The 128,260-nt window shown below is 42.8% G+C and overlaps 6 protein-coding genes across 8 annotated transcripts; 3 read left to right on the plus strand and 3 right to left on the minus strand.

Annotated features, from left to right (window-relative positions):
* Positions 1–16,788: 16,788 nt before the first annotated feature.
* On the minus strand, positions 16,789–39,284 carry hibadha (3-hydroxyisobutyrate dehydrogenase a). The gene is made up of 8 exons (XM_072370375.1): positions 39,177–39,284; positions 37,831–37,991; positions 37,560–37,669; positions 36,748–36,869; positions 24,516–24,649; positions 24,076–24,152; positions 19,283–19,439; positions 16,789–18,253 (listed from the first exon to the last, which is right to left on the minus strand). The coding sequence occupies exons 1-8, from the start codon at positions 39,244–39,246 to the stop codon at positions 18,095–18,097; spliced, it is 990 nt and encodes a 329-aa protein (XP_072226476.1). The 5' UTR covers positions 39,247–39,284; the 3' UTR covers positions 16,789–18,094.
* Positions 39,285–39,769: 485 nt separating this feature from the next.
* On the plus strand, positions 39,770–59,929 carry tax1bp1a (Tax1 (human T-cell leukemia virus type I) binding protein 1a). Of its 3 annotated transcripts, none has more exons than XM_072369910.1 (18): positions 39,770–39,886; positions 40,797–40,909; positions 41,541–41,755; positions 44,344–44,446; positions 44,978–45,168; positions 45,845–46,000; positions 48,514–48,662; positions 49,073–49,163; positions 49,261–49,446; positions 49,538–49,789; positions 50,151–50,342; positions 50,492–50,564; positions 51,225–51,766; positions 54,860–54,946; positions 55,897–56,083; positions 56,176–56,387; positions 57,021–57,103; positions 58,491–59,929. In XM_072369910.1, the coding sequence occupies exons 3-18, from the start codon at positions 41,567–41,569 to the stop codon at positions 58,699–58,701; spliced, it is 2,904 nt and encodes a 967-aa protein (XP_072226011.1). In that variant the 5' UTR covers positions 39,770–39,886; positions 40,797–40,909; positions 41,541–41,566; the 3' UTR covers positions 58,702–59,929. The 3 variants fall into 3 exon arrangements, with proteins under 3 accessions (XP_072226011.1, XP_072226012.1, XP_072226013.1); XM_072369911.1 differs by having other exon boundaries at positions 58,494–59,929; XM_072369912.1 differs by lacking the exon at positions 54,860–54,946.
* Positions 59,930–59,994: 65 nt separating this feature from the next.
* Positions 59,995–73,254, minus strand: jazf1a (JAZF zinc finger 1a). The gene is made up of 5 exons (XM_072369913.1): positions 72,963–73,254; positions 66,616–66,688; positions 65,351–65,547; positions 63,946–64,115; positions 59,995–62,505 (listed from the first exon to the last, which is right to left on the minus strand). Exons 1-5 carry the CDS (start codon positions 73,075–73,077, stop codon positions 62,329–62,331), a joined length of 732 nt encoding a protein of 243 aa, XP_072226014.1. The 5' UTR covers positions 73,078–73,254; the 3' UTR covers positions 59,995–62,328.
* Positions 73,255–79,415: 6,161 nt separating this feature from the next.
* On the plus strand, positions 79,416–94,153 carry LOC140275492 (cyclic AMP-responsive element-binding protein 5-like). The gene is made up of 11 exons (XM_072370969.1): positions 79,416–79,446; positions 81,864–81,930; positions 82,204–82,297; positions 83,528–83,637; positions 83,994–84,250; positions 87,413–87,539; positions 87,846–87,917; positions 91,647–92,009; positions 92,103–92,366; positions 92,456–92,564; positions 93,254–94,153. Exons 2-11 carry the CDS (start codon positions 81,877–81,879, stop codon positions 93,388–93,390), a joined length of 1,587 nt encoding a protein of 528 aa, XP_072227070.1. The 5' UTR covers positions 79,416–79,446; positions 81,864–81,876; the 3' UTR covers positions 93,391–94,153.
* An 890-nt stretch (positions 94,154–95,043) lies between these two features.
* Positions 95,044–98,421, minus strand: tril (TLR4 interactor with leucine-rich repeats). The gene has a single exon (XM_072370878.1). It carries the CDS (start codon positions 98,071–98,073, stop codon positions 95,593–95,595), a length of 2,481 nt encoding a protein of 826 aa, XP_072226979.1. The 5' UTR covers positions 98,074–98,421; the 3' UTR covers positions 95,044–95,592.
* Positions 98,422–108,267: 9,846 nt separating this feature from the next.
* On the plus strand, positions 108,268–124,414 carry LOC140274646 (oxysterol-binding protein-related protein 3-like). Its single transcript, XM_072370013.1, has 22 exons — positions 108,268–108,373; positions 114,959–115,149; positions 115,500–115,616; positions 116,347–116,400; positions 116,508–116,621; positions 116,789–116,941; positions 117,025–117,115; positions 117,254–117,357; positions 117,534–117,623; positions 117,734–117,893; positions 118,072–118,196; positions 118,286–118,417; positions 119,765–119,852; positions 120,376–120,611; positions 120,906–121,043; positions 121,157–121,220; positions 121,670–121,748; positions 121,918–122,062; positions 122,447–122,591; positions 122,673–122,799; positions 123,279–123,401; positions 123,661–124,414. The coding sequence occupies exons 2-22, from the start codon at positions 115,087–115,089 to the stop codon at positions 123,755–123,757; spliced, it is 2,445 nt and encodes an 814-aa protein (XP_072226114.1). The 5' UTR covers positions 108,268–108,373; positions 114,959–115,086; the 3' UTR covers positions 123,758–124,414.
* Positions 124,415–128,260: the final 3,846 nt, after the last annotated feature.

Below are 128,260 nucleotides of genomic sequence, written 5' to 3' on the forward strand. Positions count from 1 at the left end.
ACTTTAATTAGCTTTACAGTCACTACTGCAAACATTTAAATATGCTAACTCAACACATTATTTCTTTACCGAATTAGTTTATTTTTCTCAACATGCAATGTGGATATGGAGTGCACACATATCCACACTGCAAGGTAAAACTCCATTTGTGTTGTATTAATACTCTTTTCTTTCTTTTTCAGTTACCTGGGGTTTGGCTTCTCCTTCCTGGAGCAGCAAAAGGTGCGGCCAAGGCCTCACTGGACTGAACCACATGCTGCTCTGTCATAGGGGTGTTTGCGGTTTATTTTACGTTATTCTGCTGGTTTAGAATGTAGCAGTCATTTTGTTTACACCTTTGTTTTACACATGGTTTTGCTAAACCAGTATTTAAGTTCCGACTAATGTGTCTGTGCAGGAAGGTCAGTTTGTTTGTTACGTTCAAGCATTTGTTTGAGTTTTCTTTAGTTCTGATTCTGAGTCCAGTTCTATTAGGTTAACCTCTTTTATAGGTCAGTTTTAGTTGAGATTTTGATTGGGCAACATTTTTCATATGTTTTGGGGTAAATAAAAACCCATGTTTGAACAAAAGCACCTGCTTCCTTGTTACCTTACTGCTCGGTCCCTGACAATGTCATAATCAGCATGTTAGAAAATAAAATAAAATGTTACTTTATCATTAAAATTAAAAACTAAAAAAGGAACAAAAAAGGCACACAAGGGAAAGATACTGTTGTCACAGGCTCCCCAATCTCACATCATATCTCATCATCATACTTATCTGCACAAGTCACAGGGCAACAGCATAACAAATATAAAAAAGTTGCTTTGGGAAGTGTCTCCTTTATTCAATAAAAGTTGTTACAGTGTTTTTTTCTATGCTAACGGAGCTAAAGCAAGCACTGAAGCCAGTTCTTTTAGCATTTAGAAAATAAAAACAGGTCTTCTAATGGCTGCTGCTTTGATACTTCTTGGCCATTTTATTCAGTTAGGAAACCTAAGCAGAAAAGACTATTTGATCAAATCTATGAATTGCTTTCGCAGTCCCTGATTGGTTCTCCACTGGATTTAGACCGTTGCTCTGACACTTGCTGTAATCCCATCCTTGTTATTTTAGAGAATAGCAGTGCTCTCTGCTCCTCATAAAGATTACATTCCACTTGTACATTGTGCAGTTGGCTGCTTTTTGATCATCCTCTGTGTTCTCCAGTTTTTGCAGTCTTTGTAAGGCCCACAATGTCCAATTCTCAGTCTGGTTATAATGATAGATTGTCTTCTCTCCAAGGAAATATTCATGTCACCACAACAAAAGTTCTCACCCATATTGTGATTGACTAACAGGACAAAAGCTAAACCTATTGAACCATTCAATGTTCTAAATTCTTAAAATAATGGCTCCTACATCTTAAAACCCAATGGAGACAGTAAGGGAGAAAGAAAAAGGGATTTTAAGATGAGATACTGAATCTCACGTGAGAGGGCATTCATACAGACTCGTGTTTCCTAACAGTTTCGCATTATTTTCGTTTTAACATGATAAAAAAAGTACCATGATCCTTGCACCCTTTTACCACAGTCCAATGAGCCATGTTTTGACTTCTGTTTAGTCCCTCTCATCTGGCAAACACATCTAAACTCTCTGTGAAATATTTCTGACAAATCATAACTAAATTTTCAACATTTCTTGATGCTGAAAAACATCACAAAGACAAGTTGGATATTTTACTATGTGCCCTATTGTAGCACTTCCCAGTTTGAGTTCCTAAACCCTTGGCCCAACACTTAGCCAAATACCTCCGGTTTGCAAAAGTAAGGTGTCTCATTTCTGTCTGGGGTTAAACAGCAGTGATCATTTAGTTGTTCTTCTAGGCTTTTTGTGCCATTTGAATGGCTAAATTGTCATTACTTTATGATCCCTGAAAGAAAGCACTTTAAATCTGCAAAACTGAGCTGTAGCGCCCAGTGGTGGGGCCAAAGGGAGAAGTTGAGATCGGGCTTGACATTAAAATGTTCTTATCTTGACTTACTATAACGGCATCCTTTTACATTTTATTGTACATATTCTGTTACTGATTAACCATAGATGCCTATCTTTTATGTATTGATTCCAGCACTGCTAATTTCATACCTTGCTATATTCACAAGACTGCAATATTGTTGTTTATGTATTATTTATCTTTTTTGCTGCTTGTTTTGTCAGCTTGTCCATCCTTTTATTACCTACAACGTATATGAAGTGGAACCCACTCTGTTACCTTGTCTTATTACTCGCAAATGTGCTTTCTTATCTAATATATCAAGTCTATTATTGGATATACCTGATTGAACGCTATGTGGCACAGAAATAAAAGGCAATTACATGTCAATACATTGGTTTCCTTGATTTCCCTCAGTCACTCTAAAGCCAACTCAGGGATATACGGACTTATAAAGTCTGATAATCTCTTGACCTACAATATTTGAGTCTGTGGGTTAGGACAAGAACCATGAGTCAAATGAATTTGCATCTGACTCCTTTTATTCACAAGTGCACTATCTGCATGTTGACAAAATTAATTAGCAAGTCTATGTTTATTTTTTAAATTTGATTTACAGAAACTTGCTGGTGGAGGTTTTGCCGCAAATCTTTGAACAGCTGTTAACTTTGTGTGGCATCTCCCCTCCTTCAAGGTCTTTCTTTGTCAACAAATTTATTTGATTTCTTTGTAAACTTTTGTTTTTATGGTAAGAGTTATTAGCAAATAATTTGGGTTGCTTGAGAAATTCTAGCTTTATTAATTTATTTATTCATACATAATTTCAGACATAAATTTGAGAACAAAATTCATCATATCTGACCACAAAAATAAGAGCATCTTAAAGGCAATCTTGCTCCAAAACTTTGGAGGATAACTCACAACTGAGAATGTAACAATCAAGGCCTCAGTGGACCAAACTAAGTATATTAATTCTACCATACTTGGCTTATGCCGAGTGCTATTGCAAGCTTGTGATTTTTATAAATTGCCACTGCGGCACAAAATGTTACTGGGTGATTTCCAGTAGCCGGGCTGCATGGTGGTGTGGTGATTAGCACCGTCGCCTCACAGCAACAGGGCTTCTGGTTTCAATCTTTTCCCCATCTATTTATGTTCCCCATGTATGTATCCCCATGTTTTCTGCAGGTACTCTTCCCTAATTAGTTAACCTAACAATTAACCTAACCCATGTTAACCTAACCCATGTTAGGTCAATTGGGGAATCTAATTTGACCATAGAAGCAAGTGTGCGTGATTGTTTGTCTCACTCATCTTTGTGTAGGTCTTGTGGAGGACTGGCCTCCTGTCCAGCTGATTAAAGAGGATCGAAAAGCATAAAATATTTTTTTTTTCTTCTAATAATTCTCTTATAATGATTAGAGATACAGGGTCAGTAAAGTTTGAGCACACTCCTCATTCAAAATGAATAAACAATAGTGTATTTTGATTGATACTGTGAGTATACCCATATGGTTTGTCTACATGATATGAATCTCTTCACACATGAGGTCCCTCATTTGTTCATCAGTCATCCTTTGCACAGATAGTGGCGCAAACATTGTTATTGTAAATCAATGGAGAAGAGAGTGAAAAGAATTAGGCGTTTGTGTATTCACAGGGCAAAGCCACCAACCTTGAGAAGAGTCGTTATTTCAGCGTGAAAATCATATATATAACATGCTGCTTTATATATTGCAGAAACCGTGTGTGCACATGCATGACTTTGTGCATCTATTTGTATGTTATTACCGCCCACACAGAACGAAACACTGCAGGCTTAATGTAGAATTACAGAAGAGGCTGTACCCCACTGATCCTCTAATGTACAACTGTCACTTAAAGTCCAAGTAATGGCCACATAATGGCCAAGTGTCACATTATTGATAGTGCTGGTAGGAGCTCAGCCACCACAGTCTCCCAAAAGTCTTACTCAGAGTTGTGATAATGATCAACTTATTAAATTTCATGTGATTGTTCAGTTACTGTCCCCATGAGATATTTTTGTTTTGTGGAACAGCTCACAGAGTGCTCCACATTGTGCGATATTGTTTGAAAATGATTTAATAAGCACTTTGTTTTACGACAGAGTGTTATTATTTTACAGCCCTCTTGGCAGCCAATAGCTTTGCAGATCAGTCCAATTCTCCCCACACCTCACTTTATTTTACTACTTACTGGCTGCTTTACTGCTCGGTAACAGCGGTGGCTGATGGCGACAGGAAAAGTTGTTCCCCTTCTTTCCCAGAGAATCAAAGAAACTACAGTGCAAATATATAAGGATCAAGCCTGTTCCCACAGTTATAATGGGCTTGCATCATTCACAGTGCGACATTTCTGTGCTTTACTATGAGAATGTGCTGCAGTTTGGGTTCATTTGATGGTCTCTGTACAACTCTATAAAGGTTGATGGCAATGTGACATCTGCACTGGTCTTTGGTGATTACTGTATAGAGCAAGTATGTGTCTGCCTGTGATAGAGTGCCTCATTGCTGTAGTGATGCATCCTCATTATGCCCCCATCCTATGACCGTCACACCCAGGCTGCCGGTCCTCTCCTGGGGACTGGCAAGTCTGGGCTTCCCCTTCTATCCTCTACTCTATTTCCTGCAAGCCCCTGCTCTTATTCTGACTCCAGCACCCTACATCTCCCAACCTGCTCTCAGTGTTAAGTGCTGAGTCTTCCTGACCTCTCACTGCTGCTGACCAGTGGTTGTGGTAATGTTAAGCAAATTTGAGAAGGTTGCTGTTTGAAAGCGTTGCAGACCAGCCCGGTTTGAGCTGTGAAATGGAAACAATTTACTTGAACATATGGACATGAATTGTGCATTTTTAGTTGAAAAACAATGATCATGTATTTTAAATGGAAGATTGTTTCATATGAAGGGAATTTCTAATGCATTTTGCAAATGGTGCAGGATTCATCACACAGTGAGCTGTAAAAGGGAGCTTTTTAGTTAACTATATCCAATACAATTTAGTTTCTAAACCTTATTTTGGTGCCAAAACATAACCAAACAGCAAGTGGAAACAAAGGTATAGCGACAGATGTGGACCAAACAGGAAACAGGCAGTCTGGTTAATTTAGTCAACACCCCCCTTTCTTCCTTACTTTTAGCACTGTTATACTGCTTTTACATATGAAGCCATTTGTTATGTATGTAAAAAAAAAATTCTTTATTTTGTTTTTCCTTAATAAACAAGACAGGATAATGGAAAAATCTGTGGATATTTAATCCCTTTTGACCAGCTTACAAAGCCAACTTTAACTTGCAAGCTAGCTTTCTGCTGTTAGATTTGCACCACAATCTCACAGAAGTTTATGAAGCTGTCTCAAAACATGTCTGAATCTCTGTAGCCCGAAGAGGTGGGCCCTTAGCTGCCAATAATGGCTTTATGCAAAAATAATATTTCAAAGTTAAGTTACTTGAAAATAACAGTGGTCCACAAGGCACTTCATCTTGGTCGCTCCACTTGAAAGCAGTATGTTCACTGGCATCCTCCCAACCCTCCAAACTGTAAATATGGACTTTTTCACTTATTAAATGTAAAGTAACAATCAATATGTGGCTATTTGATGTAAAGCTGTGACACTGCGTTACTCTGTGGAGTTATTTTTGTGTGCAGTAGCACAAAAACCAACACCACCACATCTTTTTTTTCTTTAACTTCTTCAAACTCTCGTATGCAGTGCATACCATAAATCTGAAATGTCACAATACTATAGAGAAGCACGGTGTGGAAAAATGTAAGTGTGACTATTTTGAGGCAAGACAAGTTTGGAAGGTAAGGTTACACCATGGGAAAAGGAACAAAGGAGATGATGGTACCAGATAGTGAGGATATGAGACGAGGAGCTAAGAGCCTGTGCTTAGTGCCTTAATGGATGATTTCAAAGAACACTCACACTGTTTAGTAGGGAGCAGACCTCCTTACAACTATAAAACTCTGGTGACTGACAGTGTGGTGGTGGGGTCATCTGCATGTCTGCATTCAGTGCTTTAATTTTCTCTAAAAATAAGTTCACTGAACATTTATCTTTAAAAGTAAAGAATGCAGTGAAGATAGTAAGATAATATACTGCCAGTAAAGTATGATATATACATGTGAGTGAAGGATGTAAGATAAAAATAATCACCTTTAATGGTTTTAATCTTGATCAGATTTTATCAGGACAACTTTTATGTTCACTGTTAGGGACCTTCCTCTGAGAGACTTAACCTGTTTGGTTTACTGTTTTCTACTTTAGCACAACATTCACATATACTGTCTATACAGCAAGTATAGCTCCTATTAAACACAATGCTTTATATGACTTGCAGCTCATATGAACAGTTTACACTTTCAAATTAAACCGCATTTCATGGTTTATTACTGATGCCCAGTTAAGGAAAAATTTGAATGAACAAAATCTCTAAAAAAATCTGTGTGATTTGCATCTTTCTAAATTAACAGAAAGGGATGTTTGGTTTGGTTAAATGCCAGCTTATCATATGAGTAAACCAAATGTCCAAAGCAAATGTTTCTATGGAATAACACACAGTGGAATTATGTTTTTAAACTGAGCTAAATTCGATTTTCTTAAAATACCATCGAGCAGTCTTATTGAAGGTTGGTGAACATACATGAATGAATGGCAAGCTGTTTTAATAAGACAGAGTGGCGCTGACTGATAGACATGTGGCGTCTTCAGGTTGTGACTCACAGACCATGAACCCGGTTTAAATGGGGAAGGGACAATAACAAAAGAGCCTTCTTTTGGCCAGCGGAATAAGAGCAAGGGTGTCAGGAAGGTAAAGGGGAATCCATGTTTTACAGATTTGTGTGCAGAATGCAAATGTAAAAAAACTGCAAACAGGAGAAAAATAGGGTCAGATGGGAGGAAGGATTGAGGAGAATGAGGCAAAGGGTGCGTGAGGAAGGGCCCTAGAGATCAAGAGAAAGATGGTAGTAGGGTGGGAGGATAGGGTTTATGGTGATGCTCTGTTTGTGACGGCTGTCTGCTGAATGAAAACAGGGCCTCTTTAACTCTTCGTGGGTTAATGGAACTTTTATGAGTTTGTTCTGCAATCATGTAACTCCTGGCGTCTCCGTTCCTCTGTTTCTCTCTCCGCGCCCTTGTCTTTCATTCTGTTTTTTTTTTTTTTTACCATCTATCGCGGGGCAGATCAGAGGTGAGCCGCTCCTGTGTTTCTGTAAACACAGCTCTCTTTCTTCACATTGGGTTTATGAGGACAGAACGAGTTTAGAGGAGGTCTCCGTTGGGTGACTCGGTGCTCTGGTTCAGTTTACATTTGGTAAAGACTTGTTTAGGCAGTGTTTAGTGTTGTCAGACGAAGAGTATGGCCAGCAGCAGTCTACTGGCTTGAAGGCTTGTAGGTAAGGGACTGTCCAGTTGTCCAACCATTACCTCCGTAGTGTGGGAAATGATTGACTCCTTCTTCCAGAGGACAGCAATGAGTGTTTAATCATACATTAAAAAAAATAGCTCATTTCTTGTACCACAACAACCACATTTGCAACCTCAGACATCAATTCCTCTATGACTAAACCTGGATAAGCCCCACAACTAAAAACTCCCACCACCAGCGGCTGATGTCTGACAAAACAGGGTGAATTCAGTTTGAAGGAGTAGGTGGGGGTGTCTGTAGGTACAGTGGATTGATGGAGATTGGCACAGAAAGGCGATGAGAACCCGATCTGGTCTCCCATCATAAAGCATAGCTGAGGAATGGACAGCTGTGGGCTAGACGCAACTTTTAATGCCTGGCCATGACTCACTCTGACTGTCAGTAATGAGTTTTATTCACTTCCATCATTTGAGTGTCGATTGTGATCATGGGGATATTTGAGAGGAATGATTGACTGGATGCAGCCAAAGACGTGAGGTGGGAGTGTGTGGGGAAAAGAAGATGGACTCTGATCATTATATGTGCCTGTCGGCAAACATGAAATGGTCAGCGCAAAGATAGCAATTCCTATTCACAAAATAGAAAACTAGAAATAACCCTGTTATCAATTTGTTGCCATTTCTTTGACATTTTTGCTAATTTAATTTTAAGTTTTTCATCTCTCTCTTCGAGTCACGAAATTTCAGAAAGTATATCCAAAGTAAAAGTCATCGCAGCCTTTTTTTTCTTTAACTTCCTCAAACTCTACTGAGTAACAGCAGCTTTTAAGAGGCAGATGGCCAAAAAAAGGCAGTTTAAGGATGATAATCAATATTGATCCCAGTTATAGAGTGAGTGCGAGGCACTGGAAAGAGAAGGGGGGGGGGTTCCTACACAGTCTGGATGTTGAAAGGATCGATGAGCTTTAGAAGACTGAGAACGGATTGTTCCTTGTGTTGAGGCTCTGTTAGAAATGACAAGGCCAGAAAGATTGCATAGTCCGGGCTCTACATCTACATCATCATCTCTTTATTTCTCCCCTTTTCTACTCCATTTGTCAACACAGCTTAACACCATAATGAACGTGCATATAAAAAAAAAAAAGCATTTCTGTGTGTGCAGGGTGGATGCAAAGGTGACACATCTTTCACCCCTCAGGGTATTGATTTGGAGGCAATGCGGTAGTCTGCTGGACAGTTACATTAAAGACATGACACACACAAATTTTGGTTTTTTATGGAACCCAGAACATTTGTGGTAAATTATAGAGGGTGCACACGAACACCTCCTTTTGAGTTGTGATATTACATGAAAGAAGTAGAATAAAAAAACGCAAGAAATCCTCATGACACAGTCTTTTTTGAGAGTTGTATAAGAAAGAAACAACCAAACAGTGTTGGCGGCCTTTTAGAAAGACTGAGGCTGACTGTTGAACTGAGCGCAGGGGAAAGGTCCATCCCAACTGGTCATACTTATCCTTGACAGTAAGAGAGCCTTTTCTATTCTGATAAAACCTGTCCTCGCTATATTTACCTGCTTAGCACAGTCCAGTGCTCTGGGGCCACAGTGACCTGCCTGCCCAAGGGTGTTTGTGAATGTGTGTGTGTTGAAGGGAGACATAATGGTGACTTAGCACCTGGACACGTCAACGATATGTATATATGTTGATACAGCATCTGAATTGGCAGTGAATGCAAATTTATTTGTGGCACAGAGTGGAGATGGAGGATGACAGTTCACTGTGTGTGTGTGTGTGTGTGTGTGTGTGGGCGTGTGTGTGTGTGTGTGCGCACAACATGAGAGACAGAGAGAGATGAAGATTCAGCTGTGTGGGTGAAACTGTTGGATTAGAGATGACAGCCAAGACTGAGGAATCCTATCATTCCACATCCAGGGAGCGCTACATCCAGCCCCTGACATGGCCCTCTGGGGTGGAGCCATTGGAGGGTACCAGTTACACCCTGTCAGGGGGTCTTATGACCTGATGGATGTGGTGCTATGGGACGTGGAGAACACCCTGAATATTAGCTCTCAGGCTCACTAACATCTAAGAGGATATAAGTTCACGGACTGCAGTGCTGCAGAATGCACAGGTCTAACATGTTTTAGTGTATTTTAAAACAATTGTGTTTTAGTGCACGTTTCGCTATATGAACAAGACTGCATAGATGAGCACACGCTTACTCTGCCGGATCCCATATGACAGCACTGAGCAGCTCTCCTCAGCTATCATCGAACTGAAAAACCCCAAAGTTGCATCTTCTTTTATTAGAATGACATAATAACTATCCATCAACTCAGCCAGCCAACCATATCTCTCCCTCCTGACATCTACAGCCAATCAGCTTGTGCAATATTTGAGGGATAATTTGTCACAGTCAGCAGCGTCCCTCCCATTTTTTTCTCTCCCTGAAGTGAGTGTTATTGTCATCTTGAGTCTCTGAGGATGGTTTTATCATTCCTGCTTAGTACAGCACTGACTTATGAGACACACACAAGGATCTCTCCACCCACACCAACCACACTATAAGCTAGTGATGCCTTTTTTTTTATGAGCATTTAATTTTGGTCCTCTTTTTTCTCTCTGTATTCCCCTCACACACACACGGTCAGTGATAGCTGTGCTCGTGTGTATGTGTTCCATTTTCCTCCACACTGCTCTAAACGAACCAATTATGGGTGTTTATGTAGCTTTAATGCGTATAAGTGTCAGGAGAGAAACATTGCACCGCTCACCACCTAATCAATGAGGCCTCTCGTGCTACACCACCACTTGCTTTTCTCCCCTCTCCCTCATCCTCTATCACTCCCTCCTCTTCAGTGCCCCTCATTTTCTCTTTCTATCCCTCACCCTGCTTCACACTCACATTCCTTCTCTGTTCAATTAACAAGAGATGAGAATGAGGTATCAGGCCAATTGGCCGTGAAGAAAGCTTTAAGCAGAGCAAGATTAGGCCATCAAAAAGTTGCTACGCTCAGAGCAACTACTGTAAGTCTTTCAGGCTATAATTTTTACACACACTCATGCACACACACACACACACACACACACACATATATATGTATATATCTATATATATATATATATATATATATATATATATATATATATATATATATATATATATATATATAGATATATATATATATATATATATATATATATATATATATATATATATATATATATATATAGATATATATATATATATATATATATATAGATATATACAGTATTTCTGAAAGGCTTTTCAAAAGTTGCAGTTGTCTTTGCATTAGATTTCGTTGGGTTTACGCAACCTGAATACAAGCAACCCATAGTCTGTGAGCCACTATTTTTGTATCTGCAAAACTTCTTGGTGTTATCTATGTACCGGTATTTTATTTTGCCAAAACCTTTTCATTTCATGCAGTCCCCTGTCATCACAATCCCACCTCGATGATTGACTGTTGTGATTACACACTCACTGTCACAATGAGAATCTTCAGTTAACCCACTGATTCTTTTCTGTGACGTGGGATGATTTCTGCTTGATGGAATAAAACAAACACTTCAAACTTTGGCTAACTACACTGAGCATGACCACTGTGCACACTACCTTGTGGTTCCACTCGTGTTCCAAAGTTGATTTATTAGAGTTTATAAACCTGATGGGATTTCAGATCTCACTTTTCCTTGGAACCCATCATCACCTTCATACACCTCTTCAGATTGTTTTAAAACAGAATGTATTATCCCTCTTAGGTTACTGAGCCTGGATGAGGTTACTTTTACCTTTGCACTGACCGTTAGGTCTGGAGTTGCTTCTAGTTACTGAGCCTGGATGAGGTTACTTTTACCTTTGCACTCACCGTTAGGTCTAGAGTTGCTTCTGGTTACTGAGCCTGGATGAGGTTACTTTTACCTTTGCACTGACCGTTAGGTCTAGAGTTGCTTCTGGTTACTGAGCCTGAATGAGGTTACTTTTACCTTTGCACTCACCGTTAGGTCTGGAGTTGCTTCTGGATCAGGTGTTAACAGCTACCTTATCCCTCAGTTGGTGGCAGAGATAAATGTGGCACAGTGGGAGCTGTACCTCCCCCTCTGAGTATTTAGGGCCCACCATGTTGGGTCTTATGGTAATGGCAGGGCCAGAGCCTTGTTACCGACACTGGTGATTATTTACTGGACCCGGGCCTCTGTGGGAACCCAGGTGATGGATTCTGATGGGGCTGATGATCACTCCTCCAATGAGAATAATTAATACAATGACGAGCTACTGAGCATGTACAGCAGCATATAATGAATAGGACATGCGTGTTGTCGTTACTCACAAGTGACAGTAGGTGTATGGGGGGTAATATGAAGAAGGAGAAATAGTGAGGGCAACTCATAGGGGAAATGTAGAAAAAGAACAAGAAAATATGAAGGAATACTAAAGGAGGAAAGGGATATTCTTAAAAATTAGGGGACACCAAAAAAAAATTCTACTCCTTTTGAACGCCACATCTCTATCTGAAAGCACAATATAAGGGGCAAAGTGAGTGAAAACAAACTAGTGTGACAAGACAAGCAGGGACAGTTTATCATTACCCCAACTTGTTTACTCATATTGTTGAGCTGCAACCTTTTAACCAGGTAGAGGCTCCACGTTACACAACAACTCAATGCATCCCCAACAAAATTCTAATGAGGACTTAATAGTTATAATTAGCTGTTGTTCTGTGCCTCGCTGTCGATATGACATGTTTGGGGCTGACTCGCTGTCTGAAATGGAATTATCTTCACTAATGAACCTAAGCAGAGTCAGTGACTCAGGACGGGGGAATGATGTCTACAAAACAGGAAGAAGACGTGTGGGTGTTGTGCTGATGTGCAGACGCTGTGGGTGTGGATATGAGCTAGGGCTAAATGGGCTGAATATTATGGGTGGGTTCATGTAAAAGATATCAAGGCCACATTATTACACAGCGAGACAGTGGCTCGTTACACATCACTGCGTGAGCTATAATACCTGCTAGATTCCAGCCACTAATTTAGCCGCATGCCACTTAACGTTCGTTTGATATGAATCACGGGGTGCTGCAAGGAGCCTTGGCCCCCTCCCCGCCACATGACCCCACCACTCTTACTTCCTTACGGAGCAAGTCGTTAAACAGCCGAGAGGATCCGCGAGCATTTATAATGGGGAAATAATGAACGCTATTGCCTCAGGTATTTATCACAGCAGCTGCTCTCAAAGTGGAGACTGTTTTAATCTCTAAATGGGGGGAGGGGGGGGGGGGGGGGGTTAAGCACAAGGGAATTTTTTTACAAAGTTTCAAAGGCAGGGAGGCCTTGAGCAGATCTTCATGAACAGGTTGCAGAGAACTAAAGGTTTCTTCCGTGCCATTTGCACACAGAAGAAACCTTAGTAATAAGTAACTTAAGGTAAATGGACTGCATTTATTTGGTGCATCTCTGGTCATGTTGAACACTTAAAGTGCTTTATAGTGCATGTCACATTCACCCATTCACACAGTGCTTCTATAAATATGAGATTCAGTATCTTGCTTGATTTGTTTTGTTTCATTTTGTATTTTTACTTAGGATACTGTATCCGAAATTATTCTAACCTTTTCTCAGTAATCCGCATCAAAGTCAGTGTCTGAAAACACTGCAGCCCAAATCATTGTTAAGCTTATCGCACATCTTCACTGGGAGGTCTTTTTCTTATGAAGGCCTTCTTTCCAACAATCTGGTCTTTTCTTTGGATAGATTTTAGATGTGATTCCTGTCTGGACTTTTTGCCGGGTTTACTGGACATTCGGACAGATTAATTACAGTCTCCTCTTCCAAAGATCACCACCAAAGTCATCCTGATGAATCTAAAGAATTCTTGGAAGCAGCATCCCGAAACAGTCACTCAAGCTGACATTGCACATGACTGTTTTGCATGGATAATGACTACAAAAGCATGCCTAACATTTGCAACAGCTCACTCTGATAAAGGTAGCCAGATGAGATGAGTGGTTAGGACTCAAGAACATGGTTTTCCTTCATTAAAAGCTCTTTTTAGCCAGTTGGCCTGGCAACATTGTCAAAGGAAAATTCAACATTTCTTTTGATAATTTCAACAAACTTTAAGATTCTGAAAGAAAACTTTGGGTAGTCTGCAGAAAACTGGGTCTCAGGCATTGCTGGATATTGATGCAGACATTGATCAGAAACATCCAAAGTAGTCAAGAGATGTTCAACAGAAAATGTCAAATTTTCGTCCCAACTCAAACCCTCTAGAATATATTAAGGCAACTTAAAACTGGAGAGATTGCAAAGATGTCTTCCAGGTTTGCAGATCTACAGATCTTCAAAGAAAAGGAGTGTCCCTACATCCTGATAGAGAAAGTATAGCAATAAAAATAACTGTGCGATTGCTCTCTTGGAAAAAATAACTTTTTAGCAATGATTACTAAGAAAGGGTATGAATAGTTTTTGACACGGCGTTGAAATAGATTACCGTATAAACTTTGTTGAAAGTTCTACATAAAGTCAGATACAGTGTCTTCCTGTCGATGGCAAACTTTATTCCAACCAGAAGAAACATTGTTCATGGTAAAAATTCCTCATCAGATGGAATTTAGGGTAAATATGAATATGAATCATTTTGGGCTAAACTGTCTCGATAGGATTAGTATTACATTTGCTAATCTATAAATAGAAGCATAAGTCACACATGAAACTGTGAACTCTTGCTGACACATGAGATCGGTGTTGTATCCTGGTGTTGACACAGTCACTGTGGTGTGTCTGGTGTCCCACCGCTGGCTGCTGGACTCGGAGGGTGAGGCCCTCTGGCTCAGACCGGCTGGCTCGGGACTTTGTCGGTCCCTCGGTCGCTTGCGTCCCCTTCAGACGTCAGCGGAGGGCGGCCTCACCACTTCTCCTTTACAGCCTGCTTTCATGTGTCCTTTAATGAGGAAACCGCCGGCTCAGCAGCTTGCTATAAAACACAGGCAAATTAAAACACCCAAATATGAATCAGCTACACTGCCTAATTCAGCAGGCCAAGCCAGAGGCGTAGCTCTATTTTAGAGAGACCTCAGGAAGAACAGAACCTATTGTCTGCAAAGGCAAGATGCAAAACAGGTCCTCGAGGTGTGCCATAAGCTGAAAAGTCATGGCACCGGCATAACAATCACCTCCTGATCTTAACCTAGCAAGTCCATGCTTTTTTGACAATCACATGAAGATAATCTTCAAAGCATACAGCTGAGGCAAGTGCATAACATCCCAAAGAACAATAACAGAGTGAGTCATATGCCCACAACACAACTCCTGCCACCAACGGCTCGCCACAGTCTGCTACAACTGCGACTGCCACTTAGACAACAGCAGCTCCATAAAATGTTGAAGAAACACAAACCCTCAGAAAAAAAAAGCGCGTGAAATAAAACAAAACCACATTTGTTTTTTTCCTCTCATTTCATCGTAATAATGGAAATAAGGGCATCATTCTGAGATTAGTGCTGCTATTTCTCCCCAACTGACATTAAGCTTTATATGAGTGCCTGTTGAAGAGTTTTTCAGAGACAATGGAACAACAACCCACTGAGGAGAAGTATGGCAAGATCATCAACTGAAACTTCAAGCTGAAAAACACTGACATGGGGGAGCAGACTACCATGGGGTGCACATATCAGTCAAGAGGAGTAAATTTGGAAACAAATATGTGGCATTACCTATTAATCAAGTTTATCTATACATGTCAAGATTACAAAGATGTCCTAGAGGGCTTCATGATTTATGCCCCATTTCAATTTCTACATCCTGCATTTGCATTGGAAGGCTGCTATGTCAGTCTGTTCACCGCTTAAGGTCGTGAGTGAAATATTCCAACCTGGCTGGATAACACGGGTTCCCATGAAATAGGATTCAGATAACAATGTTCCTCAAATACTGCATCCTTGGAATGATTCATCACATAGAACCAAAAACAGGTGAAATTTTTATTATCACATGGGTTGTTTGTACCATATTTTGTATCATTTAAAGTTCCAAACCCCACTTACATTGATGAACCCTTAAAGTTTATTTATTTTTATTTTTTATAAGAAGAATAAGAATAAAACATTTTATATGAAGTCGCCTTTCAAAACACTGACACAAGAAAAAGGTCGGGGAACAAAAAAGAAACAGAGAAAGGGGCAGTGTGTCAGAAATTAAGTGGTGTGTGCTATTCTAAACAGGTGAGTCTTGAGTCTGGACTTGAAAAGAGAAAGAGAGTTGATGTATGGGATGTCTGGTGGTAGAGAGTTCCTGCTCCCCACGGTGGGACTGATGTACATGGTAAAGTATGTGTCCCTTTACATTACTTTGGACAAATACATACGGATTAGCTGCATGCGTAACCAAGCATGTTGGGAACGTGAACAATTTGTTGAGTGTTTTCTTGTCAGCTTTCAGGCAAGATGACCGCCAATCTACCATCTTAATAGCTCTTCATTTCCCTTCTTAAAAAATGTTATAAAATAATTACAAACAAACGCTGTTAGCCTCTACAATCTCTATTGTTGTAACATGTAGCTTCTGTGCAGGTAGAAATTAAATGCAAACAAAATGGATACTGTAAACATATTGGCCATTTTGATCATTTTAAAAAGAAGTAAGACAGACTGGTGCTAGATTTCAATGTTACCTGAATTAACCAACTGATTAGAAGTTTGCTGGACAAAAAGAAACCAATTGTTTTTCCTTTTTTTTCCCGTCATAAAGACAAAAAGAGATGTGCTGTCTGAGGGCATCAGAAACTTTAACTGTACAAAGCTCTTTAAAATCCCTGTTTTAACAGTCTGCAGTGCTGTGGAGGTTTCACGGTCAAAAATATGAAAACCTCTCTACACAGAAGCACCAAGAAGATGCTCAGGGAAAGAAAACTGAGAAAGGTTGGAGCCCACTGTGGAAAAATTACAGCTTTCTGCAGAACAACAACCAAAGACAAACATGGCACGGTGCTAAAGAACTGTTGAAAAAGATTGCTGTGAGCTTCTGTGAGGATCCCATAAAAAACGGTTAAAGTTTAACTATGCTTTTGCAAGAATGACTCCTTCGGACTTAGAAGAGTTTGAATGTACAGCAATGGAGGAGTGGCACACACTACTATCAAAGAGACGCAGGAAAATACGGAATGGATACGACAAATGTTTGGTGTGCATCACTGATTCTGCAACCACATTCTGCGAGTGAAGGGTGTCAGTCATGATTCACTATTTAAAACAAATATATTAAAACTTCTCCCAGTGTTCGTGTTCTTTGCCTAATTCAATCAAAATGTTCAAATTGGTCAAAATTTAAAGAATTTTTTTCCGAGATACTTTAGTATTTATGAATGGTAAGTCCTGCATTTTCAGTGAAACACAAAGCCATCGTATAGAAAAAACCAACCAAATACACAGAACATCTTTTATTTTAGGCTACAGTGTGACTGAGAAACAGTTTGACAGAACAAAGACAGACTGTAGACACGATCAATGCATTTTTCTAAAAAAAACAAAAACAAACAAAAGACGGCCCATTCAGATTCCTTTTCAATGCTACACACAACAACGTGAAATGTAAATTATGTACATATTCAGAGTAGGGAGGATCCATTCCGCCCCGACACCTCACATAGATGAAGTAGATGCATACAGGGGTGGAGAGGAAAATATATGAGAAGAACATGGACCAAAGAAGGTGCTAGACAGTGAGAAAGTTTTGTTGCTGATAGTATAAAATTTAATCAGTATTGGTCACAAAATAATACTCAGGGGGCTCAATAAGCAGATGTGGACAGTAGAGAAAAGAGGTAAGTTCAAATGTAACGATATCAAAACAGCCCAGCGCATCGCACTGCGATGCACACGGTACAAAAATAACCAGATATTTATCTCACAGTATCGTAGAGCAGACCTGGCCAACCCAGCAAGTAATGGCTTAAGTGGAGTACCTCAGAACCCAGACAACTGTGACTTTAGTGTATTCACAAGGTAACAATAAAAAAAAAAAGCAGTTAAAATGAATTATTAAATAACCAAATGAACAAATCAAATGATGTCCCCAAACAGGAGGGAATAAATGTGACCAAATAACAACACCTTCCTGCCAAAGACACCGAATGGAGCAAAATCAGTAAACTTAGTGTGGGCAGTTTTGGTAATATGGGTAACAGAAATATGACACAACCTCTGCACTCTCCTCCATGCTCCTCAATTACATTCCCACCATGATGTGAATCCCTTTCCCCCCCCTGTCCTTATCACTGAAAATGTTCAGACTCAGGTAATTTGGGTAACAGGCATATAGTGTAAATCTGACAAAAACATGCTTAATCTATAGCATCCATGCAATTATCACTCATCAACCATCCTGAAAAAGCATATCATAATTGCATTGTTACATGTAAACCTTCCACACCTCATCCTACCACTCTATCTGGTTTTTCAGCTGCATTCCACAGATACTGATCTAAGGTCAGTTTTAGCATTCCTTCACGTAGAGGGAGGGACAGGGTTAGAAAATATAATTCAGTTAATGCAGCAAGGGGACATGTGTCAGTGTCAACATACAGTATGTTAATTGGACTGCAGATCTGTGCCTGAGCACAAGGCCTCAGTCTCTCCTGAGCAAAGTGGGATAAGGGACACTGGGGTGTGTGGTTCCGATGTGTGTATTTGTGTATGATAGCAGCACAGTCAGCTGTACACCGCCTTCATTTACTGTCCTTCCTCCTCACGCAGGAACTGGAAGACGGATGAAAAATCCTTGTTAGCGTAGCCGCGAGAGCACATGACTCGGAAGATCTGATGGGCAAGGGAACCCAGAGGGATGGGTGTCTTTGTGTTGGTGGCTGTGTTTTGGGCCAAACCGAGATCCTTTCAAACAGAGACATGAGAGAAGTAAGAGAAACAAAGTCAAGCTTGGGAGTAGAAAGGCAGACCAATGTGCAACTTCTTCTTTAAAAAAAAAAGAATCAGGAAAGTTGGTGTTTATCTTATCTTTATCTTTTCATTTCAGTCATGTGAGATTAGTTTGAACTCAATTGACTTAATAATGCAGACACTGCCTGATGTTCTAGAGCATTGAGACTGTACAACTCACACAAAAAGAGTGAAACAAAGCAAATCAAGTCATACAAACAAAAACAATGACTTCATATTCAAATGGCTGATGTTTTTATGAATAGTTATCAATGTGACTTATTCATCAAGGGACGAGGGCAAGTATTCACTGCAATGCGTGAACTGGTTGCTGTTTTGAATATATTCGTGTTTTAACATGTCGGTTGGATAAAACCAAGCCTTCTGAAGATGTCCCCTTTGACACCTTGGCTGTGTATGAGTTTGTTGAACCAACTCTAGCTTGCAATGTGGCGGTTTGCAGCTGAGTCCAAAGCAGCTGGGATGGCGAGCTTAACCTCTGTGTCTGAGGCACTGTTCTTTTCCAGAAAATGGCTTCCTGCTTCATGTTCGAGAAGAATCTCGGGGTCAAGTTCACTAGTGGGGGAGGACTAGCGCAGGAGATTTACAGGTGGATTGGTGCAGAGAATCCTCAGTGATGTGGTTGTTATACTGGACTTCTCTTGGGAGGAGAGAGCTCAGCTGAGCTGTGCTAAAAGGTTAATCAGAGGATAACCCCACAGATGTTCATTCCAGCTTTTACTTCATGAAATGCAGGCAGTAACCAAAAAAAGACAAAGATTCCAGAGAAATTAACTTCCTCTATGCAGTGTCTGGGCTGCTGCTCCATACAAAATGGAGGGTCAAATGAATCCTGAGCTCTTACAGGCTAAATACAAAATAAAAAAAACACCCATGAGGTGATTATGAAGTTAACACAAAACTGAAAAAGATGATGATAAATTATGAGAACAAAACTTCACACAAAGTTAGCAGGTCTTGTACCTTGGCCATTAGTGTGGTTCCAAAGCCACCCTGGTAGTTGTTCGCAGAGGGGACTCCGTCCATTACTCCAGGAACAGGGTTATACGCGTCGCTGGACCAGCAACGACCTGAGGACATGTTGAGGATTTTTGCCAGAAGTTTGGGGTCCAAACCCAATCTACAACAACGAGGAAAAGACAAAAGTCAGCCACTGCTTTGGATCAATGACCCTGATCTGTGAAATTGTGTTCATCATATTTGAAGTACAAGCTTGGCATTCTGTTGGTAACAGTAGCATTTTTAAGATGTTAGCTATTGGAAGCCCAGAAAACATCAAGAAAAACATGACATTATATATATATGATTTCTCCATGAAAGGGGAAGCAACATGGCAAACGAATACAAGATTATAACAGATAAATATCCATTTAGATATCCATTTTCATTTTTAGGCATTTAGGAACTTAGCATCCAGGCGGTGAAGTAAAAAGACAGCAAATATAGAAAAGGAAAGTGGATAAAGGAGGAAAAAGGCCAGACAGAAGTGAGATGAGCAAGAGCATCGATTATGGTGTTCATTTTCAAGAGTGTAAAGAAGCTATGTGGAAAAAAAGATGGGTGTGTGTGTGGGGGGGGGTGCCTGCTGATTCAAGTGACCCCCACTGAACCTTAAGCCCGGCTGTGACCATTCCTCAGTGTTAATGGCTGAAGGCTTTGTAATGCTGGCTAATGCAGTATTGATGTTCACCACCAGAACTATCCTTCATCATCCCTTTTTCAAGAAAGTAGAGGAGGAGAAGTGGTTAAGCAGCACAGGGGAGCCATAAACCTCGCTGTCACATTTCAGAGGCACACTCTTAGCTCTGCTGCCCCATTTTGAGGCAACCTACTTTCATATGCAAGAGGACAAATGTCCAGGCTATGAGAAGAAGCAACGGAGAGAAAACCAGACAAAGGGATGAAGCACAGACAGACAGAAGCAAAGAGTGAAACCAAGTGCCAACCATTACAGCAGGGAGGGTGTAACCCCAGTGCCTGTGTTGGGCATTCAATGTGCCTGTGTAGTGCAGCTTTTGTATATTAACGGTTTAAAGGCCACTGTAAAGCTGACCACATCAAGTCCTAGCTGCCTTAGTTTATTGTTACTTACAGGCCTGTAACTCTATTCTGCTCTCAATATGACGATTAAACCATCATGGGTCCTTAAAGCCAGCAGTCTCGCTCCCTCCTTTTCTGCACCTGGCTTTCATTCTGCCATTACTAGCACAGTTTTATTAGCTGTCTACTAACTAATTAAGAATAAGGATTGCATTTACACTCTCTCAGTGTTTCTCCCTCGTCTTTTTCACTCCTCTTCATCTCCTCTTCATGTGTTCTCTCAGACTCTGTAAATTTTTTGACAAACAGCTTTGGAAATGCGGCATCAGTGACTCTGCATGCAAGTTTTTATTAACGGCAGTCTCCCTCATGATGGCTTTTTTTTTTGTTGTTTACGTCTGTATGCATGCCTCGCCATCCTGCTTCATCTCTTTTCTTCCTCCCCCCCTCGCCATCCATGCTGACACCTCCCTGTCTGACGACTCTTGGGGACATATGTTTGACATCGCGCACAAACCCAACGCCACCCCCTCTAAACTCTCTACACACACGCACATTAACACAAGCAGGCTGCCCCTCCCTGCGTTCTGGGTCAGCAGCTGAAAAGGTTACTGGCTGAGCTACAATAAAGCGCGTCCGAGCGCGCAGATCGTTTGTTATAGCGACCAGAGACGCTGACGGGGAGCTGTTGTCCTCTGTTAACGATAAATCAATGAAGATCCCCTCTTGCTCCCTTCACTCACACACACACACTCAGCTGTGGTTATTAGCTGACGCAGTGGTGTTGCTCCTCGCCTGCGGTAATTTGCGTGGAGAAGAGGACATGTCACGCTTTAACAAGATTGACATGGATAAACAGACATGAATGGTGAAACAAACGTGTTGCTGTTCAATGCTGCTGCTAAAAAAAAAAATAAATAAATAAATATATGAGCGATGGAGCTGCAGATGAAAAAATAAGAGGAGAGGGCGTTTATGTGTTTATGAGCCGGGAGCTCGAGCAGGTAGAGCTCGTTTGCAGCACTGATATTAACCGTCTGCTTCATCATGATTAGCTTCTCGTCCTCATTTGATGCCACAAGGGAGGAAGCCAAACCCGTTCCCCATTTATTATTTCATTGAAGAGCTAATGAGCACATATACACACAGAAGCGTTTACTATCGCATTTATAGAGGCAGCAAGCACGTTCATCGGCCACGTTTAATCTTTGTCGCAACATATGCTCACAATTCATTTGAGCTACGGAGAGAGGAGGAGACATGCTTGCTGTGGTAAACCTTTTCCTACCCGACAGGCAAAAGGTTTGGGTGCTGTTAGACAATTTGATTTGACTGTCTCACCCCCAACATAGATATTACGAAAAGAGCACATGTGTTCACACCTACTTTTATATCAATGACCACATGATTGTATCCATGAATTGGTGAGATATACAGATGTGCAAAGGTGAGCCGAAAAAAAAGCGTTACATCCCCTTTCAGGTCAGTCGTCTCCCTCTTCCTCACTTTTCATCTTCATTTGTATAATTAAAATCCCTGCTGTTCCTCTCTCAGCGTCACATTGCCCTCTTTCAACGACTTGGTTGGATTGGATAATGTTGGTTGGATACAGAAATCATTGCACAGGCACATGAGAGAAAGAGGAGATTAAAGAACTAAAAATGATAATAAAATCATATGTACAGCAAAAGTGGATTGGGAAGAAACAAGACCAAAAGCAAGGGGGGAAAAAAAAATACGGATGCTAAAGACATGGTGTGAATGTAGGTTTGGGAGTGTGTGTGTGTGTGTGTTCATAATTGTCATGCGTGGCCATTCCTTGCACTAAAAGAGCGTCACGCTCTGTTGGAGACGGCCAGAGCTTCCATCTGAGATCAACAAATTAGCTCCATGAACAGAACGCTGTGTGTGTGTGAGTGTGTGTGAGTTTGCACGATTTGTGTGTATGTCAGCATGTGCAGCTACACATGCACACACACACACACACACACACACATATATATTTGAAGAAAGGGCAGCTCTATCAGACCCAAGTCCAGTATGATAAAATGTTATTGCTGTTTTCCTGTAAATTGGCTGTGAACGCTCAGTCTCCTTTGTGTTGGACTGTGTTGGTGTGTGTGTGTGTGTGTGTGTGTCTGTACACGAGCGCCTGTGATAGCGTCCTCTCTGCATAAGAGGCTGGGCCGCAATGCAGCTTGGGAGATTTGCGGGGATGTATTCTCTCTAAATGATGACAGACTTTGTCAAGCCCTCTAATAAAGCCCCAGAGATTGTTGAGTAAGAAGAGAGGGAAACATGGGAACACACACACACACACAGACACGCGCACACACCCTGTGCATGTATTATCGTACCATTAAGACTGCATAAGGGTCAGTTTTTCAAAAGTATGATGATACTTCACATTCAAAGAGAGTGGATGCAGTAGTTAAGTATTCCTTTTTTCCATAGGAATACATTTTAATCACAATGTACTGTGTGGGGCTGTTGTACTGGTACAAGACCTCTCTTTTCATTATATCTGGACGTAAATCGGCATCTGTGTGTGTGCATGCACGCTTCAGAGACAGCGTGGCAATGTGTAAATCTGTGTTGCTCCCTTAATGCTTCCATATTTCAGAGGCCTAGTGAGGGGATTTATGTGCAACTGCTCATGCCAATTTTCTTCCTCTGTCTCAGCATAGATAAATCAGCCGCACTAACACAGCTGCACTGTGAAAAGAGCAATTCATTTGAACTCAAGCAAGCACAAAACTGGATGCACATACAATTTCAAATTGTAAAACCCATAAAAACACATAATAGCGCAACAGTGACCAGAGGAAACAGACTATTATTGACAAGGGATATGCATAAATGGAGTAGAACATAAATGCACAAATCATTCATCTGAGGGACAACAGACTTACTGCAGGCAATCTGTACTCAAAATCCACTTTCCTGACCCTGACCCTTATGAGACTGTAGTGGTTAAATTCCTAAGACTTCATATCCCATCATCCCTAGCCACCAGCCAAAGAACTCGAGGAAGAAGAAGCATGATGACTAATGGGATTTCTAGTTGGTGTTCAGAGGCACGGTTGTGGCAGGATACAAGAGAGTGCTCAATCAGCAGATGTAAATCAGACTCTGTGGCTCCACCCCCTCATCTATCTTGGTCTTACAGAGGCGGCTCTGACTTGGGCCGAGGTTGACCCCTTTATACCTCCATAAACTACTCAAACTCACATTTCTAAACCTGTATTGAACTAGTAAATTAGAGTTACAGCCTTTTCACTGATATAGTAATTGTTTTTTATAGTGATGGCTATATCTAAGGGCAATTTCATGGCTGAATTAATGCGTGGCTAAATGGTGGCAGTTTCAAAATGTGCTCCATTTGAGTTCAAAGGACATATTTCCTGTGAACCCTGAATGCGTTTAGATTAAACTCCTTTGCACATTTTCAAAAGACAAATTAATCCAACATTAATATAGTGAAACCTTGGTTTTCTCATACACACCAACCTTTACATGGGACAGGTTATTTGTGCCTACTATTAATCGCCAACCCATGGGCATCCTTGAGTCAGTGTCCCCACAAATATTCCCCTGTTTGATTTACATAAACTTTTCCAATGTAAATGATGCTATGGAGGCTACAGATTGACACTTGGTTTTGGTTTTGTAATAGCAGTTAGCTAAAAGGTTAGCACAGCTTTTCCTTCCTGTACCTGATGCCAAGGTTCATGGTCTCAGCAGTCCCAATCATTCCAATGGCTAGCAGCATATTGTTACAGATCTTAGTAGCCTGGAGGGTTGTGAACAGAGAGAGAAAGAAGGAAAAAGCACTGCTTATGCATACAGTATATTGAGGTTTGCAAAGCAACATATAATGCACAATTTTAAGAAATGTAGAACATATGACAGGGAAATGTGTGATGATTTGGCTTCATAACAAACTTGTGACGATACACTGATGTAGCGACACACTAGAAGAACCTTTAAGTTGGACATGTTCAGATAAATTGGATAAAATCATTGTTTTATCTCAGCTTGTCACTTATATGTAGAAAATATAGCAAAACATTTCAGAAACAAAGAAACTGAAATATGTCATTTCATGCCCATATTGTCTGTGGGTTTGTCTTAGTGTTCATGCATCTGGCTTCACCTGTCCGGTGCCAACCGGTCCACAGTAAACAACATTGGCTCCCATGCAGGTTAGCAGCTCCTGTGCAGCATTGTATTCCTCCTCTACTCCACCAACCATGAAAGTCAGCTTGGCCATGTTGGCAGCCCCAACACCTAAACACACATCACATGTACAGTATTGAGGTTATTAGAGCTGAGCTTGATCATGCATTCATTTGACTTAATCTAACGTAAGCCTGCAAGGCAGCCCAAGTCAAACATGCAAATTGAATCAAACTAAAATATATGAATTTGCTGCACAATTGACATCATATTTCAAACGCTTGACAGTTTCATTTCTGTGCAACTGTATCTCAAAAGTGAGCTGTGTACTGTTCTGTGAGTGCACGTGTAACACGACGCTCACAGTGGGAAAAACGTGTTAAGTAGTGGTGCACCAGAGGGACAGAGGTATCTTTAAAAGCCGATTGTTGCCATGATCCACTGCACAACCCTCGTGGGAACCCTTGCCTTTTGTCTCGTCACCTCTGCTCTTTCACATTCACGCAGACACACAAACCCACGTACACACCAACAGCTGTGGCTGAGGCTAGCTTCCCTCATGGGGGTATCAGTGACAGGCGTGAGGGGTAATTAACTTTACACTTTATCATGTTCAATTAGGCGTTCCTCCCCATGCCCGATGGCTTAAGGAGCGTGCCATGTTGTAGGAGGTAACATACCCCCCACTCCCCATCCCAACCTCTCTACAGGGTCCTTAATGCAGAGATAACCCCTTTTCATAGAGGACTTTAGCCAGCTGGCCTAAAGCTCTTATGTAATGGAAGTGTCCCCTAAATGCTTCTATGTTTGGCCATGCACCTGTGACACACAATGAGCAGTGGGATAAATATAAATATGAGCACACACAAAAGAGAAAGAAAAACTAAACGAATCCACTCAACGGCCATTTGAAAATGTGTTAAGAAGCTAAATGTTCTGGCATAAGAGAGAAAGAGCACTTTAACAAACATAGATTGAGTCAAAGAGAAACAAAAAAAAAATGAAAAGGCTTTTAAGCCCAGAGGAGGCCGTTTTTGCCACGCTATGTGTAAAAAGCTTGTCCAAATAAGCTCAGATGTAGCAAACATCTAACTGGCACTGACTGATAAGCTGTCTGCTTCTCAGGCAGAATGACAATGTTTCGGACTGAAAATAATCTCTCCTTCTTTTTCTCTTGTAAATGGCCAAATGGACGTTACTTAATGTTTCATAGTCTTTCTTTACTCATCTCTAGCTTTCTAAACGGTTAAAGCCACGAGTAATAGATCCTATAATGTTTTTGTGATCATCATTTCAAAAGTCTGCTTCCAGTTTGCCTGACGGTGATAAAAGAGCGCAGCTTCTGAGAAAGTAGCGGAGAAAGGAGATGAACTCCTAATCTCTCTTTAGGGTGCCATCAAGCTCTAATGAAAGGCTCCTAACTAGTGAAAACCTAATAATGTCAGTGTTAATAATTAAAAGGGTATTACTAGAAACAAAACAGCTGAAATCACATTATCAGGTTTCACTGTGGAGGAGAGGAGAGGAAATACTTACTGTATATTTCTATGGGCCATAAACATGAATATACATCTTTCCCCCTCCCCCTTATTTAATTGGCTGTGCTGTTGTCAAGTGTGTGATGATGCCACGGTGTGTTTCTGTGTGTGTTTGTCAGTGATGAGCTGTCAGCAGGTCATTAGGGCCACATAATGAAGCCCAAAGCCCACGCTGCGGCAGCTGCCTATGGGCCAAGGCTAACATGCACTCAACATAAGAACACCATGGATACCAATCATACACACATATGGTCCACAGACATGAGCTATACATTTCTTCCATTGATATTCTATGTCACTTTTTACAATCAAGTCCAGTTTAAATGAATATGCACTTCCTTTGAAACTATCATTTTTAAAGAAAAGGAGAGAAATTCACCAAGTGCCATTACAGACTGTTGTGAAACTTTGACTTATAGTGCCAGTTCTCTCTCTCTTTTCCACTTCATTTCCCAGTGTTTATGCTGTAGGATGAGCCACACAAATGCAAACACATATGCCTAAACACACACACGCAGTGGTGTGACAACTTTGCAGGTTCATTAGTGGAGATCACTGTTTGCAGTCGACCAGAGAGGAGATTATTGATAACAGGAGTTGACGCGGTGATCGATATATCTGGCTAAAGAGAGAAAGAAGGAGAGGGAGAGAGAGAGAGAGCAAAGAAGGAAAACGATCTTTCTCTTTCTACCTCCCAACATCCCTCCCTCAAATTAACTAATCACCCATAATAAGCTCTTATGATCTGTAGTGGATTTCTATAAGGAGTGACACCAGGATGATGGAAGATCCTTGTAGGTGGAAGAATAAGACATCATTAGCATAGCAGTGTGCGAGTGTGCTTGGACGTGTGTGTGTAGGCATCTTGATGGTACCGGCGTGTCTGCTCATTGTGCATGGACTGAAGTGTATTTCTGACGCGTGATTTTCCACTGGTGTTTGTGTGGTTCATGCACCTTCACCGAGTCGTGCGTGTATGAGGGGGCGACCCGTTCACGGGCCGGTCCTGTCAGAGACGGATTAAAGAGGAATCCTAATGAGGCTTCTTGAATGCCGGGTATGCCGGCTCATCCATCCCAGCGGGAGTGACAGTCCTGGATCGTTAGCACTGCACAACTACACATCGCCCCCTAGGGGGAGGAGACAAGGTGTGTGTATGTGTGTGGGGTTTGGGGGGAGGCATCCATAATACAAGATTCAGGGCAGAGACATGGAGACGAAAGGGTAGAAGAGGGAAAACAAGAGGACATCCACAGGAGAAAGTTATGTAAACTATAATAAATACATAAAAAATACAAAAAGTGAGCATAATGATGGCAGAGCACCGACTACTGTCCCCACTTTCAAGTATGTCAGAATGACTGAGAATTGAAAAAAAGGAAACCCTCCTTGGGAATTAGATTCCCTGGGTAAAAACCGCTTTATTCAGTCACTTTCTCTTGTCTAAATCCTGGGGAAAACCTGGTCGACTGAGAAGTGGGAGTAAACCTCCTCACTCCCCAAACAACTCAAATATTCTCAAACCGCACTGAAGATTGCTAATCTACTAATAATATGATGTATTTGTGTGTCAAACTGTATGCTCTGTAAAGATGCGGGCAGCCCAAGTAAGTTAGCCTCACATAGAGGAGAGACATCTTCCACTACTGAACTCCCCGAGCAACAAAATTCAAGTTAACAAGCAAGCGGTTGAGTACTATAAGGATAGATGCCTCTCATCAGGTTTCAACCACGTCATCATCCATGAACATAAGAGTGTGAAATTGCTTGTGTGAAAGGCAAAGGAACATCAGAAAAACAACTCTGGTTTGGTCCGTTTGTAGTGAATACTAAGTTCATTAGCACTGCTTTCATTACACACAGACAAATCAACCAAAGCAATTCATGACAGCCGTATAACCTTTTAAAACTCAGCCCTCTCTGAAGTGGTGCGTGTACAAAGCAAGAATATGTGTGCACATGTGCATGCAGCATCTGCGAGTGTGTAACACTGACAGGTGTACATCCCAGAGCTGGCCGCCAGTAAGACGTCAGTTGGAGCTTCTGAGGGTGTGTTTTGGAGTTACAAGCCGCATGTAAAACATAAGCCACTTTTTATTGGTGGTAGGTCTAAATTAAACTAGATTTGTGGATATGAGGCTACACACACATGGGGGGATGTTTCTATTTCTTGGTAATGAATGACGCATTTGATACCATTCCATCACCCTGCTTTTCAGTCAAGAGATTAGATGGAAAACTATTAGCAAAGCAACACTTTACAACATAATTAGCTCAACAAAAAAACGAATTTAATCAAATGATAATGTCCCTGCTCTAAGTGTAAAAATACTGAGAGAGATTTTGGATACATAAGATCCAAAAGTACTTGGTGAAAACAACTCTACCCTTGGCAATATACTATGCTGTTTGCTGCTTACTTTTTAACTATATGTTCATATAAGGATGTCTTGAGTTGCTGTAGTCATCTCTAATTGTAAGTGAAAAGAATAACAGCCTTGAGTCAATGGGAGTCGACTGTTTGGAGCGTAAGCCAATGGGGGTAGAATGTTTACAGGCCAACAACGCAGCCTCATGTGGTCCACCATTATAATTACACCCAAGGGCAGATCTTTTTCTCAAACAAATTAAAACCCAAAACAGGCCCCGTAAAAAGCACAGCGGATATCGAGTAAATAAGTGAAACGGGACATGGGTGCGCGCTAACCAAAATCGCTCACACAAAAATCAGCACTTTCAACAGTTTTTCTGCCAACTTTACTAATGCTTCACTGTTGTGTTAAAAACAGACTCTTTATCGGCTGCACTTAACAAGCGCTGGGCCATGAGAACCAACTTCAGCACACAAATGCTCCATGAGAACCTTGTGCGAGTAGGCGACTGACGAAAGTTTGGGTTTTTGGAGAAAAGAAAAGGGAAGAAGGAATAGGAAGACCATTTTCGGTGCAAACACACTGTAGCTTCTTAAATATAAAACTGTTACTACTGCATTAGGAGTTTGCGATCTATTGACCACTGGGTCAGCTCTCATCATTAACATTATTATTATCATCATCAGCATCATCATCATCAGTAACTGCTGTGTTCCATCGGGGAGCGGCTGGTCAATGGTAAGTGACAGAAAATGGAGGGAGTGGGAAAAAGCCACGATCAATCCTATCCCTGCTCCAATGAGACTCATCTAGGATAAAGCAAGTTAACAATGATCCCCAATTAGGCTGTTAGAGGGCAGGGGGAAGACACACACACACACGTACACTCACACACACACACGTACACTCACACACACACACGTACACTCACACACACACACACACACACACACACACGCACACACTCACACACACACACACACACACACACACACACACACACACACACACACACACACACACACACACACACACACACACACACACACACACACACACACACACACACACACACACACACACACACACACACACACACACACACACACACACACACACACACACACACACACACACACACACACACACACACACACACACACACAATGTTAATTCGAGTGACATGCAGTTTGAGGCTACGTTTGATGGACAGTTTCTGTATAACTCATCCACCAGCTGACTTTGCCCGCTCACACATACACACACACACACACACACACACAGACAGCAGATGACACTGGGGCAGAGTTGTAAGAACCAGCCCCCCAGCTGCTCTGAGTCTACCTCCATCTGGAGCATAAGCAGGAGCCCCCATACAACTGCCCCTCCATCATTACCGGCCCCGGTCACTTTACCACTGCACACCCTCCCTCCCACTATCCCCACACTCCACCTCTCTGTCACCAGAACCTGTCAACGAGAGGCTTGTTATGCTAATCTAGTCTTTGGACAAGTGACGCTCTCCCGTTCTGGTTAGCCGTGACAGACTGCGACAGTACCACCCCCGGCATGTCCAACGTCATTGCTGAGCTCGGTGTTTAAAGTTAACTAAACAACAAGCAGGCTCCAAGGGTCAGCTTCTTAAACAATTAAATTATCAGACTGGATTAAGTGGGAACTAGTACAGCTGTATTAGTGGTAGCTTTTAAAAAAAGGATCGAGATTGGTCGAAGGAGTGAGGCAAGTCTTACGCCCGCTTCACACTGGAAACGTGGCCTGTGCATTATGTGTAGTTTGCAGAACTGCTGCATCCCAGCTACACGTTTGTATTCACACCAACAACCGTTCTGTTGGGGCTTGAATATAACTGAAAATCATTCCTTATCATCATCATTCCTCATCATAACACGTATGCTGAATTTTTATGTCTCTGACTTGTTGCCTAAACACTGAAACAACAGTGAAAGGTTCATTATTGCTAATGAGGGCAATATGATAGCTAACAAATGTTTCTAATGAGTAGTGTGCAGAAAACTCCTTCCCTGCTCCTAATTCACACGTGAAAACTATGCACCACGCCAAACTTCTGGGTGCCTCACAGCTGCAGCACAGATCAAGCTGCGTCTCACCGAGCCGATGTGGATGCTCTCATTTGTTAACATAAGAACCAAAACAAAAGTCCTTAACTCACACATGCAAAACAGAGGCGGCTCAGCCCCACATCACTGTGTTCTTACACACAACATGCCAACGTTGTCGAATCAGCTGAGTGAAATACCATTAGTTAGAGTAGCAAGTTTTGCAGTGCCGTCTTGATGTGTGCCTCTGTTACTACCTCCCTTTCTTTCTCAGAGCTTTGAACTTGGACGACCGATTTCGCCTCTGTTCTGTCGCATATGACACGATGTGCAACAGAGGCATATCAGTCCCAGCTTGAAAAGGCATATGCGAAGGAGGCTGATCTCTTTAAGCCCAACGTAGCATCTTTACATGTCTTACTTTGCCCCAAAATACAAACAGAAGTCACGCAAAAATAACATCTATCAAACTGTTTGAGAAATAAATGCAGAAAAGGGAACGTACTTCAGCTTATAAAAAAAACTGCGGAAACTGACCAATCAGACCTATCTTTGGTCATTTGACGAATCTGATAACCATGAAATTGTTTCCTATTAAAAGGTAGACAGTTGATCCTGTTTAGAGTCGTAAAAAGTGTGACAAGAGACTGGTTTTAGTAATAGTCCTAGTGACAAATAAACATGGTTCCCACTTGGAATAGAAAGTATGGTGATATGGCAACCATGTGAAAAAGAGAAATGAGTTTTTAAGAGAACACAGATAAGGAAATACTGTACATTAAACTGCTGTCGGAACAATAATCAGGATTAAACCATCTGACAACACAATTCTAAATGATGTCCACTCTCTAGCATTTTCCTCTGCTTGTTTACCTGCATCACAGCCTTCGGGGAACGAGACGGGTGGTGAGTTCATTCTAAAGTACATAAGTAGCAAGAGAAAACACTCCACCAGCCGATTTGATACAGCTCAAAGCTCAGAGAAAAAGAAGGGCCATAAATTGGGAACGCTTTGCCAAAATACTGTGACCAAAAATCAAGTTTTATTCTTGACAAAGTATAATGATAAAACAGACATTTTGAGCAAAATCACATCAAATCAAAGAAATACTCATCATCTAAAATGATCTAACGTGTAATTATTTTTCAGAACCACGATTTAATAATCAAACTGATAAATTAAAGTAATGCGTGTCATTCTTCCATGAATTTTTGTGGTGGAAGCCCCAGGTCTTGTGGGCTGAGAGGGAGAAATAGTCTTTATCATTCGGTGGACTGGCACAGTGTTGACTGACAAACCAACTGGTGCCAGCCTCGGCTCGAACGAGCTCCTACAGGCTGGAGGATGACGTTCAAACTGTCAGCAAATGATACATTGCAAAACCCAGGCTGAGTTGATGTGGTATGGATATGATTAGAGTGGTGTTGAGACTCAGCCTAAAGAGGTAGTTAGCTCAGGAATATAAGAGCTCACAAACAAGCAACATTAGCCTGAATGCTTATGCTCCCACAGCAGCAAAACTCCCTTTTGCTTTCATTTGCACCGATAGCTATCTTTCTCAGCGCTGGGAAAAAACACAATGAAAGGTTTTTTAGGGCCTTTTCAAAGCCACCGTGCGTTAGCAATGCGGCAGCCCACCATGGGCACACAGACACAAACACAGGCATTCTGGGTAATTACTGCTAACGACCCCGCAGCTTGTTAGCCAGACCTCCTATTTTTGCCGTTGTTGTGCCAACACTCTGGGTCTGTGACATCAGAGCTTGTTTTGTTGTGGGTCAGCTTTGCATGCGGACGCTTTTAATGACACCAGACAGTGGTAGAAGAGTGTGTGCTCAAGTAAATGTTAGCATGCCTGAAGAACCAGTGTCTAAGTTAATGAAGCTATGTCTATGTGAGAAATTGGTGAGAGTGCTGAGGTAGGATGTTTAAAGATTACAACCCTGCATGGATATGTATGTGTGTGTGTGTGTGTGTGTGTGTGTTGGGAAACAGCTGGCTAGTGCGTGGCTAAAGCCAAGACACAATGGTCAATGTGGACGAATGGAAGCCAGCACCATGAGAAGAAGAAGAAAGTGATTTTTTTTAACCTCTTTTTTTAATCCCAAAAGAAAAAAGAAAATGGGGGTTATGACTCTACAATTCAGATCCCACGGTTGCCTGCCAAACCTCGAGTGACGCACACAACAAGTACGCCACCTCACACGACACACAAAGGGATTTATTTTATATCAAAAGAAATTGTACATTAAACAACAAAAACAAATGCTGGAACCACAAAAGAACAGGCTGCGACTGCAAAAAAATTTAAGAGTGTGGAAGTGGAAGATCAGAGTAAGTCTGTCATTTTTCTTTCCCCAGACAACTAAATCAGTTTTGACAGGATAATGTCTTCCCTCAAGCTAGTTCGATCCAAATTTGCCCTAAGTATATCAGAGACACTATACAGTACATTAATCAAACATGCGTAACATAATGACATGTGCATTTGATCCACTCACGTGTCATAGTTTAACCTTTCTTTATTTTAAATTCGGTTTCTTTTAATATGAGAACTAATTGCAATAAATTTGTCATTTGTCATGAGCTGAGCTGAGCTGAGCTGAACTGATCTCATCTGTACTTCCATGCTTCTTGCACGCGCACACACACAAACTTCAAGATTGTGACAGTACCCTGTTTGGGTAGGGTGCCATCTCCTGGTTAGAGTACGACATGTAACCTCACATCCCACCCAAAGATGAGGAAGGCAGGGCTTGGGGGGGGAGGACAAAGTACTTAGAAATTTTCCACAGAGCGGTCACACAGGAAAGCTTTTTCATCACACATTTAGCTTATCAGGGTGACTCAAAAAGCTTTTCTTTGCTGTCACAAAGTAGGTTGAATGAAGAAGTCTTTTTCTTTTAAACAATAATGTTAAAAGGCAGTGAACCCTTGTGTTTAAAAAGTGGAATTTGTTCTATCTTTGTGGCATACATTACTTAAACTGAACTCTCCCCCACAAATTGCCGGGCTGGTACCACTTTTCGGCAGAAGATATTCTGCAAAGCAAAAGAATATGCTCGACTCTGCGTGCAGCATGTGTGCATGTGAAAGAAGAGTGCCTGCAGAGACCAGAGGAAGCAGGTAAATCATTGGTCATCTCAGGCTAGTAAAAGTGGCTTAGTTAAAAGACTGAAGAGGAAGAACCTTCACAGAAGGCTGCACACACAAAAAGCCGCGCACTGTCTGTAGTATGTAAACAGTGTATGTGTAAGGGGAGAGTAACAGGCTTACAGCTCTGATCTCCCTCACTGCAGTTGGTCTGCTCTGCAGACGCCAGCAGGTAAACATGCCAAAATGGGCTAAGTCTGTGTTTGTATGGAAGTGGGCAGGAAATAGTGTGCACTGAGCAAGAATGAAAGATTAAGCAACATATAATGGACATAATCAGTGATCATTAGAAACAAAAAGAAGTGATTAGAAAACTTTAACTTGCATTCTTAAATGAAAAGGACTGAGCGTGGGCGCTTGTGTGAAAAAGAGAAAGATAGAGGGAGGATGAGAGATGGACAGTTTTACTGCGATGTATCTCCTTCATGTCTTATCTCCCTCCTCTTGTCTCCTGCTCTCCATGTGAGGGCAGTTTCTCTCTTCTTTATGGCTCTTTATCTGACATGAAAGGCACTAACATGGGATACCCGCCATTACGGCTCCATCAGCATGAAAAGCCCTGACACGGGATTCTCCACTGCAGCTCAGCCCATTAAGGACGACTGGTGATCCTGTGCTCTGTCAAGAAGCCGTCACGAGTAGACAGCACCAACATAATGAGGACTTAAAACCTTAACCTTGCCTTTAAGACCCCTGGTCAAAAGCAGCAATAAAAACCTCACGAGGGCACCCAGTGGCTGGCCCGCTCAGTAATTACAACCCATGTCCGAGCACTAACCCAAAAGGTCCTATAGTTTAGATATACAAAGAGAGTGTAAGGCAGTTCAGGTCCTAGGCTGAAGGGTCACAGGCGTAACACGCTACAGTCTCTCTTCCCAAATGAACAAACTAGCTGTCAAATTCTTCCTTTGATTCTGATACCACAACCATTAACTTCCCATTTTCTTCATTTATTGTCTGATCAGTGACAGCGCTATTAAAAAAAATCAAGAAAGGGTTCAATAACTTTAGCTTGCAAGTGCAAAATCACCTGAAGAGCTGAAAATGCTGAAACTGACAGATTGCATTATTTTTTTTCGCTCGTTTAGAACCGCAGACTCGGAGGCTTCACTGCCTTTTCATGTCTCAAGCTTATTCAAAGTGGACTCAGGCAAATTGTGAGCAACTGATCAGACGAAGATCAAAACTTTGAGTTAATTGCTGCATTTATGTGCAACACATTTTTGCACTGAAGAGGAGGGTGAACATTCAACTTGCTGTCAACACACAGTCCAAAAGCCAGCCTCTGTTATGGTTCAGGTGGGCATTAGCGCACGTGGCACCGACAACCTACACACACAAGGAGGTCCCATTCATTCTGAATAATGCATATAAGTTTTGGAACATGCAGTACCTTCCAAAAATATAAATACACCTGAAAAATTCTAAGCTTTGCAGCAAAGCTTATGTGCAAGTCATTTTTATTGAAATGTAACAGTGCGACAGAATGGTAAAACAACCAACTTTTTCTTAAAATCTAATAATTATTGCTTTTAGTCACTCAGACAGTGATTTAAGACCCTCAACAGGGTCCGATAATGCTGTTCTAATGTTCTGCCATTCTGCAAAAGCTTCGGTCAAAACAGAAAGAAAACACAAAAAGAAGGAACTTCCCAAGGAAAAGGACAATTTGTTTTATTAAGAAAGATAAATCTTCAGGGCAGTTGCTAAAAACTCAAATGATCAGTGATTGCAGTGAAGAAAAGGCACTCTGTGCTTTCAACACAAGCTTCTCTGTGTGTCGTCTGTGGACAGATGCTTAAAAGTTTCCCAACTATCAGCTAAGCTTGATGACTCATACCAACTGAAGTGCCTGAGATAGCACACCTGCATGGCATTAACTAAGAAAGAGAACAAGAGGAAGAGACTGAGGGGAGACAATGACCATCTATATTGGACCGAGGATGAATAGAACAAAGCCTTTGTGGACAGATCAGTCAAAGATTTGAGACAGTTGGTTAAAACCATCAATCTTTACATTTGAATATGCCACACAGATGAAAGCATGATTCCCCAGTGCACAACCACCATAGTGAAGCTCAGAGGAAGCTCAGTCAAGGTTTGGGGAGCTTTGCTGCAGACAAAACTGGTGATCTTTACAAGATCAACGATATATGCTCAGCTAACGTGGAAATCTATGCCATTCGGACGGGATTTGACCGGTGCCACCTTTGTCGTGCAACAAGACAATGGCGACAAGCACACACCTCAAGGACTTCAAGCAATACTTGGAGAAGAAAGAAAAGGAAGGTGCACTTGATGGAAGGGTTTGAAACATGCAAGCAATCAAATCAAACTGCAAGGGGAGAAAATGCTGTGAGTAACCTTGAAAAATGTGGCTTGCATTGTTGATGTAAAGATTAGTTGTTGTTTTTTTCCCTTTTTGTTTGTGTTTCATAAACCACAAATGTGCTGCAAAACCTTTTTGGGTATATTCATACTTTTGGAAGGTATTGTATGCAGTAAAATATTCTGCCATTTGCAATGCATTTCACAGAAAATGTTTCTGTTTTTTTCAGCAGAATATTGCCAAACCACATCCTGCATGTTCATGTTTATGTTTATGTTGATGTTTATGCATTCAGCAGACGCTTTTATCCACAGCGACTTACAGGTAGGCAGACAGGGTAAGGGGGTCTCGCCTAAGGACCCCTACTGGAGATAGTACCTTTCATGCAGGGGATGCATGTACTACAAAAGCAACCGTTTGTGTGTAAAAGTAGACTGCATGCATTCCAGACTCGTCACAGATTAAAAATATTTGGTGCATATCAAATGGAAAGTACCAAAATAAAAATAAAAAAAATAAAATTAAAGGCCCTAAATTCCTGTGGGGCTGAAGACCTCAAGCATGAATTTCACCCTCAAGAGACAATGATTATTTTCTGCTTTAAGATTTCCTACGTTGTTCCAAATTTACTTGGAGACCCAAATGTAGAAAAATAAATAATGACCAATGCAAACGTGCAGGGACAGATTCTCCAGAGGTGAACAGCTTCAAGACAAAGACAAAGCCATAACGCCTTACCTCCTGAAACTGGAGCATCCATGAACACAGCACCCATCTTCTCCGCCGCTACGGCCATGTCTTTAGCTACGGTAGGATCAATTGTCGAGGAGTCAATTAAAAGCGTCCCCTTCTTCACTTTTCTAAACCGGGGCAGATAGAAAATGTGAACAACACATGTACAGTGCATAGAATAAGTCTTTCTGTTTATACACTTTGCAGTTTGTAGGGTAGGGTTGCATTAAACATCACATGAGTCTGAGTCACTGCAACCATTTTCACATATGAACACCAGATATTTTCAGAGGGAAGTGAAGATGATTTGGGCTGGACTTTTTCCACAGTTGCTGTTCACACATAAGCTTTGCAGCTTAAGGCTGGAAATGAACGGGAAGAGGCGTGGGGGAACGACTGTTTGGAGCGCAGTGGGTGAAGCTGAAATTAGGGTGTGGAAACTGCCATTTTCTTTACACGTTGAGAATCGCAGAAGAGGCTCCTTATTGTGTTGACATGAGTACTGCCTGTTATCTGTAGCAAGGAGAGAATAGAGAGCAGTATACAGGTCGGCAGAAAAGAGAAACTAACCAGCACGCACACACATAAACACACTGGCACAGCAGCAAATTTGGAATATTTACTGATGCACTCACATTCTCTCTCACCTTCTGATAATCCAGAGTTTTTTTTTTTACAAGGGGGCTGTTTGGAACATTCAAAAGGAAAGTCCAAAGCGAATGATATGGATATTTACATTCTCACAAGCTGCTTCTCCAAAACCTCAAAAAAATCCAGGACATGTGTGAAAGGGACTTGAGATATTAACATTTGCTTACTTGAGGATGCCATTTGGGCCCAAGTAGACTTCGATTACATTGGGACTAGAGGGCAGCATTGTGATGATGCGGTCTGCTTTCTCCGCCACCTCTGCAGGGGAGTCCATTACCTGAGTAACAGTCATCATCACAGCGCATCATTAACACAAATAAGCTAACACAACAACAACAAAAACAACACAAAAATGCTCAGAGAATTGCAGGGAGTTTTAGAGACAACATGTTGTGGGTTTAAACATGGACATTTAATATGTTCCCAGCAGCATCTCACCTGGGCACCGATGTCCAGCAGCTCTTTGCAAGACTCTGGGAAGACATCAGTGGCGATAACAGGATAACCGTTTCTTAACAGGTTTCTGGCCATGGGAGTGCCCATGTTTCCCAGACCAATAAACCCCACTGGCGTCTTTGAGGCCATCGATCGTGTTGACACTGATGTGGGAAATGAACAAATATTAAAAACTTGAAGAAATAAAAAAAAAAGCTCAAGCCAGGAGTGGCACAGTCACACTTCATGTCATACCCCCGAGGGCTTATCTGGTCAAAACAATGAAGGCAAGATTACTTCTCATCTAGTTTGCAAAAAAACATTCAGGAATTGTAATCATTTGCAGTAATTAGAAATATTAACACAGTAAGTCTCTGATGTTATAACTTAGCGATGCAACTTACATCAGACTTTTAGGAAGTCTGGTTGGGCTATAAAACATCTCTGGATCAGAACAAAGACCAGCAGGCTAAGCTATCCTAAACTGAGTGGAAACTGGAAGTGAACCAATCAGACTACAACAATAGGATTAAGCCAGGATAAAGATGCCCAAATAGAGAGCTTAGCAAAAATAAGACAACGCTGCAAACCTAATCAGATGATACCCTCACGCTATCACTTTAATGAATATTACAATATTCTCAACAGGCCTGAAATGGACCTCTACGAAGTTCTAATTACATCGCAGAACAGATAATTAAAAAATAATAATTAAACTGTTGTGTCTTTCGAGATTACCTTGCCTAACACTATGAGGGGCACACACACACACACACACACATATATATATATATATATATATATATATATATATATATACACACACACTTGTCTGATTCACATCATGATTCAGAAAGAAAAAGAGCTAAATGGTATTTTTCAATCGTCTGGGATCTTTCATTTCACATTAATAGTCATTGCTGATGACTCAGGAAAAACATAGCTATATCTTCAATGCTTTCAACTTATCGGTGGAGAGCCCATGGTTTTGTGGCAGTAAAGCAATCCAGAGCTAATCAGTGGTTATATGTAGTGATGGCCAATACCACTAATATAATGACCCACCAAAAAGAGATAATGTTCAGTCCTGCAGAGCCCTATAAAGGGAGCTATCAGTTCAAATTAGCTGTTGTTGCTCGTGCTCTTAGAGGGAACTCAGGGACATACTGTCCGGACTGCAACATTTTACAAACATGGGCAGCAACTATTCACACTTTCTTCTGAGGGCTAACAGGCTAGCTAGCAAACTGGAGTATGGAATATTCCGCTAGTATTTGTATAAAAAAATACACATTCGTATACGGAGAAAAGTAGCACAAGGAAAACTACAGCAGGAACGGATACGTTACCAAAGGCAAAGTCGACATGCTTATTCCACCTTAACCATATATTTCGAGACCCTCTAAACAACGCAGCCATGCTTTTCTCCCTTTGACCTCGGCGTACGGTGACAGCTGTCAAACCAGGAAAGCCACAATGAACTGTTATGATTAGCTGTATTTTTCACCAATCACAGGTGCGTGTGAGTTGTTATAGCCAATAGGAGCGAGGCAAAGGCGGGATATCCTGTGATTTCACATGAAAGTGCCCTTAGCTTCACTCTTACTATTTTACCCAATTCTAAACGACAACACGCAAAACCAGTAGATTCAAGAGCTTTGATTTTCCAGTTTGTTTTGCCTCGTAATACATGCTATTTAGATTACCTAAGCAAAAGCATGTGGTGTTCAAATTCGAAGGGATTTAAAAAAAAAAAGATCTACGTGGCAATGCAATGTAATTTTTGAACCTATTTTATAATTGCAAGAGTAACATAGTTGCTATCATTCTAGTAGTAGTAATTGTTGTCATAGTTACAGAAGTTAAACTTCCGTTGACTCCCTCTCAGCCTTTACAGCATCACTGGTACTGCTCCGCATCCCGGAAGTTCAGCATCATCTTCTTTCAGGAAGAGACGCATTACAGTCTGTGCTTTGACAACAGCGGGGACTGTGACATAAATATCGGTCTACCCAGCTGGAATTCACTCTACTTTGCCAGCGGCAATCACCCGAAAAGGGTAACCTAATAATTTCAAGATATATTAACACTTGTCAGTTTCGTCTCGTGTGTCAGCGAGCTAGCTGTCCTACCAGTATGAAGATTAGCTAGCTAGTGACTTGACATGACTTGGCCCGTTCACAAGCTAATGTTAGCTTCTTAGCCATCTTTAAGAAAGATAAACCTAAGGGTAGCTGTGCTAGTTTCGACCGGAGAAGCTGCACCTTTGCTGTTTTGCCATATATTCACCGTGAGTTGTTCTCATAGTATGTTATGTTGGCTGACTCGATAATCATGCATTTGTGACTCGGTCATTTTTCCACTTTTTTCATTTTTTTAAATCTTAGTTAATTAAGGGTTGGGTCCTAAGAAAACGCTGTAGATGAGGTTTGTTGTTTCACCCTCGTTAGCTTCCGGTGGAATATGACTGGGTGACAGAGGTGCAAAAAAAGCTGCGTTCCTCATGACCATGCAGCCGTGCACGTGCACACCTGCTTTTTGTTTGTTTTGTTTTGTTTACCCCACTCTTTGCCACCACTGAAGGCTGCTTTTGTTGTGCTGCAAAAAGACAATTGCCCCTCTGCATAGGTATTTACAGGAGTGCGTGAAGGTTTGCGAACCTTGTAGAGATGTTTGTGCCCTCTTGAGTATGATCTAAAACATTGTCCTACTTTTAGGACGTGTGAGAATCTGATAAAGTTTTAGGTTTTTCAAGCATCATGGTAGACCTGTTGTAGCGGTGGGGTTGAGCCTTTATAAATGCTAATACTTTCCACACTACTACCGTTACTATACAAAGTTATATTCATCCAGCTAGTTCCTCAGTTTCTTTACAAGAGAATAAGAAAAGACAATGTATATATTGCATTCCCATATTGCAATTGAATAATAATGATAATTATATATGTGTAATGTATATCCTTCTCTAGGTTGTGTCTGCTTGGTGAAAGAATAAGCCTTTATGTCAACAAATGATCACCATCGCTTACTTGATTGAAGTCCTCTAGAGCCAGAGAGAACAGAATTCTTTTTCACATGCAAGGTAATGTATTTTCTTCTCTGATGAGTTAATTGACTATTTAAGTACTTATTTATTAAGTATTTATTTTGTATTATTATTATTATTATTTATTATAGTACTTAATCTATATTTATTAAGTACTATTTAAGTCTTATTTTGATGTCCAGGTCTGTCCATTAAGCCAACTTGGGAGGCTGCATGGCAACAGTGATACTACTGAGGCTTGTTTCTAAAATTGCAAAGCAGAAAATTCAACTTTGTTGTAAACACCACGGACGGCAAGAAATTCAATATTTTAATACGTTTGACTGTTTCTTTACGTTTTCACATACACAGACTTACTTTGTTTTTTACATTACTTATTCTTCTCTCATTTTAGGTTTAAACTTGTTCCTCTATTTACTTTCGAGTGCCTTGCTTAGTTTTCTTAACTACCAATCACCAAAACAAACTCTTTGTATGTGGAAACTTGCTTGGCAATAAAACTGATTCTGATATATTGATGGCAGATATACAGTATCAGAAATCCTCCTGGGCTCTACCCCAAAAGCTGCTCTTATCTTTTCACTGTGTATATTACTGAGAGAAATACTCTTCGGTTCGCCTTAATCTGGAATTCTGTTGACTTCTCTCCTGCTTTTTTCACTTACAGACAAATGAAGTGACCAACTGGATACAATGTCATCATTCCAGGTGGTGGACACATCGCCTGGCAGCAGCGTCAGCATCATGGAAACGTCCAACTTTGCCCATGTCATCTTCCAGAATGTCGGAAAGAGTTTCCTACCCCAGGCACCCTTGGAGTGTCGTTACACCCTGACCTCTTACATTACTCCCCACCCCAAAGACTGGGTGGGCATTTTCAAGGTACCACACACGGTTTGCAGCTGCTCCTGCTCAGATCAGGCTTCACAGACAATGTCAAGTATATCAACTCAGCAGCAGACGTTTGTTAATCTGAATTATTGTTGTCATACGATATTTAGAAATTAGAACCTTTTCACAACCTTTGCCCAAGTTTCTGTTACTCAAATTCTGTGTAAAGGTTTTATTAATTGCTGTTAGGTTCGCACTTGGCAAATTAACACATACATCCGCCCTGAGGCTAATGGCTCAGCTCTTCACTACATGCTGACAACCATACCGCAAGCTTTGGTGTGGTTGCTCTGCATTCAGAAAGAGGAAGAGTGTACATGGTGGGCTAGCTGCAGTAGGTCTCTCTGGGATGGGGGGGCAAACATTCGGTGCTCTTTATGAACCACTCTGATTCTTATTAGAACCTCTTTTCCCTCACTTCACATGTGCGCTCCCCTCTGTCTTTCCATCAGCCTTTTTTACCTCCTGCGAACCATCAAATCCCCCCCCCCCCCCTTGTCCTGTTCTTTTATCAAGGCCATCAAATCTCACACGTAATTAACAGGAAATGTGAACTAGGAAACTTAATGTCTCGTAAAGTCAAAAGACAAACATTTTATTGTTGTTTAAGAACTGACTTCAAATCCACCGAGCTCAATTAAAAAGGAATAAAGATGCGAGGTTTATTTGGAAAAAGGACGACTGGAAAATGTAATCATGGTAATCCATGCTAATGAAACCTGTTTGATGGCTTGGTCGTCATGCAAAGGAACAAGTAAACCACACGTCTTTTATCCTATTGACGTAAACGACTGTCCTTTTTGTGTCTTATTTGAGGTCTTATTTGATAAAGGCTGAGCCATATCAGATCATATAGTAAGCTATGAGAATGAACCCATTCCAGCATGAAGGTGTCAGTGTTTATGTGCTTTTACAAACAGTAACCATGTACCAGAGCACCAAATAAAACCGTTTTATGCTTTGCCCTTTGATGTTGAAAGCTTTCATTTAAAAAAAAAAAAATCAATAGGTTCGGGGGATTTTTTAGAATTTAATTTTCCCACGCGGCTGGAAAGAAATTGTCTTATCTCCAAAGTTTAATTTTCTCCCACAGGCAAAATCTTTGTGCAGAGATGACTCAGGGTGGGAATATTCCCTTCCACTTACCTTTCACGTGTAAAGGCGTTACCTGAAGGGCAGAAAGAGGCTGAGCAACAAAGCTGCCCTGCTGTGAGGATGAGTCAGGTGGAACAGGCAGGGACCGCTCGTATGCGTTGTGTAAAGACACCTCCTTGTGGCTGAAATGATCCATACAGTAAAATCATAAGGATTGTGGTGTAACAAACTTGTTCCGAGACGGTGGTGCCCTGGAGCAGTACTCGCATGTTGTGTTTCCACAGTAAACACCAGCAGTGTACGTTCTAAACAAGCATGTCGCGTTTCCTCGAGCATCTATCCAACATGGTTTTGTGCCTCAGCGATATAAATATTTGTAATTCAAATACCCATACCTGAGGTTTAACTCAAGAGCACGCACATAAATCTCTTGCAGAAAAGGAAAAGAAAAAAAAAAGGGGGGCGAGAAACATGGAGGTTTTTGGTTGTGGCATGTTTGTTGGGTCGGCAGGGAGAAACCCGTTGTGTGAGTGTATAATTAAAGTGTCATCATGTTGTCCCCTTACACTTTGGCTTGGTGATTGATAGCTGCTTTGCCTGTGATTATTTTATAACATCACTCCTGCTCTGGAATGTCACACCGTGCCTAACCAAGTGTCAGTCAACTTCACTCTGCAATTAGCAATTATTGATGTCTCTTCTGTCTTTAGCAGATACATGTGAACGCACAAGGAAACCTGGCAGGAAGCCACGGGAGGTGGAAAAGAATGTTCTTGGCCCAGATTTTCATGTTGACTATTACCATTTGTTTGCAACAGCATTATACTCCATATAATTTGACTGATAGGGGGGGTGCACTGCAATTGCAGTTATCAGATCTGCAATTTTGACAAAGGTTTTAAGTAGCTCAGCTGTTTTACAGGTGGAGCTTCCCAATGCTTTGCCTTGACTGACCTATTGATTGTTTTCTACCTGAATCAGTCTAATTCTAGATACCGTTGCTGTCGTTGATTGGATCACGTCATTACGGGGGATTGTTTTATGTGATCGTTTTGTGATTATGTTTATGATGTTGGTGTCATCTTTCTGAAAAGAAAAGTTTTTAATCTGCGATCTGTTATTTGCCGCACAATAAACCAACAGCCTCAACTGCAATGTCTGTGATTACTACAGTAAGTGGCAGCTGTTCAAAAGGAACATGTCCTTATGGGTTTTTTATGTAAAAAAAAACAACATCTAATAGCACCAGTTAGTTGAGTTGGACGCAGCCTCAATCATTTCTGAAACATCAATGAAAGTGAGTGTCTGCATGAGTGGCTTTGACAGGAAAAATGTATGATGCGGGACCTAATTTCTAGTATTCATCATGCCCTTCTATCGTCTGTCACCTGACAACACTGTGACATCTAGGGAATTACATGTCCATTGTCATTTTGTATAAAACTTTCACCCCGTTTTCATTTTTATTATCGCCATTTCTTCAGGTGGGTTGGAGCACAGCAAGGGACTACTACACCTTTCTTTGGTCTCCAATGCCTGAAAACTATGAACCAGGAAGTACTGTGCACAGGACTGTGGTGTTTCAAGGTACACATACACACACATGTAAACCGCTGTACAGACCCAGGGTATTCCAAAGTAACTCCTCCATTTTACAGTGCATATAAAAACCAGCACTTTTATTTAATAAGGGAACACAACCGCAAACGGCGGCCTGGGACCTGAGCACCTCTCAAACCACACGCGCACACACACACACACACACACACTGAGGGTCTGCAGACCGGTTTTACTGGGCCTGGAACGGTCAGATATTACACAGTGAAAATATGAGAGCATGCCGTGGTGTGTTAGGAGTCAGTAAAAGCGCTCGGCTTCTGGGTATTCGGTGCTCACTCCCCTTAGTCTCAGAGCAGCAGGCCTAAAGCTTGAGTGTGGCGCTTGGATTAGATCTGTCGTTGGAGTGTAACGATGTTCCGTTCGAAAAAGTCATCACGCGTCACTGCTCCCGCGGGACATTTAGTAAATGTGCTTCTTCGATAAAACGGAAAAGTTCAAATGTATGAGAAACAAAACGCAAATTTGAGACGTTGCCTCTCTCGTTTCTGTCTGTCGCAGGTTATTATGTCCCGAAATCTGACGGGGAGTTTTACCAGTTCTGCTACGTCACGCACGCTGGTGATATCAGAGGAGCCAGCACGCCGTTCCAGTTCAGGCCAGCCACGCCCACTGAAGAGCTGCTGACCGTTACCGAGGACGACAGCAATTCGGACATACTGGTCGTCACCACCAAAACCGGCCTGCTTGAGGTAGACTACACAAGAGCAAGGTCTTTGCTTATTTCTCATCTGTTTGGTCTTGACCTCCAATAAAGAGACCAACGGTGAACTCTGACCTCAACAAGCAGGGAGAGAGGATGAGAGGAAATTCCTCTTTTTGCTTTATAATTTGTTGTAGTATTCTCTAGACAGAAGGACACAACACACCAGTATCTGCCAGGTTAATAATGTATCTCACAGCATTTTTCAGGTGTCTTAACAGCATAGAAAAGAAATTCGAGGACAGTTGACTTAAAGACTTAAATATATTTGCTTTGAGCTATACGTTTGTGGTGTTATGACTGTTTCTTTGCATATCCACTGGTGAACTGGTTGTGTGTGTGTCCTCAGAAATAAAACACTTTTTAACGTTGTATATGTGACTGGGTGTTGGATGCTCTATTTGTCAGCAACAAGCTGAGCTGCACTTGCTTTAAATCTTTCATCACTGCTCCCAACTTAGTGACTTACCTTACATGTGCCGACATGTTGGCCAAACTGGCACATTTTCATGAAAATGAGCAGTATTTGCATGAAAATGTCTTTCAGTGGAGCCGATTGGTTGCTGGAGCGCAAGGTCAAATAACATGTATGGTTCTGATGTAATCTGTTGTAAGGAATGCCTGTACGTTTTGTAAATCTTTGTTTCTCTCCTTGTGTCCGGCAGCGTGTGGAGGAGGCTCAGCAGGAGCGCAGGGAGCTGCTGAAAGCCATGCGCCTCCTGCAGCAAGAGAAACAACAGCTGCAGGAGGAGCAGAAACGACTGGCCAGGGAAAGGGAGCAGGAGAGGGAGACGTGTTGCCTGCTGCGGACACATAACCAGGTTAAAGAAAGGAAGGGGGGTAGGGTAGGGTAGAGCAATGGCAAGAATAGAAGCATAGAGACATTATGTTTTCAGCTGCACACACACACGCACACACACAACAATCATTATCGGTTGTAACAAAATTGTCTAGATGGAGCTGAAGTGTTTCTACATGCATCTACATAATTACTCTTTCCAGTCAAAAGCTCTTTTCAAAACACTGTGAGAGTAGGTGAGATGGTTTCTTTTATGTTTGTGAGCGGTTGTATCCAGTTGTGTGTATGTGGAAGTTCAGCCGCCAAATGTACATCTGCATGGAGCCGGTTCCTCACCAGTGATCATAGTGCTGAAGACTTCAAAGGCCTACATTTATGAATAATCTGCGTCCATGTTTGAGAAACACACAATGAGCTGCTGCGCATGTGTGTGTGTGTGTGCGTGTGTGTGTGTGTGTGTGTGTGCGCGCGCGCAAACACGCTCAGTCTCTCGTTCCTTCTTTTAACGACCTGACTCAGTGGGCCAGAACGGAATTGGGACGCAGTTTTCCCGGGCATCTGGCGTCAGGGACGATGCCATCGCAACCACAGAGTGAACAAACATGACGTCAAACACGCACACGCTCGTACGCACGGGTGTCACACTCACATTCAGGTTCCACACTACAGGGCCCCTGTGGTGTGCATTCACACGCACCAGCGCGCACAAATACAAACACGCTTATTATGCCACCCGCTCGCAAACCCTTTTAGCCTGTGTGTGGAATGAGAGGAGGGTAGTCCACAAAACCGCCTGTCTGAAAAAAGAGCCCTGCCCAGCCTCAGGGACAAACACCACGCAGTCACGCGATTCAGTGGCCACTGCTTTCTTACTATTTTCTTTCTGTCTGTCTGTCTGTCTGTCGGCTTTCTTTTTCCGCATTTAGAGCTACTTTATCAGCAAAATAAGAACATAAATAGTTGACCCAAAATGAGTTTACATTTAAAAAGCTCTTTTTCCTGAATAAAATGATTCAACTTCTTTCCTGGCAGGACGAGTCGGATTCAGGATTTTTGCTTGTCACGTTGCTCATCTGAAGAGAAGCAGCTTTTGGCGCACAACGCTGAAAAAACGTTCAACCCAACGAAGCTTAATATTAGCAAGAGTTAGTTGGCAGAGAGAGAGGGTGAAACACTGAAACTGGCCAAGAGTTCTGATCGTTTGAATCTAGTCTCATATCGCCCCCTGGTGTAGCTCTGTGGAGTAGATCCACAGTGAGAGCAGGCTGCTTTGAGTTAGTCCGCTGGTCTTTTTTTTTTTTTTTTTTACGAAGGACAAAATCGCCATAAATTAAATGGTAATACACACGTGCACACACACACACTGCTACCACCATGCTGCTTTTCATTCAACAGGCATGTCCATCTGTGGATATACGACTTGTGCACGTAGGTGTGTGTGTGTCTTTCGCAGTGCGTTTACAGAGGGTGCGTCAACTCATGGCACTCTGATGAAAATATCCTTTGAGTTTAACATGAAAACATAAGTACATATTTTGTGGCTGCTAATTTTACGACTACACTTTTTATAAGGTCTTTATGCACTGCTAAAGTGCTTCCCAAACGCCAGCAGTAAAAATCATACTGCAATCTACGCAGAGCCAAGCCCACAGGGAAACAGGCCTGAGTATGCACCGGTGCATGCGTGTGCGCTCGATCTTTTTTTCATGGTTGGTACACTCGGTGCCGACTGTCTATATGTCCTTGAATGTGCAGCTGTGTGTCTGGCTTCCTTTGGGAGGGAATCTTATGGACAGAAAGTAGGGTGCGTGCAGAGGTATGTTGTTCTGCCACAACTAATATTAGTTATGGATGATTAAATGTCTTTCAATGCTGATTAGCAGCAAGTTCAAACAAGGCTTTCCCTGAGCAGGAGCAGAAAACAGACTTCATGTGGCCTGTTGTCTATTAGTAGGAGTTTAATGAAAGATATTCAGTTCATTCTGGACAAGTCTTTCCCGTTAGCGCTAACCGCGTAACCTACCGTTTGTTCGTTTTCGGCCACAGAACATTCCAGTAGCTGGATATTCTCAATGTGTATGTTGCATCCATCAACACATTCACAAGTCATGATTTGTAACAGGTGATTTACGACCGATAAGATAAGGCTTTACAAATGCCCAGAGGGGACATTCATGTATTACAGCTGTGTCAGAACAGTGTCGTTGCAACTGAGGAGACTTTAAAAAGCTCGTAATGACACATTAGGTACGTTCTGTGCAAATAGACACATGAAAAAAATTATTAGTCAAGTTGTGCGATTGTTTAAGCAAAAACTGGAAACAGGCCTGCTCCGGATTTATGAGTGTCGCACAAGTGCATATAAGACTAATTCAAACCTGCGTGACATATGCACATGACAGTACAGAATTGCATGACATATTATCATCTGTTAATAATCAGAAGGACTACATAAGTTCCAACTTTTTTTCCCTCCTTGCAAACGTCGGCCCTCCTGCTTCAGCTGCTGCGATTTGCTGCCTCTCTCTCCTGCAGGAGCTGCTGCGCTCGTCGCAAGGCCTCTCAGAGGAGAGGGAGGAGGTACGGAGGAGGCTGACGGAGGCCACGGACCGGGTCCGCCAGCTGGAGGAGGACCTGCTGGGAGTCACCCAGAGAGGCCTGCAAAAGGAGACGGAGCTGGATTGGTGAGCGAATGCTAACGTGCAGTTTCTGTGAAGAGCTGACTGTTGGAATAAGTGCGGTTGGGGGAGCTGTCCACCTGGCTGTCTGTTGCCTTAACATCTTCATCATGTTACTCATCCCATCAATGCTGATTAGTTGGACCTACAAATGTTGAATTTATGTAGAATATGTTCGCATTTATGTTCACCTCCCACATCCAAACACTTTGAAAGATTTTTTTCTTGCATCTGGCGGGTCCTATTAGGTTATTTCAGACTGTACATACACATACTATTGGTAATGCTGTTGAAGACGACCCTTTTGTTGATGAATGAAAAGCAAGATTGTATAAAGTTATTTTTCGCAAAGGACTGTCTTCACGTCACATCTTCAGGGCCCCCACCAAAAGATCGAAACCTTTTTAATGTTGCAGTCTTCGGGATCGTTTGAAGAAACTCACAGCAGAGAGAGACAGCCTAGAGAGCCAGCTGAAGAATGAGAAGGATGAGAGAGATCTCTATAAGGTGAGAGAAAGCTCGTTGGTGGCATCGGAGCCTCTTGAACGTGCTCGTTCCTGCCTGACATGGCGCCTTCTGCCTCTCTGCTTTGGTCTCTACGAAGGTCCACCTGCGCAGCACTGAGCTGGAGAACACCAAGCTGAGTGCAGAGCTTCAGATGCTGAAGGCAGTGGAGCTGAACAGGGAGGTGACCATCGCTCAATTCCAGGAGGAGCTGGAGAGGCTCAGGGCCTGCGTGGTTCAGCGAGACAACCTGGAGAAAGAACTGCTGATACACAAAGCTGACAAGGTAGTGGGGATTGTTCGGAATCTTCCTGCAGTTACATTGGGTGTATCTGTTCTGTAAAATCAGTGATTAAATTCCTTGTCCCTTTTATTAGGCAGAGCTGGTACGCGTACGCGAGCAGCTTCGTCAAACTGAGGAGCAGCTCCAGGCATCCAGGCAGCAAGCCTCCCTGCTCGCCTCAGAGCTCCGTGACTCAGCCTGTGCCCGCGACCACACAATGACGGAGCTGTACCGCGCCCGTGTGGAGGCTGACAAGCTCCGTGCCAGTCTGGCTGATGCCCAGGCAGAGTGCCAGCGCATGGAGAGCCAGCTCGACCGGATGAGGAGCACTGCGCAGACGGAGGTGGTCAGTGTCCGACCCCCCCCCCCCCCCCGTGTTGCATTTCTTTTCTGTTCAGTCAGTTCTCCTTCTTTCTGTCTGTGTTTTCGCTTTTCTTTAGAGAGCAGACTTTCATTCCTGAGTAAATGAGAGTAAATTTAGCATAAAAAATGTGTTTAAAGCTCATCTGTTTTCAGATTTAAGCTAAATTGAGAGCGCAGTAGTAACAAAAAAGACAGGGCAAAACATTTTTAACCGCAATACAAAACAAACTTCTTGGAGTTTGGCTTATGTTTAAAATTCCTTTCTTAAATTCCTTTTCTGATGTTTATTTTTAGCGTATATTTTTTCACATGCGTGTCTTCTTGTTTGCGCCCTCGGGCTTTAGGGTGTTGGGACCGGCGGGGATGTGACTCCCAGCATTGTGGTGGTGTCGGAGGCAGAGGCCGAGCTGCAGAGGGAAGTGGAGGAGCTGAAGCTGCGTCTCCACATGGCTGCTGAGCACTATAAGGAGAAGTACCGGGAGTGTCAGCGCCTCCGCAGGCAGGTGGCCAAGCTCAATACAACAGAGTCACAGGGGGTGAGTACTGTGTGGGAAGACTCTAAAAAAGACCCGGCCAAAAAGAAATTTCACTTCCTGCCGCTTCCTGACACTTAAAAAAAAAAAAAAATATATAAAATATATATATATATATATATATTTTTAATGCACTTGTTTATACTTCGCAGGAGTCAAAGAGAAATGTGTCCACTGAGACCACACAGGAGCCACTGACCCCTAGTCCAGAATCACCTACAGAAGGTACGAGTGCAGAAGTATACCTGCTTATTTTTCAAAAACACCGGCGCACCTTCATGAGTTGTCTTTATTCTCGCAAGAACTTTGCCTCAAACACTTAAAAACTAGTTTTAAGAAACAACTTTTAATATATTTACACGGATATCTGCACAAACAGACACGGGTTTATGTTGTACCAGCATCGAATTTAGTTTTGTGTGACTGATTTACTGTTTTTAACTTGTTTCTTTTATTTGAACATCCAGGAAGAAATATTTCATTAAGAATGTTGAGTTACTAACCGGGTTGTCAGTCGATCACATCACATTTAATCGTTGTTACCTCAAACACGCCACAGAAAAAGATTTACCCGGCATTAAATAAGATTAAACTCCTGCATCCTCTCTATTTAAATGCCTGTTCCACCTAAAACCCACAAGTTGAAGCACATTTTATGGAAATTGTCAACGATCGCTCTCTGGAAATGAGGAAATCAGAAGTGGATGTGTGTGACTCAGTGAGTGCAGCAGAAATACTAATTACATTTATGTGGTAAAACTCCCAGACACCTCAGAAACATTCCTAATTGTTGCATTACAATTCAGACCGCAAGTCTCACCCTTATCCTAAAAAGCCTTCACATTTGAAAATTTAGTGGGGTTTTTTTTTTTTTTTTTTTTACAGAAAAAATCGCTATTGCAGCACTACAAGACGCCGCAGCCATGACAATCACTCTAGAACTCAATAAGAAGGGACTCTCATACGCTGACCAACACATCAGAACAGAGACGGAGGAAAAGCAGAGAGAGAACACGCCGATGGAGAATGTTGCAGCTGAGAGGGACGTGAAACAAATGGAGGAGAGAAAAAAAGAGAACGAAGAGGGGGAGAAGAAGGACAGTCTGCCAGAGGAGAGCCTGAGGATGACGAGCTGGGTGGAGGTGGGCGACGAGAGGCTGAGTGCCACAGAGACGAGAGAAGCGGAAGCTGTGAAGGAAGGGGAAGAGGAGGAAGAAGAGGAAGAAGAGGAGGAGGAGGAAGAAGAGGAGGAGGAGGAAGAGGATGAAGAAGAAGAGGAGGAGGAGAGTAGCACAGAAGAGCCGGAAAAGGAGCAGACGCGCTCGGTGGTGGCTGAGCTTGCGCTGATGGAGGAGAAGTGGAGGGAGCAGTGCGCAATCAACGAGACGCTCAAACAGCGGCTGGCCGATGAGGAGGAGCGATTCCGAGTAAGCCTCTTAACAAACACACACACACAAGTCAAAGTGGTGGATGACATGAAGTAAGTGGAGCCACCCATAAAGCACACTCGGACTTGTTTGTGGATTGAAGTAAAAATCTACATGTTCCAAAGTTGCTGAGCAAATATGACACGAAGCACCCAAATAGGTAGTTTTCTTCTGATCCTCTCGGCATAACATTACCTCTGCTGTAGCAGATAAACCAGGGTACTGCAGATATGGATTCTGACAGTATTAGATAATAGTTTTCGGAGCCTCAGCTTTCATTTTGGAGGGTTTATATAAACGCAAAGGAAAATGTGGGAGTTTCAGTGCAGCCCTGCAAAAAAGTTTCCCCCTCCCCCATCAGGCCTTAACTGCAGCCTCCTCCAGTTCTTTGTTGCTGCGGTGTCTCTCTGTCTTCGGTCTGTCCTTCAGCCACTGGAATGGAGATCCACCGTGTAGGATTTAGATTGTTGTCTCACAGCCAGTGGAGTCATGTGATTGACTGTTCCACTCAAGGTTATTTCACCTCTTGGAAAGTTCTTTAAGTTGGTTTCAGATAGTTGAATGATGAATGCCGAATGATCAAATACCATCCGCTGAGTGCTGACAAGCCCAAGTCATAACACCCCTACCAGGTTTGATGTATGGGTTTGGTTCATGGGTTGTGCTTTTTTGGGGGGAAGCACAGTGTGCTCAGTGTGATCGAGTTTGACTTTTGTTTAATCCATCCATAAATACTACAGGGCTGTCACTGTTGTGAAACTCTAGTCGATGGCTCGGTATACAAATTACTGTAGACTTTCTTTGTTTTCTTTTTTTAGGGTTCTGCTAGTAATCGATTTCTTTTTACTTTATGTATGTGGGATCAACTTACAACAAAAAGCTATTTTAAGCACACCATTTCCTCTGAGCAACAGAAAGAATCCCTCATCAGCGTGCCGTACAGTAGGAACTATTACATGCATGGAGAGAGGAGACCCACCAGCAACGTAGGCCAATATTGGCATAACCAAGGGTCCCCTGAGTCATCTCTAACTACAGGTTTATCAGAAAGTTAAGTTTTAGGCCTAATCTTAAATAGCTGACTCCACAGGAGAGCAGCCTAATAACTGAAGGGTTCACACCCCATTTTACTTTTAGAATCTCATGGAGCCACAAGTAAGCCTGTCCTATATGTGTGAAATCTACCTTTGGAAAATATGGCCCTATCAGGTCTTAGGATAGGATGCTTTGTCGTTAAAAAGCTTCACATGTGAGGAAATGTATTATTCAAAGTTATTTGGACATCCTGATTAAAAAGAAATGAGCCGAGAAACGGTTTCCTGCATCTCTCTGATGCACAATGCTCTGCATTTAAACGGCATCACACCGATGAAATGAAATCCTACATACAATTAATGAGGAATAAAAGATAAACACACGTCTGAAATAAAGGGCTGGTTTGGCACCGCTGCAGCAGAGATCAGAGAAGCAACAAGATTGTGTCATTTAAAGAGCAAATTTCTTTATATATTACCAAAAAATGTGTGTTCGGGGAGCTGTTTTTGCTCACTTCTTTGTTTTGTGTGGATGCCGGATGCTCCATCATTTGATTTAGTGCCTTTTTTATGATTGAGTGATTCACAGATCAGTGTTAAGTGGCTTTCGGAAAGAAAAAAAGAACACATTCCAAGTGGTCTGATAGGATGACTGGAATGAAAACGAGTGACAAAGCAGCCAGTGTCCGAAGACGAACTTTGGAAGACTTTCAGAATTCCCGTAAAAATCATTGCTCAAACCACCAAAACATATTACGAGAAACAGAAAGAAAGGGGAGCCTCGCCACTTTTTGCGAAGCGCTGTGTGTCAGTTCGTCAGTCGGTTCTTTAAACTGTGGAAAACGCTGTGGAAACGCCCAGTTCCTTTTAAACAGGTGAAGGAAAACGTTGGTTATGACGATTATGCAAAAATGATCCCGATCTCATCAGTCGTTAGTTAAGTTTTTAGTCTTTATTCCCTAATTCTGCTGGTTTCTCTTTATGCAGTCTGCATAAAGTGCGTCCACGGATGTTCTGGACCCCGGGCACCACATCACATACCAGTGTGTGCGCGTTATTGAACGGGACGGTTCCCTTTTGTGTGGAAATGTCTGCCAAAGCACTGACTGGCATTTAATCCCAGTGAGTGAGCGTGTGTTTACCAGCGCCGTAAATACAGCTCTCCTTTGACATTGATAGAGTCTCCTGTCTGAGCAGAGTGCCCGGGGCCCCGAGCCTCTTCTTAATGGCCGGAGACCGACGAAGGAGGCAGACGTAGAAGTCCGTACTTTACGGCTGTTTACATCAGCCAGCCGGAGGATGGTGAGAGGGAGATGCACATGAAGGAGGGGAGGCACAGAAATGCACCGCTTTAGACTCCCTTCACCTGAACTTAGCCCTCTAATGCTGAGCCGTAAATTGAAATGAAAAGAGAGGAGAACGAGAAAGGTGGCGGGGGGGCGGGCGGCGGAGATGAAAGAAAATTAGGGGGGGGGAGGCAAAAGAAGCAGGCAGAATTTAAGAGTGATGAGATCAGGACAGACGGACATGAAGCAGAAAGAGAAACCATGGGAGAGGAGGATGGGTGGATTTGGAACCTTTGAAATGGAGTGAAATAAGAGAAGAGCAAGCAACTAGCAATGTAAACTATCCCACCGGGTCAGTTCTCTCAGAGAGTGAGAGATTTATGACGACCCCCCCTGACCCGATTCATCTTCCTCTGAACACTGACCTGGTTTCTTTGGTTTTACTTATGTGTTTTACAGTAAACCTCACACACTCCACACTGCAGCAGGTTAAATAAAAAACAGATCTTTTGCTCCCCCTGCTCACGTGCGTGTATCCACACTGATTTTCTTCATCAGTTGACACAAACTGGGAGCAGAGGAGAGAGGTTCTTATCAGCCAGAAAAGATCCTCCTTTCCAGTTGGGGTTCCATGCCAGGGATCTTTACTGAGACCTCTTGCCTTTCAAAGGAACTGCTATGGGTTACAGAAGTGGATACACTTATTTGTGGTTCACAATTATGAGCTTGTCCTGTTTCCTGTTTTCTAATCTTCGTGTGTGTCCCGTCACCAGGTGCAGATGGCAGAGCGAGCCAGCGAGGTGACCGAACTCAAACGCAACCTCGCCAAGGCTCTTAAAGACAAAGAACAGCTCCAAGAGGTAAAACTGTGCAGATGCTCTAAATTAGTTGGGCTTCGGGTTGTAGTTTTACTTCAGAAGCAGCAACATTTTCAACACACACCAAGCTGAAAGACACTTTAAACTGAAGTCTATAACAAAATCACTACTTTGAATTATATGCACTTTATATGCACGTGTCAAACTCAACACTCCCCCCCCCCCACCCCCACCCCCACCCCCCCACCCCCCCACCCTCTAATTAATACATCTATACCTGCTTCTCTCGCCCTCCGGTACGGTGCCATTAGACAGTGCAAATGCCACACGACGTGTCTGTTTCACCTTCCCAACCCTGGTTTAAATGTTAAACCTGATAGCAGCGCACTAATGAAGTCATCAAGAGAGGAGATCAGGGAGGAATAAAGAAAGCACAAAAAGGGAGAGGGTGAGCGCCTTCATCAGCGAAAGCCAGAGCAGAGGGAGCCAGAGTCTGACACCCATTACAGTAATGAGTAGGGTACTAATGCTCCTGCGTCAGATAGAATCACAAAGGGCAGAAACAGTGTTTAGGGAAGCTAAACTGGAAGCGAGAGGTGCTTACTCACCTGGTTCCAGGAGGGAAAATGTGGGCAGACTTACTTCGAAAACTGACGATGACTGCAGGTCTGTTCTGATAGCACGTAAACGTTTGTTATAACGTTTGTTATAACGGTGTTATACACGACTGCGGAAAGAACTTTAAAAGAAAGATAAACGCAATGTGGGAAAAAAAACCCACGACAAAACAAAAGTGAGGAGAAATGTCTCCTCTAAATATTAGGACACGACCTTGAACATGTACAAGTAGGAAAGTGAGTGTGTGTGTTGGCTGACGGATGTTTATAGATACTCCTGAAGTACTTAGTGTTCGATACATGTGGTACCAGTTTGAATTGCATGATGGGAAGTTTGATTAAGTGCTGGCTCTGGATGCTGTGTCTCCTCTCCAGGAGCTCCAGCGTTACATGTCCAGGCAGAGGGAGCAGGAGGCAGGAGCTCAGGGTGCTGAGGTTAGGCAGCCCATGCTGCTGCGTTACCCCCTGCCGTACCCTCAGGACCCCTCCCCCCCACCGCTGGTGCCACAGAGGCCCGCTGAGCTGCAGTACGGAAATCCTTACTCCACTGACACTACAAGAGGTGGGGGTGATACATCCTCAGCCATTAATTCTTCCCACCCTGCACCTCAGCTGTTTGAACAGCGATGCTTCCTCGTCTTATTGTGTCTACAGATCGGATGGATGTAGCACTGTCTCCTGAGCACATGTCACGCCCCCCGCCCGAAGCTCCTCCTCCCTGCGCCCCTCCCTGCGCCCCACCGATCACACCGCCCAGCCCTGGTCCTGGAGCCCCAGACTGGGACCCAAAGGTGGTCTGCATCCAACCCTCGCGCAGCACAAGTACCCCCGAGAACAGTGAGCATCAAGCAGAGGAGCCTTTAAACGTAAGCAGCACGCTGCCTTTAAACGAATCAATAACCAGACCGGTGGGACATTTCTTTTCATGGAATTTAGTGCAACACGTCCACCAACAAACCAGATATTATGCTTTATGAATAAATGTGTTGTCTTTACATGTCAGTGTGCTACCAGAGCATCATTTTTCACTGCTTTAATTTGGCCTCTTACTCGTTTCGCTCCCAGCCTTCGCTTTCCCACCCGAGCTTTGTGTTTTGCAGCCAGTGAATTCCTGTCATGTTAATCCCTCCTTAACTGCACCTCTGTCAGTTGCTGTCTCTGGAGCGCTCCTCCCTCACAGGTTGAGGAGAAGTACAGCTTGCCCTTAAAAAAACGGAGCTCTGGACTCATTTGCATTGAGTTCTAATTAATGTCAGTCCCTCAGAGCTCAAGAGGGAGGGAGATAATGAGAACTGAGAGAGTAATTAGGGGAGGTTTTGCATAGCGGTAGACCTGAGATCCGTATCAGTGTTGCAGTATATCTTTCGTTCCTTAGGAGAAACCAGAACACTACACAGTGGAAAATACAGAACCTTCATAGCTTCATAGTGTTTGTAACGCACGGAGCTGTTTTTAGCATTAATCGGCCATCATTTCCTGTCCTTTTGTGTGTGTCCAAGGTGTGTGACGGTGCTCAGCAGTCGTGTGATCATCAGTCCAACAGACGCAGCGAGGCGAGGGGCAGTTTCTGCTTTGACTCCAGGTAACGCCCCGACTTACAAACACAGAGAGCAGGACACGCTGTAGATAAAGTTGTTCAAAGCAGATGCCAACCCAGTAGGATGGGACCTCTTCTCTGTGCATCAGACAGCATGTGTGCCGATGATGGGCCTCATAAGACTAATATAAAGACAGTAAATTCAATGAGCTTTGAAGGTTTGTGTGATCATTTTCCCAATATTTTTGCCTCACATGCTTACAACTCCTGTATATAAACAACTATACAACAAATAACAAGAAGGTTTTTACACTTAAAGATGTGTAACTGTAACGCCTTTTTCATCTCAATTGTTTTATTCCGTTTAACGGAGCAGTAAAGTAGCTCATGGGGTTAATTCTACCGGTTTCTTTCAAATTCCCATTTCTCAAATTTTAAGCAACTGGCGTTCTCAGCCTAAAGCTCCTACAACATGGCTGAGAAAGTGTCATTTGCGTCTGTATGTTGTCCAAGTTACTGTGGAGGGAGGGCTACCCACTCCACTTCTGTTACTGGTCAGCTTCAGCAGCCTGAGCAGGCACTGGTATTTGCACATTTTCATTCTGGAGCCTTTTTTTTTTCTTTTTTTTTTTTTTACGGGCCAGCGTCTGCAAATTTAACCCTGATGTTGCCTCAAAGCCGCAAAGACAGACAGAAGTCTGTCGGGAAGTTAAAAGGAAAAATATTGACTGTGTATATTTAATAGTTTTCAGGTTTTTGGGGTTTTTTTGTTTGCTAAGGTGTGTGTTATGACTGATTGTCAGGAGTGTGCGTATCGGACGGAAACATTACGATGAAACGTTGCAGATCCCCGAAGACCAAATTACATAACTGCTGCCACAAGCAAAATGTCAGTTTTCTTTTTTTTAAGTCGGCCCTTTTAAACCCCTCAACTTACTTGATGATTAAATTTCACATCTTGATTCTGACCCTCTATAAAAAATTTAAAAAAAGCAGCTGTTGTATTTGATTAATAATTCCCCCGTGGCTCACATAAACATCTCTTTCATGTAGATTGATTTCTTTTATTTTCATCCCTAAAAAATGAGAGCGAAATCGAAAAACTTCTAATGGGACAGCTGAATGGACACAAAATAAATATGTGTGTGTGGGGGGGGGTTGCTTCTCAAGAAGGCAGAAGTTTCTGGATTTTGTTAGCTGCGATCTGGTCTGTTGAACAAAAAGACACATTTTTCACGAGAAAGCCAAAAACATTTGGGCTCCGGGCTGAACTCGCTGTCAGATCACTTACTGATGTGTTTTTGGTTTGTTTTTAAGCCCATGAGTAGGTTTTCTGTCTCAGCATATCTTCCCTTTGTCATGTGAACTGCGCAGAAACTCTCTCACGTCTTCCTCATCTCTCCCGGCCCCCGCTTCTTCCCCTCTTTCCCAGCAGTGACGTTCACAAGCGCTGCCCGCTCTGCGAGGTGATCTTCCCGCCGCACTTTGAGCAGCGCAGCTTCGAGCAGCACGTGGAGAGCCACTGGAAGGTGTGCCCCGTCTGCTCCGAGCAGTTCCCCCTCAACTGTCAGCAGCAGCTCTTCGAGAGGCACGTCCTCACGCACTTCGACGGCCACGTGCTCAACTTCGAGCAGATCGAGTGAAGGACGCAGGGGACGAAGTCGGGGAGTCTGACACCGTCAGAACCTCTTAGTTCATTTTGATTAGGGGTCAGTTAAGTTGTCTTGTCAAAAGAACAATCATTAGCACTTTTTTCGCAATCCTAAAGGTTTGAAAGAATGTAATCGACTGCTGAAACGGAGCAGAGTTTGTAACGTGGCGGCTCTCATACCAAGGTGTCGATCCAGGGTAGCTTTTACTTTAATACGCCAATGAGTAAGGAAGCAGTAGTGCCGCCATTCTTTACTTTTCTATCAGTTTTATGCTCCTTTTAAGCACCTTTTAAAGTGCATGCTTCTAGTCTGTGATCAAAAAACAATTCCCAACCACAAAATTCCTGTTATTTCTTGAGGGAATTCTCGCGGAAGTTTGAACAGTGGCTTTAAAGAAAAGAAATCAACATACAGCATAATGTGACAAGTGGGCCGAGGCGGGTGTGTCACCTTTTAGTTGTCCACAGAACTTAAGGCTGGAGAGAGAGACGTGTAAATGCTGAGTGTGTGACGTGTACATATGAGTTTTCCTCCGATGCTGTTGTACGTGCGAGTGTTTTGCGAAGATGTCAGATGGTTTCAACAAAAACAGCACTATGTTTTCATGTATCTGCACTAAATAAGGCTTTATTCTGAATGTACTGTACATAAGTGTAATTAAGTAGAACCCGTGGAGAGACCTGTGAATTACTGTCGTTAACCTGTCTCCGCTTATCGTTACCTCCCTCATGTTTAAACGATGGAAAAAAAAAAGAAAAAAAAAAGTGATGTTTCACTTCCTGTTGTGCACTTTCTTCTCCTGAGTGGGTCTAAAGCAGCCGGGCTGAGAGGTGACGCGGCGCGTTTTAGACAAACGGACTGCAGGACGTCGCGCTACCGACACTTTTATTATTCACTCTTTTTTTCCTGTTTGTTTTCGTTCAATCGAAACTATAAAGAAGTCGCTGCTTTGTTCGTCAGTGTGTCCTCTTGACCGAATGTCCTGTTAGTGTGTCTTCACAGGGCTCGTCTGATGTTGTCACTACGAAGCTCCTCCCGACAGTGTTGCGTTCGGGCTTTTAAAAAAAAACAAAAAAAAGAACCGCACATGCCCGGCAGTCTCCAGGCTGATCTGTGTCTGTCACGTGTCTGACTCCAACCCTTTTCACCCCAGAATGTCAGAAAGCTGGTTTAATTGTGTACTGCAAAGATCTTTATGAATAAATTCCGCTTCTCTAAATGCATTTTGCTGCGTTGTTGCTCATTTGGGCCGAACAAGGAGGCAAAAAACCAAAAAACTCAATCTGAGCTACAGAGTTTTTCACTTTATTTTGCTGGTTTTTTTTCAGTCGTTTCTTGTTTTACATTTGAGCAGCTCATCTTTTATATAGAAAGACAGTTTGACATAGTTTACAAGTCACTCTTCTCGGAACCTGTTGAACCCCCATACAAAAGGGAAACGCTGGTCTCCACGGTACATACGAAAATATAATTTAAAAGCACTTGACAACATACGCACATTACAATACATTCACTGTACATGGTATACTGAAGTCCCTCACTCATCCCCTCCTTCTGCACACAGCCTCCGCTCCTCTTTTCTTTTCCCGCTTGTGTCAATGCAGCAGACGACCCCCATGAACAGCATTGCCATGGCGATGGTGAAGTCTGTGAAGCGAGGATGGTTTTACGAGTGTTTGACAGCTCGGCTGTCTGCCCCTGCTGAGAAAGACCTCCCGTACGCTCAAAGGGTTCCTCTACCATTATCTCAGGGTAACTCTTAAGGCTCCACAGATGGACACTGAAAGTGGTGCTTCAGAATCAACTCGGAGCGTCTCTGAAGCCACGTTTGTGCTTGTTTGTTTAGGAGCACTCTATCGAACGCTCTGAGGTCATAAGTACAGGTCTGTGATGATGAACATCATTTTCTTTTTTGTTTTCTACCCTGTGGAAACATTCTGAGAACGCCGTTGTCTCTGCCGCACCGATCCAAAAAAATAAACTGGAGGACAGGAGGGTGTGTGCATGTCAGAGGTCAGTGTGTCCATCGAACAAACGAGAGAAAAGGCTCATGCTTCGAGCCTCCAGCTGAATCTAAATTGTCTATGAGGGGAAAGATGCAATGAACAAGGGTGACTGCACCACTCTCCTCTAATGGAGGATGAAGTCCCAGTCAGCCTGCCACAGAACCATGAGACATCCAAGCACTGAAACACACAGATAAAGTAATACTCTCCAGGCTGATGACTTGGATTTAGCTCAGAAAACACACACACACACGCACGCACAATGGGACTGGAATGCTGTTGTCCACAACACACACAAATGACGAGTTGTAGATGATAATCTCTTAAATACAAATGCAGCCTCTTCTTCAGAAAGCACGTGTGAAAACATTCTGCTCGTGTACCTTCGTGCACGTTTTGGAGGCGTGATGAACATGAAAATCATTGCCACACATTTGACGACCTCCATGGTGATACCATCATGGCAACCCCCACCCACCCCTCCCCTCCCCTCCCATCAGGCACATGGTACGGTCAGTGTTTGGCAGTGGAGAGCTGTTGGCAACGATCATGGAAAGAAAGGGAAAAAAAACACACACACAAAGATCTTGGCAACGAGAATACAGTGTGATGCTCAAGTCTGAGGAGCACAGCTCTGGCACTCTGAGTGAGGAAACGCCGGGGATGTGGATGGTATGAAAAGGTTTACGAAACGGGCCGCGTTCTCTTCCTGATCAACAGTGAAACACGCACACGACGCAGAGGACTATTTGGCCTCCGATCTCGAAGATCTGAATGAAAAACTTGCCTCTGAAACAACCAGCTGTTGAACTGCAAAACTGGCCACCTCAGCAAATGAGGAATGAAAGAACACTTATTGATACATATATAAAAAAAGAAAAAAACACTAAATCTAAAACACTGACAAATATATATATAAAATAAAGCTTGAAAATAAAGTGTAACTATTTATGAATATGCTCATGAATACTTTTATATTTTCTATGTACACATACATATCTGTCTGTTGTTTATATATCAATATATCTGTTAAAAGTATAACTTAACTCTTGCTCTTAAACTCCCACAAGTGACCGTGAAGGCACAGACCTTAGCTCAGCTGGACTCTGCGGCGACCGGAACCGGGAGTGTAGGAAAAAAAAAACCCACGGAGCGCTAGAAGCCGACCTCAACCTGCTCCGAGGCGAGCAGGCGGGGAGGAAAAAAAAAAGGAAAAAAAAAGGCAGGAGTCGGTCGCGCTTCCTGTTTCACATCTTTCCCACTTCTCCGCTCTTCTTTTGTATCGCTTGTTTTTTTTTGTCTTTTCTTTCTGTTGTTTTCTTTTTACAGTTAGCACCTTATGTAAGTGAAACGATAGAGAGAGAGAAAAAAATCAAATGATAGCATATACGAATGTGCAAATGTACATCAATACAAAAATACTACATAAAGATACTTGTGATATGAATAGAAAAAAAATAAACAATAACAACAATAACGTGACACAAATAAAAAAAAAAGTATGACGAAAAAGTAATGGAAACAACTTAAAGCATGCACTTGAACCTTTAGTGTGTAAAGAAAGTCAGGACAGGGCTACGTTTGGGGTAGTTGAGCGGTGTGATCTCTGGCTCTAGCCCTGAATCTTGCGCAGGATCTCGGTGGAGACGGGTGGGTGGAAGTTGATGGTGTGGTGTCTCAGGCCCTGCGAGGTCTTGTAGCTCTTGCCACAGCGACACTTGAAGGGTTTCCTCACGCGGATCTGCGTCCGGTGGCCGTTTTTGGCGTGGTATTTGATACCGTTCACATTCTAGAGAAGTGTGGGCGCAGAGAGAGAAAGACGTGAGGTTGAAGGTTGTAAGTGGAGCGCACATTTTATGCTTGACTCACAACAGCTGACACGCCGCAGCACCGCTCCAGGTCTTGCATGCAAATTCCATTTCTATGAGGACTTCACATCCTCTAATTCTATGTTAAAAACTATAGCGGGTGAATCTCTGACTGATCCAGCTCCACACTTGATGATGCTCAATGAAACCTGCTCTCCAGCACTGACAATTAGTTTTATTTAAAGGTATATTACATAATTAAATCCTGGCTACTTGTGTTTTTGTCACTGAGACGTTGCAGTTCCAAGATGGAACTGCCCAGCCGCAACTATAATTCTATACTTGTATGATAATGAATAAATGAGCTGATTTTACTTTGGGAAAGAGGTGGACACTGTGTCACTTCATCCAAACAACCTGAGACATGTAAACAAACCCAATTCTGTAGGCTGAACAAAATGGTTTAAGTTTCATTTGATGCATATAAGTCATCTTAAAGGGGAACTCCGGTATTTTTAAACCTAGACCTTATTTCTGGCATGAAATACGTTTATCTACTCACCGAGAACAGTTTGTTGAAAGTCAGCGTCCTTCCGAAGCTATTTAGATAACTGGCGATCGGCGTATATCCATATAACGGAGTGAACAGGGCAGGGACGATGCAGCCTCTAAATAAGGCATTATCTGTCTTTATTTCACCAATACTTTAAGAAGAATGAATGAACGAACGCGTGCTATTGCTCTGTTAGCACATAGCTACTGTTATGTGGTTATTTGCAGCTATAGGAGAGCTAACAGAGAAATAAGGTCTAGGTTTAAAAATACCGGAGTTCCCCTTTAATGCAGGCTTTATAGATCTATGTTAACTCACAGATCCTGTGCTTCTGTGTCTCAGGAACATGCGAACACAATACTTAAAACATAGGAAAGCCTGGACTGAAACAGGATCGTTGTGAGCATGTAGGCTTTTGTTAAGTAATGCTGTGGCTGACTCCCATCTCAAGGAGCTACGATTTTTACCTCAAATTTTAACAGTTTAATCAGCTTTAAACTCTGGAGGTCCCAGCACAAAATGTGGCTTCTCCCACGCTGCCATTTCGGCCTGAAAGGGGAATTAATGAGCAGTGTTCCAACACTTTCCACTAGTTAAGGAGTGCGGACAGTGAGCTGAATGAGGCTCTTGTTACAAGCTGTGATACACAGCATGCTGTGTGAAAAATGTAACCAAAACAAATGCACCATGATATTCTTATCAGCGCCTGCAATCACAGCAGCCTGGATTTATTCTGTGCTTTTCCAAACTGTATGCCCAGACATGTGATAGTCCGACAAAAGCGCCAGTGTAGATTTAGTCACAGGCAAAAAACAACCCCATGTCCCATGGCTGAAACCGACTCCCTCCTCGTTGGGTCTAACCTTACCTTGTATCTCTTCTTACACCCGGGGACGGGGCAGGCGAATGGCTTCTCCTCTCCCCCGTTCATGCACATGGAGCTCAGGATGGACTCGGAGCTGATGGCGCTTTCTGTGGTCCACGACTCATCGCTGTCCGACTCCTCGTAGTCTACCTCCTCCTCATCATACTCGCTGCCTAAAGGCACATTGGAGCCATGCAGAACAAAAAAAACATTTGTCATCACGAATGAAATATGGAGGGAGACATAGCCAAAAGAGCTTCACGCCGTGGGAATTTACCACGCAGAAAACGATATGTGACTCTTTATTAATGCTTTTCTCTGTATTCTGCTGCCATTTGATGTAAAAGCAGCCCACATGTCATTGAAAGCAGACAAAACAGAAGTGGTGTGTGTGCCTGTGAGTCAAAATGCAGGGATTGGCACTGAGAAAGGGATCATTAAGTGGGAGTGATCCCCATTGCTCAGCCTGGAAAAAGTGCTTTGCTAAGTGCAGAACATTTTCCACTCACATGCATGCACACACACACACACAAGCATCCACATACCACATTACTAAATTGTTCAGACACATAAGCACACACACACACACATGAAGACCCTGTGACCCCCCACCATATAACAGGAAATGCTGCACCTCAGCATGAGGAAGTGGATGGCACCCTGGCACATGTTTAAAGAGTGTGTGTGTGTGTGTGTGTGTGTGTGTGTGTGTGTGTGTGTGTGTGTGTCCATGCTGGTGTGTAAGCCCAGACTTAACACTACTCTTGGAACCATTTGGGCTGGAATTGGACATCTGCTTCTGAGCTGTGCAACACACGGCCCCATGCAAACACACAGCGTGACAGCTGCTATGTAATTAGCAGAGTGTTGACTGGTTTTCTCACTGCAGGAGAGACCAGAGCCAACACTCAAACACACACACAGCACAGCACAGCACAGCACAGCACAGAAGATAGTGGTTGGGCTTTCTGCTTTCCACTCCGACAGCAGATTTTCCTCAAGCTTTAAAGTGTTGAGGAAAAACTGCATGGAAACTTCCAAACCAACCCAAAACAGTTTTATTGCCCAAAGTGAATAATTTGCCGTTTCTGTTTGCAGAAAACGTTGAGCAGCCTCATGCTCTCCCTTCAGGTATTCTGGAGCTTGGGTTTCTCGCCGTAATGCAAACTCATTGGACAGGTATAAAGTCAGCTGCATTCCATTTGCATTACAAACATTTCCATCAGTCCTCTGCCTCTGATGAACATGCTCCCGATGGCGCAATCACAACTGCGAGCTTTTTGCTGTTGCTGCCAGAGGGGTTCATTTACATTCGTCACTTTCAACGCCTTCATTCCCTCCACCAGTCAAAGTAATCCATCTTTCTTCCTCTCAAACACACGTTTCAACACACACACACCTGTCGTACCTGTGGGTGTGCTGCTGCGGAATGAGGAGGAAGGGGTGATGGGGGGCGTGACGGGTGGCGTCAGGTTACCGCTGGTGTGGCGGGGAGGCGTGGCCGTGCTGTTCCTAGACATTCCGCCCGTGATGGACAGGGACAGCTTGGGTGTGGCCTTCTTCTTCATGGTCTCCTGCTCCCGGCGTGCCGCATCTGTCATGAACCTGTGGAATAAGAAGGGATGGAACTAAATAATGTTTCATTCAGGGCTGGTTTTTATTTTAAGACGGATGCATAACAGGAACATACAGATATCTGATTTTCTTTTTGTGTGTATGTGGGTTTTTTTGTGATAATCGGATTGGAATTTGTTCTTAATGGCTATTGCCATTTGATGGTGAGCCACAAAGTTCATTTTGGACCCCGTGACTGGAGCAACGCTCATCTTGACACGCCCTCGTTTATGTAACACTTTCTTTTGGAGCGATCTACAACAGCACTGCACGTTACATGCAGGGACTCCATGTGATGGCCAATAAGCAATCTGCACTGCATACTTTAAACCAACAAATCATTTGATTTCACTGTCGTGTAGAAGTTGGAGGATCATTTTGCTTTATTGCAGACTGGCTTATTTTTTTGCAGCTTTGTTCTATAAAATGTGTGGCACCACATTCAGATTACCAAGATTTAACTAAAGCTGTGCTTAAGTGGGATTAATAATCCCTTAATAAATTGCTTCATGTAAATGGTGCTCATTCGTTTGTTGTTATAGCAGCACGAGTCTTGATGCTTTTATCTCACGTAGTCTTTGCTGTTCCAGTGTCTGTGGTGTGATAAAACATAACCGAGCTGCTGAATAAACTGTCCAAATCACACAGACTGTAAATACTGGTGACATTTACAGCCTCGCTGCTTGATCAATTATCACAGAAAACAAACCTCACTCTCTCTGCCTCCTTGTTTTACCATTGTCTCTCTGGAAGCTACATCTTGTAGTGATTTGATGAGGCATTAAGTGGGATGTGACATCAGTTCACCACACAAAAACACACACACATGCCATGACACTGAGATGCTGCCTTTGGCAGCTTGGGGAGTCGGGCGTGATTGTCTTGTGTGGTTTTGTGTGCCTGTCTGTGGATGAGTCACTGCTGCTCTGTCTATGGGAACACAGTCATTGATGACTTTCTCAGCAAATCACATGAACGCATAAATGGAGGCTTTCGCAGGTGGAGCAATGCTGCCCTCTGTAGACAAACTATTTTTAATATAGAAGTGAAGATATGTACCTGTTGATGTAGCTCAGGGCCAGGTAAGTGGGCTGCTGTTGCTCCTGCTTCTCCAAAACCCGCGGATCTGTGTCTGAGAGAGAAAAAGACGATCAGATTAATCACCTCTCCCTGTGAGGGGAAAGTATATGAACACTCTTAGTATGGCGCTGACTCATATTGACACTATTCCTGCCAGACAGGCTGATAGATGGCTTGAGGCTTCCCACACTTGCTCAGGATTCGTGCATAGTATGTGGCGCCCTGCAGCTTCCTCTCAGAACCTTTCAGAAGCAGTGCATTTTTACACTGGCACCACGCACTCGCTAAATTAAACCAACTGGACCGGGGCTGCTTAATCATTTCCGGACTCGAAATGCGGCAAATGAAGAAATGTGTCTGAGAGTGAAGGAGCGACTCGAAGGAGGCTGTGATGAATGCGCACAGCGTATTAGTCAAGACGCACACACGCTTTTTCCCGCTGACTTGCTAAAGTCAGTAACACTACAGTAGGCAACTTCCACTGCCCGAGGGGAGCGGTGTCAACTTCAAAGTCCCACCTCCCACCCCCTGGAAAACAGGAGCAAGTGTGCATAAAAGCACTGCGGGTGGCTCGTATCTGCGAACTACCAGTGCCATCAAGTGTTCAACAGCGGAACAATCGAAATGGGCCAAACTTTTAAAAAAAATTAAAAAAAACTAAAAAAAAAAACTATGAAGTTCATGTAAAGGAATAACTGCAGCTGGGTATTTAATGGCTTGCAGGTGTACTGCGATTCAGATCTGAGGACACCAGGACACTCCTTCCAACTAATCCAAAGTGTGTGTGTGTGTGTGTGTGTGTTGGTGTTCTTAGCCCTTTCAGGCTTTCACACCTCATAATTAAAAAAAAAAAGAAAAAGAATGCAGACTTCCCACAGTGCAGGAGAACACCAAGGAGACCAGCAAACAAGAAAACAAGCCAGGAAAAGACAGAGCGGCAGCAGTCCCACACAACCTTCCAGAGTGAAAACACTAAATGAGGAGAGAGGAGAGGAAAAAAAAAAAGATAGCTGAAGTTCAGCTGTATGCATTCATTAGCACAAACAAGCTCTCACACACACACACACACACACATGTGCGGTGCTCCACAGAGGTGGTCCTTGACTCTTTTATTGTCGAGCCTTAATAATCCTACCTGCTGCTTAGATGGAGAGACCAGAGCTCTGTGCACACACATGAGCAAGCACAAATACAAACACACACACACACCTCGACCTACATGACTGAGAAGGCTGAGTCATGAGACAATGAGGCATAATGAGCAACCAACATCCTAAAGTATGAACTTTGTGTAGAAAAAAAAACAGCATACAACACAATGATGGGATTTGAGTGGCAATTGAGTTAATAGCTGATCTAAATAATAATACCGTTATGTATATTTGTGATGAGCTGGTCCTCTGTATCACAGGAAGAGGCGAAAAGAAAAAACTAAATGGAAGAAATACTGGGTGAAAATATGCCAGGCTTAAAGGGGAACTCCGGTATTTTTAAACCTAGACCTTATTTCTGGCATGAAATACGTTTATCTACTCACCGAGAATAGCAAAAGTCGATGTCCTTCGGAAGATATTTAGATAACTGGCGATCGGCGTATATCCATATAACGGAGTGAACAGGGCAGGGACGATGCAGCCTCTAAATAAGGCATTATCTGTCTTTATTTCACCAATACTTTAAGACGAATGAATGAACGAACGCGTACTATTGTACTGGGACCATCACTTTAGCTCTCCTATAGCCGCAAGTAGCCACATAACAGTAGCTATGTGCTAACAGAGCTATAGTACGCGTTCATTCATTCATTCATTCAGCTTAAAGTATTGGATGAACGTATTTCATGCCAGAAATAAGGTCTAGGTTTAAAAATACCGGAGTTCCCCTTTAATAACTTTGGATGCCTGAGAGCAGGGGATGGTGGGCAAGGTAAGTGTGTGCATGTGTGTGGAGAAGCGGGGGGGTGGTGGGTGTTGGTGGTAAAGGAGTAAGCCAGGTGCAGTAAATGTTCGCTGGCTTTACGACTTCCGCTCACCTAACAGGACAGGAAGCTAGTGTGCTGCTGATCCTGCCGCTGGAGCTGAACCACGGGTCTGCACACGCACATTTCACCTCAGCGTTTTCATCTTCAAATTCTCTGCGCATAATTCCTGCCTGTATTTCACAGCGTGTGTGTTACATATCTGACTCAATTCAAAGCCTTCATGGGCTCGGTAAACGCATCTTTGATCGACATCCCTGTAACTGAACGCAGCACCCAATCAACAGCCTCATTTCATACCCCTGCACAAGCATACACGGCACACTGCTGCCCCCTGCTGTCCGTGTGCGGGTGCACATCGTGTGTCATGGTCTGTGCATGGGCGTCTTTGCATGTGTACGTGTTGAAAGTAGGCCAAGAATGCATGGCTTGTTATGCAGCCTGCTAATTAAGCCACAGAGAGGATTTTAACGCGTTTCTAGAGCAGCAGGCAACCGGATGGAGGGAGAACAGAGGAGGAGAAGCAGGAGCAGGAGCTAGGAGGAAGGGTGGTGGGGGTGGGGAGGTCTTCTCTGTAATTACACTTCCCCAGTGCTCGGCGAGGCTCTCAGGCCCTGTGACTTTGTGCGTGGATGTGTGTTCGTGGCGAGGGAAAATAAGGGTGTCTGCAGCTTCTAGTTTGAGATGCCAGTTAGGTAATTGCTCTGCTACACCCTCACAGGTCATTTCGGAGGTATGGTGAACACGCACTCTTGCATGTGCAAACATGTACTTCTTCCCGTGTCGCACCTCTGGAAGTGGGATGGGAAACAATCTGGCAACGAGGGCTGCAGTACACGGCTGAAATCTGCATGCCTGCAGGTCACACTCAGGCGCTTTATGAACCGTTTACATCTCGATAGTTCACATGCATTTTGTCTCATTGTTTTCATTTTAAACAGGTAATATATGAGCCTGTAAATGCTTCTGATGGTATGATTATGATGGGAAATGGGTCAAACTCTTCCTTGGCCTTACAAGCAGCCTAAAAGCAACAAATACTAAGACACTCGCGGCTAATCTCGCACACATTTTCTGTGTTGTGCATTATAAAAACATTGAGTTTTATTTTTTATCTGTTCCTACAAGTAGGCGAAAACTGCTTCTTCACAGCATATGCTTTCACAATGATGTTTTTGGCAACAATTTACTTGCCATTTTCTACTCATTTTATGCCAATAATAGTTATCACAGTTAATAAATGTGATAATAGCACCTTAGATCGGCCTCTTCTCACCGCATATCCAACAAATCATTCCCTCTAAGTTAGGTGGTTCTCCCTTAGGCGGTTAAACGGCTAAAAATGTATTCTTCATACTGTGCTGATTATGCCATTAAATCACTGCAGGCTGAGTGAAAGCACGCTTCAGGGGAACCTACATTATCATAACATGGTGGTGCTATGACTCCTCACTTCAAATCTGGCTCAACTTTTGATTCCAGATCAAAACCAAGCAGAAAAGAAACTAAATTTGTCCAAACAAAGCCAACATCTCGGGGATTTTCTTGGACATGAACCTAGATTTTTGCTTTCTTAACCACATCTTTCACATCTCTTCCCCTCCTCTAATCTCAATCTGCTCTCACTCGTTCTCTCTGCTGAGGTAAAAGGCAGGTATGTGCTTGTGCAGGTGAGGACACAACACGCTGTGGTCGTGCACGCAGGCACAGAAGTCTGACATCATTACATTCCTCTGGCCTTACCTAGAGTCACTGCACAAAGCATTCAACAACCAAACAACCAAAAGCTGCACGTTAAACACAATCCACCTGAGACACTTCCTCTTGCATTTAGCTGTAATCTAAACACCAGGGCTACGTCACTGCCAGGCTGCTACTCTTTCTTCTGGGATGAGGTCAGCGCTTAAGACCCACACATTACTCAGTTTTCTCATGGAAAGGATCGCGATAGGCTCCACTGGTCTGTAGCCTGCCAGCTAGTATACTCTGTGTCAGACGAGGCACGGGTCCAAGTTGAGTTTAAAACTGAGATTAGAGAGTTAAACAGGGGTTTAAACCAGAAACAGTAGCAAAAGCTTGACTTTTTTTTGGACTTTGAAGCACATCGAATGCCCTGCCACAAGAGGGCAGCACAGACTGCAGCAGAAAGAAGACATTTCTGAGACAGTTCTGCACCCTGATCCAAGTCCCAGTGGCTCCCTGTTACTACTATTTACATACATATTACAGCACAAGCACAGTGTCATCCAACTGATTTTTAATGCATGCATACGCTTTCATAATCTGTGCAAGCACACTGCACGAATGCCCATTATCAATGGCAATCCGATATTCACACACAATCAGCTCATGTGACACCTCGAGTGAGGAAGATGGGAATCAAAACAGATGATATTCTGAGCTCTGTTCCGAAACCGCAAAAAACAGGGAGGACACATTCAGAGTGGACACATTCAGAGTCAAATGCCACAAACCCCCTTCTTCTAGCACACTCTCACCTCAATCCCCCTCCATCTGTCACAGAGGTCTCTGTGGTAACTGATCCGTACACAATATTGATTAGACTGCACGTGATCTTGACACTGCTGATGAAAAGCCGTGGCGTAAAGCGAGCACAGGGGCAATTCATTAATCCTAAAGATATGGCAAGTAAACCGGCATTCTGCTCCGCTGACGGTTGGAGTTAAAGGTCAAGCCATGACCCAGATGGGGCATCAATCAGTGTGTCTGTTGTGTTCAGGTTGTGGGATTGAGAAAACTAGATCTACTTCTGCATTTCTGTCCATTTATACCTTTAACTTGTTCATTTCTGATTTGGGTGAGACATTATGGGTCTTTTTAGCAGTAAGCTGAGACACGTGTAAAAAGTATGAAATAAAGCATTTGCTTTGGTCATTTTGGGGATAATCCATGGAGCATGTAGGAAAATCGGTCGGCACCACTGAAAATAAACACAGCTCGACCTTCTCTTCAACCCTCAGGACCATCACCCACCATTTTTAAACATCTGCATACAGTCTTATCCCACATGTGATGTGACATCATGTAGGGTGTCATCACCACAGCTGGGGGCTCTGCAGTGCTCTTTGTTTGTGAGACAGCAGGTGCGCAATAACTCAGCCAATATACTGCCCCCAACCCGGTTGGAGACAGCCAGTTGCCATGGAGACTGGCTCAATGAAGCATCCATTTTACCCCCTCACCCCATTTAAACAGCCTCGTGAGGATGGATACATGCCACAAATGATGATTAGCCTCGATCAGTTTTGCTACACACTAGTGTTTCAGTGGTTCGCAACTCACTGAATCATTTTCCTTTTTTGTTTATGATGGATCAAAGTCTAATCTGCAAGATCAGGCGGTTTTGTGTTAATGTGAAGGTGAAAGTTTGATCTACGCTTCGCAGACTTATGTAACGCTTGTTAAATATTCATCAACAGCCACTGCAGGTTTATTTAATAGTGTCACAGTTGTTCTTTGTATAGTTTTCTGACATGTCAACACTTAAGGAAAATAACATTCCCTCCATTAAAGAAAAGCAATTCTCTTCATTCCCATTCATTTTTAACTTCACTGTTGTTCTTTTCTTTTGCACTGCTGCTGAAATCACCAGTTATCACTACTCCTGATGTTTTCTTTTCTTTTCCTTTACTTCTGCTGTTTTCCCTTCTGCTATTTTGGTGTCTCTTGTATCAAATGATGGGTAAATTCATTCAAAGGCTATTTATACATGGCTCCTGACGGTTATCTGGGTTGTCTGTCAGATGATAATTTAATAAGTGATGCAACAAGTTGAGGGTTGTTGCATGAGGAAGAAAATCAAATAATGTTACTGAGCGTCTGCCCAAACTTGGTTAAAGTGATGTGACAGTGGTTTTGAAGTGACACAAACACCGTGGTGCATTGATGAGAAACCTGCGGTGACTAAGTGACAGACTCTTTGGCAGCTCAACACACAAAAGCTGAGGGACGAGCTGCGGCTGCACTGCATCAGGCCTCGAAATGTAAACACAGACTAGTGTTAGCTAAAAAAAAAACCGCTGCCTGGTAGGGATGCTAGTTACACCTATGAGACCTACGCGGCCCTTGCAGTCGAATTACCGCTGCAAAGGTAACTATAGTACCTTGATAAAACACACACGCAATTGACATACAGAACATCCCTTTCCATAATAATAAATGTCTAAGTTTCCAAAGAACTCGCACTCCAACGAGCCTCGACGAAAAGCGGGCAGCGAAGATAGCGGAATGCAAACCCGAGCCTATGTCTATGTCGTTTAGCTAGCTAGCTAGCTAGCAAATACCCGCTAGCTGCGTAGCTCCGTCGCCCCCTCTGGCCCCAACTCACCGATGTGATTGTCCTCGATGTGGACGATGAGCTCGGCGAGAGACTCGAACTGGAGACCGCAGCCTCCGAACCTGCAGGAATTAGAGAAAAAAGAAGCAGCGGCGATGCCCGTCATGTTCGCGGCACTGGTGCATTCACCGGGTGGAGAGGGGTCCGGGAGCCGGGGGTGGTAAACGAGGAGGCTGAGGCTTCGGGGCGGGAGCGGAGCGGAGCGGAGCGGGGCAGAGAGCGGAGCAGACACCGGGAGGCGAGACAGGACAGCGGCGGTCGCAGCTGGGAGGCTGGCGTTACGGTGGGGGTGGAGGGAGGAAAAGGGTGGCTGGTGACGGGTTACGTCACGATCTCCCTACCTGTTGGAGTCAGAGCCCGATCAGATTCATCTGAGAAATCAAAACCAGTCAATTTTTTTGGCAGATTTTCATGCGTTGTTTTGTAAAGACACCGGATACACTGTTTTCACACAAGGAGGGTGGAAAACAGAGCGATCGTCTCCTTTATCCTTTTGCAGCAGTTGTTCTGTTCATATTAGGAAGAGTAGATTTTTGGTCTCCAGTGGCAATTGGAAATTGTGGTCAATTTCATGGCAAAGTAGCATCAGATAACATCGAAATGTACTAATTAGCTGAAAGCAAACTACAATGTGTTTATATATATATATGTATATAGATATATACATATCTATATATATATATAAGTCTTTATTAATATATATGGTAACAAAAACCAACAAAAACAACTTCACAACCAAATATTGAAAATGTTGCACTTAATAATAATAATAATAATAATAATAATAATAATAATAATAATAATAATAATAATAATAATAATAATTTAAAAATAGACACAGCCACAACACATTGAGTTCATTGAGACATCTCAAAATATTCTCCATGAAAGAAAAACCTGTTTTGCATGAATAACACAGCTGGTGAATTCAGTTCAATTAAATTTTACTGTCATCAAATGTTCTCTCAAGGCACTTCAGAAACACAATCCAATTCAAGCCAATCAGAATCCTGTTCATTATAATACAAAATAGACACAGCCACAACACATTGAGTTCATTCTCAGAATATTCTCCATGAAAGAAAAACCTGTTTTGCATGAATAACACAGCTGGTCAATTCAGTTCAATTAAATTTTACTGTCATCAAATGTCCTCTCAAGGCACTTCAGAAACACAATCCAATTCAAGCCAATCAGAATCCAGTCCATAGTAATACAACCATAATCCAGTCAACTGGTCAATCCAAATGACACAGAAAGACAGAAAGCTGCTGACAAAAACTGTATGCGTTCTGTGTGTTTGTCGGGTGGGATGCAGTTTGGCTTAAGCAAGTCTTTGTTGTTGATCTTTATCAGTCAAAAGCCTCATGCGGGACTTTGCCTGTTGTTTTGCCAGAGGAGCACTTACTCAACACATTCATCCTCCAATTTCGATGCAAATAAAGAGATGGAAAAAAAAGTCTCCCTGATCAAGATACTCTGCATTTACAACTGATCAGATCAAGTTGTTTTTACAAAATGGTGCTGGCTGAAACGTCCGCAGATGTGCTGAACTGCTTTTCTTTGGGGGGTTGAGTTTTTTTGTCCAAGTGCTTGATTACATCTTTGAAACGTGACAGCAGCGTTTCATCATGTAATCCTTAATAGTGTTGGAACTGTAATCTAATAAAACATCTTTTCAGATGTATGGTGAGCTGATGCTTTGTGAGATGATTTTAGCTCTTTTTTGTTTACAGACCAAGCATAAAGATGATATTAGAAGAATGCAAGTGTTTTTTAGATCATACTACAGCCACTCCAGGTTAAAATGATGGTCAACATTAATAACATGTTGGCTAACTACAAAAATATATCAAACAAGACAGAAAATGACCTAGATGTTAACCACCTCTCTGAGGTAATAAAGGCTAGTTCTGTGACGCTTCTTTTGTGTGTAATAAAAAGATTAAATGAAAGTCCCTTGAGAGCTTTTAATAGACCTGATCTGTCATGTAGGTATTATGTGGATAAATGTCTGGTAGGGGAACTGAGCTGCTGGCGAACACAAGCATCCAGGGTCAGGATTAGCAGTGGTACTGAACACGTTAACAGGAAAGGTGCAGCGAGTACATGTTTTCATTGTGATAAGTTGCTTCGTTTCATCTTTTTTTCCCACAAACATTAACTTTAGTCATCTGCTAGCTTAGTTTCTCACGAATGGCTTTTTAACCCACACATGACTGAGCAAATTCTTGATCCACCCATTGTTTCTTTATATTTTGCTTCAAATAAGCCAGATTTTATAATCTTTGAAAGTTTTTTTTTATTTTTATCCATTGTTCTAAAGGCTCTCAGTAGGTCTCAGCAAAATTTTTCATTAGTCATTGGCTGCTTTTTCATTCATTCCAGTCCTTGTATCTGACCATTTTCAGAGGAATGTGGTTTTTTTCTTGCAGTTAAGCTAACTCACACTGACCTATGAATCATTCGGTCATTAAAAAAGGCTAAACCTAACTCAATGAATGCACCACCTTCCCAACAACGTAGCAAATAATCTATTTTATCTTTAGACACTTTCTTTGCAGCAGCTTGTTGCAAAAACACATTATTTGTTGTTTTGGTATATATATATCTATAAAAATACCAAAAGAAAACAAAGTTTAACAGTCATTACATTATTTTTGTGCCATCAAGGTGATTCCCAAAGAGCTATAGCTAGCTTGGCATATCTCAACCTGCTATGCAGTGTGTCCTTCAGACAAACTGAGGAAATCAAACCAATGGAAGACAAAAGAAGAAAAAAATCCATCTAAAGTAGGTGAACAGTATCTGAAAGTGATGTCCTGAAGAAATGGGAACAAAGACCTGACAAACAACCTGATCGAGTCAGCTAACCCTTCACTTTATCCTTCTACTGTTCACAGAAGCCTCATCAGAAAAGGTCTCCATGGTCGCCATTCTTGGAAGGAGGGTGAAGCAGGTCGGAGGCTGAGGTATCAGCAGCGACAGGTCTTATGGGGGGATGAATCCTCCCCAGAGCCAGGACCTCAACATTACTGAAGCAGTGTGGGATCATCTTAACAGAGAACGGAACAAAAGGCAGCCAACATCCAGAGAAGAGCTTTGAAATGTCCTTCGAGAAGCCTGGTGAACTATTCCTGAGGATTACTTAAAGAAATTATAAAAAAAACTAGCATAAAAGAGCGTTCAGGCTGTGTTGAAGAATAAAGGTGACCTACCTATTACTGACTTTCAAATTCCATTGAACAATCTCTTTTTTGATTAACTTAATCTCTGATTAACTTCCATTTATGTTTGCGCATGTTTCATGAATTTGCTGGACAGTTTTTCTGTTTTCCTGGCAGTACACACAGGAATGATTTGTTGCTCGAGGCATTTGCAAACTACTGTACTCTATGTTGAATTCTATCATTTCGAATGGCTTCATGAATTTAGTTGAAATATGTCTCCTTGTTGTTTAGTTTGACTGCAATGAATTCAGTAAACGCCATGTTATTTGGCTGGAGACAATATTTTACATGTTTCCAAAACATGTCAGGGCTTGAGAAAAGTGAAAGAATTTGTATACAACACCTTGACAACAGAATCTGATTCATCCATAAAGTTTATAGATTAATGTGACACACGATGGCTCAATTGTGCGGAGAGGACCGCGTAGCTTTGAAATGTGACTGTATGTGTATGCGTGTGGCTCCCAGAGAGAGGAGAATGTCCTCAATTCACTGGGGTTGGCCAACTAGAACCGACTGGCTTGTGTTGGACTTGTTAATCAAGCGTTAAAATGGTCTGGTTGTAAACCAGTGGCTTCAGTAAACACCCTCAAGACCCGGGAATGAGTTTTTTTCTTTTTCTTCACTGCCGTCCATCGACGCACCGCAATGAGACCAAATAACGCACATGCAAAAAAAATACTAAAACAAAGGAATGAATAAAGTGCACAAAGTGCTGGTGTTGTAACCTTAACAAGAAAACACACAAAAATAGCATGACATCATCAGAGGGCAGACCCTTTAACACATGTACGGTATAGAATTTCGTGACTTCATCCACCTAACACAGATGTTCTCTCTTACACACTAACATGTGGACACACACTCAACATAAACACACTCATTAGACACACATGGCACATCAGACCTGCAACGGTGACGCAGTTGCCGACGCCGTTGCGCAAATGAGAAGTGGACGCACGTGTTGCAAAACGCCAGCGAGAAACGGAGAGACCCAGGGAGAGTTCATGGAGCATGACATCATCTGATCTGAGGTCAGTAGGCGGCGCACACTGTTGCAAACTTGGACTTTCTGTTCGTCTGCCTCTTTACGATGACAACAAACTGTCCGACAAGCGCTCCAGTGCACTGAACGCAGTATGCTCTGTGGTGTGACGCAAACAGAACCACAACAAGCACACACCCAGTGCAAGTGGGCTGCTCTGAAGCTGATCTGCATTGCGAGAGCAGAGCTGAGAGTACGTTTAAATCAAATCATTTCATTACATAATCAGATTGCCATGACTAGGATGCTGTTGACTGTATCTGTGTCCAGTTTTCCTCCTCATTGCCAGAGAAATTGCCAGAGACCTTCACATTTCATATGCAACTGAGCCAGGTGTGTGATAAAGCCAAACCGTAGATAATGATGTAAGTGACTTTGTTTGACCTTTGACCTGAAACAGTGTATTTCTACAGTCAGGGTGACATCAGACTCTGAGCAGGCAGCTCCCAGGCTGGCTGTTAAAAGCCATGCCGGGGTGAAGATGCCAGATGGTAATGGCCGGTGTAGCCTCTGAGTTATAGAGGCAGTTGTAATCTCAGTGGCATTGTCTGCTCCAAGGCACCAGCCAGAGACTTCCTGGCTGCCATCGTAGACTTTTTAGTGTGACCGTGCACTCCTCTCGCACATGGACGCGTGCTGTAAAACATCCCTTATCTTCACTGAAAACAAACCCCAGTGATTCACATCCCATCCACACAGGGGGATGAGCTCAAAACACAGAGTGACTTCATAACAACTTCCTGTTTCTTCGAGTTGCCATGGCGCCTGGGATTTGCATACTTTTGTCGATTGGTGGATGATGAGTCATGGGGGTTTGGTCTCATTTTTTATTTTTTTTGCACCACAACCACAACAAAACCGTAACCCTGTGTTCTGCGCCTGTCAGGCTGGGGCACCGGAAAGCATGTCCAAACATGGCAGAGATATCATTCAGTGGTTTAGCTCATGTTAATGACTAAATGTTTTTATTTTTGTTGTTTAAATGTTGCCAGAGGGGAATTCAAAGCATAACGTGAGGTGAGATCTTCCATGTAAGGGCATTCGCTTCCTCTTAGGTGACTTAACTGGGTGCCTTCAAAATGGATTTATACAAAAATCACACATACACGTTTACCCTTTTAAGATTAATGAAGTATTTTTTCAATTCAGTTATAAAGACATTGTTATTAAAGTGAAACTGTTCCTCCATAAAACATCCCACAGTATAGAGGGTCTTTTTGCCCAGAGAATCACTTATGAGACCCCATAATTAACCCAGTGTGCAGTAAATACAAGACTAAACCCAGTCGATCTTTCTACATTTCATTAGTGTTATACTTTTCATTGGCTTTTGATTGTTACACTCATTGGCTTTATTGCCTTGGGTAATTATTACTCACATTCATATGAAATTATTACTTTGAAAACCTCCAAACTTGTTCATTCGACTTCTGTATCTTGAATAACCCAACAGCTTATGTTTGCACATCACAATACTGGAGTCGGTGAGAGCTTTTTAAAGGGAACGGTGTGCTTTCAAGATATTTCTGTTGATTAAAAAAAAAAAAATTTAGTTAATTATTTATCATTCATACTTTTTTAATTTTGTGTTTTTGGAAAAATGTGTTTTTTTAATGTAGGATGTCTGACTCTTTCTGGTTGTGTCATTAAATGTTTTTTTATAATATCCAGCAATAACAATAGTAATAATCGTCATCATATGCTGGCGATATTACTTGCAAGTATTTTCTTGTCAAAGTTGGTAAAACCTTGGGGGCTCATTCATTTTCATTCAAGTTCATTCGGATTGATATTAGAAGTAAGTAAAGTAAGCTGTCAAAAAGAAAATAATAATAATAATAACAGAAGAAGAAGAAGAAGAAGAGGGTCTCCTCCGCCCAATCGGTCTGCCCCGTGTCCTGTCACGTTGCTGCCGGTGTGTCTGACTTGTTCCGTCTGTCATACTGGGTCCATATTCCACCATGCCGCTGTCCTGGCTCGTCCCACGTCCCCCTACCGGCCGGTGTCAAAACCCCGCCCCCCCACCCCGCTCTTCTATCCCTCTCTCCGTACGGGACCGCAATGATTTAGAAGTTCAGGAATCCCACGTGACGTCACCGCGAGGGTGATGTAATGCTTCTGTAAATAGATCGTATTGTAATCGCTCTCCAGTCCAACGTGGTTCCTCTCTGGAGCGCCGCTCGTCCCTCTCCACTTGTAGGTAAGCCTCCGTTTACTTTCATTCACAAAACTTTTAACTCCGCCGCAACCGCTGTCAACGCTCTGAAAACAAGTCAGCTGAAACTCGGTCGTGTGTCCTCATTATGTGTACAAGTTTTTTTGGAGCGGCGCTGGAAAGTTGACTGCGGAACTTTTTAGGCTCAGTGTCCCGGTGAAGTCTCATCACCAGGCGGACGGGGCTGAGCGCTCGTGTCTATTTGGGGGGTGTGACAGCACTCTCCGTACAGCTGTGCCGGGCTTGTTTATGAGTTGAACAGGTTTCTTTACTGAGCGGTAGGAAAGAGACGCGCCGGGTCATGGGCTTTTCTTGGGGCACGCAGTCACACTGACCGCCCGCCTGCCGGAGGATTTAGCGCTCAGAACCGCCGCTTGATTGTGAGCTGAATGATCTCAATGCCTTGCCCGGCCCGGTTCGGTGATGTTGTCATGAGTCATCCGTCAAATATGTGAACTTTTAGGAACAGTAGGTTGCTGAAGTTGGCTCTTTTTGGAGGCTGGCCACTTGGGTACTATTGACGATTCAACAGCTTTGGTGATAGGCTTTTAAAAGTTACGCGTTAATCCATTATCAAAGACAGAAGAGGAGGCGGGAAAACGGTTCTGATTTAGTTGCTTCAAAGATTATAGAAATGACAATAAACAACTTTGGAACTGACAATAATCCGTCTTAAATGCCCAACATATTGTTTGGTCGGTTGTTGTATGTGGGATTTATGCATTAGGGGTGACGTCATTGTGCATTGATGTAACCACTCTGACAGAAGGTTTTGCTGGAAATCTGCTGAGTCTGCTAATCTCATACAAGCACTGCTTAATGGATGGAGGCTGGTGATTTAAAGAAAAAAAAAGAAGCTTTTTGTAATGTATGAATGTTTCTATGAAATGTGAGATTACGCCGTTACGCTGTGGTTGGATTGTATGTGTTAGTATGTCTGGATAAAACTGTGCGGCTGTGATACCTTTTAGCCCTTTTTTCCCAACTGATAATGTAAACTGTCAATTCTCCATGTGCCCACCCATCTGTGTCTGCAGCCTTGTGGACACTTGCTCACTTGTTTTGTTTTGTTATACGCTCACACACGTACACACACACGTACACACACACATGAAGTCACCTCTACTTGCCTGGGGTTGGAAAATGGGGGCTGAGGCAGGTTCAAACCTGTCAGGAGTGCAGGCCCTGAAGCGCGGCCCTCCCTCTGCTGACTCTCTTCCATTCATCACGTCCTCCTCCCTCTCTCTCCGTCTCTGTGCCACTTGCCCTTTCCGTTCCCCTCTCCATCACCCTCATGTTGCTCCGCTCCCGCCCCCTGGCCTCCCCCCCCCATCCCTCACGCACACACACACACACACACACTCTTTCCATTTCTTATGGAGGCATATACTTTTCTCTTCCCTTCCTGACTGCCCTCTCCTCAGCTCTCACTCTTTCCCATAACATCAGGACCCACTTCACCGTCCCAGCACTGCTCTCCCTGCTCATGCAAACCAAAGGTTCAAGAGCGAGTTTGTAACCCCCCCCCCCCCCCCCCCCCCAAAAAAAAAAAACAATAGTAATATTTCTATCTTGTGTTTTTTTACTTAACAGTTGTGGGGGTAAAAGGTAAAGGAAGTGGCATACTTTTTTCCCCTGTGTTTCTTAGCTCTTGGGTTTTAGATGGCAGAGTTTAAGGCTCTCTCGCTCTACTCTCATCCTAAAATGAAGAGCCAGCAGGGGCTGGACTCTCCATCAGTTACATACTATCTTCCCAGCTGAGCCGACCGGGTTGAGCCTGACTTAACTACAGCACAAGCTGGCTTATTGTTGTTCTCTGTCCTGCATTCGTGTTGATATTTTTATCCTGTGTTGACTTGATATAAGACCCGGTGAGCATTCATCCTTTCATCACACTCGTATTATTAACCGTGTCCCGATGAAAGCCTAATTGCAGGCTGAAACAATCGCACTACACTTAGCACTTCACTACACAATAACCACCAAAAGTACAGATCATGACACTGTAAGACTTTGATGCCTTTCGGGTGTTTACATGTTATTAGTATTAGATAATGAAAAGCCAGTGGAAAAAAAAGACTGATTCTGTGCATTATAGTACTTGTCCTAACAAAAAATAAACACCCAGAGAGCTGTTGCACTCCCACTGGCACGAAAGGGATCATTTTCCTCAAGGTGATGTTGTGTCTCAGACTGAAGCATCCATCATCTGTGGCAACTATCTTATTTCACACAGCTTCCACACACAGGACACAATGTGTCATTACCGTGTATTGACCGGGTAAGTTCAGAGAACTACAGGCTGACTGCTGAACGAGCTCGTCTGAGCCGAGAGAAACGGTTCCCCCTCTGCGAGGAGGCTGTAAGTTAATAGGTTGCTCTCTCTTCTTCTGTTTGTGTAGGCTTGCATATGACATGAATGACAAACAGGACAGGCCTTATGTCTGCGGCGCCCCTGGCTGCTCTCAGGTCAGTTGGATACGGCATGAACTGCACTATTATGAAGTGTGCTTATCTTAACCTTACTTTCATTTGTGGAAAGTACAGCTGCACAGCACATAGTCATGGGATGTCAAAGAGCTGATGACATTCATTTGTTGTATGAGTAGAAAAGTATTCTAAAATACAGACTAAGAACATTGTGACTGTTACGTTAGCTAAGAAGCATCAGCTGATTCACCGACTCATCCCATGTGTCGTACACCTGCACGCATTTCCTTATATCTTTGTGATGTGCTGCAGCGCTTTCAGCTGGAGGAGCTTCTGATGGTCCACAAACACAAGCATGAGATGACCCTCAAGTTTTCCCCTGTGAAGACTGACACAGCTTTTACAGGTGAGACCAGCAGTCAAGGCAAAGGGGCTTCGTCCAGCAGATAAGATTTGATGCTATTTGTGTATAAAGTTTCCACAGATGTCTGGACATTTCCCTTCACCCTCGTCTTCCCTCAGCCACGTGGGTTTTCTTTCTTTTAAACCCCACGCCGCTCATCTCAGGCTGCGCGTGTATGGGGCAACCCCCCCCCCCCCCCCCCCCTCGGACTCTGTGCTCAATGAAAAAAAAGGATGATGATATGTTATACAGTATGAAATCAGATAACCCCGATGCAGGCTTTCTTCCCTCAGGTAGTCTGCACTGTAAAACACAGCAGCTCGTGTTGCAGCACGTACAGTAAAGTCCCATCAGATGAGGCCAAACGTGATTTAATAAACAAACAAAACAAAACAGGGCTCCTAATTGCAGATTGTTTGACAAGCAATATACAGCAATTCCCTTTTTTAGAAGCATAAAAGGATTACATTCGAAATTTTGTTTTGGAGAGCAACCAAAAAACATTTCTAAATGTTATATTAGAGCATAAACAGATCTAATTATTTAAAAACCTAGTTCTTCCTGCATGTTTCTGCACATTAATAAAAAATAATATATATATATGATAATAGCAAGCAACAAATGTAGGTTTGTTTGAAGGACAAAGCAATGATGCTTTTGGCGGATGTTACAGACATCAACCGACTACAACTGTCCCGTTGCACATGAATACATTTAGTTTTGTCAATGCAAAAGTCCCTAAAATATTAGACGCATATTAAGTAACTTTGCCATTCTTCATTGAATCACTGGGGTTTTCACCAACTACAGAGTCTCACCGTCAAAATGCTGCCACCAAGCAGAGTCTGTCACCATAGAAACCGCTGTCTGCCTGGATGCAAACATCAGCGTGAGATCAAACCACTGCAGACTTTCCCGCTGGGTCCTGCTCCCCTCGTCCCCATCCTGCAGCCCTTCTCGCCTCCTGTAGGAAATCTCATGTCAAAACAAAGACCACCAGCTGACCTTTGACCTCTACATATTTAGACGGCTCGGAGAGACAGGCCGATGTTATCAGCGAGCGCGGCTGAGAGGATACTTGTCTCTCCTCTTTGCATTATAACCTGGACTGTAGTTGATTCAAAAAGAAAAAAGAACTCAAACAACAGAGACTTTTGTGGATGTTTTCAATGTCCACAAATTCTTTTTAAACCCCATCTGTTTTGTGCCCACTTGTGTGTGTGATGTTTTCAGACGAGACTCCAACGCCAACGCGATTTTTGCAGAACTGTGAAGAAGTTGGAGTGTTTCGGGAGATAGAGGAGGAGTTTCTTCAAGCACAAGAGGAGGAAAACATCAAACAGGTAAATGTGACAGAAAAGATAACAGATTTAACACTCGTTCAACACTTTTCACAGTCAGGGCTTAAGTTTAAAGGATTTCTAACCAATAGTCAGGACACAATGCGTTTTGTTTGGGAGGTCTGTCGGGTTGGCGTTTTGAGTGACGCTTGTTTGTGAGGGAGATTAAAAACAGATATCTGACCTGCTGCAGGAAAGACACACGAGGTGATCAAATTCTACCCTGTGAATTAAACAGCTAGTCATCAAACACAAATGTGCCCAAACAAATGCAGGCATGCTGACACACACACACACACACTACCCCTCAAGCTCCAAAAAGAGTTCCAGCTGATTGTTTCTCCTGCTTCTCCCTACAGACGCTTTCTCATAATGGGCCATCCTATATGAACCAGCACCAGCTCAAGCCCCAGCTTCAGCTCCAACACCCTCCCCAGCCTCAGCACTCACATCCCCAGGCACCGCTACATCATCCCCAGCCACCGCTGCACCATCCCCAGAGCCACGGCCCCATGATGGCACCCAGCTGCAGCCTGGCTGCCCAACAAGCTCTGACCTCCTCCTCCCAGTCTGGATCAGTCATCACCCAGACTCCTTCCACCCTAACACATTCAGGGTGAGTATAGCTTTGAATGTACACACAAACTCAAGATACTCAAAAAAGCATACACTTTTTACTTGATTTTCTCCATCACACACACATTTCCTTTTAATTTCCTTTTCCGCACTCTTTCTTTCCTTTTCTTGCCCTGTTTTGGACACATTATAACTCACTCTGTCGGGCACATACTGGCTTTTTCCCTTGCATAATTCATCACTTCATTAATGAACTGAGAGGAAGGAGGAAACATTTCAAACTTCGATTTATTGAAGGAACAAAGCAGGGATGGAGGGCCACGGCATAACACCCACTCAAGGTCCGACTCACTCTTCCCGCCCCACCACCCAACTACCGCCTCTGTTATGTCTGTAAAAACTCAGAACCAGACTGGAGTCTCTCAATGCCTGGGCAGCTTCCATGGCTCCCTGGTTATCACCCAGTTGAACTGACAGATTAGAGGAGTTCCTGTCTTTCATCTGACCGGCTCCCACCAGCTGCTCCCACTCTCCCGACAGTTTCGCTAAGGATTTGTGAAACTCAGTCTGAGAAATTCTCATTATGCATACATATACTTATGCATATACTACAGGGTTAGTGTTACACAGAAATTTAAGACACATAGGCACTAAAAGTTTTAACAAATGTAAATATAACAACGTGATAAAAAAGGAACACCACTGTTTAATTTAGATCAACCCTATATTTCTCTAACTGAGTAACCGTAACTTGCTTGCTCTGAGGGTGCCTTTTGTATGGACAGACACCAAATTCTGACTTCAGGATAGTGTTTCTACATTGAAACCATAAGTTCAGCTTTTAGAATATCAACCCATATCAACCATATAGCTGCTCCATATAACCAAATACTAATTCTATCTTTCCACTACAAGTTGAACATATTTCTATTGAGTTTTAAGATTAAAACACATCTTTATCATCAATATAGTGACTTTTAAAACCCTACGACATATGAAATAAAGACATTACTGAATGTATTTGGTAGTATTATAATTAGTTTCCTTTGATCGATTGGCCAAAAACTGGGGTCAGATTTTGCGGGGGATCAGATTTAGGAACAATGCCGGCTTATCAATAAGCACACGTTGCACTCAGCAGCGGTATTCAGTTAGTCTAGGCGAGGTCTACCTTCTCTATCCTTTTCCTGTCTCCAGTTCTTCCCCACTAGATTTGGAAGTTTTTAGTCAAACAAAACAAAAAGTGACCAGGCAACAATGGCACTGGGCAGAGGTAATGTGAGAGCACTCTTTACAAGATGGCTCCCCAGTCCCAGCATACAACATGGGGTGAAGTACCGTCACATCTTCTACATACTTCTCACTATACCTCTCATTTTCATACGTAAATTTGTGCTTACAACAATTTTACTTTTTCATTCCTTCCTTTCTTCAGAATTTCACCAAATTCGCTCTGAAAATAACGAGGTATTGTCTCGTAGTATTTAACATTTTGAGTGACGGCTGTTCTATAGTTTTGGGATTGATAAACGATTTTATCGAGGTCAATTCTCAATGAAAAACTTAGAATTTCGACAACATGTTGTTTTGCAACACGCGCTGTTTTGGGGGTAGTGTTAACACACAATGACAGAGTCTTTCCTTAGTCACATTGGCAGAAATGGACTCATATGTAGACCGAACATGTAACACAAAATTTAAATGACAACATCATTTCAGTTTGTTTCGTTTTCCTTCATTCTTTCCTCATATCTCGTCCCACAAACCATCAGATTTACACAGTGACCCTAACCAACATCCCTATGGTGGCAACAACAGACTAAGTCACCCAACATATGCCTATAATTGAAATATTTATATTTATATACTCAATTAGCATTCTCTTCTGCCTTCACATTGAGTCACAGGGAGACAGGACATAGTGAGAGAAAGCGTTTACATGTTGCTAAGTGTTGCTTGCCATCAACGCCTTAAAATGGTCAACCTTTTGTCATGATAAATGTCCATCTTATGAATAATAAAGTGCCTTCTTACCTTATCAACTGGCCTTTGATAAGAGGTAGCACATTGCTGGTGATATCTGCTTGCGACACACGCAGTACATAAACAAAACGTTTGTCACATCCCTGCAGATGATTAGATGAGTCAAGGTGCCAAAAGTAAGTCAGTGACACAATAAACTCCAAACATCTGTCCAGGTCCCGGGCAGGCCATGACAGGACAGAAAGCAGACAGTCGGTTATGGCACAATAAATCAGTGCCAGCTGAAACCAGACATGTTAGTCAGTGAAAACCCACTAAGTGTTACTAGGTGAACTGTGGATGGGTCGTCTGACTGCTTCCTCTTGAGTTTACCACCAGTTTCTATAGCAACCTGGTTTGTGGGTATCTGGCTGTTGAGCCTGCTTGAACTGTTGTGGTTACGTTAGGAAATACCATTTTGGTTTGTCTTTACTTTGTTGTATGTTAAATAGGTCACAAACTCCCTGAATCAGTGATGACATCACTGCTAATGACTTCAGCACGGCCACCGAGGCCCATGCTGTGTGAAGGGCAGAGAGCCAGAGCGGTTAGGTCAGCACATGGCACCCTGGGTCTCTGCATCCCCCGCTGTGATCCCCTGAGATTCTCTTCTCCCTCTCAAGCTGTCATTTTTATTTTTTTTTAACACATCTCTGTTTTATTTTAGTTTTTTTCCCCTCATCATCCCTGCCATTGTCATTGCTTCACCTCAAACCTGTTTACACTATATGTGCAATGACATATTGAATCCTTATCAATAAACGTGCTTTTCAACTCTTTTTAGGGACTATTTCCTCTGTAAAAAAAAACTATATGAGGACCGTGGATTGCCTCAAGTGACCTGGCCATTGTATCTGCTGCTGCTGTTGATTTATTAATTGCTATGAACAATACAACCAAAATTCCAGTTAGTACCTCCCTTTCTCCAAAAGAATCAATATTCACAACATCTTAGACGATAGCCAGGTCAAATTTGGAAAACAATACCAATACCCTGCTATGGAACCCCACAACCACTGTTGCATGAGTATTATCAACAATCAATAATTGAAAAACTATAAATTCTTTTTCTAGAAATGTTTCAACTCACACCTGTCATTGAACCAGGATTACTGGAACATAAGCTGCGGATAGCCCTCGTTTGACCTGTTAGGTTTTCTTTCTCTGTGTCCGACCACAGGCCTGTTCCCGGGGCGCTGTCCTGCCTCCTCCACATGCGAAACAGACACAGACAACCTCTGCCAGCCTCCTTACCTGGCACCCTGCCAGACCCCGCCATGCAAGGGGCATCTGCTCAGCACATGACTGTAAGTATGGAAGGCAGCGTCTGTCATGCTCAGGATTACAAGCATAGGCACATGTATGCTTTATGATTCATAGATGGAGGTACGGTGACCTAAGTGGTCAAGCTCCCAAAGTTAGAAATATTCAGAGTTGACAGGAAAATTCACTTCACACTTGTGGATGAATTAATCAAAAGTGTCTGAATCCAGATGGATAGGACCTTATGACTCTTCACACTTAAAAGTTATTGTTTATACGTACTGATGTGTTCTTTCATCGCAACCGAAAGGTTATTTTTGTGTCAATGTTTTCTTTCTTTTCTATTTTAGATAGAAAAGCAGATGTCTTGTGCAATGGGTTTACCAGCTCCTGTACACAACCCTTCCTGCTCTTCACCCCAGGTATTGACAGACAAGGTTTATGACTAAAACTGAAAGTCAGATGTCAATATCAAAGCAAAAATCTGATATTTTAGACGTACTTGTTTATGTCTAAAAGACAGTTAGATGTGACGTTTGACACCCGTATTGTGTTAGACCAGTATAAGCTGTGACCAGTTGCTGTTTAGCTTAGCTGACTTAGCTTAGCACTGAAAGAGGAAACAGGGAGAAACAGCCAGTCCGCCTCTATCCAAAAATAAAAAAATGAAAAAAAAATTAATAATCAACCTGCAAACTTTGTTTAAGCCCACAAATTTGCACATTGTCTACCATTTCTAGTTTTTGTGCTGAGCAAAACTGACAGGTAGCAAAAGCTTCATATTTGGGATGACATGAAAAAATCATGTGGTGGAGAGCAGTGTCAGTCTTCTGATCTGACTCACCACCACACAACAGATGAACATTTCCCAAAATGCAGAGCTATTTACCACTTTTCATTTCTATCATTTGATAAATAAATAGGGATATGAGTGATATAGGCAGTATTGTCCACCATGGAACTGCACTTTACCAGTGATGGTCTACAAAACACATATTTTGACAGCCAGGTTTTCATATAGAGCGAACCAAACACACCAATACCATCAACTTGTGGGGTGCAATTTGTAAGGGAAGGTTTTAACAAACAGGGTTTATAGCATTAGCAACACATTATTAGCTAAGTGCTAACAAAGCAGGATTAATTCACTTTGTGATTCTAAATAGCAAAAGTTATATAGTTTATGCATAAGGAATGTATAGAGGAAGTGTTTAACTTCTTATTTCTTATCACAAAATATTTTTAAATTACTATCTTCATATTGATTGGCGACCGGTCCAGGGTGTACCCTGGCTTTCGTCCAATGGCAGCTGGGATAGGCTCCAGACTCCCGCAAGCCTGATTAAGATTGGATTAAGAGGGTATACAAATTGGATGGATAGAATTTCTTATTGTTTTTATGCTACATGGAATGGGGGGAAAGATCTGAAACAATATTTGGACTGATGTAATGTGCTACATTTTTGTTTGGCCTGCAAATAATACCGTATGTTTTATTCTTTATGACAAGTTTAGTGGGATGTATCTGGGTTTTGTTTGTTGTACAGTATATATATATATATATACATAATGATTCAAAAGAATCTCCAGTCATGATTTGTGGTCATAAGATTATGATTATCCACTAAAGATCTTGCATTTGGCAAACTGATTAGTGGTGCACCACTAAAACACAGCTTGTCTCACCTGCTGTCTTTGGCTTGTTCCTTTCTAATCAAGACAGGAAATGGAGTGTAACTCTATTCTACCACACACAGATGCACAGCTCTGAACCACAGGAAGTCACAATCTCCATGCTCCCCCTGATTGTCTTGGTTGTTATATTTTCCTCGTGTCAAGTTGCTCTCAATCTCTTCCCTTTTGAATTTTACATTTCCTCCTTCAAGGTGCATGTTGAATAAATTGTTAAATAGATACTTCAAAGTGAAAACTGTGAGCTCGCCTTGCATACACAACTTTTCTCTCTCTCTCTTACACACACACACACACAGTCACAGGTTATGACTTCTTGTAGCAGAGCTTGTATATAAAGGGGCAGATGAAAAGTGGTTTTAAATTACAGGCCAGTCAGGTTCCAGGCTAAAATCTGCACCACTCTTCTTCATACACTATTTATGAGGGCACTCACTGATATAATGCATTCCTCAGTCCCATACTTTAGCTGTCACAACCAATGCCTAAACTCAAATCTCACTCGAACTAAATACTAACTTTCTACAAATGTCCACACGTCTAATATGAAAAATTCTCAACAAACTAATTACAAACACCCATGTAACACAGCCAGTCTTCTCCTTCCAGACACACAGCACACTATTTAATTATATTTTAGTGTTACCGGGTGTGAAACGGGACCCTGCTCCTTTAAAACCACAAGAGGTGCGTTAACATGCCTCTGTTGTGCGGTAACACCACACTCAGCTCGAGTGGAAAAGTAAACATTTGACAAGTGGATCAGTGTCTCATGTACAGTTTTTGTGTCTTCATTCACTGATCCCTCCAGACAGAAATATCAACGTGGTGTGTCATCTAGGCCAAGGAGACCTATGATGTAATCATCAGCCCCAAGCGTCAGGGTTTCTATGTAGTAAACAGAGCAGCAATACTCGTGTCCCGTCCTGCTCTGTGCGTGCGGCTGCACATGTGTGTTCGACTGGCGGCCTGACTGGCTGGTAAAGTTGGCACAGTCGGCTCAATGACCTCATCCTTGGCACCCGCTAAATGTGTTCCCTTTTTTCGTTGCTGAATGGCGGAGAGAGAGAGAGAGAGAGAGAGAGAGAGAGAGAGGGAGAGGTGAAAAGAAATCTGCTTCTTCTCTTAAAGAAATATTGTGTAACAGCAAGCAGATAGCAATATTGCCTGAGATGGGGAGTGGGAGATGATGTCATGCTCCAAACATGACCTCTCCCTCTCTCGCTGAGCATGGGAGAAAGGTTAGATGAGGTTTAATTTAGCTCGTACAGTCTGTTTAGTCAGATGATACACAGGAATGATAAAGTGTGAAGGCATCAAGCTGCAGACGGCAGCATTTGTATTGGAACACATTTTCCTTCTTAGTGTCTTCACTGTTGTAAATAGTCAGGTGGAACTGCAATGATGGACTACAGTGAAGGATTTTTACTGAGAGCAGATATACTTTTATTTTTCAGACATTTATGACTCTATTTGACTCTTACGTGGCCTGTTGGTCACTAATTCACCTGGTGTTTGTAGCATTTACTGCAAAATAGATCACAAATATGTTATGATCTATAATTAGCTGTATGCATAGAAACCTTCTCTCACAGCAGCTTGTGAGTTAGTCAAGAAATGCAACGCATTCATTTGTGTTCCTAAATTTGAATGTTACATTTATTTAATTTGCAAAGACACAAAAAAAACCACTGAGAGGTGTTTCCAGTGTGTGAGAGTGTTAAAGGGTCAAAGTGTGGGTTCTCTCTGGGTACTGTGGCTTCCTCCAATTGCCAAAAAACATGCATGTTAGGTTAATTGGTGACTCTAAATTGTCCTGAGGAGTGAATGTGAGGTTGGATGGTTGTTATTTTCTGTGTGGCCCTGTTCAGGGTGTACCCTGGCTTTTCGCCCACTGACAGCTGGGATAGGCTCCAGACCCGCTGCGACCCTGAGTTGGATTAACCGGGTATAGAAAATGAATGGATTTAATTCGTTTAACATGGAACCACACAGCAAATCACTCACCCAAAAAAGAAAATCAGAATCCCTTAAATCAGAGGCATTTTTTATTTTTTTTTTATGTATAACTATATTTGTTTAATCTATCGGCCAGAACTTCTGTTATCGACTTTTCAATAGAACTCTACAGCTTGATAGCACTGTAGTGGCACTGTAGGATCTTGCCTGCCTTTATTGACAAGCTTAAAAAGGTCACTCAGAGGGAGGTCGGTAGAAAAGATGTGTTAAACTCTGCAAAAAATCTGGGTAACTAAATGTGGTGTTAGGAGTCCAAATTCACATAAATACACATGAACAGAATCCTAATGATACTGCATCAGGATGCTCTACATAGTCACATTGATCATGTGTGTTCATATGAATCATGTATCATATTATTCTCTCTTTACAGAAGATTAAAAGAAAAGCAAGTATTAACCAAGTCCATTTCTGTTAATCAATGATCTGTCTCTGTTTAGAGAGCCAAACAGACTATGGGCCACCATTACCAGCAGCAACACCCAGGAATGGTCCCCATCAACAACCCTGGAACATCCATGGGTCACATGATGGAGATGATGTCACAGCGCTACCAAGCTCCTCCACTACAACAACACCATCCCCAACATCATCATCATCATCCTCATCATGCGCAGCTCCCAGCTCCACCCCTCACCTACCAACAGCGGTGCCATGCTCCGCCTCCACAACACCTGGGAACAACCCAAGGCCACCAGCTCCACCAGTCAGGGAATGTACCGCACGCTCAGGCTCACCAATCGCCACCTTCACACTTACACCAAGGCTCACCGCCAGCACCTCCTCTGACTGCCCCAGCGCAGGTGCAGTGCAACATGTTTAATGGACATTACACATTTGCGATATATTCATGCTTTCAGGTACAGTGAGGTAACCTCAGTCTTGTTTGTTTGCAGTTATCACCAGTTGGACAACAGATGCAGTCTTCACACCCATCCCACTCTCAGCATGCAGTGCAGGCAGGTGGTAGCTGCAGCGGTGGTGGAGGAGGTGGCAACCGTCGCAGGAGGTCATCGGAGCAGGACCCAGACGAGCGAAGGCAGAAGTTTCTTGAACGGAACCGGGCTGCAGCCACCCGCTGCCGGCAGAAGAGGAAACTGTGGGTGTCGTCGCTGGAGAAGAAGGCAGAGGAGCTGACGCACACAAACCTGCAGCTACAGGTGGGATGCACTTTGTACGCAGGCGAGCGCTCATACTCACACAATGTAGACATCCAAGATACTTAGTATGTCTAACTTTGTGTTCCTAGAACGAGGTGACATCATTGAGGTCGGAGGTGGGTCAACTGAAGCAGATTCTGCTCACCCACAAGGACTGCCCTGTCACCACTCGGCAGAGAGAGACACAGGGGTACCCCAGTGAGTAAAACCCCCTCCCCTGCACCCCTCTAGAAAGCTCACCAGCTTTTGCAGATCATCTTTATCAACATTGTGGGGATAATTCAGGCACATTAGCCCTTGTATGGGCTCTTAAGCAAACATTACATGGTTACATGTAGTCTTGCTAGCATTAAGAATGTCTCATGCATAGAGACTTTCAATTGTGTCTTACAGAGCACAACTAAACAGCACTTACGAATTAAAACCGCTGTTAGCCCCACAGTCTCTAAACATAAGATGCACCTTTATTCCTGAGGAGAGCCAATCAAGGAAAAGCACTGCTTTAATGAACCAGACCTTGCTCATCTTGCACTCCAGGCAAGCTAACGTCAACAGCAACTTTAACTGACAGTGATGAAAGATTTTTTTTAAAAAAAACACTGCACCTTTAGGCTAATGTCCACTTTTCGGATATTATACTTTAAGAGCGTCAGAGAACAAAGAGAGATGCAGTACTGGCATGTTTTATATTCATATATTTCTATTGTTGTCTTTTTACTTGTATGTACAGTATTCAATTGTCAAAATAAAATTAAAAAAAAGAATCGGAACCGCAATGGGTTTTTATTAATCTATTAAATATGCAAAGGAAAGTGATGGCAAGGCTCACTCCAAGAGCAGACTGTCCACACATTCTAAGTGGCTTTGACAGCTGTCTCTGTGTCCAGCTGCAGGGGTGAGCCCAGGAGGAAGTCCCACCCCTGCAGGTCCTGGGTCTCATCTCCAAGCTATCCAACACAACAGCATTTCCACCTCCTCGACTGCCGGAGGCGACACCGGGCATGTCCCCCAGCCTGGACGCTAGCCTTCGACATACAAGTGAAATGCTGAACTGGATGAGTGAACTTTTAGAGCACTGAGGTGTTTGTGTTGTTGTCAGACTTTCTGGTTGGACCAGAGATATCGTTTGCCAGATCAGGTGCAAAAATGACCCTTTCTGTGAGCCTTGTTAAAAACTGTGATGGTTACATGGCAACTGGATTCTGTGTTGTTGCAGTAAATGTTTGTTTCTGTTTACATCAGTCTGACCATCACTTGTGACCCACAGACAATCCACACACACACACAACACAACGCAACTTTCTGAACATTGTTTGCTCTGATATCTTGCACTAATTTTGAAAAACAAAGCTTAGATATTTAGTTGATGTTTTCTAACTGAGCAGCTGCTCTCGCACACCTTATGCCTTCTATTCTAAGCCAAGGCAGCTTGCAATAAACTGTACAGTTGTATTTGTTTTTTGTTTTTTTTAACAAATAAACCACTTCAAGGCAAAATTATATTTTGAGCTTTGAAATTTCATAGTCTTGTAAATAAAAATCAGTTGAAACCACATCTGTGTTGGATAGCCATTTAAATGATGATTGTACAGTGTTTCCTGCAAGGCACTTTTCTTTTTCTTTTTGTAACACAATTGCCATGAGTCACTAAAGAACTGCAAATTGCACTTCATTTCTAAATCCCTGTCAGATCGTTTCCGCTGAAATTAAATTTTTTGTACTGTAAAGAGGACAATGTGGACAATCGCTGTAAATCTAATGCTAAAATAAAAAGACTTATTCTGGTATCTTTTAGTGAGTTTTGTCTTTCTTGGACATGTAAGCTGAAGGACTTGGCTTTTGTCAGTTTGTTTTAGGAAGATTATGGTTATCAGTTTGACTCTGTCCTTACAGCGTGGTCTACTCTGCCATCTAGTGTCTGCTTTTGAGAGTGGTGTCCAACTGCGAGACGTAAAAATGGTCAAAGTGCAGGAAAGCCTGTTTAAGTGTTGGCAAAAACAAACATGGGTTTCTCAGTACATACAATGCAAAACACTGAAAGTGGTTTCTGCTCACTTATCTAATGCAATGTCACTCCTATCAGTGTTCATCTATCCATACATTTTCCCAACTGTAACAGACTCTTCCGTGCAGAATATTGAGATGTTTTTACGACAAGCTTCAACGTCGGACACCTCGAGTGACTGGTGATAGGAAAATTGTTTGTGTGCATGCATGTCTGTGTGTGAGTAGGATTTGATTTTAATGTGAGAGGCACTCCACCCCGTTGACTCAAACAAAGGGACTGCCTAACTATTGCCAGACTTCATTTTGACACGCATGCAACACACTTACATCCCCAACAGCCTTGTTGGGGATGCATGTGTTTGAGCAGGCTAGTGTGGTTAATATGAACAGATTGTCTGCCTGAGACATTTTAAGTAAAAAAAAAAAAGGTAATAAATATAGTGAACTGAAGACACTGTGGTGTTTAATTGTTTCATCCTTCTAAATATTTTGTGATAACCTGTATTTCATGTATATGGAGCACTGATTAGTTATTTTGTATTCCCTGCATCCATGGAAATACACTTTTTAGGGGGTGCTTTGCCAAACAAAGTAAATGTCTCACATATGACACTGCAACCATAGAATCAGCAGCATCTAACCATCCAAAAACAGTGAAATGACAAATTAGTCACATTGTTGGGGATTTTACTTCCTTGTGTAATGCAAAATAATACAAAGTGCCATATAAAAGTATAAAACATAATAGGTGTGGTACAAAACAAAGGTTTCTTTTTCTTCTGCCAGCCAGTAGCCATCATTACATTCTGTACAAATATGCGACAATATGACGTCTGCAAACTCCAAAATAGCACCATCGTTGAAATCAGTGGTATATCATTCATATGTACACACCAGCACTCCCACCAAATAAAACGTTCAGAGACACTCTCGCAGGTGCGAGGAAACGACAGAGGAAAGGCACAAAGCAGGAAGGGGCAGTCAGAAGGAGTGGATTTCCTCTGGCGCCTGAATAGAACCTCCTGAGCTCAGCTCTTCTACAGTCATTGCAACTCAAAGAAGTTGCATTGTGAGTTTGTGAGTTGGAGCTGCAAGGAAACCTCGTGCTTATAATGTGATACGGTAGTGTGCCTGCTGAGAAGAGCAAAGACAGAAACAAACAAATTCACATATTTATATGCTGTACAGTGTCAGTATTTTTCAGTCTGAGTTTAGAAGTTTAGTCAGAGAATCTCTGCATGTCACTGTCTCTGCGAGCACTGCAGTTGTCTAAAAAGCGATCACAAGGGAACTCAATGAGGTCTCCTTCTTCTAGCGGTGCAAGTCGCACTGGTCGACTGCTCTGAAAGCTGGTGAAGTCAGTGGACACGGAGGCAGTCGCCATCGCGGGACGAAATGGTCTCCTGGTGGAGTACATGTGGCGCACGTGGACGGCTGACTTCCTCCTCTGCAGCTTTCGCCTCAGGCTCCGCCCCAGCCAGACCCCACCGATGACAAGGAGCAGAACGCCGTTCCCCGCCAGTGTTGCCACTGTTACCAGCTGGAGGTCAGAGGTCAGCGTGGTTCGAGGGCTCAGCCCCTCAGAGAGAGTGACCAGTCCTGCACAGTGGTCCCGGGGCGCGACTTGACACGCAGATCCTCCAACCACTCCTTCCACACAAACCATGTAGGTCACACCTGAGCTGAGTTCTCGAAGGGTTACAGAGCGAGCTGCTGATTGGGCATAAACGTAGCGGGGGAAACGATCTGGGGTGCCAAACCTGTCAAACAGAACCCGGTAGTGGACTTCATCTCGACCTGGCTTGGATGCTGGTGTGAAGGGGTGATGGTCCCTGGTGGTCCAATGTACAGTGACAGTACTGGACGTCACTTGATCCACTGACACATTAGTGATGAAATGGCGGTTGAACACACAAGGATCTGTGATTACAGGAAGAGCCTCCTCCTGATCTGACCTCAGGAGATCAAACTTTTCTCCTGACTGAGCAGGAGAACTGGTGCTGAGCCTGATGTCTGTTGCATGACTTGATGTAGAAGTCACTGACGGATCAGTTTTTGAAATAACATTTGACCTACGTCTCCCTTTGGCACGCCTCCCAGCAGTCCCTGCAGCAGCTCGTGACTCACTCTTTGGTTTCTTCTGTTTCAGGATGGACAAATGTTCTGACACCTCTGGACCTCCCAGGTTTCCTTGGACTCCCACCTCTTCTTGCCCCTCTCTTTTTCTTTTCTCCCCCTCTCTCCTCATTATTGTTCCATCCCTCCTCTCATGTCTCAAACCCTCTCTTTCCCCCACTTCTGTTTTATTCCTATTACCTTTGTCCACTTGACCATCTGCATCTATCCACTCTCCATTCTTTGCATTTATCTCTCCTCTCACTTTCTCCACTTTCATTAGTACACCCCCTCCCCGGCTCTCCTCAGGGCCAGTTCCACTCCTACACAAATGGCTCCAGTTGCCAAGGGGTTGCAGCTGGGAGCTGTTCACATAGTCCAGATATTTCCCTCTCAGAGTTACTGGGTAATGACATTGCACAAATACACTCAACAGTTTACCCTGTGAATGCACAGCAGTCATCCATCTCTTGAGTTCCTCCAGGCGACAGTCGCAAGTCCAGTTATTGCCATGGAGATCCAAGTCGTAAAGCACGCTGTTGACGGCAAAAATGTCACCGGACAGACTGGTGAGAAAGTTGTTCTTTAGCTTAAGCACCTTAAGGTATTTAAGTCTGGAAAAGGCCAAAGGTTCCACATTAGAGATCCGGTTGCGGCTGAAGTCCAGCTCCTCGATGCGCTCAAGGGGGTCAAGAAGACCGGCGGGGATTTCCACCAACTCATTGCCGTCAATCAAAAGCTCCCTGAGGCTCGACAGTCCCTTCAGAGCGTCGCTGTCCACCCGAGAGATTCTGTTGTTACTAAGCGAGAGCTTAGACAGCTTTTTCAGGTTTTGGAAGACATGGCTTCCGATGTATTGGATTTCATTTTCAGACAGCAGCAAAGTTGTCAGTGCTCTGAGTTGGGAAAAAGTGAGGGCATTGCGCACGGCTGACTGCTTGTTGTGGGCCAGGTTTAGAAAGCGCAGGTTGGTCAGTTTGGAGAAAGCGTTTCTGTGGACGTGCTGCACTTTGTTATGTTCCAGATGAAGATAATGTAGACTGATCAGACTTTTAAAAACCGAGTCTTGCAGAACTTCTATTGCGTTGCCATCCAGGCGCAATTTAACAAGTTTATCCAAGTTGGAAAAGAGTTCGGGTGTGATTTTCGTAATGACATTGTTATTTCCATAAAGAATGGTCAATTTCTTCAGGCATTGTAAAGTTCCAGTGGGTATAGCGGTTAAAAGATTATGTCCCAAGTATAGCTCCTCTAGTTTGGTCAGTTTCTCAAATGATTTGGGGTGAATAATTGCGATTTGATTGTACTGTAAATTTAACCTTGCAAGGTTACCATATCGCGTGAAATCGAAGGCAGAGATGTTGGCAATGAAGTTACCCCCGAGGCTGAAGATCAGAGTGTCGTCAGACACCCGCGCGGCGGGTTTGGGCACTGTGCGCAACCCGCGGTTGGTGCACATGAGGTGCTGCGAATGCTGGCAGTCGCAGCGTTCGGGACAAACATCCATAGTCGGTGAAGACGATAAAAACCCAACGTGCGACAACAGCAAAAAACATATTCCCGCCAGGAAACTGCTGGTCTCCATGCCCACGGCGCGGCTGGCACAGCCAGAGTCTGATGCGGCATTCGCTTTGCGTTGTTCAGGTGCAGTCGCCCCTCTCCACCGTCATGCTGCAGACTGACTCCTCCATAACTCACTTCTTGTCTCATAAAGTATTTCACACTTCAAAGACATGGCCCAATCGCTGAGCTGCAGCATCTATAGACTAAATTAATTAGTCCAATGCGCTCTGATGCTGTCGGAAGACGCGCTCACCTCCCAAGTAAAAGATCCATCCCTCCAAGTGGTCATCTGCAGCGAATTATAGAGTTCAGACGCTGAGATATCACACACACACACACTCAAGAAGTCCCTCCCCCGCAACTCTACGACCCTGCCAGAGCCAGATGTGCACTCTATTTGACGCACGAGATCTAGAACTTTGCTCGTGCACGCAGGTGATCAAACACACTCGCAATGAAAGAGAGAGGGAGAGAGACGGAGGCTGAGAAACCCTGTGACCGAGTTTAGTGCGCGCCCCCGGCAGCCAATGGGGTCTGAGATCTGGATCAGATCCTTGGTATGGACAAAGCAGACAGGAAGATATACTTCCCGAGGAATCCCAAGAGAAGCCCTGAGTCTTTTTTCTTTCAATCTTTTTTTTTTCTTTTTCTTTTTTGGCTAGTCGAGCTGGAGCAAACGAGATCACTCATGGAAGAAGATTTTAAGCACAAGTTCACAATGCCCCTGTTTTTGTGAAAGCTATAATGACACAATGACAGAGAATGTTTTTCTGCTCACAGCAGTCTTCCCAGCAGAGGCAACACACACCAGCCCTGCCTGCCCTGCATGCACCCAGATCACACGATGTGTGTAGGATCACACAATCCCCGCGCACAAGGCGTAACTGCAAATTTAGAATCTCTCATTAACTCGCCCTTTTGTTGTTGGGGGCCATTTGGAGCACAGATGTTTCACATTTGTAGATGAGGAATTCGGGACGACAAGAGCGTGTTACACCGGTGGGCAAAGGGTGCCAAATCTGAGTTAAAGTTCTCAAACTTTAAGAGTATAGGGGAAGGGCAGCCTACATACAGGATGAGTGAAGCATATGTGCATAATTTTGTAGACAGAGGAATGATTCTCTGCACTGTATGTAGAGATTTCCGGGTCTCAAAGCAGGCAACGTCACAGCCGAGACATCTGCACATTTATGGCCAACACGAGGCGGAGTGCTTATGCAGCGACAAAGGCTACACAAAATTCAGAAATAAAGTTTGCTGCAGTATTCTTTATGGTTGAAGGATTGTTTTGGGCATGCATACAGCTTTCTGACACAAGAAAGTTTAATCTAATTGACCTGTAATGATTTCATGTAGAGGCAGAGGACAGATTATAAACGAGTGGAGCAATACAACAAATGAAGATGACACAGTTAAGTTTTGTGGAAGATATAAAAATAGTGCTAAACTAAACCGGTTAGTTCATTCTTTTTTCCTTTCAAAATTGCAAGGAGAAAAAAATTAAGAAAAGAAAAAGAAAAGTAATTGTGAAAGAGTTTATAGTTTGAGAACAAAGGACAGGGGGTTCAGTCAAAAAACACTGAACCAGCTTGCGCTTCAGTGGTGCAAGAAGCCATATCAGCACCAGTCTGTGGAGATATTCTTCAATGACAAAGGCTTCATTGTTTAAACCCTAAATGGGCGTAAATTAATGGTCATCAGGGTAAAGAAGTCCAGAGCTGGTTAAAAAATCTATTCCTTTTTAAGCCAATCTTGAAGGGGTTTATTTAAAATTCACATTTAACCCAGGTTTCAATGGGATTAACAGTCAGAAAAGTGACATTCATTCGGGGGTCAAACCCAGGCCATCATCTTGTGAGCATCTCTTGTAATCCGTTGAGCAGGTGACCACCACAGTGTCATATTACTGACATGAGAAAAGTATAGGGGTCATTTTGCCTGTGGAGGAATCCAGCCTGCAACAGGTCAGTCTATATGTTGAAACTCATTTTCTTCTCTAATGGAAATTCATACAATCAATCCTCAACTGAAGAAGCTCTCAACCCCAAAGTTCTTGCAGATATTATGCGTTATTCATCTGACCGCTGTATCATGTCTTGGTGGCTTCTTCTTGGCAGCGTTCAGCCATAGTTCCTCATTGTTGGGATTCTATGTGAAACATTAAATGCCGTGAGTGGACCCTCATATGATGTTGGAGAAGTACCTTTGGTCTCTTTCAGCCCACAACCAAAATAATACATGAATGATTAAGCAAATTTGTGTTTTTAAAAGGTTTGTGTTATAAACACACTGATTTCACACGGTTTTTCTTCACTCTTGCTGCTGTAAGAAGTGAATCCCTGTGGGGATGAATAAAGTCTTCTCTCTTCGCGGATAGAAAAGTTGATCAAGCAAAGAAGCTAAATGCAACCAGTTCTCAGTAAGAAATCAACTCAGTTGACAGCTTAATAAATATATTCCCCCTGGCAATTTAGTTGGAGGGCATTCTCCGACTTTGCCTTCTTTTTTCCCCACAATAACCAGTTTTTAGCTTAGTTAGTGGTCGAAAAACATCCTTTGTTGTTGTACTTCTAAAACATAGCGATATTCCCTTGGCATGTCAAGATGCCTTTCAACCAGATGCGTTTCAACCAGACAACATATTTTGATGTTTGCGCTTTGTTAAAGATTTGGAGACATTTGGAGTACACTTCTCTTTTTGAAGCATTCATTTTAAGTCTGGTTCTGCCATCACAGCTTTTGGTCCTCGGGCCATAGTTTGCCTGCGTGTGCCTTTAAAAATAAAAATAAAAGATTGATTTAAGCTAAAATAAAGCTCAAATGTCACCTTTTTAAATGACCCATTACTATTCCTTGATTTGAGTAGACAGATTTGACTTTTTCTTCATTGTCTTTGGCTAACTTTTTCAGTTGCCCATCCATGTCTTTCGTCTCTCAGCTTCCTTAAGTTTTCACACTCTCACCTGTAAGGGGTGACGTTAACGTCTGCGACTCAATCATTGTCAACCTCGGGGACCATCAGCTCTTTCAAGAATTAAACTTCACACACACACATGCAGGAGCACACTCACATGTGCTTTTCCAAGCACTGAAGTGATGCAATGATTTCCAGAGCTAATGCATGACTGCAGCAGCTCTTTGCATTCCCAGCACACGCTAAAAGCATTCCCCGACTGGCCTCATTCTCATGCATATCTGTTGGTGGACATCATCAGACATTATAGAGCTGAGCGACTGTGAGAGACAGAGGGAAATAGAACCCATGGGGAAGCCCCTCTCTCTGGGAGGTCATTTCCTGTCTGACCGTATCTCCATTGTATTTCTCCTCTTCTCCCCCTCCTGGATCCACGTCTGTTTGGGCTCCGTCTCCCTCCTCCAGGGGAACACACACATCGAGGAAGCAAAAACAGCAGGACCAGCCCGATTGTTTAATGGCAGTCGCCTGGTCTGTCTCAAATAAAAATACACAAAAAGGGTTTTATGGCATAGAGCGGCTTTGAGTGTAACACTAGGAAAAAATGAAAAAACTTCATGCAGGTTTCAATATTACTAAATGCAGAGGGGAGCAAGACTGAATGATATATTGCGGAGAGGGTTTAGACAGAAAAAAAAACGACAGGTGGAAGCAGGAAGAAAAGAAGAACAGAGAAAGTGAGCACATAGTGAGGCTGATCATGACAGAGGTTGTGGTGAAGAAAAAAGTTTTTAGGGTTGACCCAGATTCCCAAAGAGATTGGAAAAACAGCCTTTATTGAGAGCATTGTACAGAGCTGCCCGTCACCGTGTCTGCACGCAACAAAAGCTGTTCTCAACGGGCCTCTCACTGTCCAATCAACCTGATTTTTAGTGTGCTAGAATGTCTGTGTGACTTAAAGAGTATCCAGGTCACCCGCTGTCAACTGTGTGCATGTACGTGTGCACATGAGCTGGTGCTGCAGCCTAATTATGTCATCTAAGAGTGATGCATTGCTCCTTATTTCTCATCTTATAAATGTGTTGCCAAAACAGTTTGCTATATATGCACCTGGAGCAATCAGTTACAATCTGTGTCAAATGTTTCATATACTGTAAAGTGCAACTGAACTGTCACTTAAATGGCAATAACATTGTTTATTGCAATTATACCCATCTGTTAGACCATCCCGTATGCTGAGTGGTTCATGAAAACACTTCCATTTAAGATCTTCTTTATCTTTTTCACCCGTTTGCTTTAGCAATTTTGCTCAGGGGAGTGGAGAGTTTGAGTATTCATGGCTCACTAACAGCTGGTACGCTTTATCTGCTGATAGCGACAGCAAATGTACCAACGCTTTAAAAAGAGTAGGCACATGGGAGTCAAAAACAATGTCGACAACAGAAAATGTTGGAGTTGAGACTATCATAAAGCAGTAGAACTTAAAGACAGAAATTTGGGAACATATCCCTTTATTGTGTTTCACAAATATGACTAAGGAAAATTATATAATATGAGTTCCTAAGTTCCTAAGATGAACTTTTTTTAATGCCCACCTGCATTACTTTGATGCATTTCATTCTTGAAACCCCAGATGCACCAAATCACAACCTTTTTCAGGCATCAGTCCAGCAACGTGCACGAGCATCTGCTTTTTCAACTAGCTGTTGGACTCATTCAGTTGAGAAATGTCGGAACTATCTTTGAGTTTAATGAATGTTGACAGCTGTTTTAGAAACTAATTTATAAACTTCTGAGAAACAATTCTTCAGTCCTTCACTCAGAAATTATTTAATTACTGCATGACCTCAGTTTCGGGAATTAACTCATTTTTGCAGTGCAGCATCTGACTATCCTGTGACCTGCTTTTGTGAGGGTTTTTCCACAGTTTACCTTCAACTAGTATTCATGTTAAATGAGCGGATTATTTGTCAAATTTCGATTGTTGCATCTTACCTAAGACAAAGGTATGTTTGGAGAAAAATGTGGAAATTCATGAGAAAAACATCTCCTCAGCTGTTAAACACAGCAATGGATTGGTCATACTTTGGGCTCATGTTGCATTCAATGGCATGGGGGAAAATACGCAGGAAGAATCTCTATTAGAGAAGGAACTTTAGTAAATACCAGCACATTCTGGAGGCAAATAACACACTATCTGTCTGGCATCATTCAACATGTTAGTGAGGGTTTTAACATGACCCTCAAAGCAACATAAACCATCTTTTACAACAAAAAAAAATCCCAAAGAAACCATCTGCAAATTCACCAAAGAATAGCACGGAACAAAATGCGTTTTGCAGGAAGAGTGGGTGAAATTTTTCCAAACAAGATAGGAAAGACTCTTGAAGCTTACTTCCCAAACAGATGAAGAACTGACCGTAGGGTACACCGCAGGGTGTAAAAACTTTTCATTCCACTGGATACACCCACGCATAGACTTATTATAGACATACTACACAGGAAATCAAGATGATCTGTCATGTATTCCACACATACAGTGTAGGGATCTCAGTTTCCCTGTAGATCTTGGATCAGAGAAACAACTAATGAAAGATCCCCTGTTAATGTAACACAGCACGAAACAAATGTATATCTAAACCTCATCTTGGCAATCACTGTAAAGGATAGGCTGCATTGAATGTCGTTCAGATTAGAAATGCAGGAGTGCTTTAATCGAGAGGAAACGGTTCAAATAAATCCATGTGTGGCAAGTCCAGAAAGCATGTGTGGCTGCATTTGTGCACATGCACTTTTGCAGGTTTATAAGCACAGGAACAGTTGCCATGTATGTTTATTTGACGAGACTTTCACCTGCTGTATTCTTAGGGATCTTTTTCAGTGTCAAAATACATGCAGAGATGGAGGCAGGAGAGCAAAACAAAAGTGTAAGAAAAGTGGGGTTGTGGAGGTGGGACTGTGTATGTGTTTCACATTGTGAGTGAGGAGGGTTTACATGAGCAACAGCTGCTGCGATCGTTAAGTGCTTCAGCAGGAGCCGGGGATCATAGATCTCTTCCATGCTCACTGTGCATTAACGGTGTGCATGTCTGAATGTTTGAGAGGGATGTATGGGTGTGTTTCTGCAATTAGAGAGAGATGGTGAAAGAGACTTTCCTTTGAGCGGAGCGTGTGATGATGAGAACATGCTCTGCATGTGCCAACATAAGGATAAATGTTGGAGGAAGAGTGAAACGAGCACCTGGGTCCCATGCCTGCAGTCGTCCACATTCCCATGCTCCCCTGTTCGGCTCCCCCAGCTGGTTCCCATCACACGAGAGAGAAAAGGAGGTCGGCATGGACAGAAACAACAGAAGGACACTTTTTTCTTTCGCTACTCGTAATATTTACTAATAATATCATCAAAATCAGTGCAATATAGCATATCAGAACAGATGCACCGTTGGTGCTGGGTGCACCAAATACAATTCACACAACATGGGAAAAGTGTTTTTAACAGCACCTCTCTGCTTTGGGAAAGCTCCAACCTCTGCTGCCTGACCTCCTGGGGTCACGTTTCATTATTGAGGCCAGCATGTTGAACAAGCTGGGGAGGGACAACGCCGGAATGGAAAGGAAGGAGGTCTGGGAGAACCTTCACGGTTTCAGTAAACCCTGGGAGCGTTAAGAGCAGAGGCAGGCAAAGGGAGGAAGGGAGGCGCTCAACATCTGGAAAAAATTACAGAGCATGCTTATTGCCCTGTTGAAAGTCTGGAGAGAATGGAGGGGGGAGATACAGCAATGAGAAGGGCAGTGTAAAGGATAGTGTGTGTGTACTGAGTGGCAAACGCTTTGATCTAACAAGTCTGATAGAAAGTCTACACACACACACACACATAATCAGCCTCAGTCACATAATGACACTAACACAGCATAATGCCCTGAGACGTTCAGCTCACTGAGCTGCACACAAGATAACGCTCAGGAACTCAAACACCCTGAACATAGGGACAGAGATGCATGTGCACACAAAAAGATGAAAGCCAGCACACACAAAAAAAGACACACATATGGACCTGATCACTGGATAAGCATCGCACAGTCTAACACGATGCAGCACCAGTCACAAACAAGAGCGCAGAAAAATGAGGCCTTTATGAGTCATTAAAACAAAGTCCTCAGTTCGTAATTTAGGTTGAGACATCTGATCTGCAGCTGTATGAGTCCCCACACTGCAGTGTTCGTGTGCAACATCGACCCCTGCAGGCATGCAAATGCAGAAACTTCATTTTTGCTCCCTCTGGCCTGTAAAAGTAGATTACCAAACATGTGAAATTGTACCAAAACTCAGACCTTCAGTGACCTCAAAGCCAAATGTGTTATTTTTACTCTTAGTCTTGCAATATGACCTGTACTGAAAACACCGGATTGCGGTGAAATTTGGTATATAAAAGATTCCCAGATATACATATCAGAAATACATATAGACAGTGATCCCATGAGATTTCCACTGGTCCCATCAGCGTTTTGGCTTATTTAAGCAGAACAGCTACCGGATGGGTGAACATTAAATGTGCAGCGGCCATCCGTGTTCTTTTAAAGATGAAAGCAGATGTTATTTTTGTTCATTTAGAGATGAAAGCGGATGTTAAAACTCCACCAATGATAGATTCTGGTGACTTTGTTGACTTTGTTACTTTGGCACATGAGCCCGCAAAACAAGCCACACCACCATCAGTTATCCTTTGTGTTTAGTATATTATAGAAAATAGGAGAATACCAAAGCAAGATCACTAGCATTACACTGTAGCAGCGTGAGTAAATGCCTCATTTTTTCAGGCCTGTCCTTTGTGACAACAGCACATGGTGCATTCCTGCTTTTTCGGTCCATTTTACCACATACAAAACCCTATTGAAATCCCCAACTTGAATAAGGCAACACAATGAGTTGTAAATAGCCTAGACGTTGAGAAAATGTTGTTTCTCTGTGTTTGACTGTTCACTTATTTAAAATACTGTTTTTAATGCTCGTTTTCAATTTGATGCTAGTATAAGGCTTTTTTTTTTCTTTTTTTTTAAATAGAGGGTATCAAGAGGGGGTGGGACAAAATGTTAAGTGCTCTGAAGATCATCCGGTGGAACGGCTTACAACTAGTTAGGTAAACTGTTTAGCAGGTCAGTAAGACGAGTGGTCCTAAACAGAGCATCACAGAGAGGCTGGGTTTCTCTGAAAAAGATAGTGAGGGGTTTGCCACTCTGATAGACTGCATGAGCAAATAACATTCGGCATAGTTTTTAAAAAGCATTTAGAGTAATGGGGGAGTCACACGTTAGTCCAGCCTATAATCAAGGATCAAGTTCCGCTCCAGAAGACAGAAGTCTCTTAGTTAAAGGGTGTTGCCTCCCTGCACTGCATCCCTTCCACACTTAAAATTAAACTGCACACTGCTCATACTGAAGTAAATGGCAGGCCTTTGTATGGAGTGTAAATATCATGAGGCCCTCCCAGCATTTTGGCTTCCTGCCTGAATACAAGCTACTCTGTGTGCAGTAACCAAAGCTAGCCGACAGATGGCACTGTAACACACACTTGGCTTGCACAGCATGTGCGTGTCTCTCGCTCCTCCATGTGTGTTGTAAGTGGCAGAGAGGTGATATAAATAATTTCAGGTCTCGTGTTTCAGTTTATATCATCGCGTTTATGGCTGTGTTTGTCTGTAAAGATTTGAAATTAGGCCACGATCATCAAAAGTCACGATCATTGAAAATCTGGGGCACTTTCTATGCCAACTAATGCAATCATTGTGCGCAGACCAGCACAGTTCACAGTTTGTCAGCTGAGGACGAAGCAAGGGTGTGTCCCATTGTGGCTACAACTGTGCACTCCTTAGGTGAGTAGGCTACACTGGAATCCACTGAAGTTTTGCAAGGAAAAGCCATTGATTCAAGCACAGATAACAGCCTCTTTATGTCTGAGCCCTACACAGCGACATGTAAACAGCAGACATTCTCTCTCTTAGTTCCAGTCTTGACGTAGGAAACCCTACATTCCTTTTTGCAGCAAACACTTTTGTTGATTCTAAGTTGTTTCTGGACACACCCAGCCCTGTTACTCTCCTTTTCAAAGACCCCCCCTCCCCTTCTCTATGTTTTTCCATCCTTCTGTTGCCATAGAAATAAACCCAGACAGGAAGTCTGCCTCATGCCCATGCAAAAGAGGGAATTTGTTTTGTTGGATCAACAAATCCACGACATGGAGGTAGAGAACAGGGCCGCAAGGACGGCAGAGGAGCGTAGCTTTTCAGGGAAATCATGGCGGATTAGGCAGAGACACGTAAGCACATGCTAAGTTGTTCACCCAGTCACACAACTTCTCTCTCTTATTCATCGTTTAAGCAGACAGTCAGCAGTTGTGAGTGAAGCCATCTTTTGCAACCAAAATGTCTTTGGAAATTCACCAGACAATCTGTCCCAGGACTATCAGCAATGTTATTTGGCAATAAGTCCTGAGAGATTACCAAGATTTGCTGAATCCCTCCAACTCATTGCTTCTATCGTGTTTTTGTGTGTGTGTGTGTGTGTGTGTGTGTGTTTTAAACAAAATGCTCATACTCTGCAAAGCTGTTGATGTCAAAATATAATGTTCTAGATTAAGTAGGCTGATGAGTAACCAGACGTTCACCGCTTTCAGCTGGCAATCAGGCCGAGCTGAGAGTTTTGTGTTGTTCATTTGTTTTGTTTTTCCTTGACAAAACTAGCAGTATTTTAAACAGATCACTTGGCCTTGTGACATCACAATAGATTACTCAAGAATTAAATGCGTTTGTGTGTTCTTGTATTTTGTGTGTATGCTGCTGCGCATGTTGCTGTTCCTAGGACTTTGTCTAATTTACAAAGCAGTCAAAATTTGCTCTTACTTAGTAGTTCATCTTTTGGTGGCTACAAGCAGAGCCCACGTTAGTTAATACCCTGAAGCAGATTGAACTTGGGGAATGTAAAACACTCCCTGGCAATTGTCTTAGATTTGAAGTTAAGAGGCTTGCTTTATAAACAGAAACCTAAGCTGGCTTTTTTTGTGTCTATTCACATGACCTGTGCGTCACATTTGTCAGCAATTTACCTGACGCACGCTCTGCAACGTTGACGTTAAACTTTCACCTCGACAAGATTTTCTGTCTTCATAGTTTTGCCTACGTCACTTCAAGGCCAGTTTGAAGAATGTCCCCTCCCCATTCTCCATGCCCCGCCTCTCTGAATTATCCTTAATTGTGATTAGTTTAGAAGGACGTCACTCACACCTGCTGCTCAAGCAAATCCCTCCCCCTCCACGACGCTCTGCTCGGGCCACGAAACCAGGAGCAGTTCGAAGCCAGGTGCCGTGTGTCGCTCTGCTGTCTGAGTAGGATGCTGTAGCTTTCGCCACAGAACCGTAAGCATATATTTATTAATTTCTTTATCAACACTCATAACTCACGTGAAAGTCGTTTTGTGTTGTGGCTGTTGTAACGTCGCTTCCGTTTGACTTGAGCGGCAGACTTGACAGCGTTGTCCGTCGTTCAGCCGCTCAACTGAAAAATCGCTTTCGATAGAATTATTGATGGACTCCTTGATATTTTGAGCTCGGTTAATGTTGGACTCTTCTTATGTACGCGAATTGTTATGTTTTGGCTTGTTTGAGGCTGTCTGCCTCTCGACTAAAGGGAACATATTGGGCATTTTCCTAACGCTTACAAGTTTGACGTGCCGAGCCGACTGCTGGCAGCAGGAACAGTCTGAGCGAGGCCACCTGTGGTTACTCCCTGAGGAGTTTGTCCCCTATTCGTGAATATTTAATCACACCAATCCCGACTGGCTGCAGTTCTGACATCGTACACGGCATAATTAAACAGTTACTTTTGATCTGCGTGTTTTTTGTTAAATAGGCGACTGAGGTTGTACTGATGATGTCTCGTTAGTGGGGGACATGTCTGTTTACCTGGAGCAATGGTACAAAAGGAAATCACAAAGTATTCAGAAAATGATTCACTTCAGCCATTAATCATGAAATAATCCCTTCCCTGTGGCTTTTGTGTTGCTTGAGGCACTTTGATCCCATTGTGCTGTAAATCGATACAGGGCATCAGCGCCTCTTCCTCCAGACAAGATCATTATATGCACGGGCAGTGATGGCATCACTATCACTGTGAAAGTCACTGATAGTGATGGCATCACTATCACTGTGAAAGTCACTGATAGCCTGTGTGCATACTGCCAATTTAGCATTCAAGCCACATGTAAAACAAAACAGTTATTTTCTGTAAACATGTCTAGTCTCAGAGAATGAAGTTGAATTATTAATCTGTTTGTTTAGGAAGTAACAAGCAGGTTATTGCTTAGTTAAACTCATTGGACTGCACAGTACACATGCGCAATAGTTGGATATCAAGGCTTGTGTTGTCAAATAAGGTAATCTGACTCTGTGCCATGCTTCAACATTTTATGCTGTCCTCACACAAAAGTAAACCTGAAGTTCTTAGTTTCTGATGCAGCATCAGTATTTTTCTGATTTCAACCTTCTGGGACGCACAGCTTATTCTCGGAAAATTGTTGTTTGTACAAAACAAAGCGTGTTTCTAGTAAGTAACATGCAGGCTCAGCGTGTGCCGCAGTGAGCGGAGCACAAGAGGAAGATCCAGAATCACTGGATTTGGTCTCAAAAAGACACAGAAAGCTACTCGTTTATTTTCCATTTCACCCACTTCATCGTATTCAGAGTATTCCAGTTGCCCCTGGGCAGGAGGTAGGGTACAAAATCTGTCTTAGAAGATCATTTCCACAAAAAACAGGAACCACGTTGCCTTAAAGCTGGGACGGATTTGTTTGAGAGGAGGACCACTTGCAGTTTCCCTGGCCAATTCCAGTTTATTTGAAGTTTTGTGGCATCTGATTTGTCCGTGCTATGAGTATGGCTTGCAAGCTGAATAAAATCATTTGATCATCTGATCGCCGGTGAAATCGTTCAATCGTCAGTGATCAAACATGTAAGATCACTGACTCTGGCATCGTTTGCCCTGATAGATGGAATAGTGTAATCATAAAAATTCAATCATGTGACAGCGAGTCATCGAGGTTATGAAAACTGCCTAATTTTCCCCTCTAAACTCACTTCAGACAAGTAGTCGCAGTGCCCGTCTGCTGCTGCTCTGTGCACTTAGAGCATTTGTAAAGCACTCCAGTTCAAGATGGTTCATACCCGGCCGTTAGCAAGCATCTGCCCTTTTGAAGTGCCCTTGAGCAAGAGATAAATTTCCTGCTGCATGTGGCTCTGTTTCGGGCTGCTCTTTCAGTGCTCTTGTTAACTCGGGCTGAAGGAGGATTGTGCCGCAGGGGTCTGTTTTAAGTCTGTTAATCAGCTGATCGCCGTCCAGCTCAAATGTTGTTTTTTTTTTTTCTGAAGCAACATTCCCGGGTGTAAACATCCAGCGTGGCCGAAGTGACTCACTGAGTTATCTCTGTGTCACTTTCTCCTTTACACAACACCCACTGAAAAGCTGGGGAATACAGAGCGCTCCCACTTGACTAATGCACCAAGCGGCCGCTCTGTGAATAGCCTGCCTGTGCTTGCACGAGGCTGTGGGGTGTTCTGCCCTACTTCCATTTAAGCCGGCCAGAAGAGAGACTTGTGTGAAATCATGCTTCTGTGACTGCAGGTTCTCATTATAATTGAGTTTATCGTCTTCACATTATTTAGAAATGACAAACACACTGATTTATTTATTTTTTCCTCTTTTTTTCGTGTATCCGCAGCAGTCTGTGGTTGAGCAGTAACAAACCAGATTCATTTATTTTTGTGATGCAGCTTGTCAAAAACACGGCACTGAGGTATCTGAGTGCATGCTGTTTCTGAGGCTTGTTCTCTTTCTCTCGCTCTTTGAGTGCAATCTAAAATAGCTGACTGCGAAGTGACATGTTCTGGCTGTTTGTATCTCTTTGATCACTCGCTGATAGACGCATTAGTTTTCCTCTGATTGCTGACAGGAAACACAGGCACCGTCTAACTCTCTTCCTCGGATGTAAAAGTGGCGTTTGAATAGCTTTAAAAAAAAAAAAAAGTCAGTCCCATGAGCCGTACGCTCAAGTCAGAGGTCAGATAAAATGAGTGCTGCTGCAATCAGCCATATGCTGCCACTCATCTGCTACTCTATTTTTGTTCCAGCGTTTTTGTTTTGGAGTATAAATAGATATCGCCAGATGCGAGTCTTAGAAAGCGTCTTGTAAAGCTTTCTGATGATCGGTGGATCATCCACACTTTTGACTTGATAATCCTGTAATCTGTGAGGACCTTTTTGCCAGTAATGCAGAGGGCAGTCCTGCTGCTGCAAGAAAGTTTATGGAGCAACAGCTGTGTCGACATCAATGTGTTGTTTTGTTGTTTTTGTTCATGCCAGGACCAGAAACTCCAGCCTGACCATCCCTCAGGTGTTAGCCAGAAACTGTTGAACAATAGGTCTCAGCTTTGCTTTGTGAAGAAAATATGTGTTCTGTGAGAATATGTGCTGCGTGTCGTCATGCTCAACCCCCCCCCAGAAAGGAAGTGGACGGGTAGATTATTATTTCAGAGGTTCATTTGGATACATAGTGTATTTATACCTTTGCACAACAAAGTGTGTTGTCACATTACTGCTTCATGAGCTTTTACAGAACGCCGGCGGCCGGTGGCCCTAGAAAATAAAAAAAGGCCCCTCTACTTTGTCTCCTGAATGTGTGCATCCCCGCCCACTTGGTTTAAAGTTCCATTTCGAAGAGAAACTCGAGGGGAAAAGTGTACACATCGTAGGGCCTTCCAGGTAGTACTTTTTGTGCAGTGCAACAGAAACTATGGCAAATGTACTGAGATCACAGGACCACATATGATTCATGCCGCCAAATATTACTCCCTGAAATTAATACATACAGGCTAAACCATTCATCTGTACTGTCTCTTCCTTCCTGTTGGCTCACCTGGACAATTCTGGTGCCTTTGGGGGAAAAAAGAAAAACGCAGCTTTAAATGCTTTTCTTCCTCATTTGGGTCGTTGAACAGATCGTTTACGAGGTGTCATGTCATTAATGATTGACTCATGTTATGTAAGGCTACAGGCTGAAAGCACGGGTTCTTCTCGTCTTACTCTGCAGAAAGCTTGGCGGTGTACAGTCCTTCCCTAATCAGTGGAGATAACGTACTGTAAGTAGGGCACACGGTGGGATGTTCAGGGAGTCATGTCCCAGCATCGTTCCCACTTTATCTGTGGCAGTTGGTCCGGTTTAGTGTTTATGCTACGTGTTTATACTCACAGGAGGGAGATCTCGTAAGGCAACGAGGCTTCAAACAAAACCTCTCTGCACTGATGCACCTAAACAATGTTTGAGGTTTCATTCTAAGGAAGTGTGTTGTTGCAAACTCTGCCTCTGAGTCGTATGAAAGGGTTGAAGAAGCTGTTGCTGCTGTTCTAATTTATTTAGTAGATAGCCCTGATAAGAATGATTCAGTGATATGTAAAAACATGCATTTTGAGTGTTTCGTTGTTAGATGCAGCTTTGTTGGGTGTTTTTTAAATTATTTTTCAAGATTACAAGTGGGTGCATTTTCACAGCTGTAGCTCTATGCAGATGTTGTATTTAGTACATTCCTGACTGGATTTACGTCCAGAAAAGCATGAGATGCAGCTAAAAACCGCAGGCAAGTCACAGCCTGACAAGTGCGAGCAGAACAGCTTGACAAGCTAAATCAAGTTCCCCCGAGTTTATCATGTGAAACCTACTCAAATTTGTTGTCTGTCCTTTTAGCCTGTGCTCCTGAGCTGTGAAGTAAGTGGGCCGCCCGTGTGTTCCAGTCTGCTTTTAGCTTAGTGTTGACTGTAGCTAGCCTGGTGTTGTGGTGTGTTGGAGGTATCGAAGCACGGAGCACATTCTTTCCTGTTGATGACTCACGTCCTGAGCATGGTACAGACAGCCAGCGAGGCCTTGGGGAACTTCAGAAAACACACGCAAACACTCATTTAAACCACCAGTGTTTGCAGAGTGCAGTTGGCAGCATACATTATAATCCAGAAGTTTACACACATTTGCATGCATGCAAGCACACACAAAGCTCACAGGCATTCCCACCAGGCAGGGATGTGCCCTTATCACCTTTATACTTCCACATGACCACAGATCTTAGACCGTATCAGCAAGAAAGGGGGTGGGGGGGTTAAAACACAGACAGAAGCATAACTTGCACAGCCAGGTTGGGGTTGTGTCATTTGTGGTAAGGAGAAGGAGAAGAATGAATATTGCACCACAACACGAGTGGGATGTTTCATGAATCTTGCTCACTACTCATGGACAGTACAGCTTTGGAATCACACTGCGGACCCTTTCAAGTGCTCCACAAAAATAGAAGACAAAAAATATCACCTTTACGTAAATCTTCAGAATCTTTGTTTGCATTTAAGCTCTGATGCATCCTTCTTCTTCTTCGCTTTCAAACGCTCTCCTACTATTTAACTGCTGTCCACGTGTGCCAGATCTAATTCAGTGGACACTTACTTTTCCTGGTGGATGCCGTGTGTCAGAATGAAAATCAGGGCATGAGGTTAAGGTAGGTTTTCTATCAGGGACTGTTTGAAAAGCACAGATCTGGGGAAGGATACAAGCAAATTGTCCTTTTGAGTGAAATCTCGACTTCCTTTGTTGAGATTGGAAACCTTTCAGAAGGAAAACTGCCAGCGCAGTACTCCAGCAGCCAGCTGTTTACGGAAGGAAAGGCTAGACAAAAGTCACTTGTCACTACTCACTAAAAGGCAACTGAAAGCCCTCTGAAAATGAACCAAAAGGCAGTTGTATTGCTCAAATCGGAACAAAAAAAACCTCATCTTATGAAACAGAGATTAGACCATTATTCGACTCTGGTTCTGTTGGAGCTCCCTTTCAATGTTCACCGGTGCGCCGCGCATCATCAGGCTACTTTTAAACAAAAGTCAAATGAATTATGGTAACCTGAATTGAAAGAGGTCTGAAAAACCTGCAGTCGACACTGTGTCTGAGCTTTAAGGCAGAACTCGAACGTGAAATAGTTTCTTTCGGGTTCCTGTTGTCGTAGGTGTTGAATCGGATGACTTTTGAGCTTTGTTCAGGTCAGTCGCATCAAGGTTTTAACAATTCATTGCAAAACGAAAAGAGGCTTTGAAAATGTTGGAAAGGCACCGAATTTGTTTAGCGCATTAAAAAACTGTTTGAGAGTCTTGTGTAAAAAAAGCCAGCACTGCAGCAGACAGCCAAACCTTTTGATGGTGGAGTGAAACTGTTCATGTATGCAATAGATAACCTGCTAGACTGGTGTAGGCAGAGGTATACAAACATATATGACTGTAAGGTAAAGAACATGTGATTAGAAAAAAACAACTTTACCTGCCTGAACACATCATTATGAGCTCATGGGATCTTTTTAATGGAGGATGGGCAATTTGACTCTTAACAGTGCTAAAGTTGGATCTTGTAACCTTTGGAGTCATAAGGTTTTAATGGGATTTTTCAAGGATTGTTTAGGTTATATGATGTTATATTTCCAAATAGATTGCTTTTGCTGATTCACTGATGCTTACATGGTTCCATCCCCATACAAGAACAATGATGAAAGGCAGTGGTCGTTTGATCTTTGTTCTTGTATGGTACCGCCATGGCCATAAATATTGACTTTGAAGCATTTCTTTGAGCGTATGCTTGTATTTAGTCCACATGAATCACAACAGTCCACAGAAAGCCCGAGCATCTGATCATGGCGTGTGTGAGAGATCGTGATTATGAATGTAGTCTGGATATTTCTGTCCAGCTTCCCTAAAACTGAGATAACATCAGACTTTTGGGGATTTTACAGTTACTCATACACAAGCCGAGTAAACGATTCCTCCGTCGGTCCCGTTTGCAGACGCCTTGCGCAGCCGCTGTTCTCTTTGAAATCAGCGGAACCTCTGTGTTGCTCCGACAATCATTTGGCTGCAACCTTTCTCGGCAGTGCTGACTGTTGGCGTGGCCTTCAAAGGTCAGAGTGATGCTCCCAGAGGCTCCGCTGTGATCTCGATCGCCACGGTTTCCACAGAAACAAGACAACACTCGGGGAAAGAACAGCCAAGTCGCAATAAGATGACATCACCGTCGCCCACTCACAGTGACAGCAGTGGCTCCTCGAAACACGACAGCAACCAGGTACGTATGTGTGGCCCCTGCTGCCACGTTTGCTCTCAGCTGACCTCTGATTTGCTTCATGCAAATTCAGCATGGCATTAGCCTGTGTGTTGGTGTGCTGTGTAGCCGTAAAATATTTTGAATTGGTCTTTGAGAAAACAACCGGTAATTTGTGAAGTGAATGTTGAAGTGTGATTAGAATCACGACACACACTCTTTAAAGGAAAGAACACGCAATAACTTTTTTTTTTTTTTTAACGACTGAAGCCACTGTCTCGGCAACAGCTCGCCTCCTGAATGTTAGGTTTAAATACGTCTGTCATCTGAAGGGAGCGAGCTCATGCTTTGTTGCCTCTTTGTGTCCCCCTCAGGATAGCTGGGAGATCGTGGAGGGGCTCAGGGGGCTTCCTGCCAGCATGCAAGAGCCTGACAAACAGGAGGGCTTTGTGCTCAAGAGGAGGAAGTGGCCCATGAAGGGTTGGCATAAGGTGAGCACCTCACTGGTCATCTTAAACCTACCGACACTAACGGCAGTTAGACGCCTGCTGCAGTCTCCTCGCTGTGGATTTCACTGGTTTAATACAATGGATAACAAACATACTTCCTGTTTGTTTGTGTTATTCCATTCTTTAATTCAATTGGTTAAAGAGAAGCAGGAGTTTTACACTCCAAGATTAATATTGTCCTAAAAGTTCAACTAGAGTTCTGTCTTGCTACCTTGTTATTACCTAAAGCTATTCACGCACTTTTTTTCCTTGTTATTTGTACATTTCAATAAGATTTCTGTCTTTCCAATCCTTTCATCCCCAGCTGAATAAATTGTAACCCTGACTCATCCTCCACCCCCTTCCCTCTCTGTGAGTGTGCTCATGCATACCTGGAAAATTCTGCCGTGCAACATGATGAAACTACCGCTTTTAACAGTCCACTTTTCAGCTGATAAAAAGGCCTCGTCTTGTCAGAGTGCTCTGCCTGCGTGTACCGCTGATTGTAAAACTGAAATGTGCTCGTAAGCTCCAGTTCTGCCTGTTTGTCACCATTATCCTCGCTGCTGATCACTTATTTCCCTGCTGCTGTTGTAAAATGTAAATGACAGGGTCACATGGAAAGTAGACAAAGTCTGCATGCTGTTTTTGTTTAAAAGTTGAACTCTTATTAAGCAAGAACCATGTCACCGCTCTGAAAAGATTGACTGATTTTTGTTTTCTTCCTCCTTAGAGATACTTTGTGTTGGAGAGAGGAATCCTGAAGTATGCAAAGCGTGGAAGTGATGTAAGCCTCACCTGATGAGCGCCACCTGTCTGTCATAGCTCTACACACACACACACACACACACACACACTCAAACTACATGCTAACATCAAATTATCTTTGCACAGTTGCAGAAGGGCAAGCTTCATGGCTGCATAGATGTTGGCCTCTCTGTCATGTCAATCAAGAAGAAAGCCATGTGCATTGACCTGGACACAGAGGACAACATTTTTCACCTAAAGGTAACTCCCGAGGCTTAAGTTTAGTGGCTCTCTTTTGTTATCTGAGCCATACACACACAAGCAAATGCTTTAGTTTCTGTGGGCATTTCCTTTCATTTCCTCTGCCAAAGGCCTAAACAGGAGCTTCCTTCAACGTAGTTGCTCTAATTACATGTTATGGCACCCAGGTGAAGTCTCCGGAGCTGTTTGAGGAGTGGGTGTCAAAGCTGCGTCACCACCGCGTGTTTCGGCAGAATGAAATTGCTATGTATCCCCATGAGAGGCACCTCTTCCACCCCCATTCCTCGTCCTCCCCCTCCTTTAGTGACTCGCTTCGAAAAGTAAGTTATTATAGAGGGTTTTCTTTAAGGGTGGGGGTTGCTGAAAAGCTCATTTTCCTTTGTGTGTCTTCCCTCTAACTCAGAGGGCAACTCTCACCAAGCAGGCATCAGTCCACCAGGCAAAAGTCAGCTCCTGGCTCCACTCCTCTGAGGACATGAAAAAATGCTCCAAAGGTGAGTGGCTCCTTGCTACGCTGTTCTCTTCTGCTTACTTGTTGCAGTGTGTCTCACTGCAGTATTTCATGTTCTGTTTTGCCCCCGTGTCTGCATGCGCCTGCACTCTGATCTAATGATGATCCGTTTTTCATTCAGAGTTGGAGGAATGTGAATCTTATCTGCTGGAACTCAACCTGCTGCTGAAGAGCATGGAGGTCATGCACCGCACATACTCCGCTCCTGCCATCAGTGCGCTTCAGGTAAGCTTCAAGTTAACCGCTGAGTTAAACCTGCAAGCACTCGTTCTCAGTATATTTTTGGGTGGATCAAAAAATTGACAAATGATTCAGAAGTATTTTAAAAAAAGGGAAAAAGTGAATAAATGTACGAATTGAGGAAGTCACTTTGCTAATACCATGTTGCATTTCGACCACAGACATCTACTTACGACATCCCTAAAAAGGAAAAGAGGCCACGGAGATGGCGATCCAAAAACAATGGCAAAGAACCCAAAGCCACACTACAAGTACATGTCTTTTTCTTTTTTTCTACTGCTGGTCATTTAACGTCAGTTCTCAACATTTAAGTGGGAATTACAGGGAAATGATGATCCACCTTCCTTTGTTTGATCACCAGGTCCCAAGCTGCATTTCCTCCCAGTCCCCTCGCCTGCACGCCTCCAATCCCAACCTCCCCACCACAGAGTCAGCCACTCAGGAGGTCTGTCCTGAATCCCCCGACTCACCCACAAACGTGTCACGTCTCCAAGAGGACTTCTGCCGGCTGGCCAACAATAGTGAGTTCATGCCCGGGTTGTCTGGTAGTTTGCTTTGAGCGTGCTTTTTCTGTGGAGAGATTAAAAAAAAAAAAAAGCTTTTTGGTACCAGCTTGTATATGCCAACATAGTTTCCATGACAACTCTGTACCTAATTTTCCCTGTTTCTTTTCTGTATCTGGCATTTGATTCTCTCTAGTCCATGTTTCACTAAAATCGGCATATAGTTCACTGATGACGGAGAGAGACAGATTGAAGCACACCATCGACCTGCAGGCCCCCCAGGCGGCTCAGGTTATGGGACTCAAGACTGGCTACTCCTCAGTGAGTGTTCGTCTCAATCCAAAACTCATATCTCTGCCTGATTACTCCCGTGGTGTGTCTAATTCCCTTTAACCAATGTCTTCAATTAGGAATGCGCAAGTGCTTCCCACTCACTGGTCCACCAGGTCTCCAACGAGAGCAAAGTATCGATTCCAGAGTCCATGCTGGAATTCTTTGATGCTCAGGAGTACCTCCTCTCCTCTTCTTCATCTGAAAATGAGGTCAGTCAATATCTGCTGCATCTACTTTGTTGTTTTTGTGACTATTCAACAAATAGATGCAATAATAAGCAAACAGGTCTGTTCATGTACATGCTCTGGACTCTTCTGACGATTCACTTCATTCTGGGTTTCTGCGCACCCTTAAAATCTTAAACCTGTGTTTGGAAATTCTAAGAAATGCCAGACAATTAAAATGAGATTTGTGATTTTTATAATGAACTTTCCTTTTCTGTTTTCGGGCGATGATTACACTCCTCGACGACAGTGTAACTAATTCGTCTTTTGCTTGTAGTTGAAAACAATTCAAATTGATTTATAAGAGTCTTCGCAGGAAGTTCTTGACGATCACAGACTGCCTGTGAAGGTGTAACTGTAAAGGAAGACCAGGGACTGTATGGTAGTGATACTTCTTACCCCCTTTTTCGTCTCTTTGTTTCCAAAACCTACATAAAGTCCTTATCTTTTATAGTATGTGACATTACTGAGGTCTTCTTTTTACCACAGCCTTCCTGTTCTGCACCGACTCTGCTGCTGGAGCCGGTGTTGCCAGATCTTGTGGCAGAAACGAGAAAAGCCAATCTATGAGAACAAGTTTAAGACAAGCGGCTGGGTGCTTAAAAAGAAAAAGTAACAGACCTGAGAATGCGTTGTAAAGCAGTAGCTTGTTGTCAGGTGCTGTGACACGAGATAATGCCATAAAGGGGTAAACATGTCAAGAAAATCTCTACATATCTTAGTTCTGTTGTTGCTTCAATCATGACCTTGTTCAGGTGAAGGTGATCAGAAAGATGCTGTTCAGAATATTTCTCTCATTAGAGCCACTGTAAAAGTCGATCTCTTGCCGTTTTAATACATTGACTTGTGAAATGAGTGAAAAGGAGAGAGATGGATGCAAAATTTCATGGTAAGATTTCAGTCATGACTGTACACACAAATGCAATCACGAGCCGTTATGATGTGTAGACCACAAACAGGCGTGTGTGCAAGATGAACAACTCAAAACGCACCTGAAACTCCTTCTGTGTTTCCACCGTGTTAGAAAAATATTAGGTTGCTTCGGGTTGCTTGTCCTGCTGGAAACTCAAAAAAAAGGCCAATTTTAATTTTCGACAACGTTTTCTGCTTCATAAATGTCTGGAAGAAATCGACTGAAGGTCAAAAATTGATTTCATATGAGTTCATTGACTCATTTTTAATAAAAAACACAAATCAACACGACTGAAAGGGATGACACGCTCAATCCTTTTCTCTTTTTCGCAATATGTTCACTAAACTCTCTGCTTTGAGTTCTATTCATTCCACTCTAAAGGCTCATTGACCTTTCCTCATTGATTTTTCTGTCGGCAGGTGTCCGACGATGACTCGTATATCAGTGATGTCAGCGACAGTGTCTCCATGGACACGTACGACGGAGGCTGTGAGAGACACAACTCCGGTACATGATACAGTTACATGTTGTGTTTCTGCGTGTGTGTGTGTGTGTGTGAAGTCACACTAACCCCTTCAGCGGATGGAAAATAAGACGGAGTAAAGAAACCTTTTGCTGCTCTGTCAGTGAGGGAGGGATTGTCTGTCTGTGACTAAGCCTCCTGTGTATTTTACTCAGTGTCGGCATCAAATAAATTATGAATGTCTCAAATTGGGGAAATTACTCATTTGCTCAGAATATGTTCACCACTAACAAGCAACGCCGACTTCAGACATGTTTACAAACTCAGTGCCGTGTGAGGGAGAATCTGTGAATTATTAATTCACCACTGCAGATGGTCTTAGTTATATATTTTCACTGCATAAATCTTTGCCTCTGGGGGCAGTGAAACAAAGAAGAGGCGTTAATAACTGCGTTCGCTTTCGAATACAAATATGGGTTTGATCTGGATTCATTGTCTTTTCTCAAGACAAGCTATGGCGTGTTTCAGCTCTCAGAGGTGCTCCGTCTCACCCCGTTTCTCCCTCAGTCAGCAGCGCGGTGACGCAGGCCCGCCGGCGCGCCACGCTGCCGTCCCCCTGTCCCTCCAGCAGCATAAGCCTGTGGAACATCCTGAGGAACAACATCGGTAAGGACCTGTCCAAGGTGGCCATGCCTGTGCAGCTCAACGAGCCGCTCAACACCTTGCAGAGGCTGTGCGAGGAGCTGGAGTACAGCGACCTCCTGGACACCGCGAACCAGACTGCAGACCCTTACCAGCGCATGGTGAATAAAAAGAATTCCCCATTATTTTTGCATTTACAAAGTTGCTCGTTAAAGATGGGCGCTCTAATTTTACTGCAGTACTCAAAATATATGTATATATTTTTTTCATTATTTTTACACTTGTGCACAAACTAGGATGATGCTGTCAGTAGATTCTCTTTCCCACACTGGATACATATTATACACACCAGCACAAACTGTCATTTACACACACGTGCAAACATGGAGTATGAATTCAGATCTTGTGGGATAATTTTGACGTTTCACCCCTCTCCCTCCTCTTTACCCACACAGGTGTATGTTGCCACATTTGCGATATCTGCCTATACGTCCACCTACTACCGGGCAGGAAGCAAACCCTTTAATCCCGTCCTGGGAGAGACTTACGAGTGCGACAGGCCTGATAAGGGCTTCAGGTTTATAGCGGAGCAGGTAGAGGTCACACAATCTGCACAATTCTCCCAATTAGAGTACAATCTAGATTACTAAATGCACTGAAAATCTATAGACAAAGCATCTTATCCTCTCTTTTCTCCAAATCCCAGGTGAGTCATCACCCGCCTGTTTCAGCATGTCACTCGGACTCAAAGAACTTCAGCTTTTGGCAAGGTGAGAACAAGTTTGGAATAAACATCCAATGTCCTCTTTCCGCCTTTGCTTACTTTTAGATTACATAATTTTTTTTGTCCCCAAGTGCTTCCAACATGCTGAGGGTTATATTCAAAGAGAAAAACTGGATTTGACCTCATGATCACACCTTTCATTTGCATAATTTAACAAATTATTGTGCAGAATGTGACCTGATTTGTTAAGTCTGGTGGTTTTAACTTAAGCGTGTTTCTCAAACACAATGGAACAGGCGCCGGTTGCCAAAGAAACTGGAGCCTGTTGCCTCCTTTGTTTCCCTTTGTGGACATGAATAAAGAAGATGCATAAAAACTAAGCTGTTGTGGGTTGAGGGGATCAGATGAGCAACTCTGAAGACTGAAATTGTGATAATTAGTGTCTATTGTTCCAGTCAGTCACCTGTCGAATTGTCATCTCATTTGTCTTTTTAGATGTGCGATGGAAAAATAAATTCTGGGGGAAATCCATGGAAATAGTTCCCATGGGAACCACACATGTCACACTACCTGCGTAGGTCCTTTGCTCCTTCTCTGTGGGTGTGTTAATGCGTGCACGAGTGTGTATATTTGATGTGGTCGTTTTGTCATGTTTTGTGCATAATGAAGGCTGTATGTGTTAGAGAAATTAAACGACACGCACCTCATGCACAATAAACACAGCATGCGTGTCATTTCTCCAGCTTTGGGGACCACTATGAATGGAACAAAGTGACGTCCTGCATTCATAACATCCTGAGTGGCCAACGATGGATCGAACACTACGGAGAAATGGCCATCAAGAATGTTAACAGTGACGTTTGTCAGTGTAAAATAACATTTGTCAAGGTGGGCAAACAGATTTTACTGTAACTTTTTTTTGGGGGGGGGGATGCCTCTGCTGTAGCTGTGAACAACTGATTTTTTTTGAGAAGAAAGAAAAGTTATTGGATGAAATTCTCTAGCGATGCCTCAGCTGAATCCTGTCCTGTAGAGACAAACTGCACGATTAAAAGGACTATTAAAGGCTTGGTTCAAATGTGCGGTGGGATTTGGCTTCATAGATGTGAGCAGATCTGCTTTTTCACAGCTGTTTCTGAAGCGCTCTCTCATATGCTGTACTATCTTGGCAAATGGCACCATCTAGTGGAAGCAACGTCTTTCTTTTTAGAAAAAAAAATGTTTATGCATTCCTTTTCTTCATGATCGTTTTTCTTCCTACTTTTTCTTCAGGCGAAGTCATGGAGCTCTTCAGTGAATGAAATAGAGGGCGTGGTTACAGATTCAAATGGAAAAGTGGTGCACTCCATTTTTGGAAAATGGCACGAATCGGTGTTCCAAGGGGACCCACCTTCTGCCACGTGTATCTGGCGAGCAAGTGAGTGGATAATTCCAGGAAATAACTGTAAAACAACATCGCAGCGCTTCCATTTTGACACATGCGTGTGTGTATCTGCAGATCCGATGCCTGTGGACCAAGAGCAGTTCTACGGCTTCACCCAGTTTGCAATAGAGCTAAACGAGCTGGACTCGACTTTAAGACCGCAGCTGCCCCCCACAGACACACGCTTCAGGCCGGACCAGAGGTCGCAACTCTTAAACTCTCATTTATGTTTCCTGTCACTATGCAATTAGAATCTTAATGTGTGTGTGTGTGTTTTATTTATTTAATTAATTTAACGTTTTCTTTTTTAAATTCCCTCTAATTTTTAGAGTTGGACTGAACTGATGAAAAGCTCTGAAATTCCACCATTTGGTCCCAAACATTTTTTTTTCTTTTTTACAAACATGAGTTTGTGGGCCAAGATTTGTTAGACCCATGTGGTGTGAAGACAGAAATATTAACATTGCCATGGCAACAGATGGATGAAAACACAAGAACACCATTGTCCAATGTCTAAATGTTTACAGAGATGTTTATATATCCAAACTCGGGTGATTAACTGCCACCCATAAACGGAAAGTTTTCCTTTTGTGTGCGAGAGGCTGGATAAATGTTGCTTACACTTGAGTGGGGATGAATTCCAGCTGTTTCCCATCCTGACGCACTCCATTTTCCTTCCAGGCTGCTTGAGGAGGGGAATGTGGATGGAGCCGAGGAGCAGAAACAGAGGATAGAGCAGCTTCAGAGGGACAGGAAGAAAGTGCTGCAGGACAACAACATGCCCCATCAGCCACGCTTTTTCAAGTACGCTGCTCTTTGCTTCTTCTTAAGCATGTCTTCGTGTGCAATTTGACAGTTTTTTTTCACACATTTTGGCAGCAAAAATTGGTCTGTTGCATGATCAGCGATCCCCTCTGCAACATCTCCTGTGTTGTGTTAGAAATGTTAAATAACTATCTCCACAACGTAGCAGATCCACTTTGATAGATACAGATGTGATTGACTAATCATTCAAAATGTGTCAGACTTTTTCACTTCTTTCTTTTTTTGCGTGTGCGTACAGGAAGTCTAAGGATGACACATGGGTGAGCAACAACACGTACTGGGAGCCGCACAGAGACTCCGGCTTTAGCAAAATTGACTTCCCGGTGTTGTGGTGACCTCTGGAGTCGGTCAGGTCCCTCCACTCCGACTGTAGAGAAGGAAGTATAAAACTGAACTGAGACTGGCGTGGTCCTGGTTAACGTGAAATACTCTGTGTCACAGTGACCAAATTCTACACGACCTTCCTGCTTCTGAACGGGACTGATCAGAGCCTGAAGAACCTCCTTTGGTTTGGGTACGGTTGTTTATTATGGTTCAGCATGAAAAAAACGTTCATTTCCACCATGCCGGTGTAGACTAAAGATGCATATCAGTGTGTTTTATCGCATCGCAGCATTTACCAAAGTGCCTTTTACTGTATAGCTGCACTCAATGAACTACTGTAGCATTTATGCAAAAGAAGATTTTTACTCCGAGACTGGGTGACGTCAGAATGATGCTTTCCCGAAAAGAGATAGTTTCGGGAAGTAAAAAAGTCTTAACACGCCAGGAATTTCTGATGACTTCAGCAACAAGTTGTTTTGATTTTTAAAAAGGAGGTTTTTAAAAGCTTTTGTCGGTGCGCTGCCTTGTTATAATCAGTTATGACTGTAATACAACTGTGGATACAGTTTTTCATTGAGGGAAAAAACAAGATTACTCCATGTTGAAATATTAGAATAAACTGTTCAGTGGGTGGAAGAGTTGAGGTGTGTCAAAAAGTCCTTTTTTTTTTCTTTTTTTAAAAATCACTTTCCTAAACTATAAGCAAAATACCAAACACAGCACAAAAAGAAGCTAGATTACCTTGATGAATATATTGACAATGACGGTTTGAGTGAACTCAGGTCGGCGCAGGAACATTTCACGGTTAGTATTGAGATATGTTCAGGGTCTAACTAAGCATGTGTTATTACACATTTATCAGTCATATCTACAGCGTTCTAAAAACAAAAAAATATAACGACTGCTCTGGTTTTCTGTTGAAACTGTACACCCAGTCTTGAAGCTTTTGTGGTGTATAAGGGATGGTCGCCTTCAAACGGCCGATGTGTTGATGGTACAGGAAGAACTCTGCTGATGCAGACGTGGTCGAACACAGAAGTATTTTAATGGCCACCAGGTCCGTATCAGAATTACAGACTGATGCATCGAATCTGGAGAGATCTTCAAAGCCCAAAAGTCGGTGCAATCGCTGTCTCACTGTGGGTGCTTCTTCCCTTAAGTAAGGTAAAACCTTCTGTGTTTGGTGACCCTGAAGATGCTGCGCAACCCAGGAGGGGCCCGATAGTCAAAAAGTAAGATATGTATATATGTCTCATCTGGTGTGCCTTATTTCAAGCACGCTCAGCTGAGGAGTGTGTTTTTCTCCAAATGTTTCTCCTTCATTCATCTCCTTTCTGGCCACACTGAACCTGATGCCCTTCCGAACCTCTTAAGTGTCAGACACTACACTTTTGTTACAAAAACTGCAAAGACGACGCCTGTGTGTCCCAGTTACCTCCTTCGTTTATTTCTATACGTTTTGTCTCCCGCGGGATTCACTTTGTTTAATTTAATTTGAGGTCTTTTTAATGCCTCAGAATGAAACTTAACACGTCCTCGGTTTGGTTAATGTTTGAACATTTGATGAAAGTGAAGTATGATTTAAGGACATCCATCCTGGTACATTTCACCGTTCTGAGTGTTTCAGTAAATGCTGTCGAAAGGTAAAATGGTTACAGTATGTCACAGTGATCCACCATGTATGTTTTTTTTTCTTTGATAATAAAAGGAAGTATGATTAAATCTGGCATAAGTGATTAGTAATGACATAATATGCTCTGCATTTATCCATAGACTGAACTTGATTAAACACAAACGATGCAGATAAACTGTCATTTTGTTGAGAAAGAAATTAAAGAAACTTTACTTTATTGACTCAGTTTTCATTCAAGAAAAAAACCCAGAAGGATTTGGATTATATAAGAAGCACCTTTACATCACATCTTGTTCACTGAATGAAACCTTTTACTGTGACTTTAATCTAACCACATCCATACCATATTGTTAACTCAATCTTAACCTAAATAAATCTAACTTAAAATATGCATTTGTCATTTAAAGCATAAGAAACATTCAGGTCCTTTGGTGGAGTTTTACATTCCTTGAAAAGCATATCTGACGTTTTTCATGGGCTTTCGGGAAAGACGGTTCATCAAATGTGATTACAAAAAAAAAGAAAAAAAGAATGCATTAGTTAGTAAGGATGAGTTTGCTGATTGTCATCTGAAAAAATAAAGCAGACATCAGGCAGTAAAGCTTAAAACTGCACATTTGTGGCAAGTTGAGCACTAACGAGGACGCCTTTGATCAGTCAGCAGCTACATCCTTCCAAGTCAAACAATTCAACTCAGATAAGTACGCAAGTGAAAAACAGGCTTTCACCCAATAAAACCAGAAGGGAATCAACAGTCTGTTCTACCACCATTCAGTAGTGTTGCAGTCTTAGACTTTTAGACAAAAAATCAAAGTCATATGACATACCGATATCAGGATTGCATGGTGAATAAAAGGCTTTGGACATGCTCTGCTTTCCATGTCTGGACTTCTTATTTCCCTTGTGTGTGTGTACATACATATATATATGTATATATACACATGAAGTGGGCAGATTTGAGCAATCATGTATACATGACCAAACCGAGGGGAAATCTGCCCACTTCCTCATTTGGCATCACCATCAATTAATCATACTTAATAGTAACATTTCAGCCCTAAGTTGGTTTGTGTTTCCAAACAGTCCCAGAAATAAGTTAACAATTCATCACTAATCCTCATAAGTAGCTGTTCTCACGGAGGGGAAATTTCGGCATGTCACAACTTTCACCTACTGTTATAAATACACTGTAATTGAAAATACAGTCAGTAGATATATGATGGATAGAGTCACGTTGGTTTGTGAACTGCTGCTGAAACCAATGGTTCAGCATTGTGTTATTTTTGGAATGAAAAGTGATCCTGTTTGTACAATTGGGTGGAGTTGTGGAGGAAATCTGATTAAGCCAAAATCTGTTCTTTGAGTACAAGAATCTGCTTAAATCTGCTGGAATTACTTTGTTTTCAGAAGGGCCACCTCCACACTGATTTGGTGACCTAGTGGCTATTTGTGGTACTGCACTTTGCGGCATCTCAGCGTTGGTCATTTTTTTCTTAAAAATATTACAATAAAAGCAACATGTGACAGGTTTGAGGTAAAGCTATGCTGGGAAAAATTTAAATAAGTCAAATCGTGCGGATATACTCAGCTGGGAAAAATCTTAAACGTTCCACACACCCACACACACAAATATGCTCGAGAAATCTATGTCAGCCCGCAAGGATAGAGTTACACTCTCTGTTTATTACAGCCAGATGTGATGTAATGTAGCCTTACCTCCTGACGACGGTTAACTGGCTCAAAACTGAATGATGCAAATGTTCTTGACCCGCTGTTATTCTCCAAATCCTCTTGACTGCTGGAAAATGGAAATGAACCTAATTTGTGAGTTGTGGAGGGCATAATGTCACAGGATCAGGACAGAGTGAAAGCATGGATTTGATATAAATCCTCCACACAAAACCTCCCAACTACACTGAAACCTCAAGAACTGTTCAAATATATAAGCCAGTAGTAATGGTAATACTGTTTTATCACACCAATATTGGTGCGGATAACTGTGATAAAAAAATAATAGAAAAGAAGATAATACAATATTTAATCCGCAACATCAGGGTGCTCTTGGCAGCTTGTCGCAGAGGCCTCAACTCGGACTGTTGGTGTGCGTGTGGGCGCAGAGAGGCAGAAGACGACTATCTCCGCATCTGAGTGACAACTCCCTGACAGCTTTAAGTTGCCACTTATCATCATTGACAAATGTCTCACTCACCAAAAACACCCACTCACTCTCACTGTCCCTCACAAACATTATTATAGCCACGGTCAGTCTAATTGAATAAATAAGAGACTATGGTATCATATATTATATTGTACTTTATTGGGTCGTTACAATATGTTAAGGGGATTCCCAGCCGAGGTTTTTGACACAGAATTACAAACGCTTGATATATATATATATATTTCTTCTTCTTTAAACTGTACAGGTCGTGTTCTTCCCTCAACTGGATGTGACGTGGGTGGTGTGCCTGAAATGGCTTCTGCAGACCTGCTTGCGTACCAGTAGCAACAGACACGAATAACCGCAGAAATGTATGAATGAATCAAAAAGACACGATATGCGAACATATTCACTCTTGATTAATCGGTAAAGGGAAAAACTAGCAGACAAGTCTGCTCATGTTCCGATCCGTACCTAAACACACACACACACACACACACACACACACACACACACACACACACACACACACACACACGCACACAAACACTAGTGTGTTCATATGATCATAATTAAGTCCAGAGAGAATCAGAGGAGGAGGGCGGGCTTTAGCCTCCACTGTAAAGTCGGTCCTTCTCAAGCTCGTCAGCCACAAGTCTCACCGAACAGCACCGCAACCAGTCGCTTTACGTTGTCCACCTGCAGCGTGTGTCGCGTTTTTTT

The sequence above is a fragment of the Leuresthes tenuis genome, unplaced genomic scaffold, assembly GCF_036924035.1.
Source record: "Leuresthes tenuis unplaced genomic scaffold, fLeuTen1.0.hap1 SCAF_18, whole genome shotgun sequence".
NCBI lineage: Eukaryota > Metazoa > Chordata > Actinopteri > Atheriniformes > Atherinopsidae > Leuresthes > Leuresthes tenuis.

Bases quoted from the DNA above. Each gene is read 5' to 3' on its own strand.
- hibadha (XM_072370375.1), bottom strand. From the start codon at position 39,246: ATGGCTGCGTTGTTTAGAGGGTCTCGAAATATATGGTTAAGGTGGAAT. The intron at 24,153-24,515 runs GTGAAGCCAGAT...ACAACCCTCCAG, and splicing joins GACCGGTTGGCACCGGACAG to GCTACTAAGATCTGTAACAA. The intron at 19,440-24,075 runs GTACAGGAAGGA...TCGTTGTTGTAG, and splicing joins ACCATGAACCTTGGCATCAG to ATTGGGTTTGGACCCCAAAC.
- tax1bp1a (XM_072369910.1), top strand. From the start codon at position 41,567: ATGTCATCATTCCAGGTGGTGGACACATCGCCTGGCAGCAGCGTCAGC. The intron at 49,790-50,150 runs GTCAGTGTCCGA...CTCGGGCTTTAG, and splicing joins GCACTGCGCAGACGGAGGTG to GGTGTTGGGACCGGCGGGGA. The intron at 54,947-55,896 runs GTAAAACTGTGC...TCTCCTCTCCAG, and splicing joins ACAAAGAACAGCTCCAAGAG to GAGCTCCAGCGTTACATGTC.
- jazf1a (XM_072369913.1), bottom strand. From the start codon at position 73,077: ATGACGGGCATCGCCGCTGCTTCTTTTTTCTCTAATTCCTGCAGGTTC. The intron at 65,548-66,615 runs GTACATATCTTC...CTTATTCCACAG, and splicing joins GCCCTGAGCTACATCAACAG to GTTCATGACAGATGCGGCAC. The intron at 62,506-63,945 runs GTAAGGTTAGAC...ACACTTCTCTAG, and splicing joins GGTGTAAGAAGAGATACAAG to AATGTGAACGGTATCAAATA.
- LOC140275492 (XM_072370969.1), top strand. From the start codon at position 81,877: ATGAATGACAAACAGGACAGGCCTTATGTCTGCGGCGCCCCTGGCTGC. The intron at 81,931-82,203 runs GTCAGTTGGATA...GATGTGCTGCAG, and splicing joins GCGCCCCTGGCTGCTCTCAG to CGCTTTCAGCTGGAGGAGCT. The intron at 83,638-83,993 runs GTAAATGTGACA...TTCTCCCTACAG, and splicing joins AGGAGGAAAACATCAAACAG to ACGCTTTCTCATAATGGGCC.
- tril (XM_072370878.1), bottom strand. From the start codon at position 98,073: ATGGAGACCAGCAGTTTCCTGGCGGGAATATGTTTTTTGCTGTTGTCG.
- LOC140274646 (XM_072370013.1), top strand. From the start codon at position 115,087: ATGACATCACCGTCGCCCACTCACAGTGACAGCAGTGGCTCCTCGAAA. The intron at 121,221-121,669 runs GTGAGAACAAGT...TTGTCTTTTTAG, and splicing joins GAACTTCAGCTTTTGGCAAG to ATGTGCGATGGAAAAATAAA. The intron at 122,063-122,446 runs GTGGGCAAACAG...CTTTTTCTTCAG, and splicing joins GTAAAATAACATTTGTCAAG to GCGAAGTCATGGAGCTCTTC.